Raw genomic sequence first — 144,179 nt, 5'->3', positions numbered from 1 at the left:
CAACTTGGTACTGCCCGGGTTAAATCACCTGTGTGCTTCAGAGGGAAGTTCACAAAAAAAGCCCAATGAAAGCAGGAGCAGGCCCACATTTCCTAGAAAATACATATATAATAGACAGGAAATCAGTCTGTGATGTTCTCAGATCCTGAAGGGCTCTCTTGCTCCCTCATGTTGCAGTGAAGCAGGGGGGAGGATGAGAAGAGCTGTAAAAGGCTGTGTGTCACTGGTGCTGGGACTGTGCCTGAACGGGGCAGCAGCCAAGGTTCCAGTGCAGCACTCAGAGCACTCTCTGCATCGAGGCTAAGTAAAGAGTTTGACCCTCATGCTCATGAAAGGCAAAAACTTCCTGTTGGTGGAAACTTACTTATTGCAATAAAGGCTCTGCTCAGCAAAAATCATGTTTCAGTCTGCATCAGCTACCAGCAGATGCTTATATTTTTTTACTTGTGTGCTTTGCAAAAATACAAAGACAATATTAATTCTGATACTTTCCTGAACAGCGCCATAATGCCATAAAATAAATGTGTTTTTACCAGTGCTGTATCTTCTCTAAAATTAGTTTCACAATGTTTCATAACTGAGTTTAAAAGCACTTCCAGAGATACAGTATAACTAACACAAAACCTTCATATAATCTCCTGATTTCTTTGCAAGTGTGATGGCCACTCTTAACACTTGCCAGAATAATAATCTCTGTTTTTCAGGACACTTCTAGTCTAAAATGAGAAATCTCAGTTTCTGAAGAGTTTTAGAAACATTTTATTTTCTGAAAAAAACTATTAGAAATAACACATTTAAAAAAGATAGTGTTTTCTTATAGTGTGTGTGTAACCCTGAGTGCCAATGGCAGTTTATCTGCCTAGCCGTGACTGGTAATTAATCATAGCAATATGTTCATCACAATGCCACCTGCTTTCCCTTTTAATTCCAAGCAGCTTTCCAGGGGCAAGGAAAATTTACAAATATAAGAATCCCAGAAATTTCAAAGCATAATTTCTCCAGACACTGATTTTTCCAAATCTACTTATCCCTATGACTGTAAATAATATTAATGGTAATAGATATAGTGCTCTTGCCATTGAAGTATATTATTTCCTAAATAAAGGTCAGTGTATCTGAAATATTTTTTTCAGAATCAGTACATGAAGTGCTGCTTTAATGAGTCAGAGAGTAGCAAAATATTTTGGTTCATTCTACTCAAACAATGCCTCAGCTCATAATTAGCATGCATTTGGTTTAGGCATCTAAAGGGGTTTGTCTTCATATGGTTAAAAACAGAATGCAAGCACATACAGAACCACAAAGATGTAAAAGTTTGTTATCTAGGGTATTCCTTGTCTTTACTTCATGCCACTGAACTATGCAGGCATCCAAGACCACTCAGGTGTGATCATTTAGGAGTATGGAATATCAGTAACTTGGGAGAATCAGAGACAAATATGACCTTCAGAGATACAGAAAATTTGCATAAACCAATAGTTTGTACAATATTTTTTGTGTTACAGAACACCAGCAAGCTGCAGATCTAGATATGTTTTTATTATGTAATGATCAACATTAAAAATTCCAATATCAGAGCTAATAGCTTTGTGGTGACTAAGGCATGATCAGAATATGCTGTCTTTATTGTCTGTATTAATGTCATCTTTCCATTTGCTGATAAGACTAAAACCTTCTTTTATTATGAGATTAGGCAGATTTGACTTTGAAGATATACACACACACTGATACATATGACATTGTTGAAGGTGCTTTTTCCTCCTCAAGTTTAAAATGTGGTTTTCCCTGGTAAATTGCCTGTGGTATATAAATTTTTGTTTAAAGCATGTCACTGCTTTTCTTCTCAGAGGCAAAATTGATGGACTTTTTATTTTAATTTCCTTTTGGATAAAATTTTAATCTATATCTCCTAAAGGTATAAGAAGGTCTGAAGTGGGATTACTGGTGAAAATTCTTCTGGAATGACCTTTATCCAGAATAAAATTAAAGTTTGAGGATTTTATGCGAGAGGAGGCACCCTGCTGCAGCATATCTTCCTCTTGCTGCTTTACACAAGCATATCAAAGTAATATCCCTTTAAATTTGTTTTCTATGTATGTAGACTTTCAAGACACACAAAAAGTCAACATCAATTTAAACTCAGTTTTTCAGTGAGAACAAGTACTGCATCATTTTTATTTTGATGTGTCTTGTATCCAACACTATTCACCAGCAGACGAACCACAGCTTTTTGTAAACCAGAGGAAAAAATAAATAGCTCAAATCTTTCATCTTTGAGCAGAAATCACTGGAAAATGCAGCTGTTGCGCTCAGCCCTTCACACAGGAGGTTCAGAGAGGTTCCGTTCTTTTCCTTTCTCTAATTCACCTGCATGAAGCTGCTGTTGGATATGATGTTTTGTAAATGGCAGCAGTGCAGGGAACAAAGCACAAGGAAAGAGTATAATTTTAAAATGCTACTGGCAAACTGAAATTTATTAGAACCCCATTAAAAACTATGACTGAATGTGAAAAGAAAAAGAAAGCTAGTGGTAGAAAATTAACATAAACACAGTTAAGTCATTATACCAGAGGCAGTGGCCTCTGTTCATAAAAGAAATATGCTCTCTGGAGGTTTCTGCTACATCTTAATATCCTTGGTGGTGGCTGCTAAAATGTCACTTTCTCCCTGCAGCACCAGAAAACTGTCCTTTCTTATCAAACTCTAATTTGGCAACAGCAATGCACACACACGACTTCTAGGCTTGATTATTGCAATCCATTAGAGCAGGAATGAAGCCATTTGCCTTGAGACAGCTCCAGCTGTATCCACCCACTGGCTCAGCAGCCACAGCTGCCAGTTCCCTGCCATCAACTTTGCCTCTATTCCCTGCCCTGGGTCCCTGCAGATTCCACAATCCAGTTCCAGGCTCTCATCTTCCCAGTGAGAGGGGGCTGCCTAATCAGAGCCATCCCTGAAGCTGGCACTGACTGGAGCCTGTGCTGGCACCAACTCCTGGGCACTGGGGAGGATTCTCCCCTGGAGAAGGAGCTGGCCACTCCCTCACAGATGGGCTCTCTCCACCAGTTTTCCAAGCCAGCTCCTGGATTCTTTGTCTACTCAAAGCTCCCACTGAAATCAGGGTGATTTGCATGCACTCAGGATGATCAGATTCCCAACCTCTTTCTTCTGGAGAATAATATTTAGTTAATTAAGATGCTGAAATAGAATTGAGGCCTTTATAGTTATTATCTAAATTATTATTATATGTCAATACTTTTATCTGAAAATAGATATTTGGGTTCTTAAAAGACTGTGAAAATATAGCTTGCCACTGTTACTATACAAACACAGATGCTCTGATCAGAGACTCATGAGATTGAACATGCTGACAATGGATCAAAAGTCTCTGATAATAGGCAGCTGTCCAGGCAAGAACATTGAAACCAGGTAGGAATATACCCTTATTTAAATTGTTGTTATACAGAAACAATTTCTGTGATATCTTTTCCCAGTTTACTAAAGTCTTTTCCTTAGGAACTTCCTGAAGGGATTGTCCCTTCTTTTGCATTTAGTAGGCTTTTCTTATATATAATTTCTTAGTAAATGGTTATGAACAAGTAGCCATTCTCCTTGTCAAACAGAGGAGGAGAATAGGTGTAAGCATGGGACTATATTAGTATTGTAAAAATAACACTGAAGGGTCTCCTGGTCTGCAGCAAGAGACAGATCAAAAGTGCAATTTGTGTTCTTCATGCTGTAGTCTCACACAGGTTAGCTTTCTTAAGGAGTGGAAGCTCTCTGACAATTCTCAAATTCTTTCCTAGGAAAGGACAGCAGTGAATATATTGATCCTGGTCACACACACAGTTCAGCCAGGCTGAAGCCAGAGCAATGGCCAGGTAAGCATTGGATACAGACATTCCAAACCCGAATTTATTAGTAACTAAGCAAGAATTTCCATCATAGTTCTATTACTGGTCTTTATATTACCCACACACAGATATCATCTCTCAATGTATTGCTTAAAGCAGGAATGCAGCACACCTGTACTGGATCACACCAAAGGTGATTTCTCTTCTATATGTGATGCCAAGGGAAAAAAAAATGTAGAAATAGGCAGAGTTTATGTATATGTACAGCTACTTCCCACTTTTAGAGTTCTCTGTTATGAAATGCAGGCACTAGAAGGGTGCTTCATTCCATTTGCCTTTCTGACTGTCACCAAGCACCAAGCTTTTTCACACAACTGTCACAACACCAAGATTTCTGAGTCATAATGTTCAGCTTGAAACTCATCATTCCATGTATGATTGCTGTGCATCATTTATTTAATTAATTTCTATTCAATTTCACCTGCCATTTTATTTTCCCAGTTGCTTCATCTTAAAAGTTTTTGCAATTCTGGCTGTGGTTTTGCAAACTATGCATCTCAGGACAGATAGGAAGTATTGTATGGAAAGAGAAAACAAAGGGGAAAAGCCATAGTAGAAATGCAACACAATGAAAACAAAGTGTGTTTCATTTCATGAAATAAATGGAGATCGTACAAGACCACCAGGAAAAAAAAATCAACTGATTCTGACTGACTTATTGATAAACAGAGAAGACAGTTTATGTAGCATTACAAGAGGAGTACGTGTAAAATACTGGTTCAACTTCTTTTTTAAGAATTGGCACAAATAGTTAAGCAAGAATCTAGTAAGAAAAAACATATTCTGATCACATTATAGGAAGAAACAGTGGAATTTTGGTGAATGTCCTGTCCGATTTTACCCATTCCACAGCTACTGGGCTTTAGATTGCTTCTCCTCAAGTCTTTGAAAATTCTTCTATTTCTAATTGTTATACTTGTTGTAGAAGAAATAAGCTTTAACATTTTAAACTCAACCTTAATATTGTAAACAGTTGTAGAACAAGAAAAAGGTATAAAATGGGATCATTTTAAAACATATTACTGAATTTTTACAGGTAGTAAGCATACTGTAAATAACTTATTGGAATTGCAGCCATTAAAGGCAACTCCCTATCACAAAGCTTGGACAAACCTAGTTCTAGGAATATTGCCTGCTTTTCACTGTGCAATTGGCCTTTCTTGGAGCAAAGATCAGTAATCGGTAATCAAGTAGAAATGTTACAGTGACCCCAACCTCTCAGCTACTTAAATGTAAGTACAGATGCTCAAGTGAAACATGAGCTATCTCTCTCCTTCAGTTGGGCAGGAATTATCACACACAAGTAGGTTAAGTCTCTTTGCTGTTCAGCCAAATTCTAGGAATTGCTGGGCCAGATCTAGTGCAGCATCCTGGCAAAGTCTTGTGCAGTTTGTTCGCAAACCATCCTCTATTGAGGCAATAAAAACACAAGGTTAGGCTAGACTTCAGCTTGAAGGATAACACTGCAGCTGTGGGAAAACAGCTCTTTCATCAGTGTCTTCCTCAGTGGCTGACACTGAAGGGAAAAGGGTGTGTGATGCTGAATGCAGTGACAACAGTCACTTGAAAAGAAAGCTGAAAAGTATCAAGTGTTACCTCAAGCCGCTAGAGAAAATCAAAGCGTATTTTAAAACATGCAGACTTACCTGGTTGGCTGGATTTCCTGCTGAATGTTCTCTAGAGATGCTTGCGCACAAAATTTCCTGGTTCATCATAATACCTGGGGTAATTCGTTAGGTTTGCCACCTATGTTGTTAATCTGAAAGCAGTGTCCCTTCAAACCCATAAAAGAGATCAATATCCAGAAGGTTTTCAAGGCTAGAATATGATGCAGTTGTAAAGCAAACAGAGGAGCAGCAGCATGAATGACAGCTTTACTAAAACATTAGGCTTCACCTAAGGCCAAAATAACGTGTAAGTGGAATAAAATTGCCACTAATGATCTTGGTCATTAATGTTTAATTATGCATTTCATTATGTAAAGTTATTGTAAAGGATTTCATTAGTTACAGAGTGCTCACATCTAGTTTATATGCACCTGTTCCTAATTACCATGGTATTGAAATCAATACTGAAAAATGCTTAGGTACTTTATATTCAACATCATGAGCTGTATATAACTAGGATTACAACAACTTCCATGTTATTAGCTGACAATCAACATAACTAAACATCACTAAAATTTAATAATAAAATTTAATAATAAAAAGTTCTCTTTGGTCTAAAATGAGGTCAAATCTTACTGCCTGTAAAACCCGAGCTCCTTAGCAAAGGCAAAGTTATCAGAATATGTATGTAATTGATATTTGTAAGCCATTTAAATTTTTTTTTTTTTTGTTTCTGTTGTTTTTAACTACTTCATTCTAGAGTCTCTGTCATTATTATATACCACAGCTATACATAGTATACATAATATACTGCTAAGTCAGCTTTCTTGGCATGCATTATCATAAGATATCCTGACCGAAAGAGCTGCTAGGAATAATAACTCTGTGCCAACAGAAGGATTGCAAACCCCAGATGTTTCATGTGAGGCAACACAGTAGAAGCCCATCATCAATTTACTTCTCACACATACTGGTTCAGCTTCCAAATCAATTCTTATTCTTGTAACTTTTCATACATAGCTAGAAATTCCATATGGAAAGCCCAGTTTCTAAAACATTGAAATGTGTAATGGTGTTTTCTCATGCAAGGAATGAAAATTTTTCTTGACATGTATCATTGATTATATTTAACAAGCAACAAGTAAACAAGTTCAACAAGTAAACAATCCTTCTACAAAGCATCAGCAAGGTTTTAGAGCTGAGACCAAAAATTGCTCAGACACAGAAACAAGCACAGGAGGAGAAGGAAAACCCTCCCAGTTTCTCTCTTTCCTCTGGTAGTTTGGTTTTGAAACCCTACAGCCCAGTGAGATTTCAAACAGGTTATTATTTAAAGCCATCAAAGCTAAATGCAGTGTGTGGTAAATGGAAGGCCAAGCACACTGGACACCTCCAGGAAGCCTGGCACGGCTTTTTAGATTCTATCTGGTTCCTCAGCAGCCTGGCATGCTACAGGCAAAATGTGGCCTAAGGTGTCCTCCCAGGTACCAGAATTTTGTTTAACCTTAGGCATACTTGACTCAGATCAACCACAGTGCCTTTATTCTCCTCTCTTCCCTGGCCATCCTCCCACTTATTTAAGCTGCAGCAGCATCAGAGCAAGGCTCCAAGTGATGAATGGTCCTTAAACCTCCTAAATATGACCAGATCCATGCAGTCATTTGCGCTCTAAGCTGAAGCATTTGGACACATGCTGTCTTGCACCTGTCCCAGAACTCACAGCATGCTCTTTCCCTCTGAAAGGAGAAACAGGGAAAGTGAGGAAACATCATAGCACCAATGTGGGTGCAGGAAATAGTCTGCACAACCTTTTCAGCACTTACAAGACAACTGACCCACAATAAAGTAATACACAGAATCAACCTATTTTTCACAGGAACAAAAAAAAAGTTTGTTACCATTTATGACTTATAGGTTTGGTAAGTCATAAGTCATGGTAAATCATGTTTTGGTAAGTCATAGCATCCTTTTAACATGAGAATGAAGTTCTCCAGCACATTCTCTTACCCAAATATTTTCTTCCATGCCTATTTGCTGGCATTTCAGGATGATGCCCAAAATTTTGCCTGTGAGATTCACAGGGTGATAGAGGGCAAAACTGCCTTCACAGGATGAGTTTAGCAGGAGGAAACTTCAAAGAAAAACTGACTAATGTGGTGAATACATGAAAAGCGCAAGAACAAAGCAATACTCTCAGTTGTGGGGAAGCTAGGATTTGGATCTGAACACTTCAGACTTAAGTAAATACCAACAAACCAAATTAGCACAGGTAAACAACAGCTAAGGCTTGTTTCTAGTGCAAATTAAAGGCTCTTCTTTAGGGTTTTTTGTTTGTTTGTTTGTTTGTTTTGTTGTTTTGGTTTTTTTTTTCTGAAAGATGACTTATACATGCTCCATTTGCAGGCTATATCTTAATTGCATTACTCTGATGTTCTGGCTTTAATGCATATTTTTAAACATGAAGGTGACAACCCAATGGCATTCCTGTAAAATGTTTATTTAAATTATTGTTTTGCATCCATTTCTTTATTTTATTTAAAATAGACATTCAAATGAACAGTCCTGAAAGATCACTTTGTTCAGAAGGACAGTATCAACACTGCAGAAATATCTGCAATATAATTACATTGTCAATGTATTTTAAATTTTGCAGGTAATTGCAGTTTATCTTCACAGAAAAATAGTCTAGATAAAAATAATTGTCAGATATAATCAGAGAATCTACATAAGTATCTTGCTCAAATGTGGTAAATGTTTGTTTAGGCTTGGTTGAGTGCTTGTGAAAGACTAAGGAAGCGAAGCAGGTAGGATCCTTGCACTGGATAAGCATTCCAGCTTTTATCCTCCAGCTCACCAGAGACTGGTTGTTTCTATTTCTGGGACTTTCCTGCATAAACTGCTACTTATATTGGATGTGTATACTTATATTGGATATGTAGCACTTCAGTGACATGCACAAATTATGTATCCTCCTTTTCCCTTTGTACAGAATCCCAGCTTTGTGATGCAGGACAAGGCTTTTGTCTGGTTTGGGATCAATCACTGAAACTCTTTTGCTACAAAGTGCTTGGAATTATTCATTAATCTTCCAGACCAGTAGTTTTGTCTTTCATGAAGTAAAATTGATTTCCTTATCTTGTGAAGTAGGATGTGCACCTTTCTTGATTTATAGCTCAGGATGGACAGTAATGGAGAGGCCTTGAAAGCAGCAGCTTTTGGGACCCCAGAACTGACAGGTCTTAGTGCAACAGCCTTATATTTACTCATGGGTGGGCTGCATATTGCACTAGATAGCACTATGAAAAGAGGATATTTAAATGTGGAGAGAATAAATCCTTGGGGAGCACTAGCTTTTCTACAGATTTGCTTTATTCATTCTCTTCTGGAGAGCTTCACGACAGTTTATAGTACACAACAAATCTCTTTGGTTGCAAGAGGGGCAGATTTATTCCACCATGTTTGAATCACCTGGGAGAAATAGAAACAACTTTGAGTTAAATTACTGAGTAATTGACAGCTTCTTTTTCAAGGACCAGCAGACCTAGGAATAGATAGCATTTCCATCAGAATCTTGCCTATTTTCTGCCCAGATGGTAGCAAGGAGCATTGGAAATCTGATTAATATCCTGTGGTGGATTTTACCAGCTCCCTGGTTACTGACCTTTCAAACACTCCAGACCTTTTGAGAGCCTTCTGTTCATAATATTAATACAGTTTTACCTCATATCCCTTTGGGGCACTATAAAAAGGGATCAAATCATGGTTCTCCTCTTTGTTTGAACTGAAGATCTGTGGCATTTTCCTATCTGGAAGCTAACATTTCAGGAGCTATATTGTTTCCCATTCCTTTCCAGTGTAGTCTGGGAATGACTGTGCAGTCCTTACACAGCCACAAACATAGATTCTTGAATCAAAGCCTGAAAAAGAGGGTCTGTATTACTTTGGATTTAGACTTTATCCACAATCTACTTTGCAGTAAAAATGCAAATCATTTAAGCCTAGACTATAATTAGCGTTCCAGACCTAGATACCAGTTCCCTATGCTGCTGACTGATTTCTTATTTCATCCATTTCTCTTTCCACTGAGAAGATACCAAAAGTACTCCATTAATGTGCTGTGGACAGAAAAGAAACAGAGATAAATCAGATTTGTATACCACAGTTATTCCCTGGTCTCCAAAATAATTGCTTTGAAAGCCATTTTTCTTACTTTTTGCTCCTGCATTCAGAACTGTCTGCATTAATAACAAGGCTTTGCATCTTGATATTACTATGGCAGGGCATAATCTCTGCTACAGTAAAGTTTACCAGTCACCATCTGTGCAAAGACCCTTTTTGCAGGTTTTCCCCAAATGGTTAGTTAGAAGAAGCCATAGGGAGTGTAATTGCATGAGTATTGTACCAATAAACAGAGCAGGGAATATGTGTCACTAATGACAAAGTATCAAACCCCCAAAAGAGCAAAAACTTAACCTTTGATGGTTCCAAATTCTATTCCTCATTTAAATTACGTTGTCCTTTATCCCTTATAAACACTAGTGATTACAGCGAGATAAACATTTCACAGAGGTGTTACCCAGCAGGTGGTGTCACAGGCTATGAGTGTTTCCAGCAGCTGGAATAAATATCTGAAACGTAAGTCAGACACTGGAAAACCAAAAGCTTCAAAAGTGGGTTCTAACACCGCTTGGAATGGCAGCACTGGGATCTCTGACCCACAGACATTGCAATTTGGGATCCCTTGACATAGTGGTTCTGTAATTTCTGGTAGCATCAGCAGGACTTAGCTAAGCATGCAGGGAAGGAGTCTGAAATAAATACCCTTCGTGCTCAACACAGCCAGGATGTGCAGGTCACCTCAGGGAAAAAGAAATCAATGTATGCCAAGGACAAAGGGCCAACAACACAATATAACATACTATTATCCCAAACCACTGTGCTGTGCACAGCTTAGTGTCAACAAATGCTCAGAGAAACAAGAGAGATGGAGTGAAATCCCTCTTATCACAGTTGTTTGGAAAGAAAAGCTACTGGAAACAACTGCATTCCACCAGGGAGAAATCTCGATCTCCTATGAAATGGCTGACAACTGAGCTGTCTTAGACCAGGGTACAGGAGGAGAACCACAAATAGATTTAACTTTTTACAGTCCATATTTACCTATCTCTTTGAAAATTGTTATTTATGTCAATCTTATTATCACAAAATCTACTATGTGTAGTTTTCAAAGTTATAAGCTGGTGGTGTGCTAGATGGAGTTTGAAGGATTTGCTAAAACCCCAGTAAATGAAGAAGACCTGAAGAGCATGAGGTTATAATCTGGATTATATTTTATCTTAATTTACCACATTCTTAACTGACTTTTAAATTGTGGTAGGGCTGGCTGTAGACTTGGTCCCTGCAGGACACACAAGGTACACAGCACGTGAGGCATGAACTCATTCAGCTCTGCAGATAGGGAAAGGCTGAAGCAACTGTGCCATTTCAAAAGGCATTGCTCAAATTCCTCTGGGGGAGAAGTGCATGGCTAATGAAGCACACTAAGATTTCAGAGTGCTAACTGCTAAATTTCAAAAAATCATTACTTGGTCATTAATTCTTCAGGATGAGTGAGAAGGGTGCTTTTGGCAGCACTTCTGAACAAAAGAACAGTTCAGTTGAGAAAATATGACTTTGGTACTTCCCATTTGCTTTGTCAGTCTAACGAAATCAAGATAAAATGAGGTATTAAATATAATTTCTATAGGGCTAAAGTGGAAGGTCTTTATTGTCCAAAGGCCAACCTTGAAAGTGAAGGGAAATCCAACTAAGAATGCAAGGTAAATTTCTGCACAGAAAAAATCAATGAGCTACGGCAGTTGTCTGAAAACTTTATTAGTTCAATGAATCACATTTATATAGACACTAATAATTATAATGTAAATAAGGCAGTCAGAGTAATGTAAAATGGCCCATCATATAATACTCAGTATGTCAGTGTTATTACCACAGCGTTACAATTACTGACGTTTTATAGAGGAATATAAGACACACACAGAAAGTAATTGAGATAAAAGAGCACAGTAAATTGGTAGAGTACTGCAGAGAGTGATGAGCCACACTTATTAATTTCAGCAATTACAGAGCAAGTTCTACTTCTCTTATCCCAAGGAATGATTGTGTTAAAGCAAATAGTCCACACTCCTAATGGAATTCCCCTACTTAATAAAACTGGAAGGTTTGTTAAACATCCCACCTGGATTTTCTGCAATGCTGTGCTGCTTTTACTTGACTGTTTCTTCTGCAGCATTATTTGCAGAGCAGGAAACTCCTCGAAGTGCTGTAGAATGTCTCTGCACTTTGAAGTGTCTGTCATGAGTGTGGCAGACATGCCATCAGCCTGCCTCAAAGCTAAGGACCTCCACAGTTTTTTACAGTAAATAAACCAGTTCTTTTTTTGTGTTCCCTTTACTCTAAAAATACCTCTCCTTTACCATCCCTGATGTTAGCTCATGTGCTCCTGCCCTTTTGAGTAGCTTCTTCAAAGGAAGGTAAAAAATTGATTGGCTGTCAAAAGAGCATTAAAATAGCAGAGAAAAAAAAGAAAAAAAAAAAAAAAAAAGAAAACAATCCAGCAAGATACAGTAGTGTTCAAACTTCTACATGGCAAGGAGAAAAGGTAGAGCAGAGTTTTTGCATAATTGTCATTATAAGGAACAAGTCAAATCCTGAGAAATACTAAAATTCTAGCAAGAAATTCAGCCTGGTGGCACCTTGGCATGATTTACATCAGACATTTCCTGGAAAATTTCTATTGGAGAGGGACAGGGAGAGGCTCTGTGTCTAAGAATCAGAGGACTACCTGACCCAGTTGGCTTTGGAAGTCAGCTGGATGAGATTTTATGATTAATCAGAATATGCACAAAATGAAGTGTTGATATGGTAGAGTATTGAGCAAAAACCTTGCTGAGCTCCTCCTTACTGAGCTCACACATCCTGGGATCTCTCCCACTTGTAGAGGTGTCTATGACTTGTCTAACAGCTCCATAAAAACTCTCTGACCTTATTACACTACTGGTTTGTGATTAATACCTGGTCTTAAAATAGTATGAAAAATCAGGGTGACCTAATTTTCCACACAGCCACAACATCCAGCAATTAATTCTTCTGTTCCCAAAACAATATTTCCTCCTGCTAGTTGCACAGGTGTTCTTTCTGTGGCTTCTTTTTCATGCTATCTTCCTTAACCACAGAGCACTGCAGAGCATTCTCAGCCTGACTGCACCATAGAGCAGCAAAAAGTCTGAAAAGAAAGCATAAGATTTAGTGTCTCAGCTGGGGCTCAAGGGAAAAAATAAATATGCAGGTATCCTGAGATGCTTCAATGCTTTTGATGAATCAAATTGTGCTGTGAATGAAATGCTTTCAAAAAGAGAAGGAAACCATTTTTTAAATGTTTGCAAGTTCAGTTTAGTAATTAATACTTTGCATAGATATTACTAAAGGAACAGTTAAAGCTGGATGAAGCCAAAAATACCCGTTCTGAATTTGAATTTTCACAAGAAATTGGAAGCACAATTAAAAAGGATTATGTGCAAGTGACAACAGCTTGAGAATTCATTAAAGTAGAACCTCAAAATCTTTTGATTTGAAGAACTTCTTCAGTATTGCATTTAATGACTTTTGCAGCATTCTTAGGATTTACAGTTTGAAACCTTTAGACTCTGGGAAAGATCAAAGTCTTGTGCCTGTTAAACAGTATCACCTATGAGTCAGAATAGAAGAAAAAAATATGTAAAGCTGGGAGAGGGAATTATTGCTGGGACATATGTATGCATTTTCCTGCCACTGGAGAAATGCAGGGATTATCAGTCTGGGTCACTTTGTCTCAGGAAGAAATTCAAGAATTCACCTAGACGCCTTGTTTTTCCAGCTGCTTTTCTTCAAAGGTATCCAAGTGAGTTCTGTCAGCATAAATCTTTCCATGAAAGAGCAGCATCTGCATCCTGGCCCATAATACTCACAGGCTTTCAGAGGCTGCTTCATGGGACATGAGGAGTCCTGTCTGATGAGATGAAGCAGCAGTGTCAGTTGTTGTATGGCTCCTCTAAAAATTGTAGCCAGAATGAGATATTTCAGGAGCACCAGAAGAACTTCTTGCTCTTATGAGAGGTATCTTTATGTTTCTCTGTGTAAGCTTAACGAGAATGTGATAGCACAAGCTGCTACTGAGAGAGCCAGATCTCTCATATGAAAAACTATTAAGCACTTCTTCAAATGCATACTTTTATCTCTTTTGATACAGACCAATTCCTAGGATTTAATAGAGTAAAATAAAAAGCTGAAATATACTTCATATTAAAGCAGAGTCAAAATAAAAAAAGGCATTAAAGTTTCTTAAATTAGCTATTTCAAGCTTGAGAGCATTTTCCAAATTGTATTTCAGATACTGAAAATCCAAATTTTTTTCACACTGGTTCATATCTAAAAGGGATGTAGAAACCTTGAAATGTTTCATATGATGTAAATCCTTTTCCCCCACTAGGTATACTTTTAGCTTTTATTCCTCCCCCTGCCCCACCCCAAGAAACACCAAAAAAATAAAAGGAATCCATGATGTTGGTCATTGAGGTATTCATATAAAAATTAAAAGGAACCTCACCTTTTTATAATACAATTATGTATGAATTCCCTTTAAAGTCTGACCCAGTATCTGCTGACTTCAAAGAACAGACCTTTTTTGGATGAGACTAGTCACTGCAGAGTTTGGATGATATTAGTCACTGAAATGCAGATTCTGTGTTACCAGAGTCTCTGCCTATATTATGAATCTTAGGTGAAGACACAATTATTAGCTTGAGCCCACAACAAGCCTTACAAATTACCACAGTATTTTGAATTTACAGTGGTATATTATCTCTTAAGTGTTCAAATCTCTTCAAAATTCTCTCTCTGTTATTATGAATTATATATAAAAATACTCTTAGTTAATAATCAAGCTGCAAACTTTATACATAAAAGAGCATTTCTTTTGAGGATCCTTACACTAAATTGAAAAAAAAAAGGCAAAAAAATCTGTTTACCCATAAAATCAATGCATCAAACCTTCAGATTCAAAAAAAAGTCATAAATGCAGAAACTTATAACATTTGCATAGCTCAGATAAGAAATTTCCTGTAATCTACTGCCAGTTTTATCAGTGTTATGTTAAATGATCCTTTCCTGCATTTGCTTCATTGAGTCCTAATAACATTTGTCTTTAATTCTGAATTGAAATTATGTTAGCATGACGAGCACTAGAAGAGAAATGTACTGGGAATTATTTATGTGGAACTTGGCAGAGCAGCTTTTAACAATATCTAATCCTGGAACCTTACCCATGACTTTCATTAACCAGAGAAACATCCCCAGTTACTAAAAAAAGATGATCTTGAAGTGCTGGATTTTACATGAAAGCATGAAAAAGAAAACAAACACCAAAACTAAAGAAAAGCAGGGGAGAAAAGGAGAGAGGAAATCTATAGTGGAGAAAACACAAGTTTCCAAACCCAAATAATTCTTGAAGGCCAAATTCAGGACAAAACCCCCAGATGTGACATGACAGGCTGTTGCCCAGCCTGGGGACAGTGCCACCGCTCCTGCTCAGCTGGGTGCCAGCTCAGGAGGCACTCAGTGCACCAGGGGACTCTGTCCTGACGGGTGGCTCCGGTGGAGCACACAGTCAGAGCTCCCTGATGATGCAGTCCTGCTGGCCTGTGCTTCCCTGAGGATGTCGGACAGGATGTGCACGGCTGCAATTCCCAAGCAGGCCCTCCCCCTCTCCTTTTGGAGGAGGCTCAGAACAGATGAGGCTGGGGCTGTGTTTTCCTTGCCTGTGACAGATTTGCACAGTATCATAAGCTTGCTGTGCTTGGTTGTTTTTCTTCTATCAAAAGAAAGATGTTGCAGAGCTGTTTAGAGTACAAATGAAACCATACCCCATATGTTGCTATTTATATTTATATCCACTTAGGACACCCAGCAGACCTGGTTATGGAGCAGGTCCTTGTTGTTTCCAGCTCCTTGTCTGCTCATAAACATTTAAGTGCCAACAACTGGATATCGCCACGTCTGCACTTAAATTGCTCGTTGTAATTTCACATCAGCTTCTATTCCATATCAATTTTCTAGGCAACATATTATAGTATCTGCTCATGTACTTTGTGCAGACTGTGTAGGAAGAAGCTTAATCTAAAACATCTGCGGCAAGATGAGATGATCACATAAACATAATTTCTTGCAGAGGTTCTGTCTATAAACTGCAGTGAAGTATGTTTCCACAGCATCAGCACAATCCTACCTTTGCATTTACCTTTTATCATCGAAATGGAGAACAAAGGAAAATAAAATACAAGAGGAAAAGTCAAATTCCCAGGCACATAAACACTATGTTCAGACAGAAACTGACAAAACTCTGAAAATTATGTCCCTAATCTGAAACCTGTTCAATAAACTACATTAATTATCACTGCTGAGTATCTGTTTATGTGCCTAAATTCCCAGTAAGCCATATGGAAAATTACTTTCTAATGTGGAATCGCCAAAGCTTTTTGATAGCGAAAGCTTCACACACACACACACACTAAACTGTTGCAGAGTCAGTCAATAATCAGTGAGCTGCAATTTTCAGAGCCTAATGGATTCAATAGACACCTAAGGGATATCTCAGCTTCAGCAGCAGCATTGTGCTCCATCACATTACCCTGCAATAGAAATGACTCACAACACAGTCTCCTGAAAGAGGGTATAAATTATCCTTGTAGTTGAGATTTACCCTTGAAGGTCGGTATCCATACCCAAGCAATTTCTCTTCAATCCTGCCCTTCAGGCACTTTACCAAAAGATAGGAAAGTTGCTCCATATCAGGCATGTTTCAGCTCTGAAGGTACCCACATGCAGTTTCATCTGCACATAAAATACAGTACGGAAGCAGCTTGCCATCAACACACAAATAGCTTTTGTCAGCAAACATGTTAATTACCAAAATTTGTGTTCCAAGACTTTCCATGCTAGTTCCTTTAGAAAACTAAGCACATTAGCTGTTTTCTCATTACATCATTTTGAATATGAGAATGAATGCAAGTTCCAACAGTTTCAGGCACTAGAGAAGGGCATATAATAAAGATTTACCTAATAGCTGAAAAATTTCACAAACAAAATAATCCCTTTCACACAAGAAAGTGCTCTGAATGGAATATCTGCTAAACACTTAGTACATGCCCCTGGAAGTCAGTGGAGCATTTAGATCCCCTCTTAGCTTGTAAGATTTTATAAATAAAAATCTAGTAAGTTCTTGAGATTTGTAGCCTCCTATTTGATCCTTTTATTCCTGAGTGTTCTTCACCATCCTCACTGGAACATAAGCAGAAGAGTCATATACTTGTATTTCTAAATGCAGATCAGTATTTTTCCCTTTATTATGATCCACCAAACTGGAGTAGGATTCAATAAATAAACTACTCTGAACTCCAAATGGACTATAATATTGTCAGTCAGAATATCAGAGACTGGTGTAAATGCAAACATGTCAAAAGTTGAACGTCTGGTGACAAACAATCCATTGGCTGCTATAATTTTTACCAATATAAAATAGTTTTTGGGGTCAATATCATAATTCCAAGAAGACTGTAGGAAGTAAACTACTCTGGCTTCTGTCAGCTGAAGAAGCAAAAGGAGTAAGATCAACAGGAAGCAAACTTAAGGGAAGATGGCTCCTTTTCAAACCTCAAAACTTGGTTCTATGTCCAAAATTAAACTGAGTACACAATACTGTCACCCGCTTGTGAATTCCCTTCTTCCAACTTAAAGAAGCCTGGGGGTTAAATAATGATAAAAATCCATGGATGATGGGAACGCCTGTGTTCCAGGAGGAGGAACACCGCCCTGTGCTACTGGGTTCAGTCTCAGCTCACTGTGTGATCAACACTCCTGCGCTCGGTGCCCAGGCAGAGCCTCCCTGGCAAGGAGAGGTTCCTGCACACACAGGCACCAGCACGTCAGATCACCACAGGCATAATCATTGCCTCTGCACTGCGGGAAGAAAAAACTGTGAGAATAAAACTTGAGGCCAAAAACTGCCTAGAGCCTAAACACTGGCGATGATTTCGCTTTTCTATTTAGGATAGAAAGGAAGGTAGGAAGTCCTATTATGTGCAGGGAAGGAACAAAGTCCTTGAGGCTCATTGGTGAAGTCTATTAATTGAAAAGTACTAATTTAACACAAGGGTAGTAAGTGGAATGATGGCATCTCTTCAAATGAATTCATAAATTAAAAGGTATTTTACATTTTTAAGGGAACATTTTTGTTTATAAATAAATTAAGAAAACCGAAAACCTCTGAGTAAGACATTGTAATTGGATTCACAGGTTATCACTGAATGCTTGTGTTAAATGAAGAAAATAACAGCTACAAAGGTTTTGAGCCTAAACTGGAAACCGTAGCAAGTCAGTCTCAAAGTCAGTTTAGTTCTTGGCAACTCTTCTAAGGACACATTGACTGATCCCTGCCCACATGAAAGAAGAAACTATACTTAGTGCCTTCAATAAATTAAAGATTTGGATATTCCAAGAAGGTGCAGGGAATATGGGAGAAATGTAGATTCTTTAAAAATGCCAGGTATTTCCTTTTGCACAGTTACTATGCTCCACACAGTGAATGCTGGATGAGATGCTCGCTGTATATGGAAGTCAGACTAGGAGAGCCCTTCTGGCCTTTAAATGGAGACATACCTTAACTACATTTTAGGGGACTTGGGAGCACAGGCATCTGGACAAAACAAGTTTTGTAAGAGTATTATTTTGCATTATAGTTGTGTATTTAATAAGACTTCATACTTACCTTTACTGTAAATTAGTATCTGTATCAAAGTACCAGGTTGTTTCCCACCTGCTTCTTGTTGTTTTTTACTTCATATTTCTCTTCCTTCATATTCTTTTCTCCAATTGCTTGTCCTTTTCCGTTGTAGTGTCCCCAGTGACATTCTTTCAGTCTTTACTTGCATATCACAGTTCATTTTGCTTCCTGTTTCTTTTCACCATCACCATAAAATAGATACCTATCGTGTGGCATTTTGCTGCTCTGCCTGCACTACTAAACTTATTTTGTAGCTGAAAAATTGGCACAGGCAATAAATAATTTGCTAGTTTATTTGTGCACCTTTAAAGTATGTGTCTCTGCTAAAATCAGAAAAGAGATCTCCTGCCTTACTGGACAAATCCCTAATTTGAATGTTTTTCTTCTCTTTTGCAAAACTGAAAGAACTTTATTACAAGTTTAAATATAGCATACTCCTGCAGAAATAAACATACCACTTCTTCAGTGAAAGATCTGAAGAACAGTTTTGGGAGGCCTTCCTCTCATTCCCCATGGCCAGGCAGAGCTGTCAGATTCTCTGCCAGGGTTCAGGTTAGTCAGCACACTGGCACCACTGCCCTGAAATTGAAGTTCTTTTACAAAACTACACTCCTAAACCCACTCCCACCTTTTTCATACAATAGTTCAGTTTCATTTCTGTGGTTTTCTTGTCTGCATTAACTTGTCATGACATGCCCCGAATTAGACATCGACCTGGCTTCCAATGCATTCTCTACAGAGGATGCAGAAGACACAGAAGTGTATCACAGACCCCACTGATCACACTGTGATTTATTAAGAAATAATGAAGAAACTGATTGGCATTAGTTTCAAAGCTTTGAATCGAATCCTTTGAGAATGGATGTAATTGGATTGCATGATATTATAAGCTAGCAGATTTAAAGATTAATTCTTTAACTTTGGGTTATATTACAAAATATACTGAAAATATTTATTAAAAAAAATAAATCAAGCAGCCATTTCTCTGTTGGTAAAGGTAAGACAAGCAAGTTAACCACTTTAAAAAGTTGAACTATGACACACCTAGCCAGCTTCATCATCTATTTTGTGAATGAAACAATTGTTTATATATGTGACATTCTCACTACAGGTTTAAAATCATATTTATTCATTGTACAGCAACTCAAAGTGGAACCACTGACTGAAAATATGGAGGCCCTAATCAAAACTATATGTAGACAATTGGTACTAAAGTAACTTTATCAAGAATTTATCAGTGGGAAAAGGAAATTATCTGATTATTTGGTATTATTTATACCACCACATTTTACCAGTTAATCAAATAATTTTTTTTTTTTCATCTGCAACTTTTATTGCTGAGAATTGATGCGTGTGGGTTTTAAATAGGATCTTATTTCATAGCAGTGACAGATTTTGTAGTGCACAAGGAATTGTCATGACTTTAAATTAAGCTTTCATGGAATCTAACATTTCACTTGAGCCTGCACAGGGTCATGATTTTTTTATGCCTGTATGAAATCACAAAAAGAAAGTAATTTTATTTTGTAAATGAACATTTATTCCTCTTAAAGCAAATGGTCGACCTTGTTCATTACCAGAATTACTGACCTAGCCAGAATTAAATGAACTCTGTATTTAAACTAATATTCTGTAAAGAGCAATGAATAAAGGCACATAACAGCAATTTAAATGCATCAATTTTGGTAGAGTCACAATTATAAAAGAGAGATTTACCTCATATTAGAAATAATTTCCTGCCCATCTCAGCATCTTTGGATTATCTCCTGTGCTTATTTACTTTTCATATCATTAACACTGTGGCTTTGCCAGAACTTTCTTTTAAATGATAACATCAGCTTCCCTCAGCCAAGAGTCTTATTTGACATAATTGTTTCTCATATTAGAACTTTTTGGAAATTAATGTTGATTTGGCACATTTCTGAGGTGATGCTGAGGACTTTCTAGACATCCAGAACTAAAAACACACTTCCAGAAGAGCACTGGTAAGCAGTTCCACCACCAAATGAAGTTTCCTAATTCAGCTGGTGACACTGATGAACAGTAAGCCAGCAAGTCCATCCAGGGGACTTCTGAATTCAGTAGAGATAGGTTGTGTTAAATTGGAGTCTGGAAATGCTGAGGATTTCTGGAGTAAAAGATGGAGAAGAAGGTTCATCAAGCATTTAGAAGCCCTCAAAAATAACACCTACTGAATAAAAATATTATTATGTTAGAGTATTGATATTATGGGACACCGACAGGGATGTGCACTGATTCTTTCTCACCTTCCCTGATCCCATGCTGTGGCTGTATAATCATGGCCAAATGCATCCTGTAGGCAAGTCTGAGTATCTGCTGCTGAAACCTGCCTATTTCAGCACAGTTTGAGGGGCATGCTGCTCACTGTATATCCCATATATTCTGTTTTACAGCATCCACTGGCCAGAATCAGGAAATCAAAACATCCTTTCCTGCATTTGCTGCAGGGCAGCTCCAGTTCTGCTGTTTTAGCAATGTGTAGTCAAGGTCCTGAAAACCAGCTGCTCTGCATTAGTATCAAGGCAGGCTCTTGTTTGGGCACTGTAATCAATGTAAATGCAGCCTGGGTAGTTCTGAAAATAGCCATGGACGTGTGGGAGTACAGAGACATTAAAACTACCCTTCTTAAATTCATCTGTAAATTAGCTAAGATAAATACAATCAAAATCTAACCTAGAGATTCTCTCTGGGAAGACTTTGCCTATGAATGTATTTCATGTTTAGGTCTGCTAAATCCACTACAGAAATTGCATAACTTTATTTTGGGACCTTATCAGGTGGTCCAAATTTCCTCATAGCTCAATTGTTGATTCTATATTCACATGCTTTAGACATCTTGATGAGAAGCCCAAAGGCAAAAGCTAATGTTCCTAGGCTTTCTATAAACATTAACAGAGAGTGGGGACAGTTATAGGACATGGTTCAGAATAACAGCTAATTAGGTTCAAAAGGAGCATGAACATTCCCTCTTCCTTTGTGATTCTCAAAACTTTATTTAGATGGCACAGTCCAATACTTAGGACAGAGGCCTTATGTCATCCCTGAACTATCAGAGATGTCCCAGGTACCACAACAACACTCAAAATATGGTAGCACAGGCCTAAGCCTTTTATAACTGGCTGATGTTGCTTTTGCACAGGTGGAATTCTGACCTGGCTCCTTCAATCCTGACATCTTCCTGAAATTCGTCTGGAGTCGGTGATCTGAAGAGTCCTGAAACGTTGCACCATCTTCAGAGTGGTTTGCAGCAGGAACCCCAGGAGCACAGACCCACTGCAGAGAACCTGGTAGGGAATTTCCACAGGCCATAAATTATCCTCACTCCCTCAACAAACAAAAATTAACGTCCAACCAGCTCAGCCACAGAATAGGTCTGCTGTTCGTAATTTAGGGAGCAGGAAAATGCTCCACTGACAAGATTTTATGACCTTTGAAAAGACAAATGTCTATGGTCCCAGACCTTCTAGCTGCTTTATATGATAGATTCCTTGACAGATTGCTCTGGAAACTTGGTGCTTGGAAAGCCAGGTCTTGTGTTTTGGAGAATCCTTTGGGGTATGACAGTGGCAATGCTTTTGTAAGCCTGTCTCGTTTTATCCAGCATTAAGAAAGGGTCTAGTATATTTCATGGCACTGTGTGGCATAATTGCTAGTGGCTTTTTTTCCTCTGACTCTTTCAAAATGAAGAATGTTACTCCCATACATCCTCACAGGCTGTGCATCATTAATGACCATCCAGGCCACAGCTGTATATTTATTTCCATGCGTGGTTTCATGCTGTCTCCCTGAAATCTTTGCTTTTTAAAGTCTTCTCTTGAAAATGTGAATAAGAGACCAGGTGATTTGCCCCCAAAAATAATCACATTCTGCAAGAAGTCTCCATGCTGTTTTTTTATACACAAATCTTACCTCTAAGGACAGAAGTACTTTTTAAATCCAAGTGTTAAAGCAAGTCAAAGACAGGAAGGTGATTCAACCATGCACTCACATTAGGATGAGATAACTCAATTCTTTTATACTGCAGGATAGCTATTTCATTATCTTTTGCTTGCAAAGGGAAGCAGCAGTTCTGATTAAACACTATTTTATCTGTGCTCTGTGTAAGCATAACTCGGTGAAGATGACGGTATGATATGGCTGAGTTTTGAAGGCTTGTGTATAAAAGCCATATATCTTTAAGGCTTGTACCTTACGTGGATTCTCTACTAATTAAGAACACCTGTAGAGGCCTGACCAGACCCTGTGGTTTGCAGCAAAACTGCCGAAGGGCTCTGAAAAGGCAGAAACTTTGTATTGTCTTTTAACCTAAATTATAACAGGGTTCAAGCCTGTGCCAAGCAGAGTAAAACTATATAATTTATGAGCCATGAGGGCAGCTCTGGGCCCCTCTGAGGTGATTTTTATCAGTGCAGTAGCATAAACAGCTCTCCTTTACTTGAACATTGGGAAGAGGGAGCAGTGGAAGGCCTGCAGTATAAAGGGGATCCAGCCTGTGCCAGGACCTCTGTAGCCCACGGACAGCCAGGTAAGTGTGTTTGCATTGCTCTGCTTTTTGAGCAACAGCTGAGGAAAACTGCGCAGTGTGCTGAGGCTGAGCATGGGCTGTGTGCTGTGGGACTGCAGGAGCTGCACTTCAAGGCCAATGATTTGCTTTTTGCTCTTAAAATGTTAAGTTTGTTACAGAGGATCTACTTTGATTCATTGTCTGCCTTCGTCTTGGAAGGCTCAGTTGTGCCAAACCTCACCAGCGGTGTAATAGAGCTACCCACAGTATTACAAACTGCACTTGGCTCTAATGATGGGTTTGGGCCCTTGCTCTCTCTGGGTTTTGAAGTCGTATTCCTATGAGCAAGCAGGTGTTACTTAAGGACTGGTCCTTGAGTCAAGTGGAAAACTATTAGATATAAGGAGGACATGTAAAGAATTTTTTTTTGCTATGTATTAATAATGTAATTATGTATAAACCATAAATGTTAGTTTGTCAAAATGACAGTATAGAACAGAACTCAATATATTCATTTTTTCTGTCAGGGTTTGAGGGGCTTTAGGACACTTAGATAAGAAGATATTACTGCAGCTTTGTGTTCTTTTCAGTAAATAGTACTCACAAAGTGGGAATAGCCTAAAAATAACTGGAAACAGAGCTAAGGCAATGTCCATCTGACCGAGTTCCAGAAACAACAGACAGGCTCCAGGGACTTCTGGCTTTTGTTTCTGTCTCAGAAGGTTTGGGGTTTGTGGTGTGGAGGTTGGGAAGGAGGAAGGGGAGGGCAGGTTTCTGTTTGGTTTAAACTGACATTTTACTCTAATCTTTATAGGAAAAGGGACACCTTGAATATCTTAGTGCTATGTTTCCTTATTGCGTATCTCCAGCAAGAATAAAGCTTTTGTATGTATTGGTTCCTGATGATTAAAACAGCTACAGTAGTTGGTAAAAAAAAAAAAAAACCTTTGAAGTTGCTCTAATTTTAATTTTCTCTGTAATGTTACATGCAGAGGGCTGCAGAGGGAGAGCTGAGGAGGTAAGTTTCAGGCTCAGTTTGCCAGCTGCAGCAGAAGGGGACTTGTTATTTAAAAGCTTTTTCTTGATGAAAAGCTAGATCTCTGCCCTTGTTAAGCACTGTCAGTTGGCACAGCTCTCCTGTGCTGCCCAGTTATGCCCCATAAGTCTGGGATAAGAAGCACTTCTTGCTAAAAGATTAAGAGGGAGACTCTTCAAAATGTTTTACAACGTTATATAAGAGCTGAGTCTGGTTGTAGGTTGTCCTTGGACTTGAAGCAACCAGGGTCACAGTTCCAGCCTGAACATGAGCTCAGTGCTCTCATCTTGAAGTTGGTCTAAATTTTAAGCCATTATGGTCTATGATTACCTCTGTAGTTTAGATTGGCATAGTCTCAAAGGAAGAGACTGTGCACTTTTTTCCCTGCATCTGGAAAAAAGTGGATGCAGCCAATGGCCTTTTAAAGCATACTGCAAGAAAACTCTACAACAGCTTGAGGCATCATGTGTAGGTTGTTTAATTTCTTCAGCATAATTATCCTTCTAATAGGTGTGTGCTAGTACCATAATCCTCCTTTCAGGATTCCACTAGAACTCTAAATGCTTGGCTAGTTCAGGCCAATGACTTCCATGGGATCTGTACTATTCTTTTTTGCAAATTTAATGTAATGGGTATGTTCTGTTAACAGAAGATCAAGGTCAGATTTCTCTTGTAGGACTGAGCATCAAAAAAAGTTAATAGTTTTTAATTATAAACTTGCAATGTATGGAGTAGTTTATGTGATGCTGATAGTATTGCTCATAGTATGATTGACTAATACCATAACTTTATACAAACAACATCTTCAAAATATACATTATAGACAGAGCCCAGCAGGTTGTGTATAGGGGTTTTATATAGGTTGCTTTGTATAAGTCTTCATTAACCAGACAAATCTGCTGGTCAGTTCCCAGGGTAGTTGTGGCTCAGGAATATTTTGTGCTCATCCAGCTGTCTAATGTCTGCCTAGACACTGCTTATTTCAGCATTACTGGTTTTTTTACTCACATCATTTTTGCCTGACAGCTGCAGTGGTCCTAGTGCTGAGAAACACACAGATCTCTCTAAATAACCTCTTCTCAGCTTATTTTCTGTACTGTTGGCATTTAAGACTCTACGGTGTTCAGATAATTGATTTGGAACCCATCATAACTAAGATCACTATCTACCAATCTCTACCAAGATGTTCTGAGGATTTTACACTTCAACAAAGCCTCTTTAAAAGGCTCTTTGTGCCTAAAGTCAGGTCACTGTGTGGAGCATTTATTGACATGGAACTGGACAGTGGAAGTCAGCCAAAATCTTTTACTTCCTTCGAAAGCTTCTGTTGGGTGTCCTCTGTCTTGACGTGGTGCTGGGGGCACTGTGTGTATCTTGTTGCTGCGCCTGTTCTCCAGATCAAACAGAATTAGCAGCTCATCAAACTGAGCAAACAGGCTCAGAGAGCCTATAGGAGACCTCCCACCAGGACATGTGCTATAGAGAGCATGCATTCTGTGATGTGAATGGGCTGCACTCAAATGAGAAGATAATGTCTGTCTCAGATAAGTGCAGTGTGTTGCTGAGTGCAGAAATAAGCCTGCTCTGGAACAAAGCAGTGCACGGTGAGGCAGCTGCTGAAAGACTACTGGGAGCAGACATCAGACAGGTGTCTTCACACAAGCAAGATCCCTGCGAGCTAAAGTAGTGCCATGACCTAAAAGGCCAAGAAGCCGTGCTGAAAATAGATGGATCTGTGAATCATCAGCCTGAACCAGCCTACACTCTGAGGCAGGAAGGGCAGCAGGAAACCTGAGAGTTGGGTGCTTTGCACTCCTTGTCTGTAAGGCCTTCAGGGGAGGGGATCGCTTTCTGTGATGGTGGAAGATCACTCAGTAATAATCACACAGGAAACTTAACATTCAGTTTGAACACTTCCAATTGCTGTCCAACCACACTCCAGTTGGTTCTAGTGGCATAGCAGGTGGGAACAGTACAGCAGGGAGTTTGGGGAGGTCCATGATGAAATGTCTGTTTCACTAGAAGAGAAGCACAGCAAAAATTGTAATCCTTATCTTCACTATCATCGCCATCAGCTGCACTCTAGAAAGCACCTGGAAAAGGATATTTGATCATCCTATCACTTTTGGTGGACTTGGCAGCATTAGGTTTGTGGTTGAATTCAATCTTAAATGTCTTTTCCAACCTAAATGATTCTAGAAGATGATCTGGATACTTCTATAAAGATGTTATTCTTATCTAGCTATGCAACTAGCCACAGCCACAACAGGTAAGAGTCTGGAAGATCAGGAAATGGCAGCATGGTTACTAGGGAAGTTTCAGTGCATCTTCTGTTGGATTTTTGTAACCTGTTTAATCCTTATAGAAATGAGAATAAATACAGCTGTGGCTTTCAGCTAAGAGAACTTCCTGGATGGCAGAAGTTAGGCACCATTAGGAAGGTGCATGAAATCAGGACAGGTTGCTAGAACAGAGCAATGTCTGCTGTTGATGCTGCTGCTCACTGAGCCTCTGTAAGGCAAAAGAAAAATCTGTAGGATATCAGTGGATTACATATGTTCCTAGCCTCAAAAGCTGAGGAAAGAAGGCAGGAAATATTTGGGGTTATGGAGGGAGGTAAAACCTATTTTGTGCAGAAATGGCATGTTTGAAGAACAAGCCAAAAATGGGTGTTATCAGGTGTGGAATACACAGCACCAGGAGGCTTAGCTTTGTATGGCTCTGCACAGCTTTGGGTTTTCTTCCAAAGAAAACAATGGATAGCTGTCTCCTGGGTAACAGGAGAGGGGCAAATGGTGCCACAAGGACTAAAAATAATCAAATCTAAAGTATGAATTCTGGCCATGCCCATTAAATTCTCAATAAGCCAGAAATAATCATGGCTTAGGTGACGATCCTGTTTAGGGGACAGGGTTTGCTTATGTTCTTAGAACTGTCTTAAAATGCAGCTGGGTGATTGCACTGAAAGGCCTAGGAAAACTGAGAAAAACTAATTGTATTCTCTGTAAGACTTCTGTCATACTCAAGACAAACATTTAAATTTTGAAAAAAATTCTAGATTCCTGCCCTCCTTTACTTGAGCACTTCTTGTATAAAGCTGCTACAACCTTTCTCTTTATCGGGATAGAAGTTTAACCCTGCAAACTTTCTTTACTCCCTTTCCCTTTCAGCTAACCATAAAATTGCATGTGTGTGATGTAGCTAGTGTATTTTATGGGATCATAGCCACACCATGCTAGTAACTTTAATCTCTCAAAGTCTTTGGAACTGCCTTTGGAACACTATGGTCTGTGTTCCTTGGATGTTTCCATTGAGGAACATTGCTTATTCACACTCAGCTTCAGCACAGTTCAGCTGGAGCTGCTGTGGTTTTTATCCATTATGCAACAGAAATGTCAGTGTGCTTAACTATATGTTAGTATGGTTTATGATTTCTTTTTAATCTGTGCTAATTTGGGGGCTACTTGGCATTAATACATAGCTTGAAAAAGATAATTAGTGACTCAAATATTGTTGCCAGGTTTCTGTGGTTTACTTTTACCCATATGAAGCATTAAGCAATTAATCTCAGGGTCTTATGTATGGCAAAACAAAACAACCTCTCAGATGTGGCTTACATTTGTTTGAGAAAAACTTTCATTGGAAATGAGGAATTTGAAAGAAAGAAGAACAGAATATTTATAAACACTAACTATATGACAAAATGCTTCTGTAAGAAGAGGGTAAAGTTAGCATTTGCAAGACTTTTACCTGTGTTCTGGGTATTCTCGAGCACAGGTAAACCATTTGAGAAGTGAAATGAATGATCTTGTACAAGTTGTCTACAGTCCTTCCACGTGTGTTTTTATAACATCTTTCTGAGAACTACTTTTTTTTTCCATTAGGATATTTTTGTCCATTTGAGAATGTTTTTCAGGTGAAAAGTTGTCATTGAAACTGGTGCCAGGTACTGTAGAGTTGAATTACATTGCCTCCAGTGAATGCTGAGCAAACAGGGGCTGTACAGCCTATGGCCATCCACACTGAAAGTGACTGTCCCTTTAGTGGGTACAGAAAGCCACAGAGCACCTGCACTCGTGGGAACATTTGATGAGCCACAGCAGTCTGCAGCGCTAAAGCACTGGAATGCTGGGGGGTTTTTCATGCTGCAAAATGGAAAAAACTCATTGGAAAACAATAGAGAAAAAAAACAGGATCTAATTTTTTTTTTTTTAGCTCTGTGCCATCTAAGTATGTTGTGTATTTATAATTGTGCAAGCCAGAATAAACCAGCTACAGAAAAATGTCAAAAAAGTTTGGATTACATAGGACAGTAACTATTTGCATACCTGGGTCAGTACCATACCTTACCATACCTTAGGCTTCCTCCCCTTCTTTGGTGAAATCCCCAAACTTTACCTGAGACCATGCTGACAGATAAAGGGTGAATTCTGTAAATCTTCCTGAACCAAATCACATCAGCCTCAAGGAGATTTTTCTAATAGGTCAAGATGACTAAGTGTCTTGTTGAAATGCAGAGAGACTGGCCAATGACCAGTGCAGAAAGCCAAGGCTGGGTGGCCACACAGCAAGTTTTCTGAAAAAGTTTTCCTCTCTGCTTGATGCCATTCCTTGCTGAAAATCAGGATGAACTCTGTGTGCCAACATATAAAACAACAGATCACCAAATTACTTGAAGTAAACAAAGGTTTTGATGATACAGGTTGTTTTAAAGATATACCTGTGCCTTCAATGCAAGTACAGCTCTCACATACTCTCTTTCCATCTGTCTAGGTGCATAGTCCAACCTAAAGGGATTGAACTGTTACTCTTTTGGGGGATTGGGTTTTTCTTCTGAGAAATTTGTGGGAATTAAGACAGAAAATGTTTGAATACCCTTGTTATTACTGGGACATTTCTTAATTGTGATCGTACAGAGAAATCTTAGCTGAGTGTTATCAGAAATGTAAAATGAATCCAGGTAAAATAGCTTTTGAAAAGAAGGTAGCAAATGTTTTTGGATTTCTTGTCATGAGGCATGCTTTCAAATCTTTGTAGGGGAAATCAAAGAGACTGGGAGGAAAGAACCACCAGCCAAATACTTCTGGTGTTTATAACAGGTGTGCAGAAGGTACATAATTTGCTACAGCTTTTGAAAGCTTCATTAGAATGCAAAGACAAGGACATAAAATAACCAATGTTTTTAGAATTATTGCCTCATTTGTCACAGTTTTGGAGATATTGGACACTTTTGGTGGGAGAACTTTTAAATTTAGTGAAATTCCCCTAAGTTTTACGGGAGCCGTTGTATGAGCAGGGAAGAGAGTTCCTATAGTGAGTGCTAGAGAAGTTGCCCATGGATATGTTTGGTGTTGCCCAGGCTGATCCTGATGAGGTTTTAGAAAAGCTGCAGGGGCTTCTTCCAACAAACACAGTGTGCCACAAGAAACATGGGAATGTAGAGTAGTAGCAGCTAAGGATATGAGTCTGAGGGCAAGAATATGGCTTCTCTCCTTCCAACAGGATTGTTCTATGCTGCTAATGAAGTAATTTTTAAACCAGCTTTTTGCAACAGCTCAATAAAGAGCTGTTCCCCTCTCCTAACTGTTCCACTACTATTTAACAAAGTGGAAATCTCACTTTTCTTCTTCTGCATGAAGCAATAGACCTGGCTTTCTTACAGTCTGTCTGCACCACACTTTCTTCTTTAATACATGTCACCCAAAGCTCATCTGTGTGGTTCCCCAAAACCCCTTGCCTACCTTCATGTCACCTATTATCATAAACTCATTTGAAATGGTTGGTCTCTGTAGTTAAACTTTATTTTTATCCCCTTAAGGATCTTATCTGTCCTACACTTGTGGCCCCACTTCCTCTTCTGGTGAGCCCCTGGAGTGCTTTATGCCTTTCCATGGAGCTGTTTACAAGCTGCTTTTGAGGGCACAGCTGTCACTATAAGACTAAAACGAATCCAAAATCAACTAAATATAGCTGTTCCACAGGGAACCATCTTTACTGATAAGGCAAATAAATTACAGGAAAAAATAGAGATCTAGAACATAAGTCCTGTACAGCCAAGACCTGAACAATGGCTAAAACAAAACAAGGTCCAATACAGCCAGGGAAAAACCCAACAATGTGCAAACAGAGCAGTGCAGTTCAGGCAGCCTTGCCTTTCCTCCTACCTAGGTGAGATGCAGTCTGGGCTTTTCCCTGCTGCCCAAAAGGCAGAATTACTTCTGTGTGCACACTGGGGGTCACAAGGAAGTCAGGGCTGGAGTGAGTAACATGGCACACCAAATCCACCACTAGCTGTGCCAATAATGGGCATACAACAAAGGAATCCCACAACTCCTTAATTCTTAATTTAAAACTGGGATCCTGTGATGAAGATGAAGTAAACTCTATCATTTCCCCCTGTTTAATGGGATTTGACAGGGGGCAGGAGAACAGTAAATGAAGAGCCAGATTTATTTCTATAGCTGCCATTTTCAAACAGTATGGAAATGAAAGCCCTGCAATGACTTTGGTGAGTTGTGGAAGGCCAAAAATCAGAAAAGGGACTGTAATAGAGGTGCTAGGGAAGAACAACAAGTTTCAAGATGCCATGAGGCCCGCAGTATCAATATAGACTTGGGATAGAATAGATTTAAGTACTATGCTTAAATTTAAAAGTAGTCACTCTTTTGCATATTGTTGATATAAGGATAAGATTTAGAAGACAAGAATCTGTACAACCCATTGCGCTGTTCTCTCTTTGTTAGCCTGCAGAGTGAGAAGGATGCTGAGGTTGGACAGAATTTTATGTTCCTCTTAATGAGTGTAGAAATCATTCATATATTTTTAAGTAATTAACATCATGGAAATAAGATTTTCCACAAAAAAAAAAAAAAAAAAAAAAAAAGGCAGGAGATTTTGCAGACTCATTTTCTACACAGTTTTGCATGGGACCTAGCTAGTACAAGGGCTGCTCCCAAAATTATAAGTCAAGCACCTTGACTTTCATTTCACTTGACTCCTGTTCAAAATATTTTCTGACCTTCTGCTTTTAAAACCAAAAATCTTTTTCCTCCTCTTCCTGAATATCACACAATGTTATAGAATTGTTAAGGCTGGAAAGAACCTTTAAGATCATCAAGTCCAACTATGAAAGAAAAATAATACTCAAGAATTTAGGGAAAATGGATAAGCTGCTCCCATATTCAGTGCCTGCCCTGATCTAAAATTAGCTCCACCAGGAATGTCCATCTCTTCCACTTTTTAGTTTTAGAGCTGTCAATAGAGCCAAGAAGTGCTAGGAATTCTAAGGAAGCTGGGCACAATCAGCAAGTGTAAAGCTATACCACAGCCAGATACTTAGGTGCTGGGGCAGGAGGGTCCAAATGGCATCTATGAGCTTCTATCAAAAGCTTTTAACTTGGCCAAACTTGGATGGATTTTTTTTTTCTCTTGAAACAGCACAGGATCCTCCTTGACATGTGTTCCTCTTATTCTCTCATTTTGTTTTGTACATACACTCTGCCCTGTGAGACATAGAAAATTGTTACCACAGTTCTTGGTAAATAGCTAGAATTGGCAGAGCTTTACACATATACTCACCCACACTCTTAAAAACAAAAGTCCAAACTCAGCCATGTACAGGGCGTGGAATGTCTAAGCCCAAATAATAAACAGTTATGTGCCTTGTGAGAGAGGAGTCATGAGCAAGCACATTAATACATTTTAACATAGAAGCTTTGACATTAACCATTTCAGATTATGCTTTATCTGTTGTGTTCACTTAGCTGTTATGAGACTGGTTAAGTGAGAGGGACAAATGGGATTTTATTCTTGGAGGGTTTACATCTTACATCTGAAATGCAGGATGCTTCTGAAGAGTGTTTAGTACACACTGGAAAACAGTGTAAAACACTGTATCTGTTTCTCTGTAACTTCATAACAAATATTAACCTTGTGAAATAGCAATAATAAGACTTTCTTTCCTTCATTTTGGTTCATAATCATTAATAAAATGTATGTAGGTCAAACTAGATTTTCATTGACAATTGCCTAACCTTACAGAGTTGCTACTGGCTAAAAATAAGCAATTGTCCTCCTAGCCTTTTTGGTTTGGTTTGGTTTTGGGTTTTTTGGGGGCTTTTTGGTTTTTTGTTTGTTTTTTTTTTTTTTTAGTTATTGAAGACCTAGGAAAAAGCAAGTTTTCAGCATATTCTTGGCTGGACTTTCAGAGATGGCAAGATAAAAGTAGCAAAAACTCTTAACATTAGTAAAGGAAGCTATTAATCTACCAGGCCACAGAATTTATCAAATAAGTGAGCTGAATATAAAGATGAAAGAAAGATGGAGTACCAGATACTCTGAAATGTGGTATTGCTATTGATTGGTAGTGCTGGAAATGGCTGCCCCAAATGGTGCAAAGGTAGTGGAGATGGTGAATAATTAGACATTAGTAAGGTATAATTTCTTTTGTTTTAGAAGTGATAGCACAGAGGCAAAGGGCAGGAATCAGCTGGAAGTACTGAACTTGATATATATTCCTGTGCAGGTTAATCAATAATTGTTTTCCTAATGAAGTCTCCAGAGGGAATCCTGCTGGTCTGCACAGCACTCCGTGCATAGTAACAGTGAGCCTCAAGAGGGCCAGTGCACTTTGTGCAGATTTGAAGCTTCCAGGTTTTTGTGTTGCTCAGAGAACATGGCTTCTTATACAGCCTGGCCCATCAAGAAATTACAAAAACTCCCCCCATTACTGTTTAGGAAGTGGATTTTCTGCAGAAATGAAAACAGGATGTAAACTAGCACATGTTCTGCAGCACGAAATGTGCTTCCACTAAAAATCCCCTGTGGGAGTGTACACAGATTTGTCCAGAGGGAAGCTTGATAGATGGAGCAGTTAGTTCCCCTTTCTCTTTCCAGTTTCTCTGTAGGAGAGCAAAGCTTTGGGGGGTTATCTATCATGGCAGATGCAGTGGGGAGGAAAGGAGATGTGGAAGAGAAGAGATGTGTTATTGTAAGAACTGAGTGAACATACATATTATCTCTAGCACTACAGCATCCCATTTCCTGTATTCAAATATTTATTAACATTACAGCTGAGCCACAGATGTTCAGTTTAAAATGTCGGTGTAAGGAAATTAGAAGACTGGAGTCTTCTTGTAATCTTCCAGTTTACGAGTTTCAGGGAAATAAATCAAAGATAGTGGAGGATGAAGACAAAATTGGGCCAGTACAAAAGAGAGTATGGAAGTCGCACCCAGACAACATTCCAGGAATCTCATGCAGAGTAGGAAATTACCTTGAAGGTCTTGGAGCTCCTTCTGTTCCAGTGAAGTAATGGAAATGGACAAGTATTTGACCTCTTTGACCTATAGGTGGCTTGAACTTTGCTATTACTTCAGCTAGTGGTGATCTACTGACATGAAGCTCAAAAAAGATGTAGTAACATGGTCATGGCTCAGAGAGAAAACAGATTTCTACAGCAGGAAGGAAATCAAGATCTTCAGGGATGGTCAAGGGAAGGACAGAGAGCAAAGCACAACACAAAAATGAGAGAGCCCACATGTAAGTGACCTGATGATGGCAAAAGCAGCACTCTAGGTGCACATTGTAGTCTACATGACTAAACACAGCAGCAAAAGAAATCTTACCAGTGCCCCACTGAAGGAGCAAAAGTCTTAATCAGATCCTGAAACAACTACAAAAAACAGTGCAGTTGAAAGTGATGTGTTGGCATGTGTGAAATCTTGAATTTTTCCTTCATTTTCCACCCTCGTCAGTCAGATTCCTTTTCTTCTGATTTTGCTTGCCCTCTCTCTGCCTCCCAGGAGAATTCCTCTGTGATCGCAAATGATTAGTCAAGTTTTCTTAGTATCAATTCTCTCATGATCTGATCTTCTTTTAATCTTGCAGCTGAGAAATGATAACGTGGTAGGATATCATATGTGTAGGGCTTTTTCTTGTCATTGTTTGGAGGGTTTGGGGTTTTTTATGGGCTTGGTTTTTTAGAGTTTTTTTTAATGCAAGGCACATGCAGATTATCCTATCTCACATTAGTTCTGCTCAGTCCAAACCAAAATATTCAGCACTAGATAGTGGCCTGATCTGAACACTGATGCACACAACTGGCTTTTGATTCAGTGTCAGTGAGGAGAACCAGCTCCTCTCCAGAGATGTATATTTACATCATTAGCATCTAGACAAGCCAGCTCTGATCAGCTCACTCTAACTACTATGTCCTGTACAAAGCAAAACTGTAAAACCTTTGCAATATGAAGATTAAAGACAATCAGCCCTTAATTAACAGTGTGTTGGGGAGCAGGCTGCAAGTTGAAAATGAGTCACAGTAATATCTACATTGACACGTTTATTCTGGCCATGTAGTCAGGGAATGCAGCTTAGACAGAATCTGTGTGGAAAAAAAAATATACTGTGGCTTGGAAGAAATCTGCTTCCATGTAGAAACACTGATAGCATCAAGGAAACTGAATTGACAAATCATTTTATTGGCCCTTCAATGTAAAACTCAAATGAGAACAGAAAGTCTTAGAGCACTAGAGAAATAAATTCTGGTGTTTTTTTTTTTTTTACTGAAACATGGGACACATTGTGGCAGAACCTCAAGGGCAGGCTCTGAAGCTTCCTGAGATACAGTATGAATTTTATGGTCAGAAGATGTGTACAGGGAGAACTGAAAGTCATCTCTGAAGCTGAAAACTCCTAACTAGATGAAGTTCATTTCACTGCCTCTCTCTGCAGTGAACAAGGCACATACCATTTTACACTCTATGTTACAAATTTGGAGCCTTTAGAGAAATGGCGTGTGCAAGGGACTGGGTAGTGAAAACCTAACACATTTAGTTGGGGAACAGGTGGGCAGAAACTTGAGTCCATAGGCTTTGAAGAGTTCCATGCATGCTTATTTTATGTAGATAAATAATCTTGTTTACTTCACTGAGTACCTCCTATGTAAAGCTCTGTAAATCTGTGTGTGCAGGTAAAATGCCTTCTGCTGATCCTGCAGGGACTGTCGGCCCCTGTTGTAGGGCAAAGCTGCCTGCAAGCCTGTATCACTGCTTTTAATCCTCTGTGTCTATGTGCATTGTAATGTGACAGCACTGCATCCCTGTGAGCATTCCAAAGCATTTATCCACTTCTGAGAACACTGTATTGCTGACCTAATGGTAAGCACACAGAAATGTGGAGAAATAAGCTGCTGATCTACAGGTTAAAAGATTTAATAAATGGGAATTTTCACAGTCAAGATGCAATAAATATTGTGGGTCTTCAGTAATGGCAGATTGAATCTTACTGTGGTGTGAAACCTAACTGCAGTGTATTTTAAAATATCATGAGGTACCATCAGCAGTAATTCTTGCTAAAGTTGCACTGGAAGAGGTGAATAAAGTTCAGTAATTGGGCCTTTACTCAAAATGTAAACATATGATTTAACAGATTGCTGGAATAGATTATAGATATAAATAAACCTGGATCGTGTTACTTCTTTAGAATATTAACTGAGGTTAACAAATGCTGAATGAAGGAAAAGGAATTGCCTGGGATTCCACTGTCAGCAGTTTAAAATGCATTCACTGCTAATCTCGTGACAAGCATACAACCAACCCCAGCTGGACCTGGGGTTCTCAATTATGTTGGCATTGTGATTGAAACTGAATTCCAGGCCCATCTCCCTGCTGCTGCCATGCCATAAAGGGGCAATTTTTATATCAAACTTATAAAGCATTTGTCATCCTCTAGATGTTAAAGAATTTTAGCAAGTGACGTGTGAGCGTAGACCGTCAGGATGAATAAGGTATGAGCTTGGAAAGAAATAAACTTTAAGATGCCTTCAAGCTTTTAGACTCCAAAGGACTTGAAGCAAGGAAACAACAACAATCACATCCTGTTTTGTCACTTAGTCATGTCAAGTGCCAGTAGCCATTACCATTCCTTCAGCCTTTCTGTCCATATTCCCAGCTGTTCCCATCATTAATTAAGCCAAACATGCTGGCTCTATTTAGAACTCTATATATATCTACAGATACCTATATCTGTACTTATAATTCAACTCTTAATACCAATAATTAATCATACCTTCTTGAAATTCATCTCTCCACTGGAAATGGCACTGGTAACCAGACTTTGCTTTTAATTTTTGCTCTTGTCTCTTTCTATATCTATTTAATTTGTTTTATGAGTAGCAATACTTTATGGGTATGGGCTGAAAAGTAAAAGTAATTTTAAGTGTCAGGCAGAAGAATTAAATTAAAGGAACTGAGTTTTCAAACTTAACTAGTGATGGATCATAAGGGTTTTGTGGGTTTTTTGTTGTTCTAAGTATTAGAATGCTCCATAATATTTGGTTCATTTCTCTGTTTTGCAGATAATGTTTTATCAAGAAAAGTTAAGAGATCAAATAGTTTACAAAAGTATAATGACCAACTGTGTTTAGAATTGCTCATTATCTGTAAAGTAAAGAGGGACTCTGAGGGGCTAGTTTTTAAATTAAGTACCTGAGCCATGTGATCTAGCAAAGCCTCCAAAATATGAAAAGTACGTTTAATCTGGTAATCACTTTTTGGATCTCTTACTACCAAAGCAACATAATTAGTGTTGATTTCTGGAAAGTTTCTCTCTGAAATCCACATACCTTTACTCTCAATTACATCCACAAATTCTCCCTTAAACCTCTATAGGCTAAGATTTTTGAGTCCAGTAAAGCCCAGGTGCCCAATGCCTATGAAATCTAGTTGCAACAAATGGACTTTCAATTAAAGACACATTTTGACTTGACTGTGGCTGTAACTGCAATGACAGGAAGCTGGGATGTTTAAAATAGAACTCAATAATTTATTGCCAGCATTACATCTTCCTGATACCTTGATCTTCCTCTTGTCCCCTGCCCCTCATCTGCTGCAGCTCTTGAAAAGAGCCAGAAGGATCAATGCAGAGAGTGGCACCTCCAGCCTCGGGCCCGTCTCCGTGCAACTGAGGTTATTAAGCTCTTCTCAAACTACAGTGAACTTGGCAGGGGGCAGCTTTCCATATTCGGCATCAGAATATCTCCTGTTGTACCATACTTCTATCTAGGCCTGCTGAAGTTTGGGGTTTTGGGTTGGGATGGGGTTTTTGCACTCAGCTTGGCAGTCAGGGTTTGTTATTGGTACTGCAGAGAAGGGATAACCATGGTTAGTCAGTGTTTGAACACCGCAGTCGTGTCATTAACTCACTTTCCTAGCTGGTGTGGGGCAAAGGTTTCCCTTGTCCTCTTTATCCAGCCTCTGTTTTGGAGTTACTGTGTGATGCTGGTGCTGTGATATTGATACCTTTTACATCAGAACTTATTCTGCCATTCCTAGTTTTTCTATGGTGGAATTTTTTGGGGTTGGTTTGCTTTTTTTTCCCCCTTAGTGATGCTGGCTTGCTCTCAGCTTCGTTTATGGCCTGTAATTAGCTGCAGGTTTTCAGTAGCTTTATATGGACCTACAGTTAGCTTGGACTCCTAGCATCATAATTCAAAGTATTCTATCCTAAGCTTTCCTAATAGCTTCTCGTAAATGAGTTCATATATATGTCACTTAATAATTATACATAATATATATTGAGTAAACCTGGCAGTATAGCCACTCACAGGTCCTTCTACACTCTCCAATAAAAATAGCTTTATTCTTTGTAATTTTGGGGGCATGGTTTGGAGGTTTTAATTTGGGTTTTTGTTTTGGTTATGTTTCAGTTTTGTTTGTTTGGGTTTTTTAATGATCCTGCTAATCTGTTGTTGTTAAATCCAGATGATGCTGGTACACGTCACAACCACTGAACGTTAGTGAAGCTAATTCTCTGTTCTTATTTTACTTTGTTTCAGTCCAACATCACTATAAGCTGGTAGTTTTCCCACTTATGATCACTGATGCAGAAAGTTAATGCAATATCTCCATATTTTCCATACGGCACTTGGGTCCAGCTTGCAGGTACTTTCCACACAGTTAATGGTGCCCAGTTCTGAGCTGATTGCTTATCTTCAACCCATCATTCAGGACAGCTGTTTTGAATGGTAAAGCTTCCAGCATCAAAAGAAATCATGTGCATGTTTGTGTGTGGCCATCACTTGTTTGCTGTCTGGCAAACACATCCATAAGCCATATCAGTTTTTATGTTTAAACATTCCACATAAAACTCTCACCTAACAATGGCCATGAGCTGCAGAGCTCCAATCCATAGCTAAGGTCAGCATATCTCATAGCTGAAGAGTTACTCAGATTTTGTTTGGGCCCATCTCAAAAAAGTCCAAGCTAAGAGAAATTTTCCACCTTTTTCCTGCTGCCACTCCCCCACAGCATTTACAATATTTGCTTACCTTGGGGCTCAGGAGGGAAGCAGCCTTCCCAGCCAAGCTGCTGTGTTAGCCTTTAATCAGTTGTTGGGAGGAGCTGTAGTTAAAACTTTTACTTTTTTCCTAGATTGATGACTTCCTGGCTTTCCTTCATTCTTTGTCTCTTGCTTACAATCCCAAATGTGCTTTTGGATCCACTGAAAGGTACAGAGGGCTTTGGAGGCCCGTGCAGCAAAGATTAAGGACACTTCAGCAGACTTCAACTTAGGAGCTAAAGAGAACGGAAGAGGTTAATCAGCAGACTGCTTTTATCAAAATTTTTCTAGTCTGCAGTGATGAAAATCTAAAACATTTAAACTGATCTATAGCTTTAAAAGCTGGATGGATTCTCTATCTTTGAAGTTTTTTCCAAAACAGTCCTTTCCAAAAGTACTAGGATACCTTTGGAAACTGTAGACAAGCTTCCAAAAGCTCCATCCTGTCTGCAGCAGGGCTAGTACTTATTCTGTCTTCTTTCTGTTTTGGACATGCTAGAAGGAGATTGAGAACCTAAAGAAGCTGCATTTCTGCAGAACTGTCAGCATCATTTTCTGCCAACAAGTGCCAACAAGGCACTTCTACTGTCTCTGAAACTGCTTCTCTGGGACCATGACACTGATTTAGCTCTACTTGGTTTAGCAAGACAAGCAAGACCTTCTTATTGACAGATATTGGGGCTTAATATAAGAAAATACATACTCCATAAAATAAAGATGATAATTATAAACTGGGGGAAACAGCTGGGGGGAATAATAAAAGGTTTCTAAGTGAGTGGAAGAAACTGTCTTCCACTGGAAGATATTTTCACTTTTTACCAGAAATTACCTAACTCTTCCCAATCTGTAACCAGAGTAGCCACAACTCAAATCCATTGCCTGTACCATCCTCTCTGTCCCTGACATCCAGTCACAGCCAAAGGCAGTGAGGAACAGCTACTGTGAGCAGTCCTACACAGCCACATTTGCTCAGCTTCTCTGCCCTCAGCTCCAGCACTGCCCTCAGGACCTCTGCACTATGTTCCAGTATATAACATAGATAAGGCAGCAAATCATCACACTGCCTCATCTTAAAGGGGAGGCTTTTCCAGTTTAGGATCATTGATGGTTTTGTCCCAGATATTTGTTTCCCTTGTCCCTTGTTTCCTAACTCAAAAGTTGGAAGCATTGTCAGGAATACCTTCCTTCAGAGAAGCACAAGATAAAGTAATATACAGTGCCACTAAATCTAGTGAACACATGCAATTTGCAGGAATGCTTTTAATTCAGCTGATTAAAGACCATGTAAACAGATAGATAATGCTTAAACTGTGTGTATACATGGGTGTAGATTTTAAGGAAGGAAGAGAGCATAACAAATTCTTAAACTGTACAAGTATTTTAACTAGGCTTTACAAACTACTTTCACTTTGGACTTGGGCCCAGAGTGTAACCATGTTATGATTTCTCAGCATGAAACTACAGCTCTGACGGTTTAATTCTTCTGTGAATGACTAACACTTTACCAAAAACTTTGTTTAAGCGCAGAAGAATGGGTGACCTTCAAACAAATCTTTTTTCAGTACCTGAGAACCTGGCTAGGAACAGTGCAGGAAGCACATGGAGCTGGGCATTGTACCATGAACACCATCCCTTCCTTTTATCCTGCCCCTCATGCCATCCTCAGGCCCTCTCTGATTGGTGTCACTGCAGGGAAGTATCTCCACCTTATTCTTTGTGAGAACAAAGGGCAAACGTGTTTGCAAACTAGTTTACTTCTTGCAGCCTTTCAAAGTGGTTCACCAGGTGGTGCTTTTCTTGCCAAAAGGGAGGCTAAGCTCAGCTCTTGGGTTCCTGTTGACTTCCAGACGCGCTGGGAACTGGATGCCCTCATCCAGAGTTCTGAGTAAAGCAAAACGATGCATCCTTGGTTATTAAATATTTGTTATCTACCACCACCCTTTAGCTGCTCATCGGTAAAATAGTTAAGTGGTTGTAATAGGTACATGCTTGGGGGAATTCCAAACAGGAAAACAAACATTTCCACATTTAGGTGAGTTGTTTACCTGCTCACAAGAGCCTAGGTTTCAAATACATTGTTAGCATGGAGTTTTGATATTAATGTTGCTGCTTTCTGAATAGGAGTGAAATAGGCTTTGCACTACAGTGGGGAAGAGTATCTGGTCCGAAGAGGGAGGCAAATATATTGGAATTAACACCTACACAATTCAGAAAACGCATTTCCTCCAAACCATCAATAGCCTTGCAGGTTGGCAGCTTCTCTGTCAAAAACAATTGGCTGTTACAGAGACAGCTACTGACAGCCAGCTCAAACCAGAGCTGCTGGATGACAGGAGGTGGCATCCTCCTCTCCCTGAGAATCTGCTGAAGCCCCAGATTTCAGATGATTGGGCATCAGCACTCAGGTTTGACTCCTCTATATGCAATGAGTTCCTCAGTCACCTTCCTTCAATGCTAATTAGCTAAATTCATATGCAATGCTGCTGAGTGAAGCCGCTCCAGGTATAGGCTCTGTGGAGATGACTTTGCCATCAGAAAATAGTCCAGATTTTAATCAGACTGTGTGAGTGAGTTAAAGCCACTCTGTGGCTTTAGGTGGCCGCTGATAATGACCTTGGTGGGAGACTGTCCTAACAGCTTGGGCTCTTGCTCAATCTCACTTCTTCACCTGGTGGGCATCCACATGAAAAAACAGAGAACACTTAACAATTGTGTGATCCTTCAACACCAGGCTACCTGGTTGTGAAATGCAGAGGATGGCAAAAGCTGCACTTGGTAATAAGTATATTAACTATTAAATGCATACCCTGCAGCATGATGTTCTTTCCAATAAAACAGGCAGCAACAAAACCAGATTGCTCTGGATAGGGAGCATTCAACAGCCCAAACTGGATTTTGGCAGGATGAACATCACAAACAGTAACAGGCCCCCTCTTGTAAAAAAAAAAAAAAAAAAAAAAAAAAAGACATTAAATTGTTAATGCCACTATATAATCAGAGCTTTGATCTTGATTCCAAGAAAAGAAACCTCAAGCCAGCACTTGAAATCTCTACAGCCAGCACAGGCATTGGTTAACTAATGGCACAGAATAAGCTTCATGGTGCTGTCTGCTGCTAGCTCTCCCACTCTCTTTGGCCTAAGCCTACCTACTTAATCTAAAAAATCTAAGAGGTTTGGATTTTATTGATCACCAAAGACCCTTAGAGTTTTTAAATGCATTCTAAAAACAGATAAGAACCCTCCATTCTCCAAGAAAGGATGTTCCATGGCAGACCCTAGCCATCACTCCCCTTTCTTCTCAAACAAATCTGAAATTATTACAACAAAGTTTGCTTTGGCATTAATTTCCTCAGTGGATAGCTCTGTTTGGAGCTCTCATTCTTTCAGTGACACATTACGTGTCAAATCCTAAATGTTCCAAATCTTACCTTTATGAAAACAAATTAATTCTATTGCTACTTCTTGTGTGAGAGCATGTAGAATCTGGAGGTTCTCTGACCATCCTCCAGACAGTTAAAAAATGGCTTCCAGGACTGTACTTTTAGGGTATGCGGGGTTTTGTTAAACAGCCTTTACAGAACTCAGCTGGTAAATGCAGGGCGAGTTACAAGGGCAACTGAGTGACAGCAAGGGAAATATTCATATGAAGATAAATATTCAACAAGTCGAGGCATTGAAATAACTGGGATTACAGCAAAAGTTAAGTACTGTGTGTCTTCAGTATTTCAGGCCTTAAGTAAGAGCTTTGCTTTTGCTGGAAAGGATTCCTTGCACAGCTCCTGTTTTTCTTCCTGAGCATTCTGCAATATAAATTTGTATCTCGAGTCTGGTTTGTGGTGTATTTCAGAAAAAGGACTGTATAAAGGGAGATCTAAAAAAGTATAAAATCAGGCCACTGCTTATATTTATTATGTGAGAGGCAATTTGGGCATTTCTTTGCTGGAATCCACCCTCATTAGTGATGTTTTCCCAAATTACTTTGGCTGCTTTAGGTGTCTCTTTAACAGAAGATGTGTCTATTTTTATTTGCCCTGCACTCACATCTGTTTCTTTCTTATCAGCAAATATCTATTCATCGGTCCTATCTAACTCTTTTACATCTGTCTCCATTAAAATGTGTGTGACTCATTAACCCAGGGTTTGTGCATAAATTAAAGTCTCTGTATCTCCTGTAGCAGTGTTATTCTTTCTGCTTATTGCATGACCTAAAAATAAAATTAGATTTCATTTATAGCAGATATCTGAATTTCTATCCCTTGGCTATTTCTTAGTTCAATCAGTCATTTTTTGCAATTAGATTGTGTTTGAAGTCCTGTGAGTTTGACAGAGTATTTGTATTCAGAGTATTCTGTTTCCAAACTTGACCGGTGTGGGGTTTTTTTTTTGTTTGTTTGTTTGCCCTTTGTGCAAGAAATAAAAGGTTTCTGACTATTTTGTAAGAACTTTGAGAATTATTTAGATAAAAAACTCACGGGTCTACAAACCTGGATTGTATTAGCCTTAACCCTGTAATGAAAGTCCAGCATCTAGAAGAGAGTTCATATTTAAAAATGAATTTTTAGTAAGCCACTTGTTGTTGTTTTCTGTCCTAGAAATCTACTTGAGAGATAATCTTTGAGTTCTGCTAACTGCTCTGTAATCGTGATGATTTTTACTTCTCAGAATACTAAAATATTCTCTATGTAGGTATTATCACATTGGTTTTTCACACAATTTAAAAATCTTTCCACACATAATATAATTTTTTGTAACAAAATAAGATGTTCATGGCAAAGCATTATTTTATACAGAGAATGCACTATTGCAAATATGAAAGGTAACCTCGACCATCTAAATTACGTCTTGAAAGTTAATGCTGACTGTAATCTTTGTCCAGGAGAAAAGTAATAAGTCTTCACAAACAGTTGCATCAGATTTCTAGCATTTTATCTAAGTAAGCATGTAACTCTACCCCAGCTGAATGATTTAATACTTAGCACTCGAATATGGGTTTGTAATGGGGAGCATTTAATTTGTTTCAGTTACCTGTACAAATAATTCTAATCTACAAATCAGTTGCCCTGGCTTGAGTAATGTTCATATTTAACACAGCCAAATGAATGTGTCTAAGCTTGGCTTGCAGTGTTGAAACAGCTTATTTGGACAGACAGATATTTGATGGATATTTAGTATCTCAGATATGTTTATCACACTAATTCTGTTTATAATACTAATTCTGTTTAGTTAAATGCACAGGTTTACCAGCAGATACACAAAGAATATTAGTATCATGTCTGAGCAAACTACCTGTAAATAGTTCCTGTCAAAACTGACGTAAAAGCAACAGGAAAGAAATTAACTCTCGTAATTCTTTGATAGTTGATGTTCTATTGTCTGACGCGAGAAAAAAAAAGGAAATAATTTATTACTACTATAATCTTATTTCTGTAGCGTAGAAATTGCCTCAGAATTACATAACCATGTCCTTTGCACACTTAGGTGCCCTTTGTAAATCATCTCAGGGGAATCCACTAAGCCACTACTGGCAGTCAGAGGTGGGAATTTTGCGTAGTTTTCATTATAAGCTTTTTCCCAAAAGTGCCCTCTTTCATGGTCAGTTCCTGGCAGCAGTATCGTGTAAACATCCTCCACGTGTTTTAGACCTCCTTCTCCATAAAATATTGTCCCAGTAGTCCTCTGTGGCACTGCTGTGGATGGAGAGGCTTAGGGAATTCTTTATATTTATTAGAGTAAAATTTCTAGTCTCTTTTCCCTCCCTGTGAAGACAGAGTCCATCTCCAGGACTGGCAGTAAGTATAGTGGGATATCTTATTTCTTTCTGTTATCCTTGCTGAGCAGTCAATATCTTACCAGACAATGAAATGGTGAAACATAATAAACTTCTATGGAATTCTTAAGAAAGTTGCATATGTAGAACAAGTATTTGAGTTTGCTCCAAAATCCTTAGCTCTAAAGTCGTAGGTGTAAACCCAAGGATTAAAAATTGGCTTACTTTATAAATTAGGAGTTACAAGAAATCAATTAGCTTGTCCTGTCCCATAGATTGTGAAATATCAGGGAGAGCAAAGAGAGAGAAATAATCTTTCTGTTTGTAAAGAGAAGCAATAAACATGGAAATTCAGGCTCATACTTTTAGATTAAAATTTGTTGTGGGCATAAAATACTCTTCCAGGAAATTGGTTCTCAAGTGGGAAATGTGCCATCAGATGTAGTAATGATATAGGGGACCATCTCTTGCATGAATTCAAAAGTGCTGTAATTTTTGCAACATCTTCACTTGGGAGGGCTGGGTGCTAAAGCTCTAAGCAGAGCTTTATGAGATGAAAGCATGTTGCACACTAAATGCACTTAGCAGCTGGATGAACAGCACAAGGCTGGCTCCCAGTATGTGCCATTTACTTTGCAAACAGGGAGCTTGATAAGACCTGCTGGATGATTGCAAAAATTTGTGTAGGCATGTGTGGAATAAGAGAAGACTATAGCAGGATCAGCTGTATTGTGTTTGAGCAGTAATGAATGAGAGAAATATGCTATCAGTGTGTTCATCACCAGCCTTTAATGACACACCATGACTATTTTCACATTATTCATGTATACAGTGTTAATGGCATGTGCTCAGAAGCAGCTCCAAAAGAAACAAGCAAACTACATCACTTCCTCTTGAACTGCTCTCTAGAGTTGTTTTAGATATTAAATAAATTAGCGGTAATGTGAAAGTAGTGGAGCAGAAGGTTACATAGTTGTCCAAATGGGCTCATTAAACACCTGCATTTAAAAAGGTTTTTTACAAATTGGTTACATTCTGATGAGGCAAGGAATGTTTTTAAGTGTGCGTAAAAGTAATTTTTTTCTTTTTTTTTTGTTCGATTAAAAAATATGTTATATAATTAAAAATTTAATTTGCCAGTGATGCATCATCTGTAGCTAAAATCAAGCAAAGGTAAGGGCTGCCACCTCAAATAAGATACCAAATCTAGGAGTGGCAATATCATAGTGTCCCCCAAAAACAACTTTTGGAGAGAAAGGGTTCAGAGAGCAGAAGAGATTGTCTTCACAAATGCACTTCTACAAAATGCAGCGTTTGATTTCATGTAAGGTCTGATCTTGGATAAACTGCAGGTAAACTGAGTTATGCAGTTAAATCAGACTGGCAGGTTGCATATGCACATGAAGCAGCAGATTGCATGATAAGCTGTGTGAAAACAGCATCAGACTTCTCTTGAATTGCTCGAAAAGAAAGGGTATTTTACATCACAGCAGGTTAAAACTTTAGATGGGCTTCTGGAGCACCATTAGTATAATCTGATTACTGTCCAGGCAGGTGATGGCTGCTCCTGGGTTGGCCTAAAGGAAACGAATATTTACAGCACAAAGGAGTGCTCAGTGGAAGGGAGGAGGAATTCTGAAGTAATTTGGGACTGAATGAATATTACAAAATAATCAATGCTGATAAATTTTAAGTGTCTTGGTTGTTCAGATTTCTTACGGTTTTAAGTACTGCTTAACCTTTCACTCTATCCAACTTGTTCTTATAGCCATTACCCTTATGATTTCTTACTTGGTCCAAGAGATGTATTTGAGGGAGGTGCTGGGGTGGGGGGAGTGCTGTATTGGGTTGGTTGGTTTGGGGGTTTTTTAGCATTTCTGATTATTATGTTCTCTCACATCACATCTCACATTTGATATATTCTCATTATTCCCCCAAACTAACTCTATAAAGCTCCCATTTGGACACTAATATCTCATTCCAGGTGTTAAAGTACTGGCTATTAAATTCTATCAAAGTAAAGCCATGAGTTGTACTCCTTCCTTCTAAAGGAAATTATGATTTACTGGCAGAGAGCCAGGGTGAAACTGACTGTCAAAAACTGCATATTGTGTTTCCAGTTGTGCATCTCTCCTGGTGTGTAACTTACTGGGATTTTCTTGTGCTTCTAATTTCAAGCTCCAAGCTTAGGCATTGCAATGCTTATCTTAATTCTTGCAAGCATAGTCAAATTATTTGCATTCATTTACAAGCCTTTTTCCTCAGACCAGTAGAAATTAAATTGCTAATTAATTGTGTCTAACTGAAACACTAAGTGGGCTTTTAGGTCCATACAGGAAAACTAATAAAAACCAAAGACATTAAATTTTTTGAATACCAGATACATTAAATGGCTTCTAGGTTCTGCATTTCTCATCACTGGTTTTAAGTCACTTTTAGTCCCTCTGCATAGGGTTTGAGTAGCACCAGAAATGACAGTGTGCCGTACTTTTTTTATGTCATCATTTCGAATACAGTTAATGTTAAATTGAAAAAGTTAATGTTCAGAACATGATCCTTTAGACATCATTGAAAGAGGGCTCTAGAAGAATATTTTTCCTTTATGTCCCTGTCAGTTTAGGCTCAGTTTTCCATTCTGATTAAGGGGCAAACACAACATCTCTGAGGTTTTATGCAGGTTGAAGGGCCTGTATGCAGACAGCTATGACTTTGCAAGGGCACCCTTTTCTATTTATATAACAAATGTGACACATATAGGGAACATCAACTTCCTGCATGTAAGCTGCAGGAAAATACCACAGATTTCCAGATAAAAGCTAATTCTGCATGAAAACGCTTGTCCACTGCACAAATCTGCATGTGAGAAATCAGAAGGCTTTCACTGAGAATAGGACCAATATGCCAAAGCATTCAGTCTCTCAAAAAGGATTCTATCCAGGACCTGAAGATTCCTGGGAAGCACAAAAGTATCACTGGCCAGATCATCTCAAACCAGTAGATATTCATGGGAATCTCCATGTATGTCACACTTTTATTTTAAGACTGTTAGAGTTTGTCACTGCTGAGGTAATTCTCTATTGCTAAAGGAACTTCTTAGACTTTTCCTCAGAGATCTACCAGTGAGAGAAATCTGGATCTGGAATCTTAATCTACTCAAAGCCTGAATGTGCGAAGAATGGCTTGTGAATGATAAAAAGTTAGAATTGCTTTCCAAGAGATTCAGGGTCAGTACTATACAGCCTGGAAATTGCTGAAACTGAGGATAGAAAAAATCTCTCATAACTTGTGTCCCTTGGAAAATTGGTTAAGCATGCCAGAAGAGATACTTTAATGTTCTCAAATGCTTCCTTTCAGGCATTCTTCCAGGCCAGCAATGGCTTTTGAATTTTCCCTAAAATACAACTTCAGTGCATTGGCCATCCACCTGTGCAAAGGTGTAGGTGGGAGCAGAAAGCTTCTTGACACTGCCAATTCCTTTAGGCACCTGACTCAAGTGACATGTGTATGCTCCAGATTAGTTTCCATTTCAGGTCAAACCTTTTATTTTCTTCTATTAAAGCACTGAACATATAATTATGAGCATTTCCTACCCCTTTAATTTTGTCTGAAACTGATCCTGACCCTTTTGCTTTTAATTTAACCCTGAGATGATCTTGAACTGCATTTTAAAATCCTCTGTGAAGCAGACCCATGCTGTACATCTTAACTGTATTTTTCAGTGTGAGGACTCCTGATGTCCAGTCTTCAGCTATATTTGAACTGCATCCCAAAATTGAGGTTTGTAGTTAACACACACCCACACTTAGACCTCCCACCCCCACCATGCCTTTCTCTAGAGCAGTACCTCCAATCAGTCAGAAGCCAGTTCTAGATCAGGTGTGGAGTAGCTGGAAGAGCTATCCCTTCAACCCTCTCAGGAGAGAATTAAGGGCAAGGCAGTGCATCTGGTTAGGAACATTAGTTATTCACTATGTGCCTTTCTTTTATACTGACTTTTAAAAGTGTGCTCATCAGTATAAACAGATGGGGCTCAAAAGAGCAATTAGATTAGCAGAATTTCAAAACCCATGGCTTTTTATGACTGTATCTGTCTTCTCATGGCCAAGAAAAATCATTTTTAGAATTCCACCTGCATAAAAGATGCTTACCACCTCCTCAACAATTTGTTCACTGTTATCTCTATTGGTATGCACTCTCATACCCATCTCTGATTTCTTATCACTGGTTGCTAAGTCTGAGGAAAACAGCAAGAGGCAGGACTAAGGGAGAGTTAAATTAGCCCACTTTCACACTTCACCTCCAGTAAATCTACACGCGAATAAAAGTCTTCAGTAACCAGAAGAGATAATAGAAGAAAAACTATAGCTCAAGAGAAGCAAATCTCTGGCTGACTTCTCTGATGAAGGACTTTGCAGGTGATCCCTGCAATGCTGTTCTAAATTCATATCCTCTTATTATAGACCTAATACTACTCAATCCATATAGCTTTGGTATAATTATTGGCTTAACCTTAAACCCTCTCTCACAGAAAACAGAAAACACCTTGCCTCTGCACAGGTGAGGTGTCAACTCTCCACAGCAAAGCACTACTCTCGTTACTGCAAGGAGAAACCTCATGCAGATAGTGGAATTAAGCTGGTCTAAAAACACATCCAGCATCTTCTCTTTAACAGAGAATGACAGATCACTGCTGGGATTAAAAATGCAGCTTTACTGCCTGAAAGGGTTTTTCTTATTCTTGTATTTAATTCTGTGTCCAAAAATGTGCCTGGAAAACTCTAAGCTTAGAGTTGATTGTACAAATAAATGTTCTGAATAAGGAAATAGAAGAAAATATCATCATTAATTTTATCTAACATGAGGAATCCTAAAACAAACCAGTTACTCCCACAACATATATCACACTCTGGAAAGAACATGGTAATTTATGCTTGACAACACAAAGCACAATGCGTGTATTTTCCAGATTTATACCGGGTAAATAATGAGCCTGTCATTTCTTTTCAACTTATTGATCATTACAATCATCTGGTAACCCCACAACCTTCTAATAAAAAAAAAAAACCCTGATCATAAAAGAAGTGTCAATCATTGGAGACAGAGTCTATGAACAGGCTGAGCGTTGTGTACCTAATTAGGTTTGGCTGAGCTAACTGCACTCTGAGCATATCTTCCCCTGCTTCAGCTACAAAACCATCCTCAGGGCACAGCTAGTTTTCTATTCCCACTGTGCTGCCTTAATCTAGTAAACTTCCACCTCTGACCTCAATAAATATTTTATTTTCTTAATAGCAAGATGCTTGCTTCATTCCTCTGCAAGACCACTTACCCTGATTCCATCTCTGCATTAAATGTTTTTAGATTTGGGCATATCTATGAAGATAGACACACAGATATAGGCTATATCTATATATATATATATAGATATAGATATAGATATAGATATATACACATATATATGTGAACATATGATATATGTAGGATTGTATCATATGAACATAAGCAAAAAAAGGTAAAGCAAAGAGGCAATACAGCAAGGCAGTACATAATTTCTGGAATAGCAATGCTGCAGACTTTTCTGCAACAGCTTCTGGCAGTTGGAAGCAATCAAACACAAACACCTTGCTGCTTACAACAAAATCAAAAATTTTCTGTGATGGCTTCAAAAAACTAAAAACTAAAACAATTTTCATGAGGGAGTGAGAGGGAAGGGAAGCTTTCTTCCTGTGCAAAGATTTCTATGTGAAAGAAAACAAGCCATGACTCTTTATGATAGCTGAGCATTACTGCTTCATTGTAGATGTTAGGCTTATCTTTAATGTTTTTCTCTGCCATTTTCATCCAAAAAAAAATCTCTGTTGAAACTGAACCAAAATAACATTGAAGTTTATTTCAGAGCTGACTGAAGCGAGCATATTGATTTTCAGAGATTTTGTATCAGCTTCTTGATATACTACATTTCTCATTCAGCCGTGTAATATTTGGGATAATATTTCTTTGTATAACGGAGGGTCCTAAATGTTGCTATCAAATAGAGAAGCAAACACTGTCATCTTGGTCCATACTGAATTGAGTGTGTATGAAGCCTTTCCTTAAAAAAGCAGATTTGTTTTGTTGTTTTGGTGGTTGTTATGGTGTCACATACCTGGCAGAAATCAAAATGCTGTTTTGGTTTGTTTGGTTTGGGGATTTTTTAATGTGTATGCAGTGTACCTAAAGAAATAACATGGCTTTCAAAATGCCTGGATTCTAGCCTCTAGGATTTTTCTGGAAATGGCAGAATTTGCTAAATATCTAAATGCTTAGTAGTCTCACAGCTGAAAACATTCATCATCCCTCTTCTCCTACCCCACCAGCACACACCAGCCTGATGTCATGGCATGTTCTACCTTCCATAACAAATTCAGTGGATGGTCACAGCCACATTTTTCAGTAATGACTGGGACATGCAAAGGACATGATTCAGCAAGACTAAAGCCTCACTAATAGCACATTTACATTCCTATTGATTTGAAAGGAGCTACTAAGCAACTGAGTGAGGTAAATACTTACTTGCCTGTGTAAAGCCAGCAAAATGCTTTAAACTCTTGAATCAGAGCCTGATAAAGGGTAAGTACCGTGTTCCTTTGTAAACTTGTTTGATCACCGTTTTCAGGGAAAAAAATTAAACCAAGTGGACTTCCTTTGGGTTCATTAGGTGTCTACTGAAAATGGTTGTTTCAGGGTAATAGAAACCTTTAGAAATCTTTTTTCCACGTTCTCTTGGAACTTCACCAGCCACAAGCACAATGGGGGGTGGAGGGAGGAAAGTCTTACATCCCATTGTCTCCACAGGACTCCCTGTTCCCTACTGAACACCAGTGTCAATTTTCCGAACAGCTTTGTCTTGCTGCCAAAGATAATGGACATGTTTGGAGTGCGTGGGTAAAGATTAAAACCTTGTCACTTATATATGGCTCGCTTGCTTTTTAGGTATTTCAGTAATCATTCCTTCCCTGTAGTTTGTGGATGCTTTGTAGTACTTAAGACTAAATTGTACTAAATCCTAGTTTCAAACATCTCAATGAAGTAGTAGAGCTATAGGTATCAAAATAGTGTACATCACACTTTATAATTTATTTTTTAAAATCTATGTGGAATTAAGTTCTCTAAAAAAGCTCTGTCAGGTTTTTTTGTTGTTTGTTTTTTGTTTTTTGCTTTTTGTTTTTGTTTATTTTTTGTTTGTTTTTTGGTGGGAGGCTTCTGGTGTGTGGTTTTGCTCCTCATGACAAGGTGAAACTAAAGGAAAAGAATTTCTGCCTCCTTTCTGAACTTTACAACATAATTTTTTCCAAAACCAGAAGAGAGTTCAAGATCATAAAATATTATTGCTAAATTTTAATCCCCTGAAAATAAGCTCAGGCTAAAGCAAATAAAGTCCATTGAGGAGGAGTTGTTTTTATTAAGGCATTAACTTCAGTGGTGCTGAGAAAGTCTGCTCCAGTGTAGGTGCACTATGCAAATGTCAAATAGGAATGTGTTCTCAAGGTCTCTCCTTGCATGGTAATTGAAGGATAAAACTTAATTCTGGGAAGATTATTCCTCACCAGTATCTCAGGACCAAATGTATACATATAGCATGTCCTCTGTGTCACCAGGGCTTGGCTGGCTGAGAAAGACTGTGTGACAGCAGTCAGTGGTGAGAGACTTCAAGGTCTGCAGTGAGAAGAGTGACTGGGCAGTGAGGAGAAATCGTTACCTGAAGTCTCATATTTGAGCCCTTATCAGCAACAGATTTTTCTTATTCATCCCTCTGTACCTGTTACTATTCAGTTACAATTCCACCTTGGCAAGCGTTGCCACAGAGGAACCATCAGCACTAGTTTAGGTACTGTGTTTCCTGTCCTTCAAACAACCTTGCTCTTGGCCCTGTTGACCCTCATGAAGTTCACATGGGCCAAGCTGTCCAGCCTGCCCAGGTCCCTCTGGATGGCATCCCTTCCCTCCAATGTGCAAAGTGCACCACACAGCTCAGTGTTGTTGGCAAATTTGCTGAGGGTGCACTCAACCCCACTGTCTGTGTCACTGATGTTAAAAAGTGCCAATCCCAGCATCAGCCCCTGAGGAGCATCACTCATCTCTGGTCTCCACCTAGACATTGAGCTGTTGGCTCTGAGATTGACCATCTAACCAATCCACTACCCCCCAAGTATCCATCCACCAAATCCATGTCTTCCCACTCCAGGGACAAGATGTCACTGTGAGGGACAGTGTCAAGTGCTTTGCACAGCTCCAGGCTGATGCTGTCAGTTACTCTTCTCTCATCCATCACCAAGTAACCCCACCTCAGCAGGCCACCACATACATCAGGCATGACTTGCCCTTAGTGAAGCCATGCCCTCAGGCTGTCATCACTCTCCTCCTTATTTTCCATATGCCTTAGCATAGTTCCCAGGAGAATCTGCTCCATGATCTTGCCAGGCACTCAGGTGAGACTGACTGACAGGTAGATTGTGTTCTTACAAGAATACACTGTCAGAAAAGGACATGGAAAAACTGCCCCCAGAAGAAATGGAACTGCTGGCCTGGTTTCCTACAACTGGAAGCCAGAATGTCCCTTTGGGGCCTCTACCCAGATAAGACCATGCACTTTAGTCATGTTAGGAAAAAGGAGGTTGGTTGCTTTTGTAGATTCTTGAAAACACAAACTGCCTTATAAAGACTGAATCATCTCATGGTTAGTGGTACTAAAAGGTAGATGGTTGGACTGGATGATCTCAAAGGCCTCTTCCAACCTTGATCATTCTATGATTCTACAATCTCTGAAAAGCTTTCTGTGGCAATTCTCACTGTATCTGTCACACTTCAGGAAAGCAGATTTTCTGAGGACAAGAGAGCAGTTGTGTGTTGTCTTTAGACAGCATTATAACCTATAATCCAAGGTAGCTGGGTGACTTCACTGGTGGCTCCAGCCAAAGGGCTAAACATGAGCCATACCAAGACACAAAGCTCTGGGATATGTCAGGAAGACACAACTGTTATGGTGCAATGAATAGACAGAGATGTTTGGGGGGCAATTCCATCTGCCTCTGCCAACTCTTTGAAGTCCTATTCTTTCCTCCTCACTCAGCTTTCTCAATGATTGCTGATCAGGTTATATTAAAGCTAAGAGTGGACTTAAACCGTCCTTAACAAAGGACTGTCCTTTGGCCTCAGGAGATCGCTGATTTTTAAAAAGAACAAATTTCTGTGCTGTTTTGCTGTACAACACAAGTGGCATTAAAAAATGGAAAGCATTGCAATAATATTGATCCACCAAACCCTCCCCAAAAAAGTCACTTTTTTCTATGTTTTAGACTACAGTTAAACTAACAGCAATAACCTCTGAAAAACTGTCTATTGCTGCTTGGCTGTTCACAATAGCTGGGGCTTGTACACTGCAAACCTCTCAGTGTTCAACTGTCAAAGGTTTTGTGCAGCAATTTGAAGTGTCCTCTTGTGAAAACAGCAGCTCTGTTTTATAACTAGAGCACTATCATAATATTGTTTTTACTTGCTCAAGGTTCAATTTCAATACAATAATAAATAACAAAACCCTCTTCAAACAGCTCCTAAAAAATACAGTAATTTAAAAAAGAAACTGCATGGACAGCAACTCTTCCTGTTTAGGGAACTGGCTAAAGGCCATGCAGTCTCTCCCTCCTGTAAAGGAGAAAGAGGAGAAAGAGAAATGACAAGAATTAGACACTGCTGTCCTGAATGATGGAGCTGGCACCCAGCATCGTGTAAGTGGTCTGATCTGATCTGTAGTGTCTGCATGCTGCTCTCAAGGAGGGGATGCCTGCAGGACTTTCAGGTGCTGGCAGTTCATTTTCTGATTCACTGTTTTTAGAAGCTGCATACCCAGTCTATTTTTCATTGAATTAGTGATAGCTGTGATATTGTTAATGTCTTCTGAGAAATGGGGCCAAAATTTGTATACTTCTCTGAGAGTAAGAAAAGCACATTACCTCAAAACCAAAGCCCCTTGGAAAAACAGGAACAAATTCTGGTTATTCTTACACTATGAATTTGACACATCCTGTAATATAAATAATGTTATCCCAGAACCACACTGTCCAAAATCAGTGCTTTTCTGTCATCTGAGATAAACTTAAGTAAAACTCTGTGAGCTGGTTTTGGGTTGAGAATTTCCTAGAATCTGGCAATGAGCCAGCCCAACTTAGGTTCATGTGAGCTCAAGAGCCCCAAGCAGTCTCTCTTCAAGTACCTGACTTAACTAAAATATTCTCATTTCAAGCTTCTTTGCAAATCATTAGTAAGTATTGACTTTAGTTTCAGTTTCTGTTTATCTTTAAGAAGCAACGTCTTGAAGCTCCAGTGTACCAATTCTTTCATCCCATTATGTGTATTGATATGCCAAAGGATATTATGTCATGCTTTGGAGCCTTATTCTCAGAATTTTAGTAAAGTGGAAATCTGACAGATTATAGGCTTTCAAATTCAGATTGCACTTGCAATTAAACCATTGGATTTCTCTCATACATCTAACAATTAATAGAAAATTAATTTGAAATTGTAAATGACATTATAATGCTTACCCAGCCACAAAGATTTATACTAAACTGCCTGCAAAAAATAGAGAACAGTGTCTCTCTGAAGTAAATACTGTTCCAAGTGAGGTTATGATTCTATGAATTGTTTAAAGGTACTGGATGTAGGTAACTATGTAAGTGGCCTGACAGCCAAAAGCTGCTGTGAGTTTGCTTTCAGTGACAGCCACCACCCAGTTACTTTAATGGATTAACAGGGTCAAGCACCTTCATGGGTAATTTTTTTTCTTCTGAGAAATAACTAACAAACCTTAGCAGGAGAGAAAAACTCTTCAGAAATCATACAGATATATTCTTCATACGTTTAAAGAAAGCCACCTGTTCGAAGCAGTTCCATGAGCAGACAGTTGTTGAGAGATGGCACCATGGTTGAATGAAAAAATTAATACCAGTTCACTAACAAGTCCTTTAATTTTGCCCCCAGCTGTCCAAAAGGCAGTAGTATTTGGGTTTTTTTTTAATTAATATTTAGCCTTGAATTACATCACTGCATGCCTGTGGTGCATTTTGGTATACATTCAATAATGTAAATCTGTTATAAAGAACAAACTGCATTTGCTGTTCAACATTTTATTTTGAACATTCTTGGGATGCTCCCCTTAACCATAAAAAGGCAGGTACTCATGTTTTTCTTGGAGAAGTGCACAATAATTTAATTAGAGCTACTATAGAAGATCATTAAGAGTTTACCCTTTGTGTGTATAGGAATGATTTTTCATTTGTATTTATGAAAAGGGGGGTAAGAAATACAAGGTAAGGTTATCTGAGAGGAGTAGAAAGACACTAACAGTGCGAGTGAAATCAAGCATTTTCAAATGTAACTTTTTCTTTCTTTCTTTTCAATTTCACTGTTGACAAAACTGGCATCAAGTTTTGTCTCAGAGCTTGTGAGTTCATTTTCTTGCATTACATATCCATGAATGGACAGACTGGATGTCAGTCCAACACCTCAGCCAAATTAGTCCAGCCCAATCATTGCAGAAATGCTTTATTTTCTCTCTGTTTGCTTACTGGCATTGCCACCCTTCAGTCTCCTCAGGGCTCTCAAATGCTCTGAAACATGGCAAATGCATCACCTGATGGGTCAGCAAAGACATATGACCACATCCCCTCTGTCACGAGCAGTCTCCTTCGTCCCGTGCTTGAGAAAATGCTTCAAAACTTCTCTTCCTTTCTAAGCAATAACAGGAAGTATTCATCACTGTGAGAGTCTCTCCTACTGTTGCTGTACTTGCTCTCAGAGGAGTTTACTGGTTACAGAAGGAGGTATCAAGTGAGGTTGCTAAGTCATGCAGATCAGAAATAGTTATGTATCAGGCCTCTCCATTTCCCTGTTCTCTTTCCAGTTCTACTGTCCCACATCCCATGATCTGTGTCTCCCTGTAATTCCACCAATACTCATCTCTGGTTTTTACATTTCTTGTCATTTAGACCATATTTAGGTGTCTCCATGATTCATCTTGTTGTGTATCAGCTGAAGTTTCCTCCCTTCTTCATAGAAGGGAGTTTACTCCATTCCTTATGCTTAAATTCACACTTCTTACGTCATTAAAACCAAAAGTTATCATCCAACTGTGCAAAGGATCAGGGCAGCAACATGGAAAATAAAGCTGCAACACCCAAAAGTACTGTCAAATGGTTGTACTTAAAGGTTTGGAAAGTGGGGTGTTCCCTAACATCATTCACACTTTTCCTGCTGTCTCCTTATTTATTTTCTCTAGAAATCATGAAATACAGGTGTAAAAATTACAAAAGTAAATGATGGGGGAAAATTATCAATCTTTAGGTGCATACCAGCATTTCAAAACAAAGGCCATGTAGTTTTAATAGTGCCCTAAAGGCCAGCAGCCTACTGGTCCCTTCAGTTCCCAGTTCTGAATTACCAGGCATGGAAGGATAAACACAGCTGACCTTAAGTTCATTCTTTCCCTAAAGTGTGGGCCAGCCTTTGATAATTCTGATTTTAACAGCCTTTCTCTTGATTTTAGATTTTGTTACTGGTGCAGTTTATTTAAAGAAAAGCAAACAAAACACCCATTTCATAATTTGCTGTAAACAATACCTTTGTTTTCCCTGCCACTGCATGTTCTTGTCACACCTGTTCTCTGTAGGTGTCTCTGAGGTTTTGGATCTGTGCAAAAGATGGGATGAGGCTGTATGACATCCCTGCCCATTCATTCAAGCTCATATTGGCTTTCCTTTCCACTGCCAAAATTTCAGATTAGCAATGGCCCAGAGGTGCCCCAAACAGGCAGCCAGCAGCTTAAGGATGTCTTGGCTTCCTGATTCTTCCTGCTGATAATGCTAGAATTGCAGGAGTTCAAAATTTGTCATTTCCACTTCCATGTGTAACAGAGGTTAAAGAAATAGGGAACTTCACCCCAGCTGCCTACTAAAATCCAGCTTTAGAAGAGCTATGCTTCCATTACTCAGCTAAGTCTAGGTCATATGTAAAAAATGCCAATTCACCAAATTAGTGGTTAAAATTTGACAGGGACTTACAATTAAAAGATGCTGACCTTTGATTTCTTATTTTAAGCTCCTCATTGATTTTTTCAAATAATGTCAGGGGCAGTCTCATTAATTTTTTCCTTTCTGTTTGAGAAGAGGGTGTAAAACAAATTCCTCAGCTTGTAAAGAGATTACATTAAAGCCAATATTTTCTCTTTGGTCAGGTGAGTCAGCTTTGGAATCAGTAGTTTGCTTTTATAAGTGAAAGCCTTTAGAGGAATTCCTACCCCACCCAGGCAGCTAGCACAGCTTTGTTTAATGTTTTGAACCCTGCCTGGCTCCAACAGATAATATCCATATTTATTGATACAGAGGTCTTGTGTGAACATGTGCAGAAATTCTTTGTGCTCTGCAATCTCACCCCACTCGTGCTGCAGGAAGCAGCTGACTGGCCTTTCCCACCCACCACATCCTTTGGAATGAAGATGATATCTCCCCATAACCACTGCCTACAGACAAGATGCCACAAGCAAACAGGTGTTTTCAGCAGGCAGGCAGGAAGGGAGAAAAATAAATAAACCTGAGTCTGCAAGAGAGGACGAAGGCTGTGACACACTTTCTAATATCCTCCACGTCAAATTTTATCCCAGACCTGCAACCAGCAAATCCTGCCTGTCTCAGATCCAATGAAAGGGCTTTTGACTGCTTTAGAGAGCAGGACTAGTCAGTTATGTTTAAAACAAATAATAACAAAACAAAAGGAGAGTCATTTAACAAAGTCAAGTTTGCCAGCAAGCTTTCCTGTGGATAAATATACCAGTGTTTGCTAGCCTTGCAAAATTAGCCAAAGGTCATATTGGCTGTTTACCAAATTGCAGACAAACCTTTGAGTGCACCAAAAGCTTCAGTTGCTGCTGCAGCATCACACCATTCTGCTTATGTCCTTTCATGTTTATGTAACCTTAAGCCTAGAGCCAATGAAAAAGGGTTTATATTTTTTCTAAAAATGTCAGCCCATGTTTAAAAACAAAACAAAAAAGCCCAGCCCTTCCACACAAAGAGACCAGTTCAAAAACTTCTAAAACAAAGATCTTTAAAACCTATATCTTGTTTTGGCATGTTAAAAAATAACAAAAAATTCCTAGATTTCTGTTTGAACTGACTTCCCCTTGGTACTTACACTGATACTGTATTTTAAATTGTGCAGATGGTATCATTGATTTTGATACTTTTGCTTCAAAACCTATACAAATGCTCATACATGTTTAGACACTGTCTGAACAGAGGGGTATCTACATGTTGTAAGAGAAGGAGGATCAGAACGGTTTCTAGAAACAAAACAAAAAATCTCATGGATTTCCCTTTTCTTCCCCATCTTACAACTAAAGTAACTTTCAAATTATACTTACTAGTTCATGCAAAACTAGCCAGATCTACTTTGATTTACCATTGGAATTCACACAGTTAAAACCAATTAGAGCTAATTAAAGAAACCTGCCAAGCGAAGGCTTAAGAGAGAGCACCCAGTTTGGCAGAAGGGTGAAAAAACAGCATATATAGTTTCTACTAAAAGTACCATTTATATATATATGGTCATGGAGTAAAATAAACTCGGGTTTTAAATTCACTGCAAACAAACTAAGCAGTACTGAGGCAGTGAAATCCCCCAGAGGACAATTTGCAAGCACAAGCTTTAATCACAGAATCGCTACCTGCTTGTTTAAGTTCCCCCTGATGCTAAAACACTTCCCTTCTGTCCTTGCTGTTGCTTCAGCACCAACCTCAGTGCCTGGAGATGAGCACAGCTCAAACTGCCAAGCAGTGAAAGTACAAGTAAACCTGTAAACGCAACTAACCAGAGATGGTTAGACAGAAAATACACCAGTAAATTCAAAGAGATAACTGTCAGCAGGTCATATTTAAGACACAGATTAGGAAATGATGATTTCCGTAGGATTCCCTGGAATTTCACTTCAGAGTTCTTGTCAGTGTGGTTGTGAGCAAGATTCCTGTAGCAAAGCTCTTCCACTCCTGAGGAACTGGGTAAAACCCTTCTGCTTGGCAAGTCTGCATTGACAACCCCTGTGCCCTGTTAGCCATTTTCTCCTCAAGGTTAATTCTGCCACTGAATTTCTCCAGCAAAATGAACAATACTTGTTGGTCATTGTCACAGAAGAAATAGCATTTCTGACTTTGTTTCAGGCTCCCAGAATGAATGAAAGGCAGGGACAGAAACTAGAAAAAATATTTTAAAGAGCAGGAAAGAAAATATGTACGCAACATGTGCCACAAACCCAGCTACGTTAACATTCAAATGCCTTAATTTCTCATTAAATCTTGGAAAAGATTATTTAAAATAAAAGGAGGAAGTTGATGTTTCAAGCCATTACCATGGCTTTTTCATGAGACATCAGTACTTCAAAACTAAGAAAATTAAGTAGGGCTCTTTAACCAAAAAAAAAGCTGAATTTGCCAACAAGTTCATTTTGGCAACAAGTAGTGACATTTTTCTCCCACTTATATAACAGGATTTGTGTACACCTTCAACTAGCAGCTTTCTGCATTAATTTCTCCCAGTTAAAATATTTTTCAGTATTACTGTTCCAGTTCTCCAAGGAATACTCACAAGACTCTTACTTCTGTTTACAGTCAGAGGCACTATCAGGATACAAGAACTAATGTGCAGAATTACTGAGTAGCTTTGGGTTTTGGTTGGGTTTTTTGAGTTTTTTTATAATTTGTCTAATAATTTTTAATAATTTGTCTAAACAAACTACTTTTTTTGTAAACATATACATGTCAACCTTCTACCCCCTCACCTGCAACTGGGTTGTTGCAAGGGGGGACAGGAAATCAGTGTGTGAGATCTGTGTAATTCCCTTCCTCAGCCCAAAATACGAGCGTGTGCTCTGCAGTCCTATTCAGCAGGGAAGTGCCCTGAGAGAGGAGAGGGAAAAAAACCCAAACCAGTTCTGTTCTAAAAGTATGGTAACGTATTCCTTTTGAAGCTTGAAAAGTCAGTCTGGATTTGTTGCATACATTTGTGTTTTCTCAAGCTCTCAGCACTCTTGCAGTGCTGCCTGCCTTGCTCAGCTGTTCCAGCTTCCCTGCAGCACAGAAAGCTGTTCCACGGGCTTCACAGGGAAACACACTCCTCAGCTTGTTTTCATGGTAAATGCCTGATCTAACAATTTTTGGTTTGGGTTTCTGAACCTATGTCCTACTTATTTTCCTCAAATACTGATGTGCAGCTCTGACACTAAAATGTATGGTTAAAACTACTGAGAAGAAGCCCAAATGCAAGATACAATGTACAACTACAGGGAAAATATTCTAGATACAAGTAGGCTTTTCAAGGTATCAGGAGAAAGCCACGAACAGACTGACTGGGAAGGCTCTAACCTAACTCAGTCTACAAATGAGACTCATTTGTTAGCAGGAAATGTTAGCAGAGTGCTGGCAGGCCTGCTAATGGTCCCTTCTGGATTTAAAATGAATGATACATTGTAGAGTGGGTAACAGCTGGAGGGGAGGAGAACCCACCAACAGAGATCTATTTATTGGTACACCTTGGCTGGGTGAGTTTCTGGAAAGTCACTGTGTAGCATCAGTATTTCATTTTATTAGAGTTCCTGATTTGTTTTTAAGGAGATTTTGCATTACTTTAATTTTATTCAGAAAAGCTAACAAATCCTATATGCTCTATTTATTACTGAGTACAATTCCCTGAATAAAATCTGATGGAAAAAGAAAACCTAATTTTTAAATTTCTTTTTCCACTCAGTGGATCTATTTCTAGAGCAAACAGCAATACAAATCAGTCACTTCTAGTGATCAACAGTGGCATTGTGATAAACGTCTAATAACCACTGTCATAATCAGATCTGTGTGTTATTTGCTGTGCTAAAATTCTGAGAGATAAAGGACCTGCTTCAAGATAAAAATCATTCAAATCAACATACAAAATGATCTGGTGCAACAGTTTGGTGTACTACCTCATAATCACTTTATAACAGTCCCCAAAACTTGATGTGAGCTACTGACTTTGGAGTAGTATGGTTTATGTTCTAGTGGTGGATTTGGTAAGACATGTAGCAAAAAAATGAGGTAGGGATTATGTTAATTTTTTCCTCAAAACAAAAACAAAATAAATAAAAATATGTTGGAGGAGATACGAAATTAAAAATTCTGTCACTGAGACATGAGCCTTGTGGGTAAATAACAGAAAAATCAGAAAAGTTCAGAAAAGATGCAGCATCACATACAAAAAATTGGTGTAGTGTAATACACACAGCTGATGTGCTTTTAGGTCATTTGAGAGGTCTACATGTCTTTGTCTGTTTGCTACAGGACATTTATCATATCTAGAAAAGTTTACTCTGGTTTTCTCTTGCATAAGCAGCTTAATGCTTATGTGGTTTTTGGTCTCTTACAGGTAACAACTTTCATTTGGGTTGCTAAACAAACAGAAGTAATCCTACACATCACTAAGGAAAAATCGTGTAACTTTGGGAGGCTTTTGGGGTGGATAACCATGGGTATGCCCTGGACTTCAGACACCACTAGGATAAGATAGGACAGGACTCTGGCTCTGCCAGGCCAGACTTAAGGTAGAGCTGGTGTGAATCATCCAGTTTAACAAAGGAACATTTTTAGAAATAATTAGGTTAGTTCGATTCAGTAGTACAAGAATCTAAAAGCAAAATGTGTGCATCCTTAACAAATAGAGGCAAGGTAGGTTTGCTTCTAGATACATTCTAGATACATTGCAGGCTTCTTCTACATTGAAGCCTGCAATGGGAACACTAGTTATTTTTTGGAGGAAAACGTCATGAAAATTGTATGCTAATTTCTCCAAGACAAAAAATGAAACAGCCTAAAAATTATCTGAAATGTTCCTATAACTGTGCTTCAGCCGTTGAACGTGCTTTCTATAAATAACCATTACAAAACATGCTGGTCTATTTTAAAATATGATTTGTTGTGAAAGACTCCACTATACTGTCGGTCTTAAGCTATAAACAAAAATGACCCCTGATCCTCGGCGTTGAGCTAGGGAGGGTTTTGATTTACCTACGGTTTGGTTTGGGGGCTTTATTTAGCTCTGTAGTTGTTGTCTAGGAACGAAGTGTGTCGTGACGAGGGGCTCCACCTCGGCGTGGGGAGACGTTTATTGCCTGAACAGGCTTTGGTGGCATCAGCGAGCCTGACGGGAGTTTCTGGAGTTAAATAAACGGGGGTTAGTGCCCACCTCGGCCTCGAAAGGTACCCCGATAGGAAGGTACGAATACCCCGCTGCCGCTGACGGACCCTCTCCCCAGGCGGCTGCAGAAGCGGCAGCTCGGCCCCGGCCCCGCGGGTCCGGCTCCCCCCGAGCCGCCCGGCCCGGGCTCCCTCGGCCGGGGCACGGCCGCGCCGCCCCGGGCCCGCGGAGCTCCCTCCGGCGCCGCCCGGGCCCCGCGGCCATGGCCGGGCCGTGCGCCGAGCCGCCGCAGCGAGGGGCGGGCGGGCAGGGCCGCTACGCCACTTTCGTAGCGCCGGAGGAAATGGCTGCGCATTGGGCAGCGCGGGCTGCGGGGCCGCGTGTGCAGGGCGAGCGCGGCGTAGCCGGGTCTGTGAATAGCACCGGCGGAGCGGCGGGAGGAGGAGGAGGAGGCGCCGCGGCGGTTTGGTACCGAGCGGAGAGGGAGATGCACACGGCACTCGAGTGAGGTAGCTATAAAACCCCATTTGTTTACATGCCCTCCCCCACAGCCGCCCGGCGCCGCGGAGCGGGTGGCGGCCGGCCCGGGCCGCGCCGGGGCGGGGGGGGCGGCGGTGCGGGCGAAGAGCCGCAGCGGGGACCGAGCGGCGGTAGCGGACAGCGGCTCGCCCGCGATGCGGAGCGGCGACAGGGGCGCGCGGCGGCGCGGCCGCCCCATCACGTGGCGGCGGGGCCGCGGGGGGCGCGCGGGGGGCCGGGGGGCGGCGGGCGGGGGGGCCGCGCCCGGGCTCCCCCCGAGGCGGCGGAGCGCGGGCGCCGCCGCGGCCCTGGCGCATCCCCCCACCCCCTTTCTTCCTCTGCTCGGGAGGCGACCATGCGGCAGGTAAATCCTCCCCGCCCCCGCGCCCGGGACGGGGGGCCCGGGACGCGGCGGCGGGGCTGCGGCTGCCTCGGCTGCTCGGGCGGAGGGAGAAAGGGGGGCGGCGGGGCGCGGCGGGGCTCGGGGGGCGCGGCGGGCCCCCGTGGCCCGGCGGCTGGAGCCGCACGGAGCTGCCCGGTGCCCACTCTCCCACTTCCCTCTGGCAGCCGTGTGCCGGGAGCGCGGCTTTGGGCGCGCCCCGGCCCTGCCGAGCTCGCTCGCTCGCTCTCGGTGCGGCCACGTGGAGGCCGCGGGTGCGGGTGGAAGGAGCCGGCCCTGCCCGCCCGGCGTGGGCGCTGCGGCCGCGCGGGGTCCGTGCGGACCCCCGCAGCACTTGGCGGTATCTGGGGGCACTACCGGGACGGTGGACGATGAACAAGCCAGGCGATTAAATCTTGCGGGGCTTACGGTTGGGATTTAGCGCCAACAGCTGCGGAAAAATTACTCGGGCTGTAACCTGCACGTAACCTTTAATATGGGTACGGGCGGAAGGGTCAGGAAGCTTTGTCGCTGTACTATACGGACACAAAAGTGATGAGCGAAAACCATTGATTTCCTGTTCTCAGCCATCTCTGCTGCTTATGCTTCATCCTTTGGAAGTACGCACTTAACTTTGAAACTTCGGAATAAAATTGCTCTTTAAAATCTCTAGCTATCTTTGTCGTTTTTGGGCCTCTTTGTAGAAGTGTTCATGCTTGCTAGTTGTTAAAACTCTCTGAACAAGAGTTGTCTGAGTAGAAATACTTCTGGTTTCTAGCACTCCTAACGCTGTATGTGTGTAAGTAGCAATCATAATGTGTTTTTTTCTGTTAAGATAGGATCTTGTGCCATAACACCAAGGGAGCCTGTGATAACCTCGAGCCTGATACAGAACTGAGAAATGCACACTGGAAGACCTGGTTAGTTTTCAGACCAGCGGAAGCAGTTGTCATCTAGTTAACAAAAGTAATTCCTGGCATGTTCCAGTGGGTATGTTCTTGTATCCCTTGGGGTAGTAGTAACTGACACAGTGACATAAAAATAGAAAACTTTCTATATTAAAAAGGTATCATATGAGGTTTTTTTAATTGGACTTTAACAGAGAAGGCACTCTGATTTCCTTCGCTGAATAATGTGCTTTGCTTCAGATGTGCAGGGAAATAGGAATTTGGACTGAGGCACGCTATGCAGCTCCACAGTGAGGGACTAATGGTTACTCTATAGGCTAATAGTCTGGCATGGTAATGTAAGACAGTAACTGGAAAAAACTCTGGTCCTCAAGAACATTGACTAGTGTCACTATACTAGCTAAATTCTTGTGCTAAATTAATGGTTAAAGTAAAATTAGTGGTGGGGTCCTGCAGCATTTTTATTTTGGACCTGCTTTTAACTCATGCTTTAGAGTAAAAAAGTATGCAGCCCTGCAGTCTATTTCTAAAGGAGAATAGGGTCGAGATAGATACACAGACTGTGAATTAATTGTGTGTGTTTGAAGAGATTAATGGTGGCAGTTCCATATTGGCATTATGTTAGAGTCCATGGGTGGCTATAGAGGAGTTATACACTGTTACCTCTCTGGAATAGCCAATATGACTGGAGATTCTGGCTACATAAAAACAAAAAATTTCAAAAAAAATTAGCTTTGTTTCAGTTTATATCTGTGTAGGTCTTTGTGCTTTCCAAGTTGGCTTACATAAAAGCTGGGCATTAAGTTTGCAGCATATATCCAGTCAGTCATAAAATGTGCAATTACAGTAGAGCTGTGGTTTAAAGTTATTCAGATATGCTCATAGGCTTTGTCTTAATGGATGTTTTTCCCATTGCAAGAAAATAATTAAATGTGATCATTGGGGTAATTCAGACATGTTCTAGAAAGTTTGCTTGATGTAAAAAAGCACATGCTGACCATCATTACTTTGACTTGCACAAGTGAGATATACTATATATATATATATATATATATATATATATAGTGTATATATATATATATATATATATGGCAAAATTAATATATCCAACATGGTATAGGTTTCCTTCCTGGTCATCACTAAGTAAGTCAAGCAACTGTAATTTACTCTTTCTATTCTTAATACATGTTCTGCAAAGCAATGGCTGATTCAAGTCTGAAGAGACTTTTTAAGTAGTGCCCAGAACAAATAGACTTCAAGCTTGTATATAGTCCTAAAGGAAGTGTGTTTGGACTTGTTTGCCTTTGCTGTCTAGCTTCAATGTTGTTTGATCATGACTGTGCCTATTGTAAAGACTTATTCCTGTCTCTGTCACAGTTTTTACAGAAGTGGAAGTTTGTTTTGAATGTGTGATAGGCACTTGATAAATCAGTAATAAAGTAAATCAATTTGAGAACATTTACGTGTTTTCATCAGATACAATTGCTGATTAAAATTACAAAAGCTATTTAAAAGCCAAACTCCATTAAAGTTTTTCTGTAAGTTACAATTTGGTCCCTTACTGTAGTGAAACTTGGTGGAAGGATGGTGGCATCTGTGCAGACTGATGGACAGACATAACTGCATGTGTCAGCAATGAAAATGATACCAGAATGAGAAAACCTCATTCCATTTTCTTCTCAGTTTGATGATCAACAAAGTCGAACACTCAGTATTTCATAGCATATTATTTTTAGGATGTTTTCAAAATTGTCAAATGTACCTTTTTGTAACACATTTAAAAATGTCAGTAGACGCTTCAGAGAAGGAAAGTTTAATGGCAGTTCTGTTCCTTGGGCAGGTATGCTTTTCACAGGATTGAGCTTTAAGGTGCAGGGTGAGTTCCTTGAATACTGAGAATTTATGCCTTTTGGGAAGCAATTTCTATTCTAATCTGAAGAAAACCTGTATAACTTCCTGGTTTACTGTGGAAGACCAACTTGATTTAGATAGCAAGTATTTAAAACAATTTTATCATCTAAAAAGTGTTATCTTTGGGGGTGGGCTACTGAAGTTATCTTAAATGAAACTAGTAATTTTATCTTACTGATAAAGGCCTGAAGTGACACTTAATGCAGAAAGAATTAAGACTGCTCTTACATCATTCTTTAATTACAGCTGAGATATTACTTGAAATACACCTAATAAGGTCTGGTAAGGAAATGTGTACCAATTAGGCAAAGCTAATAACACCTTTTTTTTCCTAAATTTCAAAAACTGATTGAAATGCTGGAAACCATGTCCTGCCACGGTGTAACCTCCTAAAGGAGAGAAAGGTATGTGTCAGTCCTCCTATTCATAGTCTTTTACTGCTCCTGAGTCAGTGCCATTGCTCCAGGCTTTTTGGATGTAATAAAAATCTGAGGAGTAAAGCAGTTAAAGAATAATTGTTTGAAGTCACTTTTGTTACCTCTTGTGATAGTGTGAAGTCTGTACAGGTTTTAATACCCAGAAAGCTGGAAAGCAGTATAAAAGACTTGGAAGATGATGGTTTGCTGATGTCAGTCTCAAAAGCTTCTGAGAAGGGGATGTTGGAATTACATGTAGGGTGTTGTACCCATGCTGGGGGACATGATTCATTAGACTGGAAATGTTCTCGTGTCACATTGTGCTGCCTCATCTCCCTTTCCACTTCTTGGCTGCTTTTTGCATTGCTGCAGAGGAGGAATGACTCAGCTGTTGTCCTTTCTCTCTCAGTGACCCAGGAGCTTCATTCTCATCTGGCTGTCACCTTCTCTGTAGCCTCATGAAGTTTGTGAGAGAAACCTGCCCCTCTTTTTGCAGTCACAAGCCAGTATTATACAAAGTAGCACATCTATACAAAATGTGGAATATTAACAGAGGACTTAAAACTCCAGAGAGAGAGAGTTTCTAGAATGTTAAGAGGCACAGAAAATTGTATAAGCATTCCATTTGGTGCTTAAGTGAGAAGCACAGTTCTGAGTAAGTGTGAATAAGTCTGAATAACATCTTAAGTGATAAAGACACAGTTCTGAAGTCACTGAGGTAGCTAAACCAATCTAGCTTTGGGAGAAAGTCTTTGTAATACTGGAAGTTGCTGTATAACTGATCATGTCTGAAAGTCATCAATCTGCCTTGTGGTAGGTCAGATAAGATAAAATGCATATGTGAGATAAAATGCTCTTCAGGTTAAGAATATGTGAAAGAAGTTTTATGCAGAATTTGCATAAAATTGTAAATACAATAAACAGAGTTTGTGCAGTGTTTCTGCATGTAGGTTATAAATGCTTTAGAAATAGTTACCAATCACACCTCCTAGTAAAGACCTCTATAATCCAGTATGAATTCCAGGCAGGGGCTGTCATACAAATTATACATAAAGATGCAGATCTCTAGATTACCTGACTTGCACTACATTCATAAATAGCTCCTTAGGGTGATGATTATTACTGGACAAAAATAATACCTTTAATTCTCAAAGATAACCGTAAATGATAAATTATTTACACCTGGTGATTTGATAGCTATAAATAGTTACTCTTTAACGAAGCTAATTGCTGATAATAGCATGCAGCCATACTGAGATTGGAGCATCAAAGAAAAATAAAGGAAAAATATATGTAATCCTGAAGGTAGTCTCAGTAGGCATTGTTCAGCATGATTATTTCTATGGGTTTTTTTGAGTAATATCTTTGTTAATATTGATTTGCATCTTAAATAGGATTGAGTAGCACTGAATTCCATCTAGGATTGTTCATGATAGCCATATGTCCTTTGTACAGCTGGCAATTGAGTTCAATTCCTCTTGCAGAATAACTAGTAATGCCCCAAGTGAGTGTTCCTGCAAGGGGGAGCAGTGAGCCAGGGTTGCTTTTCAGTCCTGCTTCATTCATACCTTGTACAGAGCAGAAAAGCTGCTTCACTGTCAAGTGGCAGATTGCACTCTGTTTCACATGATGGTTGCATTACTTCTCGGGGCTCTGTGCAATTTCTGTAACCATTCCTGTCAAGGAAGGCCTCTTTGCACCAGGGCTCCACTACCCTGATAAGCACTTTCATTCCATAAAACGCAAACAGTATCATATAGGTCATATATATTGTCTGGTGCTGTTTTCAGAATATAGCAGCATTTTTTTGTGCTGACCTGAACATCTGTCTCTAGAAGAATGTATCTCAGCCAAAAAGTACAGTTTCAAATTGTATTAACATACATTAGAACTTAATAAATGCAACTTGGCTGCAGTCCAAAAAATGTGGTCACCTTGCAATACTGAGGTTTTAGGCTAAATGTAAAATATTCCTATTTGTTTGATGTCTGCTACAATACATAAACAGGATAGATTTCCATCCTTGCTGTTCTGAACTGTGCTTTGAGGCAATTGTTCAGCAGAGGCATTGCATTATATTAACAGGGTCCACTTGCTTCCAGACCATGCGTTCAGTAAATAAATACTCAGTAGCTGCAGCAGGATGTATATACAAAATTTTGCTTTTCATTATAGTATGCCCATAACTAGTTATTTTTTCATTGAGTTGCTGTCTTTGTACTCCGTATAAGAGATTGAGTTTTTTAAAGTGTGTAGCGTTTGTAGGCAAAAATTCTTACACTGGGTTTTGCTAACTATGTATGTTCAGTAGTAGGGACAGGAATGTGAGGGGTTAATGCTGACTCCTAAAAGAACAGATGAAGATGAGATGCTGTAATAATGCAGCAAGTATAGCAAACTATTATTGTTTCCCTTGTGTCAAGCTTTGTCATTCAAATTGATGGCAGTAAACAGACTGAGTGATGTAAAATACGTTCCCAGACTTTGACTATGATACTTTGCCTTGTATTGTACTATTGTTGAGTTCTTAAAACAGAAATAAAGTTGAAAAAGGCAAATTGCCACTTAGTTCTGGAAAATCCCAAGAGTTGCTATAAACTAATTTACTAGAATTTTCTCCATTACTGTAGCTTAATTGTTAACAGTAAATTGGCAAATACAAAGGATTAATTATATTTTATAAACAAAATATTCTCAAAGGGAAACACCTAAAGGTGTACATTGTTCTACACATGAAAGGAACGTATATCAACAATGGGAAAACCCCACATTTTTTGCTGAGTTTTGCCCATATCCTATGAAAAGTGTCATACAGGAGTTCCTTGTATTCAATCAAGCAGTGATTGATTAAGAGTGAAATACCAAAATGATGCCTCACATGTTCTGCAGTTTTTTTATTCTGGACATGCAATTACAGTTTGCTTCAGTTTTACTTCCCTTGACAATAAGCAATGCCAGACCCTTAACATTTCTGCCTCACATATTACCAGTAATATTGTGCTTCCTTGCCCCTCTTCTGTCTCTAATCTTGCACTAAGAGTAATATTGGGTATTAAATACTACATTTTCATTATTTCACCTTAAACTTATGTCCCTTCTGAGTTAATACCTTGCTAAGAAAGGTTTATTGTCCATGGTGAGTGATTTTTAAAGCCTGTCAGTATTTGTAGCAGTTTGAATGGTTGCCTCCATCACCACACAAACCTGCAATGAGTAGCCAGGTAGATCTTTTAGAATAATCCTGGCTGAAATAAATGATGGCAGGGAAATGGCATGAATTCTGTTGAGGTCTCACCTGGAATATGGTGAAAATGGCACTAATTGGTTCAGCTGGGTTTTTCGTTGGTGGATTTGCCTGTTGAAATATGTACAATTATTTTATGTCCTGGGTCAGTCCTGTGTTACTTGTGAATCTGCCAAAATGTCTTAACAAACTCTTTTGTCTCCCACAATTACTGAACAAAGACACATTGGGAGCTCACTAATTCAGGATGTCACTGGTTTCAGTAGCTACCTGCTAAGAGTAGCAGTTCTTCTGGTTTGTTCTCTTAGCAGAGCTGCTGAATAGCTTTGCTAAGAAGAATTTGAGTGGCATGTTGGCAGAGCAACTTACAAAAGTCTGTGATGTTGGTTCTTTAACTGATTCCCTTATTTTAAAATACAGATTTGATTCAATAGTATGTAATTTGAAACCTCTTCATTCTAGAAATGGCCTTCACAATCAGGCACTAATTTGGCATAGCATATGTAAAAGTATGCTTTAGTCTCATGTTTGAGTGGTCTTCCATAATTTACAGCTTTTCTCAATTTATTTTTCTGTTTTTTTCAAGTGAGATAAGTCATTGGCTTAGCAGTAAGCATGCATAATTCTTTTTTTTTGATTGTAGCAGTGATGAAGAGAGGTTTATTATAATGAGTATTAAACACTCATCAGAGACATGCCTTTTATGCCTTCTAACATACCACAAGTACTACAATGTAGTGAGAGGATGAAGTAGTTACAGTGGTGTAAATTATAAGAAAACAAAAGTACTGAACCTGGTTTTAACACTTTATTAAAAATATTGTTATATTCTGTTCTGAAGGAAAGTTGGAGAAATTATTTTCAAATGACTTTCAATAAGAAACAAATTTCACTGTTATTTGAGTGCATTTTGAGGTGGCCAGTTGCTTTATTTGTGCTCTATCAAAATGTTCTGTTAGACTGCAGATCAACCAGATCAGTAACTGGTGTTCCCACCTAAAGCTGGGTGGCTTTTTTTTTTTGTGTGGACTCTGGTGTTTGTGCAGCTGTACAGTGAGCCAGATAGGAAAAGTAATCTGTCATGAAAATAATCTTTTTTTTCCTTTTTCTAGGTTTTTTTTTTTTTTCAGCAGAACCTAGTTGTACAGCTGCACAGTGAACAGATCAGCAAACAAATGTGCTGGTGTCCAAAAATGGTTTTGTGGGAATGGGAATAAGAGTGAAGCAGTGGGGGAGAGCAGCACTACTGCTTTAAGTGCAACCATCTTAAAATATTTGTTGAACTTCAGCTTTGGTTGTAACCAAAAAAATTTGCTTACTTTTAGAAGAAAAATGAAATATTAAAATGCAGCTGTAACTGGTTCATCTTTTCAAGTATTTCAGTCTTACAAGTGCTGGTTGGTATCTTAATAGGATCTAATGGAACAGTGTATTCAGTACAGAATATTGGCACAAAAGCAAATTGGCTTGTCGTGAATTCTGTGCATTAATAGGTGTTTCATGGACTACATCCAGTTTATATATGAAAGACTGCAAATTAATTCTTGGTGAGCAGACCTAGTACTTACAGAACTTCCAAGTGTTCTGAAGTTTTTATATTATCTTGAGATCTGAGAAGGATCCCATACTCAGCAATTTCTTACAAATAACTGACCCTTTGAAGAAGGCTCTCCAGTTTTTTTATGTTCAGAATAAATGTTCCTTTCTGGATAACTGAGCTGGTAGGTTGCTACTGTATTAGTTCAAGATCATTTTATTATGCTTGGGAGTAGGCTTTTCAAATACTTCACAGTTCAGTTTTTTAGGAAGTATTCATGGTGTATTCAGTTATGCATAAATGCTTTCTGTACTCTGTAAGACTTATCTGGTATTAACTTGGCAAACAGGGCTTGGATCAATTAGTTAATAGTGTGTTCTTACAAAGTGCCCCTCCTACTGGGCTATAGGTTTTCAAATGAATGAGGTTCACTGAAATCCACAAACCTGTTTCACTGAAATTGAAGAAGGAAGAAAATAGAAGAAGAAGGAGATGGGTGAGAACTAAAGTTAGAAATGGTTAATTTTAACTTTATTGATCTGTAGCATGTTTTCCTGTTTCCATTAGCAGAATGTTGGCTTAAGACTGATAAAACAAAAACAAGTTATTATTTAGTTAAAATGTGTTTATGGCTTTCTTAAAATGTCTTTCAGTAACAGCAATATATTAAATTCACATTAACTTTTAAAAAAAAACCTTAAAAATGTGTGCTAGATTAATAGGATTTTGTGTTCTAGTATTTGCTAAAAATGTTAAATTTTAAAAAGGTAGAGTAGGTTAATTTGGATTTTCAGATTCCAGCCTTTTTTTTTAACTGAATATTTGTATGAAGTATTGCACAGTTCAGGATGGGGGGGGGAAGCTGCATACATCTCCCCTGCACGTACATTGGAGTGAATACCTGCAATATAGAAAAGCAGTTAAATTTCTAGGACTTGTAAGAAAAACTGTCTTTATGTAGTCAATAATTATTTCAAGAAATATTTCTCTTTTTAAGAAATTGGCATTTCTCATAGAGCTGTTACTCTGAGAAGTTCCTAATAGAAATAAATTACACAAGTGCTGAACTTGCACTGCCTCACAGCGAGACTGCCGTAGTTTGGTAAGAATATTGCTTTGTCCTTACTTTTAGCACCTCTTGTCTCTCTGGGTTCTCTCTTGCCTTAGCTGGAGCATGTGTTTGGTGTGGAACTTGTAGCTGCCCATGAAATCTTGCTAAGGCACTTTACTCTCTCTGGCATTCAAGCTGAGCAACTTAGAGGAGTCAAAGATGTTTTTCACAGATGAGCAGAACATTCTTCAGAGAAAACAAGGATAAGAAAGTTGAAGGGAGCGAAACTGAAATTACTGGGGAAGGAGCGTGGGAAGAAATCAGTGCATTTATATTACAAATATTTCAGGTTATTATAATTGTTGGGAGGAGACAACAAAAAGGGTTAGGGGGAAGAAAGTTGGGCACTTAAAATGTTCTTGTCGGCACTGTACACAGAAAAAAATGCTGTACTACGTGGGCTGCAAATGCTGGAATAACAGATGTGGCTTTCATTTGAGTTTGAATTTTGTATAAATACATTGTTTGAATCCAAGTTTGTTGTTTCAAAGTAAAGCCTAACTCTTGAACTAGTTTTCTAGTCTCAGTGAAACAGTTGGTGATAAATAAAGAAAGATGTCCCCACAAATGATATTCCAGGCTTTAAGGCATAAAGTGAACAGTTGAAATAGATAGTAAGCACTGTGGATAAATTTCAGAAATCCAAGGGAAACTGAATAAAAACAAAGATTTTTAAAAGAAACAAAACCAAACTAATCACAGGTGCCTTTGCTTAAGTAGCTGAAACACCCTAGGCAGACAGTGGTTTGCACGGAGATGTGCTGAGTTTTCCTTGCAGAGAAGGCAGCTGTGCTTAGGGACTGCCCGGGTGCTTTCACCTGAAGCCTCTGTGTGTGTGGAAGTTCAATCAGTTCTCCATTTGCTGGGAATGATCTCTTGCACTGCTGTGTGGGGAGGGGATGGGCTGCCCTGGGCAGCATCGTGTGCCTTTCTGACATGCCTTCTGGTGGGACACACTTGATCTTTGCCCCCCTGCAAATGTACACGTTCCAGTTGTGGAGCTTGGCTTGGGGTGGGCTTGTCCTGCTGCCTGCGGTGTCAGGAAGGGCTCTGCTTGTTCTTGTTGCAGCTCAGGGAGGCGCAGCAGGTGCTGTTAGTTCAGCGCTGCCCTTTCCGGGTGCTGCAGTTTCTCACTGCCCACAGCTCGGGACTGTTTTCCCTCCTGTCTGCCCGGGACCGCGTTCCTGCCCCTCAGGAGCTGTGGAGGGCAGGCAGCAGGGAATCGAACGAGTGAACAGAATTAGGCAAAGGCTGACAGCAGTAATAGGCAGAATTTTTTTCCACTTTGGTGTAGCCTTGTCCTCAGGCTGCCCTTGCATATTCTCTTGAGGGGTCCTAATGTTCTCTAATGAGATGAGCTATATACAATTTTGTGCCACTGAAGTGTATAGAACTTGGACTTCAGCTTTCCAGTATTATACACATGAGTGCTGCCTGACAGGTTAAACATGACAGGTATTTACAGTTGCCTGGAGAATAATCAAGCTCATTTAAAAAGAAAGAAGGAATTAATTCTTTCTGGTTGTTCTTTTGGAAACTTTTTATTATGGGTACATTTGTTTTTAAATATCTGTTCCGTAACAAGATTTGCAGTGGAAGATACAGAATATTATACAATAGAAGATCAAAAATACTGTGCTAAGGTTATTACTGTTTTAACTGAAAACAGACAAGTAATTGATTTTGAAACTGGTCAGAGACTGCTCAGCTCTTGTTTTTCAGCAATGAATCACAGTCATAGGTTACAAACTATTTTGACCATTAGGGCATGGAGAAAAGGTACCATTCAAAGCTAAACACCACAATTAGGGATGCATGACTAAAGTTTCCAAGTAATGTATTAGTAGTATTGTATGAGACAGTCACATGGAAAAGATCATGAGGTTGTGAAAAGGATTATGAGCATGCTTTAGTCATGAATTTCTTGGTAGAGATATTTTAGTCTGGATCATGCTTGTTTAAATGAGAATAATTTAACGTTGCTTGTTCTGATTGTATTACCATTATGTGGCAAAGGGGGAGAAAAGGTGTTTTACCTACAAAAGTAGCATTACTTTTTATATATATTAATATATGAAAATAATATTTCAGTAAATTTTGGGGATGAACTTACCATACTGAGCTACTTGAAAAAGTTTATCACAGCGCTGAAATCACTAACTGGAATGTAGGGGATTGAACTGGAGATAAATTATGGATATTCCAGACGGATGATTGAACAGTTGTTTATAAAAATAAACCACTAATGTACAATGAGTAGCCATTGACCTATCTGATGTCCATGGAATCTATTTTGATGCAGATGCCTCCATTTGACAAATATTCCTCTGAGCTTATATTTTTAAGTGGGACAGCATTGCAAAAGAGAGTTTTGATGTTTAAAAAAAAATTTAAGTTTTTGAAGCTCCAGTGGAAAGTGAATTTTCATATTTTGGAGTTGTAGATGTTAACAGGAGAAAGGTTTTTTCTCCAGTCTTCTGTGTTGACATATTTATTTGCCATATAAAGTCCTTAGAAGGCAGCTCCTTCCTTTTCTCTACCAACCTCTTACAAGTATAGGAGCTTCCAGTAGATATTTTGGGAAAGTAAGATGGGCTTCAAATCTTTATGGTTTGCTGTAGAGCACTTTCCTGGCTGGTTTCACAAAGCACATTTTAGTGAGAAGCTGTGGGGTGCTTGAGAAGGACAACCAAATTTCTCCTGTCTCATGTGAGAGTCAGTGGCACTTTAGGATGCGCTGAGCAGGTCACTCGTGCCTGGGAATGTAGGGCCAGCAGCAGCTCGAGTCAAGGTGCACGTCAGGAAATAAAACCGCTGGCAGTGGTAAGAGCTTAAAGGACAGCTGGCCTGTGTCCTGTCCCCTTACATCCTTGCACTTGCTGCAGTGGGAAATGGTGACTTGTTTTCAATTCTGAACACAAGATAAGCTTTTGCAGTGTCTTCTTCATAACCTGGTGTTGAATTGTAAGTTTTTTACATGTAACACTAAATTGAAAACCACATTGTCTCAGTGATATAATTTCTAAAAATCAGCGCTAACTGCTTTCAGCTCAACAGTTGTCAGCATTAACAGTATTTTTTGAGTTGTATAAGCAGATGTTTTCCATATAACCCTACTTTTAAATGGATGTCCACATAGATCTATGAGTCAGTAAACCAATGTAAGTGAAAAGTACTAAAAATATGGACATTTAAGCAATACGTTGAAGTTAGTTAATGACAACTTATTTGTTCATTGATAATGGGCAATTTCAAAATAGGGAATTGTGCAGTGTTTGTTTAGTGGAGGCACTTTAGCAGCACAAAAGAGAACAAATGGTGCGTGGGTTTTCAGCTGTATTACCTGCCTGTCACCCCTGTGAACAGGAAAATACAGCATTGTTATTTTAAAATAATTTTCATTCTTTTGTAGCTTGTGTTTTATCAAGATTTTCAATATTATAGGTTACCTTAAGTATAGATGCCTCTGAAAATATGCGCAAAATATTCTGGTATGACTGACTGTAAATGTTGTTAATCTTTTTCTTATCATCATCTCCTGTAAGTATGGTGTTGCATCCCAGGTTTGTAAAATCATATCTCTAAAATACCCAGTCTGTCTTACTGTTGGATAAGAAAAGTACATTAATACAATTTCTGCAGTAAAAGTACTGCAATTGCTATTATTTTATTGCCAGTATCTAAAAAGCTTTGTGAGTGATTCGGTTGGCATAAGTACCAAACTGATACACCATATAAATTGACTTTGAGATTGTTTTACAGCTAAGTGCTTCCCTTTGTGTTTCTTGTAGGAAACAGAGATGAAGGTACACATGCACACAAAATTTTGCATCATTTGTTTGCTGACATTTATATTTCATCAGTGCAATCATTGCCATGGAGATGGACACAACAATGGTCCCAAAAAGGATCGTGTACACGACCATAATGACTATCAGATCTCAAATGAATCATACTTCCAGAATGGAGGAACAGAATCTATGCCCAGTAAATTTTCAACGTTGGAAGCAGAAAATGAACAAAAATACTACATTGAAAAGATTTTTGATCGCTATGGTGAAAATGGAAGGTTATCTTTTTTTGGCCTGGAAAAACTGTTAATAAGCCTTGGTTTGGGAGAGGTAAAAGTAGTGATGATAAATCATGATGATATTGGCCATGATCATGTTTCTCACTTGTACGCTTTGGAAGTACAGGAAGAAAAGCATTTTCATCCTCATAACCGTGCTCACAGCCACTCAGATTCAGAAAACCAGACCACGGTTGGTGCATCTGCAAAGAGAAATCATAAATGTGACACTGAGAGAGACACGGCAGTGCCCTCAGTGAAGGAGGACAGCAAACACGTTCATAACCAAAGCCGCCGTCACCACCACCACCACTCGCGCCCGCACCGGCACGAGCACAACAGCACGCGCCACTCGCGCAACGAGTCCGTCAGTCACAGCAACCACGCGGAGCAGAGCCACGAGCCTTCCACAGAGACAAACACCACTCAGGATCAGCCAGAACGGAAACAACGCAAACAGAAGAAGAAGCAGAAGAAGATCAGCGAGACGTCGGGAGACGCTACGTGGGATTATGCTCCAGAGCACGATCCCAGCGATCAGTACGAGCACAACCGTGTTCACAAACACGACCATGTCCATGATGCCTCTCACTTGCATGTGCACCACCACGACCACAGCGGTGACCGCTCTGCCAGCCACGGCCACCAGGACGGCAGTTTGGGCAGTGCCACCGGGCACCGCCACACCAGCAAGCGAGAGGCCTCGCACAAGCAGATCAGTGTGAGGAAACACGCTCTTCCTGCAGCACGTGGCCACAAGGATCATAGTGAAGATGAGCACAAGCATGAAGAGGTGAGTATGAAATGGAGAGCTGGTTAGTTGACTTTCAGTGCTGTCACATAATAACTGAAGGTGCATACCCTCAAGTAACAGGCGTGTTTGGGACTGTAGTGTAATAGCGTACGAATCTGATCCGTAAAGCTTTCTGAGATACCCTGCTTACAGGGGAGGTTTTTCCCTTTCCAATATTCCGGAATACTGCCACCACACTCACTCTTTCTGAATCTGAGAACATTAACATTTTTGAAAACTGCACAGACACTCTTTCCTAAAATACCTGCATCATTTCAGCACCCTTCTGATATCTTTGTCCTAAGAGTTTAAGAAGCAATTGCAGGTGTAGTTTCAGTAGTACTGTGCTCGGTGGAAGCTCTTCTGTTTGTCCTTCTGCATCCATTATTTCTGCCAGCACCGTAAGTCCCTTCCCCTTACAGTTAACTACAGATGCAGGACCTTGTAAAGTCATAATTTTAAACTAGAAGGATGGAGGGAGTGCCAAGTTCAAGGTTTCAAACTGTATTAAAAAGTGAAACTCAAAACACAGAAGGTTGGTAGGTAAACAGAAGTGTTGAAAAACCTATTTTGGATTTACATTTTTCCACTCTCCACCTGTTGCTTTTTCTTTATTGCTTGTACTGTGTAAAGAATACGGAAGCTGCTTTTCATTGACATTTATCAAATGTTACGTAGGTGTTGGGAGACTCAGGTGTGTGGTGCAGATATTTTTACTGTTTCTTTCTCTCATAAACCACTTAGATCAGTTTAAAACATGTTTTAGCACTGGTGGAACATTTGGACCAAAGTTTCTGCTTTGTTTGTGTTCTCAAATAATATCCTGCATTTTCCATATGTGGAATAATTTGTTTGTACAATTTGCTTGCAGTGCTTAAATGCTACACAGCTGCTACGGTACTACGGTGTGGAAGCCAGCTCCCTAATATCTCCGGAGCTCTTTGTGTACATGTGTCCTGCTTTGCTCTATCAGATTGAGAGAAGGCTTTGTATTGTACACTATGATGAGCTGGAAGATATTACAAGAAATAAAAATGCATCAGTTGAGAATAAAGATAAAACAGGTGCATCAGGTGGGTGTCTTTTTTTCTTAGTGGGACTGAGGTGGTCCATGTGTTTATCTCAAAATTGGAAAGCTGCAGTTACTTTGACACTAAATTTCTTAATAAATTTGATCTGGACATATTAATTCAGGAATAGAGAACAGCAACATCATCACAGTTCATTCACTGGAAAATAAGAATTTAGGTCTTACTATTTTTATATTCTAGCAGTGATACAGGTCTGTAGAATTGACATGCATAATTTTTGGTGAACTTAAAAAATAGGTATAAGCAAGTACAAGAGCATTTAAATCGTCATTTCTGATACTTCCCTTTTCTGACTATTTCTCTCTAAGTACATGAAAAGTGTTACATCAAAATCTTCTGTTGCCAGTTTTAATTTTTTTTGTGTGTACCTTGAGTAAAACAGAAGACTTGTTATCTCATCACCATAGTTCTAAGTTAAAATATTTTTACTACTTTTAAAGCAGTTACTTTAAGGGTAGAATCCGTTGTTGTTATTTCATAACTGAATGTACTTTTCAAATTCACATTTGCCACTGCTATCTTTCATAAATTATAATGGAACTGTTGATGTTTAGTTGCATTAAAATACTAAAAAATCTAAAAAATCTTGGATATAATGTCTGTATTTTGAAAATGAAAGTATTGGTAATGTGAGTATTGATTAGTGCATAGGTGCATATTAGCATCATTAGAAATAAAGCCTGAAATAACTGCATTCTCATAGGTGTTAATAACTGTTGGGAAGAAGGCATTGCTGGTAATCGTTCTTAACAGCTGCAGAGTCATTAAAATAATTAACTTCTTATGGATAAATCTCCTCTAGTGACACATCTGCTGTCTTGTTAGCTGCTCAGAGATTGCTGTAGAGCAGATACAGTGGGTGTTTTGTATGACAGCAAATTGCTTTGTGGTGTGGTCTCAGTGTAGTTAGAGCTGACCCCTGCCTTATTACCAAGAGCATTGCTAGAGCAACTCTAAGCATTTTCTGCCAATTAAAATGTTGAAACCCTATACAAAACTGTCATGTTGCACATGCTTTGAACCAGTTTAATTAGGATGCTTCTAGAGATGAGTGCTTCTTTTTAAAGGATTGCGTTTTATTTCTCTGTAATGAGAAAGGGAGTTCATTAATAACTCAGCTTGAGGACCTTTAATGTTTTTAAGAGACTTAATCTGCAAAATTAGTGAAGCTTATTGTAAACATTTAAAATGTTTTATGACATCTGATACCTTGCGTTTAAATAACACCTTTGCCAATTAGTTGTAAAAATTTGGGTTCTAACTCATTGATTTGGCTCTCAAACAGTAACCTGCAGAACAAGTCAGCTTGATTAGATAACGATAAATCATTCTTCATAACAATTTCCTGTATTCTCTTGTATTAATTACAGCAAGATTTCAGTTGATATAATAATAATTGTTCCTTGTTATATAAGGAAGTGAATCAAAAAAATAACAAATCCTATTTGGAATATGGGGACTGTGAGAGGTGTAGGGCAGATGTCAGTCACAGAGTAACTTAACCTATAGGTTGCAGGACTGTACTGAAATGAAAGCGTGTGCCCACCTGAGCTAATATAAACATTTTTAGATAGAAGTATTCACCAAAGTTAGGAGGATGCAGTCACTTTTAAACATGAGCTTTCTGTGGTTTACTTTAGTTTTAGTTAAAGTTTCCAAACAATCTCAACAGGCCAGTGTTGCTTCTGTTCATTGATACCAAACTGTGAGGTTTCCATTACCTCTGCTAACTGTGGTTTTCTAAAGCAAAATAATTTAATTAACTGATGGCCAAAAACTTATGAAGCTGTGTGGGGTTTTCCTCCTGTAATTTACAGATAGTTCTGCGACATCTTCTAATGGAGGATTTTCAAGGGCTTATCCATAGAACTGAGCTTTCACAACGTACCTGTTGGAAGAGGGGGCATTGTCACCACTGAGCCCCCTAAACAACTGAAAAGGAAAGGCACACCCTGCTAATGAATGAAGCCAGTAGAAGTCCCACAAACAAACAGGGAGCATTTTGTTTAAAGCTGGAGATCGCTTAGAGCTGTTGATGAGAAGTGTCTCAGATCAGATACAAGTTGTAATTTTGCCTGTGCAGATGCCAGTGCTCGCTGGGGCTCAATCCGAGAGGGGCACAGATTCCATATTCTAATCCCATGTGCCTTATCTTAATCATGATGCCATGTTTAGGTCCTGTATCATCCACAGGAGTATTCCAGGCCCTCAGAGGTGTATCTGCCAAACATGCTGTGATAGATGAAACTTCAGCCTTTCCCTTTTTCTCCATGTAAGGCTGTTGATTGTCTACCCTGGCACTGAACTCACCAGAGTGTGTCCAGCCTGGGGCAGTGTCCTGCCCAAAGGCTGTCATTGTTATCGGGGCTGCTTGTGCATGTGTGCCAGTGTGAGCATTGAGGGACAGCTCCATGTATGCTGGGTTTTCAGCACAGCCTGTTGGTCCAGGGTACAGAGCTGAAGTGCTCTGGGCATCAGTCTGGGAAGCTGTGGCACTATTTTGGTCATCGTGGTCCTGCTTCAACTTTAGACCTACTTTTGTATTCCTGTTTTCCAACCTCAGTTTTTCAGTCTGACAGCAGACTTTGCCTTATCACCAACTCTCTTTTCTGTGGTCTCGGTACTCATGTCTGTCAGTGCACATCTCATACTGTCTAAAGCTTTCTCCAGTCATTTTCTCCCAGTGGATGTGGTCTTGTACCCCTTGCATTTCAGCTGGATTGTTTCCTTTTATGCAATGTTGTGGAATGACAGCCACAGACTTAGTAAGAATGAATATCCCAAAATAAAATTTAAAGCATCAGATGTTTTGAGCTTTGGTGTTGAACCAGACTGAGCCTGCAGCAGCCACACTTCTGTTGGTTAAGTCGTATAAATCTGCTCCAGAGTGGGTTTGGTACAGACAGAATTATTGGGGTGTTTCACCCTGATGTTGACACCGAGCAGCTACAACACATTTGTTCCTCTTTTCTTCTCCTCTCATTCATACCCTGCCCCGTTTTCCAGGATGTCTTCCCCTACTTGTGGACCCTCAGAGATGCAAGGAAAGTCAAATTGTGTTCTGAAATGTGGAAATGTTAGGGATTCTGAGTCAGGAGTTGTAACTTACCTTAAAGTTGGCAAATTGTGGTAGACATACATTTTTGATAAAAAGTGGAGCTAGGAAAAACCTGTGGAAGAAAATCAAAGCCTTTGTACTAAAACGTAAATACTTTATTAGAGTGAGATGCTGACTGAAAGAGCCATGTCTTTGTTTATAGGATCTGTTTCTTCTGTAATTCCTTCTTTTCAACATCATGTAGAAATTTTCACATCTTCCCTCATTAACAGGAATGTGTTGGGTGTACCACATCCCATCATCACTTCTTCTTCTAATGGCAACAGTAAAGATTCTCAGAAAAAATAAATGCTGCTATTTGGTGGTAGCAAGTTGCTTTCAGCTTTTCAAGGTCTTATTGTAGCATTCGATTTTAGAGTTCCTCTGCCAAAGGTTGAGTCTTCTCATGAATAAAGGTGTCTGTTTCAAAGCACCAGGTGAAATAAATAGTGCCAAACTAAACATGGGGAGAAATACAGAATCCAGAAAAATTTTGCATCAGAACCATATTAAAAACAACTCTTACCTACACATTAGTGCTTTTAGAGCCCTTGTAAGCTAAGTAGCAGAGATAGTTTTGTCGCAGTACGAAACTTTTTGCTTTTTGTTTCATGGAGGGCTACAAAGCTAAGCCTGGAACTAACAATCAGGAAGAACTGCTGGGCTCTTTGTAGCTAATTATCTTCTAATGTCTCACTATATTATACTGTGCTGCGAATAAGCCTGTGTGTTTTTGGTTTTGCTGTGGACTTCAGTACTGCCTTTATATTTTCCAGCACCTTTTCAATGAGCAATCACACAACTTAAGTTAAAGGAAAGTCATCTTCTTAAGAGATAGTTGAAAGTCATTAATCAGGCTTAAAAGTTTTCCAGGTGTTGTTCTGATAACCTTTCTGTGTTCATTTCTTCCCACAGCCTGGTTTTGTGGTATCATCTCTATCACCGTCATTAGCCTGCTTTCCTTGCTAGGTGTGATCTTGGTTCCCATCATTAACCAATGGTGCTTCAAATTTCTTCTAACTTTCTTGGTAGCTCTGGCTGTAGGAACAATGAGTGGAGATGCACTGCTCCATCTCTTGCCACATGTAAGTATGGTCTCCTTACCTTTTATTCTTAATTGTAAATGAGTCTGGAATTTTTGAGGAATTGTGTGATAGTGTCAATAAAAAAAGGTTCACTGATGCACCTGTAGATGGACTTGACTGTGAGGGACACCAACACTTCTGGAGACTTTCTGCTGACAGAAAGGAAGGAAATGTGTTTCTCTGAACAAAAGGTGGGGAAAAGTAGTTGCGTATTCATTGCTGAAGTGATGTCACGCTGTTGTAAAACACTCGGGAGCCCAACAAGAGTATTGTAAAATTAGCAGTATTGCTGTCTCTTGTTTACTGATAGTTGTGTATCAGTACTTAAAAGTATTTCCTGGGGATTAACCTGCCTGGTTACTATATTTGAGGGAGAAAGTATTGTGTACTGAATCAAGCAATTGCCCAAGGAAGGTGAGCAGTTTTTATTACATGGTGGTGTACTATAATTCTTAAAAGGGGAAGTGTTTTCTAAAATTTTGTTACCTCAGTTGTTCAGCACAAAGACTAATATTTTCATGTTTTCTTTGTGTAATTCTAATACACATTTTTGGTTGTGGTTTTAGGGGTTTTTTTAAGTTCATATTTCAGATCAGAATTTAGGCTGTAATTAACTGTAATAGTTTAAAAAGTGATAAGGCTTGGTTGCTAATGGGAGAGTAAGAATGATAATTCCTTGTGATATTTCTGGGTGTTAGTCTCATTTACAGGATCGTGAGAGAAAAGCTGAAGCTACATTATCTACCCCCTCAAAAAAATTTTTCCCTGAGGAACTTTTTTTACTGATTAGGATAATGAATAATCTATTGAAAAACTTATGTGACAAAGTGTGTTAGTGCAAAGAAAAAGCAAAAAGGGTGGGGGTTTCTGTTGTTTCTTGTGGCTCAGTGCCATTTCAGTGTCGTGCTTGCAGTGGTGTCACTGTTGTCTCTCCCACCAGTCCCATGGAGGCCACAACCACAGCCACCACCATGGCCAAGGCCACGTGCACGAGCACAGGCACTCGCACCGGCACGGCCACGCGCACGCAGTGCACGCTGAGGGCTTTCTGGAGGAAAATGATCCCGTGCTCAAAGGGCTCTTGGCACTTGGAGGCATTTATGTTCTCTTCATCATTGAGCATTGTATAAGAATGTACAAACATTACAATAAACAAAAGGTAGGTGCTGAAATTGTTTGCTGTTTAAAATGCGTTCCCTACAGCTACCTTGTGAGTGCTGAGGAGCTGTGTTTACTCTGAACAAGTGCTGCTGCTGCTCTGTACTCTGGGATGTTATGTGAGGGATCCCTTTGCTAAAGAAGTTGCTTTTCTCAACAAGGTAACTTGGGAACACAGTGTAGAAATCTGATGGAGGAAACTGCAGCTCTTCCTCTAAATTTTCCTGGGTTTTTTTGCAAAAACAGGAGAAAGCATTACGTAAGAAAGATCTGCTTATAGAACCAGCAATTGTCAGACAACTGACAAGAAATTTAGCAGTATGCTCTTACCTGACAATGCCAGTGTAATAGAGGTATCCAGGTTTTCAACATCAGAAAAATGCTAACATTTTCAGACCTCCTGCTTTCTGTAAACTGCCAGTCAGATTTTAACTTGTTTCTCAAAAAATTATTGGGAGCACTCTGTATTTATGATAGGGGTATAAAAGGAGAGCAAGTACCCTGGAGAGTGAGAGTGTGGATGGAAATTCAGTTTTAGCCTTTGCCTTTGTCTTTCATTTTTGAGGAGAAAATTATTTTGGTGAAACTCCAACTTGCTTCTCCCAAAATGACTGTGAAAACTTTTCAGCTTCTCTGTTTTCATGTCATACTTGCTGTCTGAGCTGGACAGGCAGCAAAAGATTTTCTGTGTTGGAGGAGGCATTTCTTAGATCTTCTGATAAAAGGATGAAAACTGTTACATTGTGCATTTCTTCTTTGAGATTAATTACCCTAGGCTGCTTTGGCAAATGCTTGGGATCTGCTTTATGGGCTGCAAATAGAGAAGAGCTTCCTGCTTTCTTAAAGGGAAGTATAAGGAAGTTTCAGGAATATAAAACAAAAAAATAAAGTTGAACAAACTAGAGGAGCTGTTCTTGCTGCAAGTTTGCTTTCTTGAGCAAATCTAATAGCTGCATGGAAGCACTCCTGGCCTATAAGAGCAATCCTTATCAGAATATCCCCTCTTATTAAAGTGAAGTATCTCTACGTAAGTGTTTGGGAGTGAGATTCCATGGAAAGTAGCTAAGAACTCCTGCTGGGATAGGGATTGTTGCTGAGCCTTATAAAGATCAATATTGCGAAGTGACACATCTCTGTCATACATGGTAAGAGAGAGTAGCTTGGTCTATTTAGAAGAGATTTTTGGACAGCATTTCAGTTCCTGTTATTTTCATCAATGTCCTGTCACAAACCAGACGTTACCTGTTTTGTGTTGCAGAGTAAGCAGAAATGGTGCAAAAAAACCCAGACTGAAGAATCACCAATTGGAAGAAAACTTTCTGATCACAAATTAAATAACAGACCGGATGCTGACTGGCTTCAGCTGAAACCCCTTGCAGGTAGGTAGTTACTGTCAGAATTCTCTGTCTGGGAGATCCAAAGTAGGAGCAGGTTACTGGGGCATGGTGTGTAGCATGTAACCTCTTGTACAGTTTTGCTGCTATTATGCAAATCATTGTTAATAAGACTTAATAGGCTTTTCCCTATTAAATCTTTTTTATTTTGTTTTTTTTAGATCTGAGAGCACTCTGAACATTTCCTAATATGCCATGGAGATGGTTCTCAGACTTCTGAAGCAGTCATTATTTTGGGTGGCTGTGGGTCTTTGTTTGTTTGTTTGTTTGTTTCAGGGTGTTTCTGGTGTTTTGGTTAAGCTATTCCTGACTAGCTCAGCCCTGGCAAAAATTAGATCAAAAACGAACACCCACACAATGAATGGGGTTATCTTCCACTTTGAAGATTTCCAGCATGTGACCAGTTACGGATAAACAAAATCTGTTTCTTTCCATAAATGCAACCGAGTATCCTGAATACTCCTCAAGTATCCAAAACAACTTTTGCACACTGTTCCTTCATGACAGTCTGTGGTTGCTCATTTTGTGTGTACCCAGAAGAAATTCTCTATCCCCCTTCTCACAGGGGAGAGAAGGGCAAAGGCTTTGCTTCATAAACTTCCGATTCTCTTGCCTGCATGGCTGCAGAATTAATCTGTTGCTGAAGAACCTATACAAATTTGTATTTGCACAAATTAGGTTTATTTAATATGATTGGTTTGTAGAAGAGAGAGATAGCAGCCTTCTCCACTCAAACAATCTCAAATGAGATTTGGGGCGCCGACACAGAACATGGAAAGTTTTCAGCAGTGCAGGGGTTTGAATATATATTTGAAATGTCTGCATGACAGTGGAGGCTGAGCTCTATGGGCATGTGCAGGCAGAGCCAGGTAGGGTTTCCTAAACTATTCAGATCCCACCTACAGACATTATATCCCATCTAAGACATTGTCATCATTCTGGCAACTCTCCTTTGCCAGTGTTGAACCATAAACTTTGTCATTAGCAAAATTACAGGCACGAGTGTGGGCTGGGCTAAAACTGGCTTTGAGTGCTATGGATGCAGTGCTGGTGCCTTGCAGTGGAGAATTTTATATATTGTACATGCACATTTGTGGAAAAATGTCTCAATGACAGACTTAGTTTTTGGATTGAATGCTGACAGCAAAGTTGCTAGACTGGGATGTGTAAAAATACTTGTTCTGCTTTCTCAGAGCAGTTAACCCTTAGGTCAAGGGTGCAGTGGCCGCTGGTTAAACAGGAATTAACTCAGTGTCTCTCCCAACTGACTGGATGCAGGAGCAGATGACTCGGTTTTGTCTGAAGATCGACTGAATGAAACTGAACTCACTGACTTGGATGGGCAGCTGGAGCCCCCTGCCAAAAACTACCTGTCTGTAGAAGAGGACAACAACCTGCGCCACTCTCACAACGACGTCTCCCACGCCGCCCAAGAGCACGAGCTGCACGATTCCGAGTATGACAGCCATGGCGAAGATAAAATGATAGCTAGAAAACACAGTCACCACTGGCATCACAAACATTCCCATCATTCCCATGGCCACTGTCATTCTGGAAAAGACCTGAAAGATACTGGGATAGCTAATATTGCTTGGATGGTAATTATGGGAGATGGCATTCACAACTTTAGTGATGGCTTAGCAATCGGTAAGCAAAAGCACTGAGTATTTCTCAACAGTTTCTCCTTACCTTTAGTAACTCTGCTAATATTTGACTTATCAGTGATCACAGGTAAGGCTCCCAGTTAGCACCTGTGGTTACTGCCGTTGTTCAGTCTCCTGCAGAGCAGAAATTGAAAGGCTGTCAATTGTAATAGTTTCCCTTTTGTTAATATTCTGTGCTATTTGCACTAAAATTAGTGTAGCAGTAGCAGTGACAGTCATAGTCTCTGCCAAGGTGCAGACAAACCTTGGGATTTATGGAGCACAGTAACCCACGTTTCTTGTCTGGGTCTCAGTTGCCTTAAAATTATAAATAAATGCCTTTCAGTCTTTCTTAGAATGATATTTACTAACAATAATAGTAATACTATTTCTATTATTGTTAATACAGAGAATTACACAGTATGTGCAAATAAAAGTACACTGTAAATCAGTTTACAGAAATAATATAAAAGTACTACTTAGGATAATTTCATTTTTATTTAATCAAAATATTATTTTGGCTCATGGTCAGTATAGATTTATTTCTAGCCAAGTGCAGAAGAAATTGAAGTGCCCAACAGATTTTATTAGATTTATTAAATCAACTTGGAGTCACACAGTGCTCTAAATGTGATTTGAATTGTAAAGTATATTAATTTGGATATACAAGTCAGGATGATGGTGGGAGGACTGAAGTGCACACTTTTGATTCTTTACGAAGGTAGCTGCTTAAGAGTACGCAGGGTTCTGAACTAATGGCAGAAGGGACACACCCATTTTGAAGGATGGGGCATAAGCATTTGTCAGGGTCTCTTGTTAACAATGGAATCTACTGCAGTTTCTCCATTTCCTTCTGACAACTGCTAAAGAAACTAAACTCCTTAAAAATTAACTTGTTGCTTCATTTTCACATTAAACAGGTAAGACGTTTAGACAGTGGGTTCTAAGGCCAAAAGCAATTGCCACGCCTCTGTTAAGAACTTCACAGTACTGAAACTCCATTTCTAAATATTCCTGGGTTAAGCCCAAACAGCTGAATCTGTGGTAAATTGTAGATTTTATAAAAGCATGCTCATCTTTTTAATGTATCAAGCTATGAGGAATCCAGAGGAAAGTTAAATTCCCCTCTGTCTTCAGATTGTGTCTTCTCTTTCCGATTTATGCTGCCTGTTTAGACTGCTCACTGCAGGCTCTTTTTGTGCTTTTCTCTGCTACAGTACAGAAATTTAATGCCAGTTTTCTCATCTCAGAATTATTTAAGGTATGAACTTAAAGTTGATTGAATTCAATTAGCTTATGCGAAAGTACTGAAAGATATTTATGGCAATGTTTTTACCCTTATTATTTTCCAGGTCTGGCTTACTAATATTGCTGATATGTTCTCTAAAAATAAGTAGAAAGGAGCTGGAGAGGTTATGGGTTAAACATTAGTTTGGATTTCCAAGCTGGAAAGGAGACAGACTCTTGCTCCTCTAACTGTCCTCATGTACTTGAGAGTTCCTCAAAGTGTAAAAGTGATGTTATTTATTAGCTTGTTGCCTTTATGTCTCATTTTTAGCCAGTTGTGTTCTCCTCTCCAGGGTTTGTCTGTCAGATAAATGAGTAATAAAGCCTGGAGTGGTAATGCACATCCAGAATGCTTACAGTATTTCCCATTTATATAGACAGGACACAGACACACTGAAAAATATTAGTGTGCGTTCTAACAGAAGAGTGTCAGCTCTGCAAAGTCGATTGATTTTCTGACCTGAAAATAGTGAAATAGCATTTTAATTTTTTTTCTTTCTTTTTTTTTCTAGGAGCAGCTTTTAGTGCTGGACTGACAGGGGGAATTAGTACATCTATAGCAGTATTTTGTCACGAGCTTCCCCATGAATTAGGTAACTAAGTGTAGAAACTGTGCTCCATCTGTACAAAATCCTGATCTAAAAGCTTTTGTAATACTGTGCTATAAGCACAATGCAGTGCAGAAGCTGCAGCGGTGACCAGAACTTCAGAGGGTGAGGGAGAAATATTGCTTCAGAGTAGGTACTGCTACAGGATTGTGTTGGGAGTGTCTAGTTACAGCACTTGTGTAAAGCTTTTTGAGCATGTTTTAAAACTGTTCTCAGGAGCATACGTTTTACACAGCTCCGCATTTTGTAATTTCACACTACTCTACGTGGCATTGCCTTACAAAAAGTTAAGTTGCATAAGTAAACACAGGTTTTCATAAGTAAAATTCCATGTGGGAATCTTCAGAAGAGGCTTTGTTCCAACTGTGGCCAAGTTCAGCAGGTGTGGCCATTTAGGGTAAAGCCTGTAGGGCACTGTTGCCAGTGCCATTGATTCTTCCTGCCCTAACTGAAGCATTTCTTCTGGAGGTAACTAGCCATGATAAAACCTGTTGTTTTCACATTGCATGAAAATTTACTGAACCCTGAGAGTTTAAAAAGAGCAGCCAGAGAGAGGAGGAGTTTTCTGTTTTTCCACTGATGTGAGGTTGTGCTAGATTGACCTATGTCTGTTCTCACAGCTTGCCCACTTGAAGAGCTGCTGGGTCTGAATGATCAAAAGTGAGGTAAAACAAGCACTTCAAAAACCTTAGAGGTGATGAGGGAAAGCATTTTATATAGGCAGCTCCTGAGCTATAGGTAAATCATGGGCATAGGGGGGAAATAATAGAGCAGATGTTCATGGTTTGACACCTATGCTATACAATCATTAGTTAAGTGAAGCTACTTCAGTATATAAAGGATTGCGATGTATATTACAGTGCTTAGAACTTGACAGCATAGCATGACGAAATGAACCTTGTATAAGGGGTGAGTAGTTTATACCTATTTTTTTATTTTTTAAAATTTTGATATCTTTTGATTCTAATTTTTGATTCTAGATTAGGCAAATAATTACAGGCATGGGTATAAGAACATTATATAAGAATATTACTTTAATTGCCCTCTTGTCTGTACGTCATCTTATACTTCTCATGATCACAAGAATTCAGTTTGAATGGAGTAAAACTATTAGAGCTGACTACAAGACTGAAGTCTAGATTTTTATAGAATATTTACTTTTAGCACCTAATTTAGCAGAGCTGCCCTGAATTCAGAATAAAACACATTACCCTGGCATGCCTTCACCCCAAAAATTGATTCAGCGTGGAAGTGAAGTCATTCTTTGTGAATGTAACTCTTCCCAGTGCTCAAATTCAAATTCATTGTCATCCTCTGAGGGGACAAATGCCTCGTTATTCTCTTCCTGGATTTGCATAATGAGGTGTGTATAGCTAAGAGGAATTTTCACAGGTATTGATCCTAACTAAGCCTCTGGTTTTTTGTGCAGTGAAGAACTTCAGAGAAAGATGAGTGTGTGCACACAGGTGTGTTCTCTGTGGGAAGAGCAGACCTAGACTCCTCCATTCACCCTTCACAATTAATCACTGCTGCCTTTCTGACAATCAGCGTGATGAACAGGCACCTTTAAATCCTATTTGAATCAGGCGATGGCTGTGCATAAGTACAGTTCTCTCGAGGTGGCCGGTTCCTGTGGCTCAGTCTGCTGTGAGCCCCTGCAGCTCATTCTTTGGCGAGGGGCTTTCTCCGGTCGCTGGGCGCGGCGCTGACGCCCAGCCCGTGTTGTCCCCGCAGGTGACTTTGCGGTGCTGCTGAAGGCAGGGATGACAGTGAAGCAGGCCATCGTGTACAACCTGCTGTCGGCCATGATGGCCTACATCGGGATGCTGATCGGCACGGCCGTGGGGCAGTACGCCAACAACATCACCCTCTGGATCTTCGCCGTCACCGCCGGCATGTTCCTCTACGTGGCCCTGGTCGACATGGTACGGCTGGCTGGGGCTTCGGGGCCTTCTGGGCAGGAACCTGGGGCTTCTGTGAGTGCTGCACTTCAGTCTGGTGGTCAGGTTTATTCTTCACTGAGATTGTATCATCATATATTTGGTTCTGGAAAGTTCAGTCTGAGCTTTTACTATGAGCAGCTGGTAATCCAGAGCTGTTGTGGTGAGTAGGTTTTAAAAAAATTACCTGGTGGAAAAATGTTGCTGCTTCAAGAACACACAGCTGCTTTATCCTTAGTGTGTGTGTACACCATAGATCAGACCCTTCAGGCAGCAATACTGCTGTGCACGTTACCAGCCCATATTCAGTCCTGATTGCTCTCCTCTAAGCTGCTTCAGAGCTTCATTTGAATAAGGCAATTTTCTCACTTTCCCAGACCAAAGGTGATGAGATCATTTTTCACTTTTGGGGTACTTTGTAATGCTCTCCACTTCATTATGGAGACTTTAATTCGTAAATATACTGTTGTTATAAAGTCACTCTAATCTATTAATAGGTGAATAAATCCTTTTCGGGGCCTGCTAAATTGTTAAATAGAATGTCTGAGTAGAGTGATCCTTCTTGCAACTTTAGGTACTCTATAGTAGCCTATAATGCCTGAAATATCACTTCCTTGTAAGCTCTGTGTCTGATACTTATTTCCTGTCCTTTGACTGAAGATGTCATGGATAAAGGAAAGGAGGGCAGTACTTTCACTCCTTCATTCCTTTTTCTTTCCCTCGACCATCTTAGTAGTAACCAAATAGTCAAAATCCCATAGCCTGGCTCAGTAACAGCAGGAAATCTTCTGCAAGAGGCACTTGAAACTGAACCAGTTTTGTCTTGGTGTTTGCATAATCAGCCTCCTTCTCAAAGATCTCTTTACCTGGCACACAGTAAGAGTAGATTTTGATTCCTCCCCAGCTGTGAGCAGAGGTTCACAGAGGTGCAGTTTTCTAGCCATTCCTTACACCAGCCCATTGAGAATGAGCCATTTGGTATTTTTGCATTTGACTCTCCTGAAGTTTATCTAATTACGTGGGTTTCAGTGATAAGGATATTCCTCTCCAGGCGTTTCACCTAAACTCGGGCGTTTCAAAATCCTCCAGGTTTTCCATGTTCTTTCATGAAACTTCATTTGGTAATAACTTATAGGAGTAATCATAATATCCTCCTTCCTGACACTCTTGTTTTGGTTTGAGCGGGTACATTGAATTGTCCAACTTGAATAATTTCATCGTACTGGGAAACAAATTTATCTGTTGCAGTTTTTGTTCCTTTAATCTCTAGTACTGACACCATAAGCTTTCAACTTCGAAAGGATGCTTTTTTTAATTGACAGGACCATTTTTTATATGGTCCCTGAAAGTGGTCACATCAGCCTCTAATATCAATAAAGCAAAATGTTTAGTCATCTTTAGATGTGCTGTCAAAGTAAACATCCAGAGTGTTAAAGCCCATTAGAGTAATGCTAAGGTGAAGCCCTTTATTCTTAATGACCTTACAGCACTTTGTAATTTATAGTGCTTGCTCTGGAGCTGCCTGGTCTAGTGTATATGTGATAACCATTTAAACATTTTTCATACCAACTGGGGGGGCTTTTTGGGTTTTGTTTTTTGAGGAATTGGAGTTTTTTTGGGTTTTTTAAAACATTTAAATACTTAGTGCATCAAATTAATTATCAAGTTTATGTATCTTTTAAAAATGCAGTAATACAAGACAAGATGGGTAATATATTTGGGGTTTTAGCAGCTTTGATGTCACTGTCTGTTGGGCAGTATTCAAGTTCTTGGAATAACCCAAACTGATTAGATCCTAGCTGATCTAATGAAGAGCTATAGTTTCCTTTTTCTTCTGTATCGTCATTTTCTGTACTAAGTGAGTCTTGAAGGAATTCCTGTAATAATTCCTTCCTTGAAGGAGTTACTGTAAGAGACCTAAAGATCACAAGTGCCTCAAACATAAATCACCAAAGGACTTTGCCCACTGTAGCAAACTGTGCAAAGAAGCAACTGCTCCTCTGCCACCACGGAATCCCACCCCATTCCCACTGAGCATAGTCCTGACTTAAGATAATGTTAAGATGGGATTATTGTCCAGTTATCTCAGGCCTAAGGAGAAGTAAACAACGCTGGGGAGAAGAATGCAAAAGCAAACTAGCTCTGCTGAAAATGAGCTCTGGCTGGGCCCAGCAGGGGGAGGCCATAGCCCAGCACTCCGGAGGGAGGCACCGACTCAAAGGAAGACAGAGACTGGGATGGGACTAATTAGCATTGGAAGTGAGGGAATCATTAACCGGCAGAATAAGAGAACTGCTTAGCCAGTGAGCATCGGGCATTTGTTTGCTAAAATGTGTGACAAGTTTCGAGTGGCTGGCTTTGGGGAAGCCAGGGTGATGAGGACCAGGGAGACACTGGCTGGATCCACAAGTGGTGACTGTGTTCTGCTTCATCTTTCTCTGTCACTCTTTCTTTCTCCTCTCCCTCCTCTCTTTCCTATTTCCTTCTCTCTCTGCCTCGTATTTGCTGTTAAATAAAATCCTGACTCTTTGGTGTACAGTTCCATTCACACCTTAATTCAGGCAGAAGCATTTCTCAATAACCAGCTCTTAACATTTACCTCCTGCTTTCTTGAATTAATTTCTTTGTAAATATTTTACTTCTGTTCTATATGGATGGCTTTGTAAAACACAAAACTTTATTTTTACATTTCCAAGAGCACTACTGTTAGTTGATTTTGTCAGTACTGACTTTTCCTCATAGGTGAGCAATATCCAGAATGTCCAGAACTTCCATAAATTCTTCTGCACATAAAATTTCTTGAATTGCTTGTAGCTATCATTCCCACATTTAAAAGGGATGTGTATGTGAGTATGTGTAAGCATCTCAAATGACAAATGACTGGCTACGTTAATCAAAGTCATACGTTTATTTGAGTATGACTTGAATTCTTTTAAAATTAAAAGAGCAGAACTTGAAGAATATTGGGCTGCACCCTATCTTGAGGAACTTAATGTTCAATTACATGGATGATCTGGTGAAAGTTCAAGGAAAGGCATTTTTAGTTTGTTTTGTAAATACATCATGTGATTATGTTTTTATTGAATGTAGTCGTTCAGTAGAGTTTAAGCTGTGTCTTAATGTATTGGTTTTATATCTGAACTCTGGAGTGTTTATTCTTGACAATATCATCTTCTAAACATGTCCATGGATAAATGGAATAGAGGTGAAATAACTTCTTAAATTGCTTTGTATCTTTTAGCTTCCAGAAATGCTTCATGGAGATGGAGATAATGAAGAGCATGGTTACTGTCCTGTGGGGCAGTTTATTCTTCAGAATCTAGGCCTGCTTCTTGGATTTGCCATCATGCTGGTGATTGCCCTCTATGAAGACAAAATAGTGCTTGACATCCAGTTTTGACCTGATGCTGGTAATCACTGTGGTTCCAATCTGTTGCTGTCTGGCTTTGAGTCTGCACTGTGTGGCTGTGTGCACACTGCTCAGAGGACACGTGGTGCTTGCACTGCTTACACAAGGACAGGAGATTCCTTTCTGCCTGGAGTAGCTTCTGCTTTTCTGTAACCCCATCAGATGAGCTTACCCAACACAACTCCTAAACTCAAGTGAGCGATGTTTAGGAAACCCTAAATCTGAGAAATAACGGCCAAGGTCAGAGTGCTGTGTAGGGAGCACTGCTTGCTTAAGAAAGAAAAAGTACAGGGAAAGATCTCATTTGGGAAAATACCATTCCAGTAGTTACAGCTGAAACTCACACCTGTGCAAGGAACCCAAGGAAACTTTTAGTGCCACAGGAGTCTTGAGTAGCTCCTAGCTGTCTCTGTGTATGTATAGATCTATATAGATAAAGACAGATGTGCAGACATACACTTGTGTGTGTGCACATCTGTATATACACGTATTAATCCTGTGCTGATTTTTCTGCATAGTGGTGACTCAAGTATTTAGTATTACAGCAGGACATGGCTGGAAACCACTGTGCTCGCTTAAATTTTTAAAAAGAAACCCCAAGCCTAATCACTGTTTAAATTCTTACAAGCTGTGTTAAGCTGCACTCCATCATTGCAAAGCTCCTGTGTAAGAAGGCAGGCTGTTGCCATGTACTCTGCAAAGTGTAACTTCGGTCAAGGGTCAGTTTGATGATGTTTTTCCCCAACTGAGATTTATTTGATGTTTGTTCCTTGATATTAGTAGGAAAAAGCAAAATGCAGTAGAATTAGTGTTAGCTTGGGGAAATCCCTGACCTTGGAATTATTGAGCTGTTTCTGGTTCTTTCTTACAGATGCTAAACATGTATTGTGTGCCACTTGCAGCATAAACTACTGAAGAATTGTGGCTGTGAATTTGTGCAAACTCTTTTAACAAGAGAATCCATGTGGAAATTTCTCCATTTTTTTAAATGATTATTTTGGACTGTTTTCTCCTCTTCATGTTAAACCAAGGTGCAAGATGCTAGTTCCTGAAGCTAGACACAAGGGTTAAATTCTGCTCTGTATATGTTGTACTGGTAGGGTATTTACGATACTGTAACAGCGCATCAAATCTGTTCCTACAATGCCTTGATATCAGACAGTGATACCAGCCATTTCTGGCAGTAAAGAATATGTAAGAAGATTTCTACTTCCAGTATAAAGGAGTTCATTTCTATGATATTTTTTTACAATTTTGGTATTTAAATTAGATTATTAAAAAGCAGATGTGGTAGAACCATGGTATGTGTCATTTAGAAGAATAGACTGAAAATTTGGGCCTTAACTTGCTGGGACCAGCTGTCCTAGATCAGATTGTGCTGACAGGCATTTATTGCCAGACATGAGTTAGTTCTTCTTGTACCCATCTCCTTAAAAAAAAATAAATTGTGAGTTTGTGGGGAGTGCAAGTTGATTCTGTAGTACCAGTCCTAAGCATGGTAGTAGCTTTTTTTTTAAACACCCGGTTTTTCTCTCTACTGTGTATGCCAGGTAAAAGCTGTACTTTGACTGTGTGCTGTAAGTTTTAAAGTTCCGGTCTGCTTGGTGCCAGTGTAGCTGCTAAAAACACTAATCCTAACGCCTTTAATGAGAGCCAGTGGCTATCTGCATTCCATTTCAAGTTCCCGTGTTTCCTGTGGCCCTTTACTTTGGAAGCTTCATTGGTCAGTTTAGCTTTTACTGAGAGCAGCTCGTGTGTTTTAAAGGTATCAGTTGGTTGCCAGTATTTCCTCCTAATGCAGTATCAGGAAACAGTATTAAGGGTCCATTTCAAAGACGGGTGCAGTTTCTTCAGTGAAGAAGCCAAAAGCCCAGGGTTCAGGCATGCAGCCATTTGATGTTCTGAACTCAGATTTTCTTTTTTCCTCTTTAAACATGTTTAGTGTAGAACCCTAATTAACAAACACACTGTTGTTAGCTTCAGATTGCTGAATTTCTGCAGTGTAAAACTCCTGGATGACATTTTTGCATAGTGCCCATGTTAGGTCAATGAGACAAAACTTCCTGGATACCTTCTGAAGATCTGAGTTTAAACAATCTCTGTTTGTTTTGTATTAAACTGACTGACTTAAGTTTGTTTGGTTTTTTTTCTGTTAATTCTGAAATATAAGGGGGCCATTATGCAGCTGATGTTTTGTCAAATGATAAAGATTTATTTCTCTTAATTCTTTTCAAATGAAGATTTCTGTATTTCCCGTAGTATATTAACTGTTGTATTAGTTGGAATGTGGTTATAGCTCAATACACTGCCTCTGTAGGAAAATAGTTAACTTCCTTCCAAGACCATCTTCAGACAAGGGAAAAATGTGGTCGTTGAAGGTAGGTACTGTATTTTTCATGGAACATAGATTTACTTTTATTTTCTAGTATTTATTGCAAGTGTAACAGAGCAGTGTAACAGCTGTGACCTCTCTATGTTTCCACCAGTATTGAATTCCAGATTATTCTAATGTACACTTTTGAGTCATGTTACAGACAATCTGAATTCCACTACATTTCTACTTGGCCTCAACATTCCATTTGGCTTGAATCCAGAGTCTCATTTAACTTGTATTTGTTGGAGGGCATAAATGTTACTTGTATATTTTACAATGCTGTCACTGTGTGACATCCCATGTGAATTCTGATGTAAATCACATTGCACTCAATCCGCTGTGATTATGCTTAGAAAATGTTGTAGTTGCTAGATGCAGTGTGATTATTTTTTTATTATTTTTTTTCCTGTCCTCTCCCCATTAACAACTGAGTCTATGGTTTAAAATGTGATAATGGTCCAATAAGATAACTTGCTGAGCTATTGGGTTTTTTTTGTTATAACTAAATAATTTTTAAAAAATTTTATAAAGCTGGAAATTATCAAATGCTGTTTTGTTCATTGTCAACAGTGTTGTGTTCATTTTATGTATGTTCCTTATACATAAGGAGCCTTCAGAAAATAAAAAAAAAAACATATTCAAGGAGCAGATATTTCTCTTGAGCTTCTTAAGGTTTGATTACTTTTGTGTTTTAGTATTCCTTTCAGTTCAGCAGACATCACTACAAGCCCCTAAAAGAAATTCTGAAAAGGAAGGTGTCAAAATACTTTGCTTAACAGGGTTGCTTAAACAATTAAACACCAACATAAATGTCTAGGGCAGTCAGGTAGGAGCAATACTGAAAACAAGAACAGTGGATTGGGGGATTCCATGGAAAGTTACTGTGATCATCTGGCTGATCCTGTAGTCATTGGACTGCTCAGGGAAAAGGTCCATAGCCTCTTCTGGAGAAAGCTGCCCATCCTGGGAAGTTCTCACTCCCAGTGTTCAGAAACATGGTCTGCCCAGAGCATGTCTGAGTTTATTAACTCTAAACCCTCCTCACTGTTCTTGTTCCATTCACTGTGGCACTGCTGCAAGTGCTTCCTCTAAAGCAGCAGGATTCCCTCTATTACTGCAGTAAAAGTTCCTAGCTTAGAACTAACAAAATCCAGTTGCTTACAGATGAGCCTTTTTTTTCCTCCAGAACTATGGTGGCATGCGACTGTACCTGGCTTTCAAACTGGACTAGAACTGACCAAGGCTTGAATATTGTTAAAAGCTGGAGGAAGTAGGAGATACAGGAACTGACTGTACAGTCACAAAATGTTTCCTCAGGAAGACAAAAAAAAATACAACCCCCCCATAAAAAGCCTTAAAAGATTCTTAGGTGGAAAAGTAATTTCACCAGAAAGGAGCTACAACACAATAAAGTACAGTGAAAACTCAGGAGGGAATGTGAACATACCAACATGGATACACAGTAGAAAATTAAGGTAAGGATGTATGGCTTTGCATCATACCTGTGTAAGAATGTCATCAAATAGCAGTTGTGTTCCTGACTGATCCTTTGTAATAGCAGCATTTGCACTCATTCCAAAGATCTCTGGGAAAGGATTCTGTGTAAGTGTCTTTGTATATTCAGTACAGCTTCAGTACTGAGACAAGGTGGGGAAAAAATACCTCTAGACCAAAAAAAAAAAAAAAAAAAGCAGAAGCAGCCAACCTGCCCACAAGAGGCCACAAGCTGTACTTCAAAACCACCACAGGCTTTCCTAGAGTGATGAATAAAGTGTGCTAACTAAGATATAAAAGATACAAATATACATTTCCTGAAAAATTCTGGGAGCTGATGAAAATTCTGTTAAAATGAGATCCCAAGTGTAAGGGGCTGCAGCCCCTCTCTGAGCCCCCTGCCTGCCAAGTGCCTGAAGGTGTTCTGCTGATGACTGACACAACTCCTGTGTTAATTAAGCTGATTATTGTTGCCTTTCTGCCTCCAGTAGATATAATGAGCTATTTCTCTTATGCCTATTTTAAAATGCTTTTAACTTCACTGGGCTGTGTTTCTCACTTACTGTCCCCTGAGTGCTGACTCACACAGAGTCAATTTAGATGACAGTAATTGGGTGGTGTTTACATAATGTCCCTTTCTTAGAAGTCACTGAAAAAGGCCTGATAGAAGGTGAGATTAAGCCACCAAGCAAACAGTGACTGAGTAAACACTGAGACTCATCAGTTTCAGTGAACATACATCTATTTAAAAAAAAAACTATTGGTAATTCTGTTGTTCTGACACATATCTCCTTCAGGAGAGGCAAAATAAACACCACTTGGATCAAGTACATAATTGACATTTGTAATGATTTCCGAGGAAAATAACATCTTCAGAACACTTACAGAGCCCATCCCAGTGTCAGTGCCTCTGGCATTGTAATTGCATTCCCCAGTCACAGTGAGGAGCAGCAGCTGGCAGCTCCTGCAGGAAAACAGGACAGTGATCTGAGCAGCAGCCCTATCAGTATCACTGTAATTCACTTGGAAGGCAGCCAGAATTCTCACTGCAAAGTTTAAAAGCTGTTAATTACTTCTGCTAGTTCATGCTTGAACCATTTCATCTCCAGCCCTTCAAATACTTTTAACAGTAATCCCTCAAGTCACCCAGCCACTCCTGCTTTTGAAGAATAATAGCACCAAAAAATTCCACAGTAATGCAGCTGAAACTCCCTGGATACAAGTTTATGGAAAACTTTTCCAAAATTATCTCAACTTGTTCGACATCTTTCTAAAATAAATGTATGCTATCACAAGGCCATAGCTGTGCTCAAATTTTTTAAAATTTATTTATTTCTTTAGAACATCAAACATGCTTAAATTCTTGAGGTTGGGAGAAGCTGGACATTAAAAGATAAGGTGCATAAAAAGATAAAATTATGAGTGATAAAATTATTTGCAGGAAGGCAAGAGTGGGTAGTGCACTGAGAACTGGGATGAAGAAAACCAGTCAAAAAAAGTACCACTAAATGTTTACTACGTACAAATCATTATCCTTCAGGGCAAAAAAAGGTTCCCTCCCTGCTAGGAACTGTATTTGTAATTTGTTCAGAACCTTTGGTCATGTAATAGGAGGATATCCCCCTCACAACCCCCCTTACTCCCCACTGTCCTTCAGGAAAGAAACACCTCGGTGAAGTTGCTTGAGTCACTTGCCTGTTCATCACATTATTGCTTGAATTTGCCTGTTAACCACGTTACTAACCAAAATCACTGCAGGCTGACAGTGGAAGGAACACCCCTGTTCCTGCCCATCCGTAACTCCAACAGACTTTGGCCATGCTGGGCTGCTTAGGATGTTGGAACATGAAGAAGTGCCATGTATTGCTGGCAAATTCCCAAGAAGCTTCCATGGCAAACACCCACCTCTGCAGGCAGGGAAGGAAATGCCCTCTGCCAGAGTTCCTCAGCTGCATCCCGGCTGGTTTCACTCTGCAGCAGTCCAGGTGCTGGTCTTGTCCCTGGCACTGAATAAATCACAGCCAGCCATCAGGTGTGGCAGTAGGATATTTTACACCTTGCAGGAATAGTTCTTTTTTTTCTCCTGTCCTGCACAGCAGAGGTGAGCCACTCTGAGCCCAGCTTCTTCCTGCTCGCACACTTTGTGAGGCAGGGGAAGCCTCTTCTTGACAACCAAAGGCTTTCAGCAGGAAGTCTTTAAATGGTCATGAGCAGCATTTCCTGAGTCTCTTAAAACCTCAAAGCAATTTTATTTTTTTCAAGCTATTTATTTGTGTACATTTAATTATACATCTTACGTACAACTGCATGTATGAGACCATGCACCTGTACATTTTTTAACACCGCTGTATTATAAAATACTTTTCATACAATGTTTTAGCTTTTGTTTTATCCTTACCAAGTTTGATTTCTGGCCTTTACATAAAGACATCAGGTAGAAATGTTTGATTTAGTTTTCAGTTGAGACCGTTCAGGTAAATATTCAATCTCAATATTCAATACATTAACTAGAGAAAAATAATGCAAAATAATGTAAAATGTGAATGCAAAATAATGTAAAATGTGATTGCAAAGACACATCAAATTATTAAAACAGTGGATAGGTTTTCCCAGTCTTACCTTAAAAAAAAAAAAACAAAACAAAGCACCTAGAGAGCTGTATTATTAATGCCATAGCAATAAGTTTCAATTGATGAAGTATGAGACAAGCAATAAAATAAAAAATAAATTTACTTCACTATTGGCAGTAATTGAAACTGCTTTCCTTGCAGTGGACCACAGCTATTTCATTTCTGAGGCCTTCTCCTCCCAGATCACAGATACCCGTTCATTAGGGTCGGCTTTCACTGATTTACAAAGTTGCACCAATACTCACAGGTTTTCTGCACTTATTGTAAAAGTCAGGATCAGATAGTGGGTATCAGATATTTAATGTACTGTATAGTTTAAAATGCAATTTAAATATTTTCTTTCATGTCATGCCACATCTTGTGTATCTCCCAGTGAAAAGCTCCAACTACCCGTACATTTAATCTGGACCTATGAAATTCTGACACTTTCAGAACACTTCTGTAAACAGTATTCTCTTGAAGGATGCAGACAACCAACCTACTATAAAATGCAGAATACCTTTACAGCTTGGTGGCTGAAGACTTGAAATGTACCTGTCATTCTCAACAGCACAGAATTCTGACAGAATTATAGGCAGGAAATGCAAGAAAAACATCTTAGAATGTGTTATTACATGTATAATCTTACTTTCTAGTATTCTAGCTGTACTTTTCTACATAAGAACTGATTTGGGCTGTTGGGAATCTTGTATTTGTTTGTTTTAAATGCCATAACAACAATCATAGCAAAAAAACCCCAACAAAATCCATATTTCAGTTCTGATGTAGAAATATCACCCAGGGCTCCAAGGTCCCATATTACTGTGGTGGTTTTGATTAAATAATACCTTACACATATTTGAAAAAAAATATCATTTTCGGATAAGACTGCTTACAAGAACCATTTAAACTATTATGGTTTTCTTCCATTTTTGCATTTTCCATTTGAAATGACACAATCTAATTAGTTAAATAGGTCATGACATCACAAGATGATGAACTATTTATCCTACAGTTTCTTTTAAACAACAGACAAATTATTAATTCCTGAAAACAATCCATATGCATGAATTAGTGTCTTGTGCTAAAGAGAAGCATGAGATCAATTTTTCCATGTTTTTGGGCAGTTAAAAACAGGTTTTGGGTTTGGTTTGGCATTTCAATTTTTAGTTAAACGAAATTCCTTGCTTCATACAAATACACTCACACATGTACACAAATACACACACAAACATCAGCTACAGTAAAAAAAGAGATTAAAATACCTGATCATCAAAGGGCTGCCATGGAGTCAGCACCAGGAGAAACTATTAATATCAGTGCTTGGAGGACCCAGGTTATGAATGATAAATTCTTCCACCATTGGTATTATCTGGAAAAAGGAAAAAAATCTGAATATAAATTTCAACGATAGTATTCCTGCATATAAAACAGACATCAGTACAGTCCCAGAGGAATCAATGATGTAGCATTTGTAAATCTAGGAAAAACAATGCCCAAGAGCTGACATTGGAAGTCCTATACAAATGTTCTTTTATCTCATTTCTGTCACCACATCTGGACAGAATAATGGGCTGGATTATCTTCTGCACTTACTCCATTCGTATTTCAGAGAAGATTTAAATTTTCAAGTCTCACAATGCAACATCCTTCAGAGGTGTTAAGATCATGGCTTAGAAAGCTGCTGCATGCAGCAGTCTTGAAGACACTGATGTTTAAACTGCAACTGAATTTAACTGGACTCTGTACCAAAATAAGAGACAGTTTATAAAATGACAGCTTAATGCTTTGATACTGTAAACCCTTAGAGATATACACCTTTAAAATATTTTCATCCAGCATCTGGCCATGCTCTATATTTTAAAATAGAACTGAACACTTATAATATTATAAAATAACCACCTCTTCTTTAAAGAAATGCAACACTATTTGCAAAGGCAATCCTAAGAATTAATCTCTGAATATGAAATTCAAGGAACACTGAAGGATTCAAATAGCAATGTCAATTCAACCCCTTTGGTTGCAATCAGGATAGCATTTTTTAAAACTTTATATGCAAGGTTTCTGTATTTGTAACTAGTTTTCAACTTGCAGTTTTTGACATTTCAATTGTAAAATCTGCAATTACCATAGGTGCTTTCAGTTAAAAAATATATAGTGTGACCAAGGACACAGACTGTGACACAAGAAGAAGAAACCCCAGCAGCTTCATTTCCCTTGGTTGTCCTGCCCATGAACTCACCTGTGTTAGGAAGGGATTAAGGCTCCCTTAGGCCCTCCCCTGCTCTCCAGGTGCAAAGTGTCACCTATTAGCAAAGGCCTTAAATGTGAGAGCAGGAGGGATGCTCTGCCTTACACTGACTGCAGGCTTCATAGATGGAGACCCTGCTGCAAGAGCTTAGCTCGGCTTCCAAGCTCTTAACTGACTTCAGGGAGATGTATGAATATGAGACCCGTTTAAAAACCTTCACCAAGTGGCCCTTCCAGGAAAACTGCAAGTGCACTCCAGAGAATGTAAGTCTGAAAATGGCTGTTTTGCCTCTGCCTTAATTTATATGTGCTATGTCTGAATGTGAAGTCATTGTTAAGTATATTCAGGTTCAAGAGGAGTCCCCTAAGCCTGACGAAGAAATGTTAGATACTCAGCTTTCCTCTGTTCCCTGCTCAGAAATACTGTTGTGGGATTGACTGGTTTTTATGTGTTCAGTCCACAGTCTGCCTACAAATTTTAATAGTTAGTGTTCTTGTTCCTTTTTTTTTTTTTTTTTTTTTTTTTTTTGGTTCTGTCATTTAAAAATTAATTTCTTGTATTACATAGTCTAATTGCAAATTTCTATTTATGACAAAGCAGCCTACATTAAACAAGTACGGATCCACCAGGAAGGATAAACTAGTGGAATGATCACTACTTCAAATTCAGAATGGAAATTATTTAAATAAAAAAATCCATCTAACTTCCACTTTGGCACATACATGACACTGCCAGCCTAAATCTCAGGTGAATCATACTGCTAGTGTTACCTGAGAAGGTGTTTGGTTACTGAAATGTAACTTATGGTGTCCTGACTAGATATGATTCTGAAGTGTCAGGAAACATGAGTAGTATGTGTGTGGGATAATGCTCTAAACTTCTAAACTGTCCCCTGCAGATGGCAAAGGCTGGCTTCATCCATTGTCCAAGTGCAAATGAACCAGATGTGGCAAAATGTTTCTTTTGCTTGTTAGAACTGGTGGGCTGGGAGCCAAATGATGACCCATGGTAAGCACAGACGTAACAATGCTCTTGAGAAGTATCTCTCCAAATTTCTTTAGTAATTTTACAAGGAGTTAATATCCCTGTTGGTTTCCACTATGACAGTTCACAAAACTGGAAGCTTATCTTGCCCAATAACTGTGAAATTGTTCAGCTAAAATCTATTTCATCTTTTCTGTATGATACTATTTCTGCTGATAGCACAAGTACTGAAGAGACCTGCCTGTACAGATCTCTTCCTCTTCTGAAATGAAACTTCTATGGGTTTAACATCTGTTCTTATTCTGGGTTTACATTGCAGGGAGGAACACACCAAACGTCACACCTGTGACTTTCTATCCCTTCCCAAGCACTTTGATGAGCTGACAATGGAGGAGTACTACATGCTGGAGATGACACGACTGAGGAACTTCATTGTGAGTGATAACCAGGTCATCTGAAATTCAAAGCTAGAATATAAACAACTACTTCTCTCACTAAGATTTCCAAGCATCAGCCAGGAATGACTGTCTAAGGCTAGAACAGGACTTATTCTGAAGTAACAATTTATGTGCATAAGAAATCTGCATCTAAGCACTTCTCAGTGAAATTTATTGTCTGGCTTTTGAATGCAAACCTGTTTCATTTAGAAGTGTTTTTCCAACAACTCATTACAGCAGAAAAAAAAATATATAGGGTGCAATAACCAATGCACAAAACTCAACAATGAGCAGCTCTACCATTCTCAGGAAGGATGAACAACACATGTGAAAAAACAAAATTTGCCTAGATTGTTGCTTCACATGTCCAGTTTAACATATAAATCTGCCTAATAAAACTTTAAAGCTCATTTCAAATATTTTACTCCTCCCCACTTCTGGGGTTTCATGGCATGGTGTTGACATGCAGAAAAAGGCACAGCTGAGCTGTTCAGTTGATCAAGATCAGCTGATATATGAGCCCTAATCCTATGGATAGTAAGAACCAAGTGAACCAAATTCCCTGATGAGAAACGGTAAAAGGTTCTGCATATTACTTGTTGAAGGGTTTGCACAAATAAAATTTCTGCCTTGCTAATAATATTCTGTATTAAATATATACCTGGTGAATGTCAAGGTTAGGCATTTAAGGTCACTGTGCAACAGATTAAAGTACAAAAAAATAGGATCACGTGGCATAGGATATCTTAGAAGGTGGACTAAGAGTGAGAAAGTGGTGTTACCTAACTTGAACTGTGAATGATTTAAAGCAATGTTTCAAGGCACAAAATGGGTCTTGGCCATAATATGACTGTATTTCTACACAGAGTGTATAAAAAAATTAGAAGCAGCAGCTTCAGGTGGGGACACAGCCCCAGGGTTAGTCACCGATAGCTGTGCAGGGAGGGCTGTGCACTAGGCTGACCAGGGTATGACTGCTATCGTGAAGAACTGATACCCGAATGCAGCCTGAGGAGGGGGGCTTGGAATCTGGCTGAACTACACAGTTAAAGTGCTCAGCTCAAAGGCTCAATCTCCTGCTTTGTTTCAAGTGCAAAGTTGGCAGCCGCACAATAAACTCTTTTCAAGAAGAAGTCGCAGCAACGAGGCAGAGGCTCGTGAATTACTTTGGCTCCAGACCCTCGCTGCCGGCACCGCTGCCTCCCGGGGATGAGCCTTCAGCCCAGCAGCCAGGAGGCTCAGCTGCCGGGCAAAAGGAGCCCGGGACAAGTGAGCTGTGACGTCTGACCCTACAAGTGTCTTCATTTGGTGCACACAGCCCTCTCTTTGAGTGCGAATCTAAAGCTGAACAGGTGTGTGAGGAAGTGTATGTAGAGAACTGCTCCTGAATCAGAGGAGTGAGTACAGACAGGTATGGCCTGTCTCTCACAGTGTGCTTTCTTGGTATGGCTGTAGGATCGTTCCACTATGCCAGTGGTGAAAAAATATCTAAGCAAATACTTCTATTCTGGTTTTTAGCAAGCTGACTTTTTTTGAATAAAGATTCACAACTGTGAGTACTTTCTGTGATCTGTGTTAAAACCTTATGCCTGGATTCAAATCAGAACAGTTCTGCTTCAAAACACTTTCCAGGGAACTAAATGGATCTGTGTGTCTGCAACAATTGCTTAAGCACCTGCATTATCTACACTCCTGCTTACCACTAAGCTGTCTTTCCAGATCAGGCAAAATTGACACAGACAATGACATCAGCAAAAATAGCAGGTGTACTAAACAAGGGTAGACACAAGGTGTGTAAGACAGTCTCGAGGAACAGCTCTGGGGATGTGGTGTGCAACTGAAACAACAAAAGCTCAAGTCCTACTATCCTGTTTCTAAAAGTTTTTCATTACAATTTCAAACTTGCTAGAGATCTTTTAAAATCTTGTTAATTCCTATTTTTCTTTATGAGAGACTGTTGTAGAATAAAAATGCATGCAACTATTTTTGGTTTTTAAGATGCAGACAGACCTTTTGCAGTAAGGTGACAGTTTTGTACACTGCTTTGTCAGGTCTCAGGCAGTGAATGAACAGCAGCTTTTGAAGCTCCCCTGACTTGTCTTTCCACACTGAAAGAAAATCCTCATGCTGGGGATCCTAAAAACATGTATTTCAACATTTTCAAAACAGTTATGAATTCTCTGTCTTGAGAGTCTAACTTGATACATCAATCCAGGAAGTATTTTTTCTTAAGTTATAGAAATGAGGCTGACATGCTTAAAGCTTTTTTAAAAAAAACATTTAAATACATGTTACTGTATGATGCTTCTTACTATCTTTGAAAGATTTGAAGCAATTTTTAAGTTCTTCTCTAGAAAGGGAGGAAATTATGCAAGGGGGAGGAAATGAGCATCCATTTTAGCTCCCTCTTTGTTAGAGCTCTATTCTAGTGCCAGTCTTTAAGGTTACAATGATAACACATCATCTGTGTGTTATCACACACAAACACACACAAACACTGTGTGTTTGTCACATCATCAGTGACAAACACACTACACTATTACTACGTTAGGCTGCAGCTGACTGCAGAAAAACAAGAATGAGAAAATCAATGTCAAGCAAGAGCTTGGTTTGTAAATGGCCTATGCCCAACCCAGCTGTCATGTTGTTATTGCAGCTTCCAGAGTGGGGGCAGCTATGACCCCAGTATGCATAATGAAGTAGTCCCCCATCAGTCTCTTTTTCCAATGTCATCATTTCTCTGTTTATTTTCCAGGTGACTATTTCCCAAAGAACTGAAGTTCTCAACTTGCTGTATCTTTTTATTTTTTTTTTGTAAATGTGCAAAGAAAGCCTAATTTTCATTACTTGCCCATTTCCTGCAATCTGGTCAGGTGAAGAAGCTAGAACTGTTTAGCTCCTTTAATGTCTTTCATTGTACTCTTTTATAAGCATTTCCAACCAAAAGTCCATTCTTTCTCTCTCTGCATACTTTCAGGCTATTTCTTTAATTAAAAAGTATTTCTAAAGCCTTGATATTTACAATGAAAATAATACACAATTGATCATTTTTTAAAGGGTCTAAGAAGTCCTGGGTCATTTGACTGAATATTGATGATAGATTTTCATAATTTAAATTAACAGTAAGAAAAGTGAACTGGCAAAAGTGTTACCTGGACATGAAAGTGATTATGGTCAGATATGGAGAGTAAGACAGAAGGATGATTTTCTATTTGTCTGAATACCTTGAACACCTCAGCCAAAATTAGGTGAAGTCCATTCAGGTGGTTCTAAATGCAGTGTAAGAATTTGCAGAAACTACTTCAAATTCTTTTTTCAAGGTAGAAACAAAGATGTGGAAAAATCTCGATAGCTTTTTCCCAATTACCTAGGTCACCAAGCCCTTGGCAGAGAGCTAGTCAGAGGATCATTCCTGTATTTCAGGCATGGTGATCATTCTGACACCTAATTGTGATCTCTTATCATTAAAATGTGGAAAGCTTTTGAAAGAAGATCAAGAATGAGAGCAAGCTATGTTGTTTGATCTGTTTCCTTTTCAGTCTTGTTTCAGTCTATTTCTGTTTTCTTCCATTCAGCTAACAAGAAATGGATACTTTTTAATATTATTACTGTAATAATTACTGAGTTGTTATTAGCATTAAGTCCTTTCAAAGTTATGGTTCCTCATCAGTTAAATGGAAGTACATACAATTTATGCACAAAATACTGACACAAAGATGACTGTGGGACAAGATGTAAACTTTTTTCAAGTCACAAAAGTAACATGGTTTGCATGAGAAAAGAGTCTGACTAGTGAAGGTAGCCCAAGCCAAACAGGGCTATGTGAATTATTAATTCACAGAGAATTTTCTGTAGGGCTGCCTACCTCTGCCTTTGCAGGTCTTGTGGCTTTCTTCAGTTGCTGCTGGACTCTGCTGGAGTGCTTCTTGCCTTCACTGGATAAAATCATCACAAGGGGCTTACACCAAACATTCCCTGGGGATGACTGGTGTAATCCACACTGGCAGCTGGGATTCAGGTTCTGTATCTTCATATTTCTGCTGATGGAAAGGTTCAGAATCAAAGTGAGGTAATTTTATTTATTGCATACTCCAATTTAGGCACACAGGAATACAAGGGATTTTTTGAGATTTAAAATACTAAGATTTAAAGTCAAAGAGTTAGATTTATAGAACAAAGACTGCCTTGGTGGTAAAGGTTACCTCAAAGGTACATTCAAATATGATCCCAAAATATTAAGCTCTGACTAAAATGATTACTAGCAATATCTTTAACAGTTCTGCTAAACTTAGACTGCCCAGGCCTTTTCATGTCCCTAACAGGTAAAAAAGCCCAATGTAGCTTTTGCATGTGAAATGACTACTGTATTAAGTCTTCTAAATATTTTTATAAAAAAGGTGAACAACTAGCATCAGGAGATCCAGACTGGGAAAGGTGATGAAAGTAATTAATTTAATAAATTCCTAACTAGATGAAAGAATGTCAGAATTGCAAGGTGAAGTAATAGATATGAGAAATATCAACACTTGTGGTAGCGGTCACCCAGCAGTGTAAAAAAATGTTGGCAGGGGAGGAGGAATACACAAATGCCAGGAAGTCTTCCCAGGTTTTAGCCAAGGAATCACTTTAAAACAGAGTTGCACATTATTTTCAAAATTCTCACCTTAACTGATTTTCCAGTATGATAATGTGTAGAAATATTATTATTCTAATATGAAAAAAAAAGAACTTGCAAGTCTCATAAAACAATTAAATATATAGATTTCACTGAGTATTATATGGTGCTAAGAAGTATCTTAGTATAGTTTTAAGAATGGAGTGAGGGCTTCAATAGTACTCACTTGATTCAAAACAAGGGGGTAAAAAACGTCTATTTCCCTTAACCACGAGAACATTGGATATTCACTACTTTCATTTTTTAGCGAATTGTGCCCCCTCCAGGTCCTTCTGTAATTTACACTTTCATTAGTCATCAACCTTCCAGGTATGCCAAACTGAATGCACTTTCCCAGTGTTGTAATAAACTGAGGGTCTCTGAGTTTGATTATATGCAAACTATTGGCTTTTTCCATGTTCTTTATTCATTTGTTTGTTTGATAGTTCCCTAAGGAGCCATCATCAGAGGCCATCTTCTTGCATTACCAAAGGGAAAAGTACAAAACTGAAATATAAGCTCTTCAAATGTTTACCTCAAAGTGCTTCTTAAAGGCAATTTATTCCTTTCTGTCATTACAGCAAAAGCACATCAGTATGAAATCATAGCAGGCACACAGTCCAATTCTTGAGCATTTGGGTAAAACTCAGCTAAACCTGCATTATTTCTTTCCCTACTTCAAAGTTTCAGTCACTTATTATTTTCAGCATATCCCACTTACTATTTGAATAATTAAAGAAGAGTTCTCTAATATCAGCCCAACATACAGCTTTCATCATCTGTAGAATCCTTCCTCATTGATGGAAATGCAAAAGCAGTCACTGGATATGTTTGCAAATTCTCCTTGGATTGCTCACTAATTCTGCTTTTGAAAAAATTTGTTGTTACAAAAAGTTGAGTTGCATTTTATACTGTTCCTGCAGTCCTAATATCCAGCCATAAACTCATAACTACAGGCATAATATGCACCATCAATTTGAGGTAGATTCTATCTCATCTTTCAAAATTAAAAGCTATCATTATTTAGTTTTAAAATGCTAATCATCTTTCCATTAGTTCAAAAAGAATTTTGATCAAAGCTGTGTAAAAGTGAAATGGAGGATGAACTGTAGAAGTGTTGAATTCATTAACATTTGTCGACTGTTTAGCCTGAGTGATTGAATTATTAATACAGTAATTACTTGAAAAAAATTACATATACAATCAGAATGCCAGCATACATCCTCTCATTTCAACAAGTAGTTTTGCTTCCAGAAGTACAATCAATGCCCTATATCTGCAGTATTTCTAGTGCCAAAGTAAGTGCATTGAAGGAAAAGGGGAACTAGAGATAATATCCAAATTCCATCTTCAAATGACAGACTGGTTTTCTTGTCTCTTAATTTTTAGCAATATTCATTAACCTGGACCTGATTTTCAAAATAAGTAGACATTAAGTTCTTCAGCTGAATTCAGTGGCAGGTTTTGGTTTCCAAAAACATCCAAAGTCAGGTGAATCTTGACTCCCAAAGTTCTTACAGATAAAAATTATCTGCCATGTTAACATTTTTCTATATTCTGAATTTCTGTTTATTTCACGAAGAGTTATAGGCAGAAATCACAGAATCATAGAATGGCCTGGATTGAAAAGGACCTTAAAGATCACCCAGTTCCAACCCTCTGCCATGGCCCCCACATTGCTCAGGGCCCCATCCAACCTGGCCTTGGACATTTCCAGGGATGGAGCAATAACACAGTATCTGTAGTGATTGACCATCTGCTCTTCTGGAGCTGCTGTTGCTTTAGAGAAGAAAATTAACCAAAGGAATCCATGTTTTCCAAAGTACCCTGCAGTAGAAAAGAAAAAGAATATTCCACAGGAGTAGAATAAACTCAAAAGCCTACAACAGCACAGTTTCAGTTCCACGTGTTAATTTTACTAAAACATAATTTAAAATACATTTATATTGGAAGAAAAATTAATGAAATTTAGATAATTAAAAGAACAGAAGAAAAAAAAATCACTGTACACATCACTTGCCTGTAACTGGATGTAAAGGCTGCTAGGTAAGCTACAATTCCTGATGGAACAAGTGTATTCCAGTCCGGTTGATGTCCTGCATTCCCAGCTCCAGAGCATCTCATGCCACTGAGTTTTCTCACCCTCAAAGCCACCATTAAATTGTTCTGCTCACTGCAGTTTTTTGCTGCATAAGTCAATGTCAGAATAGAAAAAATTGCTGATTATATTACAAGATCATTTTAGAGATATTTTGCAAACATTTAAAACATTCACAGATTATTTTCCTATGCAGATTTTTTTCTCAAGTAACGTCAACAAATAGAAAGCACCTTATTCTAATGGAAATTTTTAAAGAACAAAAACTACTATTAGGACCACCACACCAAAGTCTATTCAGTTACATTTTCATCCAAATAAAGGAAGACCAGTATAAAACATGCAAATTGAAATTGCTCTGTGTGAGATACAGGAAATATTAACAGAGAAGGAAATTATTTACCAGAGAAACAAAAACCCCTTAAGAGATCACTGTTTCATAACAGCAGGTATGTTCTTTTCTGCAAAAAAAGCTCCTTTACAGATCCATAATCAGCATTTATGTTGTCAGATTCTAACTAAGCCATCTTTCCAGGCATGTTTATATTCTATCAAAAAAAAGGCTTTAACAGGAATTCAGCCCATCTCTGTTAGAATGCTTCACTATCTAGTACAGACACATTTCAGACATGGGATAGGAGGAAGGTGATGCAACTCTTACTGCTTGTGTAGTTTAGCCCTCCACTCCCAAACCATACCAGAGTGCACAAGAAACACACAAAGAGCTGACTTTAACTACAGACACGACTTAAGAGTCCATTTCAAATTCCTTTTCTATTTTTCTAAAAGAAGCTCAAGATGATATACCATACCTCTTTAAAAAATCATCTTCTAAATGTTGCCTATTTTTTGCCTATATAATCAGCAACAGGATTTGCCCAAAACAGTCTCAAAACTGCGTTAGCACAGAAGGCAGAAATAAACTTTAAAACTTTAAATGCACTAACTTGCAAGTTAAGAGATTAATCTGAACTCTTGGTAAAATCATTGAAAGTTTATTTCCTCACAAGAAAGCAGATATGAGTGAAGATTTAGGAAAGGTGCATCACCTTGTAAATTAAAAACATCTACATTTTCTATTACTTTAAAGCATTTATTTCTAATCCTTTATGCACTTCTAACTTTAAGCCCGTTCCACAAAAGTAGAAAGATTGTTATCTGAAAGTACAGCTTGCTCCACATACTGGCAGTTAAAAAGGAAATACCATGTGATAAAGAAATAAATTTTAAATAACTTCTCTGTGTGTCAGCAGAACAATAGTTCATCTTTTGCATCACACACCTGATTTCTCAAGTCAGCTTTCACTTGTTTCTTGGATTCCAGTTTCTGCTGGAGCACAGCAAATTTATCTTGAACCTCCCTCAGATTTGCTTGTTTCTTTTTTAGACCATCCACAGAATTTTTTTACTTTCCTTGAGCTCAATTCAACTTTAGCTTTTTGGGTGCAGTGTTTGTCTGACTGTAAATACAGACAAAAAATAAATTAAACATCTGAAAGATACACCCTTCACTCAAGAGTCTTTTTTTTTTTTTAAATAAAAAGATTAAGGGAAACCTCAACAACTGTGTAGTTCATACAATATTCCATTTTATAACTTCTTATCTGAAAACAATGGGATTTTACCTAATCACTTGTTTCTGTGCTGATACTAATTTATACAGTTTCTACATTTTTTTACTGGAATAACACAGTGATTGAAAGCAAAGAAGGTCTATACTTCCAAACTGTGTCCCATTTGATCACAATTTCAAATCCATTATGGATTTGTGCCAGAAACAATAATATGTATTAAGTAACAATAAACACACACATCCAGCCAATTATGCACACAAAACAGAAGAAAATATTAACAGCTTTTCACAACCAAGGATCTGTTTTCCAGTTTTGAGGATTTCACTCTTTTATACAGATATTTTCCTGAGGAGAATATTGGATGTAACATGTACTGAAAACATGTTCTTCATCATTTCAAAAACAAGCATCAAAGTAAGGTAAAATGTCCCTAGGACCAGCTGAAGCAGAACTTGACAAGTATTAGCCTCAATTATTGAATCCCCTCTCGTATTGCTGTAAGTTGCAGCTCTTTAAAGTCCACCTTTTAAAATAATTTTCTAACAGTAGGCTGTTAGAAATATTATATATTAGTTGCTGTTCCCAATTTGATAAGTCCCCCAAGCATGCAGTTACTAATCTTTTAGCTGAGTAACAAAATACCTTCTCAGATAAAGGCATGCCAAGTAAGAAGCCTGCCATGACTCGGCTTTCAAGGGCCACAATGACCTTAGTGCCCAGAGCAGATTTACTGCTCAACTGTCAGCTCCACATGCTCCAAATTAGAAACAGCATCCAAAAAAAAGCACACTTCTTCAATGCATCAAAGGCTATGCATACCAAAACATGTCCTGTGGGCTGGATGGGACTACCAGAAACTTCCAAGGCCATTTTAAGAATGCCCCAATTTTGTGCAGCACTCTAAGAGGATGTTAACTTTGTTGCTACCTGAAGAGAATGTTGCTTCCATGCCTTCTTAGAAAGATTCACAGCTGAAAATCAGGCTCTACACCTAATCAGGTGCCTTACATGAATTGATCTGCATTATTGGTTTTTTGCATAAGTATCCCACCAGTAATTTCACCTCTCTTTTGGTGTTAAATTACACTGGTAGACCAATCACTTTAATGAAATTTAACTATTTTTTAAAATACATACTTACATATCATAAAACTGCATGGTAATGACTCATTTAAAGAAAAAAAAACACTTTTTTTTTGCCTCGGTGCTGTTAAAAACAACTACATAGCTGCTGAGACACTCCTTTCAATGCAACCCAAATAAAGAAAAAATTACCAATCAATAATAAAGTATCAAACCAAACTACTGGTTTTTAAACTAAACATTACCCAAGATAAGATCCTACTGACAGTATTGCAGAGTAAAACTGTCTTGTCTAGCTATTGAGGAAGTGAATGGACTTTCTAAAAGGTAAACAGAAGCAATCATGACCAATAATTTTAGTTATGGTTAATGCATGACCCCTACTTTTTTACTGTATTATTTTATATTTCACATAAAATGTCTTTTGTATTACAAGAGATATTGTCCTGATTTATGTAAAATATTGTATCCTCCCACTATCCAGTAAAAGCATTTGTATTTTTCCAGTAAGTACTGTCAAACATTATTTCATTTGTGCATTATAAGTCAATTAAAATCTTTAGCTGAAATTGTCATCCCTATAGCATTCTTTATCCTGCAGCATCACAAAACCAAAATACAGTCTTTGAGTGAACAAATTCTGTCTGTAACATTCCCTGCAGATTCAGCAAATGCACTGAGACTCAGCAGAGATGAAGCAAGTCATTTTAATTAAAAACTGTTTACGTCTGGCTACTGGCCATTCTAGTTAGCAATCCATAAAATGATTGTTCCAGGTATTCTCTTATCAGCAGAAATTCTCACTGTAGTGTAACCGTTCCCTGTGTGAGCAAGCAAGCAGAAATTGAAAAACTGTGAACAGAAATTACCTTCTAATAGGATTGAGAGGTATCACTCACCTCCCAGCAGCACCTAAGCTGACTTAACCATTCAAAGTCACTCTCATCTTTGCCTTTTTTGCTTACTAGAGATGTAAGAACATCCTCAGCATGAACATCAAGCTCAACAAGTGCTCCCAGAGTCACTCAATTCTGCTTAGACAGCTTTCCTCACACCAAGGTGGCAGTGTCCTCAGTCTGTCTATTATCCTGTTCCAGAAAATCCTCTGGTGCCTGCAAAAAATTTTAAAAGTTAAGAAGTTGAATGTGTAGTCTTAGGTGTGATTATGTTTTCTTGAATTTCTTATTTTTTACTATATTACTTTTATTTCTCTTTCTCACTTTCTCTTTATTTCTCCTTCTTACTATGATACCAGTACAATGGCCTTCATTCACCAGTAGCCCAACAGGGGTTTGAGATGCTTTTTTTTCTGTTACAAACCCAAATGTAAAACATCAATGGCACGTATCTGCAAACAAAACAGCACACACAACTTAACTCCTGCAATACAGGAAATGCCCGTGTCCTTTTACTGTTTCCATTTTATTCTTTCCAATACTACCTAAGAATATATAATTAATTAACACATCTGAACAATTTACCTAAAAGACCATTTAATGTTAGATTTAAAAAAGGTTTATCCTTAGCAATAATTCTTGTGTACTAGCCCCTGCAAGATGTTTCCCACCGTATTGACTGAAGATGAGTTGAAAGATGTAAAATTTTACTTACAGTCTCTGTAACATATTAACTAATGAGGATAAACAAGAATTCTCACTTCAACAGCAAATCCACCTCCAGTACATAAAAAGTAATTATTTATACCTTCCCAGCAATAGCAAACATTAAGGAAATTGAGTAGAGCAACCAGGCACAACCTTACTACAACAGTTTTCCCTGATTAAAAAAGCAAACAAACAAAACCAATACCTTTAAGATTTTTTTCCTCACAAGATTTCTTGTCCTGTTCTTTGCAGTGTAGGGATGTTTCTCTGAGACTGAACTAGCATTTTGGTTTTCATTTTTGTTCTTGTTTTTCTATGACTTTGCACTGCAGTCACTGCACACTGTCAAGTCTGTGTATGGGGACCCAAATCCAGCTCCTCTCCTTATTGCAAAGGTTACATTAATCAACAAGATCCCTATTAAATACTTCCATACAAACTAAGGTCTTTGGCCTTTGAGAAAAAGCTCAAGAAGTTCCTAATTCAATTAAAAAAATAACTGGGGAAAAACCAGATGCTTTTTTCCTAAGTATTTATTAAGTCCCTTGAGAATTATTTCCAGAAATTCATTGCACTTCCTCAGCTTTTCCAGTATCTTGTCTGCTGTTACTACTGTCAGCAGATGTCTGTTCTGGAAAAGAAATTATTCCAGATAAAAATATCATTGTCTTTCCAAGTGAATCACCACACAGCACTGCAGGAAGTCTTAATCAAAATGAATCTCTATATCACATTCTGCTTTACTCAACCATTGTCAGGTTTACAATTTACTGTCCTTGCTCTCATTGCCAGAGTTCACCAAAACATAGTTAGGCAGCTTGCATGAAGTTATTTCTGAAAATCATTTCAAAACAGGGTCAATTGATCAAAGAGCACAACTCCCATCATTCTGTTGGAGCAACATCAGTTTACACTGGCCATTCAACTACACTGTGCAATTAAGCAACATGAACAACTCATACATTTTGATGGATTTTTTTAGTGTACTTTTATTACGACAACAAAGTGACACATTTTAATCAGTAATCAAGTATCAGAATTCAATGCAAAGAATAATCCTTCCTTCCATATAAAATATATAAATATATGCACAAGATATAAGTACCAATTCAGCAGGTGTACACAGGCAACACTGACTTCAGTACTAACACTAACCAGTAATGTGATCTAACAAAGGTATTCCCTGATCCTGACACATTTCCTAACTAAATATGTGTTTAAAGAATTTTGTTCTCAAAACAAAGTTCTACTTGTTTTAAGAAGACAAGACATTGTATTTTTTTTCTTTTCACAACAGCACTTGAATAAGACCTGTCAAGACACATTGTTGAATAAATACTGGGTTTCCTGTATCTGTACACTGTACAGATGATAAAATATACATTAAGATATGGAATGCTTGCCAAATTCTTTCTAGTGCTTTCCAAATTAATTCCTCAAATTAAAGTAATGTAAATTATTAGAAAAGCTACTATATAAGATGAAAGTTATCTCAGTTAATACAAATGCAAAAAAGGTTTTGAAAATACCTTTAAAGAAATACAGCTGTCTGAACATCAGGTTCTGGCATTTAATTTGCCTTATGACCCATTTATAGCCTAATCATCACTACAGTTTTTAATCTTGCTCACCAAGTATGGGGCTGGGGAGCAAAGACACACTGAGATGTAAGAAGTTATGCAAATTTACAATGAAGAAATCAAACTAAACAAATGCTTCTACTCAGTTCCAGTATGGGCTTGAATTTAAACCATGACTGAATTTATTCCAGTTCAGTTCCATGCCAGGACATTGTGAACTGATCCAAACCCCTCACGTTGCAATACAAAATGTTCTATCAGGGCAAAGTCCTGGCAAGGAAATGGGGGCTGATTATTACCAATGCCCTGCTCCACTTCCCAAAGCCTGGGAACACAGGCTCTGCTGAGGTATCTCCTCTCCCACCTAAACCAGTGTGCATTCCCCAGAACCTGAGTGGTGCTGGGATGGCCCCAGGTGAGATGGAAACAGAGGTAACCAGAAATGCCAGCCAACCCCGAGGTCCCTGTGCTGTGCCTGGTGCCTGCCCCTGAAGGGACACAGCCAGGAACACACATCCAGGATGAAAAACAAAACACACAACCGTATCCATCGTGATCAACTCCACAGAGAGCTACAGGGAAAATTTCAGCCTCATCAGTCTACTGAGGGCTTGCAAGAACTGCTGACAGTGACAACTACGAGGGACATCAGAACATAAAGATGTGCCCAATCTCTTCCCAGCAGGAGCAGTTTTCAGAGGCCATCCCAAAAGGAGAGCCACCCTGTCAGGGAAGGCCCTGAGAGCAGGCAGAACAACCGCAGCGAGCAGCAGCTGGGGTCACTCACGGGACAAGGACACCTAAGGACAGCGGCTGCACTGCTGTGCAGAGCCAGGGGTGCCAAAGCTGTCCCAGAAACAAACTCCTCACAGGGAGCCAAGGCAGACTGGACCCACAGCTCCTCAGCCTCAGTTCAGAGAATTTAATAGCAAATTCCAAGTTCAGTTTCAGCTCTGAATGTTTGATGCATGTTTGCAATATGCATTCAGCTTTGGTTTAATCCCCTGCTCGTGTCACACAAACCCTTCCCATCTGGTGACAACACCAGAGCTGTGTGCTGGTCTAAGGGACGGTGATGGGGCGCAGCTCCCTACTGCAACAACCACAGCCGTCCTTTGTGCAGGAAACACGTTCACCTTGAGCCTCCTGCCTCTCAAATCACACCAAACTGCAGAAACTTCATCTGTACACAGACTACCCACATGTCAGCATGCCAGCACAGCTCATAATTTGGTTTATAAAACAGTTTTTAATGCACAATTGTGTAACTACACATTGTCAAGAGAGAAGTGGGTTTTGTTCCCTTTCTTAGTATACAACAGCAAATGGGATAATTGCAACTGGTAAAGCAAATCAAAGCTGTGTTGCCAGTTTTAAAAATGGGATTCTTCCTGCTTGGTTTTTTCTTTCATATGAGAAAAAGCTAAGGAAAAAATAATTTATGCTTCAACATAGTTTCCTATTTACAACTAAGGCATTAAATAAAAAGGGAATGGCATCATCCCCAGTGATTCAAAACATCAGTGTAACTTATTTTGTCAGTGACACTGCCAGTGTCAATTGTGAGGGAAAAAAGTATCAAGAAAAGCACATAAATCAAGTGTACAAAAATAGGCTGAGTACCCTGATAAAAGACCATCAATAATCTAGTTTCTAAATATAACTTTTAATATATCACAGATTGCAAACTGGGATTTTTTTTACATTTGCTTTTTTTTTTTTCCCTTCTGCTTTCTGCCCTGGGAAGATAGAAAAACTTCTGTATCCAAGATTTTCTTAAAATTTATGGGAAGTAGAAATGAAGCCACTAAGTAATTTAAACCTCATCAACACACTTTGCTTGAATTAGATATTTATAATGAAGGAATAATGTGTGATTATTCAAATTTGCAATGAAAAACGAAGCCAATAAAGCAATTTTATTACCCAATGTCATATAAATGCAAAAAAAAGTCAGCCTGAACAGACTCAAATTAGCTTTATGCTTTAAGAAGCAGACAGACTATTCATACAGTTTGGAGAAGAGCATCCTTTTAAGCCGTGAACCTCAGACACTGCATTTGTGGAAGGACAGTGCCACCTTCTGGAAACTGAAGCCTGTTCGTTTAGCCAAAATCAACCTGACGCTGCTGAACTTCTATTCTGGCATTTACACTCTCCTGCACAAAAGATGACCTTTTTTTCCCCCTGCCAGTGATAGCACGTAGCACATTCCAAAAAATACTTCATAATTGAGTAGCACTGAATATCTGAATTAGATGATTTTATCAAAACGGGTCATTCAGCACACAATATTCAGAAATATCCAGCAAACTTCTCAATTTCTTGCCTTTTTTTTGAATAGTTTAGTAAGCCCACTTACAAATACATTAAAAATGCAACATCCTACTAGAAATCCCTTGATATTAGCAAACATCTTCAGAATGAAAGCAGCTTTTTTGAGTCGTTATTAGAATTATATAACAGGATCACCAGAATCCCAAGGTAGCTGGTAATTCCCTGAGGATCAGAATCTGCAGAGCTTGCATGAGAGGAGTTTGGCAGAGCTGGACTTGCTCAATTTGGTGAAATGGAAATTAAAGTATAATTTAATTTAACCTGTTACTGTAGCCAGTAACAGGTACAAATCTTTGCTTGGGAGAGTCTGCTTGGACAGCAGGAAAAAATTATTCCCTAGGAGCTCTGAATCCTCTGCAAGAAATCTGTGTTCATGGAGATTTCTGAAATTTGGATACACAAAGCTGTACCTGACCTGATGGAGTGGTGCCAAAAGTTTCTGCTTTTTGAAAGGAGTCAGATGAGCTGAACTCCACAGGCCGCTCCCAACCAGTGTTTCTCTGATTCTGTCTGAACCAGTGATTTTTTAAAGAACCTAAGTAAGGAAGCTAAAATGAAACAGAAAATGGATTACTGTTTCATCAGAAGCAAATTTTTGGTACATATTACAAGTTCTCTGTATACTCTTAAGACAGGAGTATATACCTGAAAAACTGATTTAATCAACTCTTTTAGTCAAGTATTGAATGATGCACTTTCCTTCAGGCATCTGAACCATGATGTCAGAACTGAAAATTGGCTCCAAATAAAGCCAAGTAGCCTGAACCTTCAGCCTTTCATCCAGAATCTCCTGTATGAACAACAGTTTTCCTTTGCATTCCCTACAGAGGGACATTAGCTCAGATGCATTAACTGGTGCTTCCAGCAAAGCATTTTCAGTAGATTGCTGAGACCTTTTGGGCAATTTACATATCCAGCAGCAGGTGCAGCAGGTGGAAGCGTTAAGATTTCAGCAGATTTCACCTCATATGATTTCCTGCAATAACAAATGCCACGTTATTTTCTGCAGCTGGATAATCTGTAAGGCTGGTGACAGGAGTTCCTGAATGAGATGAGTCCCATGAACAGATAAACAGTACCAATGAATAAATGCAGGACATGTTTCAGCATGTAACAGTATTTGTGGACTAATTCCCTTTAACAGAATATGGAAGCTGGCTTCTGACAAACACCCAAGGCCCAACCACTATTTGTGCTTGCTAGGATAGGCTGGGATTGCAGAAGGAAGACAGGAAAGCCACCCAAACTACTGAACCAAAACTAAGCAGGCTTTACCCTGCATACAGGACAACAAAAAGACATGTGGTTTTAATGAAAAGATTTCAAGTAGTAAATAGCCCAATACTTAAGTCATATTTTATTTCTGACTTCAAATTCTGAATGTGGATGTGGAACATATTTGGTTGATAGATTAAGGAGTTCAGTATTACTGCACCCACTATGGGTACATATTAATGTAATTCAATAGTTATTCAGTATTTCCTTTGAAAGCAAAAAATTCAAGGTGGATTATTTGCATGTGCATTCCAAATTATTGGAATGCACATGCAAGGATATGTACGTATGTATTCATATTTACTGAATATGTAATGAAATCTGAAAAAGCATTTCTGCAGGTCAGTGGGAGCTTTGAGGTATCCATATTAGCTAGATACTTATAGCCAAGCTTTCTAGGAAAGGCTTCTGGGTTTTCCCAATATGGCTATGTTTGGGGGATTTAAGAAGTAAGTATTTCATTGAGAAAAGAGACAAAACCAGATTAAAATCTATGCTCAAAGATGGCAGTACAGAATTTTGAACACAATGCTTAATGTTAGAATTTAATTTTCTGCTTTGGGAAAAAAATATAAATCTTTCATCACAACCCTGAAATTTGTCTTGTCTTCAGTTTCTTCATCTCCTTTACATAAGCCCTAATAAATTTTAATTGTTTCAGAGCTAAACAATTCAGTAGCTTTACATTTTAAGTAGAAAGTTTAGACAAAATTCTCTTAGTCTTCAATCTTTCAATCTCTACTTCAGATATATTTTAGCTGGTAAAACAAAGGTATTGATTTAGCTGGTAAAACAGAGGTATTGATAGAATACATCTGCTGTCTTAAGTTCCAGAGCGTGTTAAAAATATGTAGGAACATCTCCAATGCTCTGGCACTCCCACATCATTAATTAAGAGTAAAAATCAGCTTGAAGGGATTAAATAAGAGTGTGGCTGGCAAGGGACAAAAGCTTTATCCCTTTAAAACAAGATTAATTTACTGCTTAAGGAAGGTAAACAAAAGCATTTCAAGTCTCTATGCTTTAGATTAAGCAGAAGAGATTTCTTGTTTGGTTACAATAGCTGGTGATGTTCTATTAAATTACCTTTTTCTCTTTTCATACTGTTTAATGAAAGAAGATCCTCATAGACTGAATTTTGACACTGTGGTCTGAATATAATCTACAGATGACAACATATGGGTTCCTGTTTCTCTATACCCAAGAACTCCATTTAATCTCATTTGGAATTCCTTTCCTTTAAAGCTTTCTCAATCTAATGTTCTTTGCTGGATGTTTCACTGACAGGCTCAAACTTTTCTAGAAACGGTTCAAAATGCAAATGAATGCATGACAAAACATTTAAGTCTCCAGAAGAAGACAGCGATAAACCCACAACTTTGGACATCTTTCCCAGTGTCTTTCCTGCAAACCAGGATTGTGAATCACCTGGACTAGAGGAACATGGCGTCTCAATTCTTCTATTTTGCATTTAACTTGCCTTGATACTGCTAATGCACGTGGAGTAATGTGGGAGGCTTTGACAAGTTTATACAGCCCGTGCCAGTAGTTTTCTACATCATTCTACATCATCTGCGTTCACGTCTCTGCCCAGTCTGTTTTCTGTCGTATCCCACAGTCACATCACTGAGATGACATATCAACACAGGATCATATAGGAACAAATTACCATGCCCAGTAAACTTGCAGTTTAAATCTCAGAAGTGGTTTCATGCCAGTATAATATTACACACTACCCATAATGAAATGCAATTTGTTTATTCTCCGACACAAAATTACAGCACGTGTTCATCTTAAAGGCATCATATTCTCAGAGAGCAAACATTTCACTTTTTGATTGAAAAAATTGCTGCAATTATGCCTGATATTAAACTTCACTGTAGCAAAAGTTCAAATCGCTCATACCCAAATTCAGCTGACCACTGAGGCACCCACCTGTATTCCAAACATTTAATACCTGGCACACGCACCAGAACTTTGCTGAGCAGCAAGTGACTAAAGACAAGTTACATTTCAAGGGTGAATGTAAGTGCTTTGCTGAACCAAAACAAATCAAAATCAAAAAAACAGCAGGGGTTGATTGCTGAAGAGATATTTGTGAAGTGAGGAGATGGGATTTTACAGTTCCCAAACTGCAAACTCTGTATCTGCTGAATTTTAAATGATCGTTCAACTAAGACTGTAAAGGCAAAATTACTTCCTACAACTTGCCAATGAGCGCTTTTTAAAGTTTTCTTGTGAAGAAGTAAATGCATATTCAAGTTCTCTACACCTCAGGTTTCAGGTCTTTGATTAGTTTAGTGTATTGGGAATGGATATTGAGTCTTCCACAGCTAATTCAATTGCTTGAATTAAATTCAGGAAAATCAAGAGATATCCACTGTTTGACTGCACTGCCTGCTCAGAAGCCTCCACAGCATGCAATTTAATTCTCCTGGCATGCTGCCCACACTACAGAAATTACTTGTAATCTGCTGCTTACAGTGGCTAGATGGGCATCAATATAAACCCCAAGCCATCATATACAAACACAGTGCTTTCTGAAAAACAGCTTTTAAATGTCCAGGTAATGTCCATATCACTAACTAAATACCTATATTACTCTCTAAATACCTACACTACTAGTCAGCCACTCTGCTTGCTACCATGCTCCTCTACATCTGTGACCTCCAAACTTCTTGATCACACAAGAAAGATTGAGCAATAAATTTTTGAGCACACCCCCCCAGTATATGTATATTTATTTACAGGTTGTACACACAAGCTACTGTACCAACACATTATATACACAATAAACATACACAAAAGTTAAACATTAAAACCAGAATAAATTAAGATGAAAGTAACAATAAAATTAATTTTTATTAACTTTATATAGAACTTTTTCTTTTACTAATTGTGCTATTATTGCTACTGTTTTAAGTGAGAACAATTGTGTGACAATATGCTTCATTAGTCTTGGTTCAATATTTTGAGATACAAAGGTCTGAGTTCAGTTTATTTCAGCACTTTGTTTTAATGGCTGTCATAGCTTCAAGTTTGATAACAGGTTCAAATGGCAGAATTGCACCATTGGCTGGGCTAAATAAGTCATGACCCCATCCACCCCATCCACAATGATTTTTGTTTAAATTCATATAGCTTATTTTTACCTTCCCTGATGTCACTTTATTGTTCCCACAAACTGACTGGAAGGTCTTGCATTTCTGAATTTTTAAAATCACAAAAAAAATTTTTGGAAGAGATTGCACCGAGCCTTGTCCAGCAGAGATTTGAAGCTCCCCAAGGCCACTGCCTCCGCAGGCAAACTTCTCCCGCTTTATCATTCACTGCAAAGAATGTCATCCCTATGCCTGGTCGGAATTCCCCTCCTGCCAACTGAGGGAGCTGCCGCTCCTGCAGCACAGCACCAAGAGCCATCTGGCACCGTTTGCTCTGTAGCAAACTACACGGCAACTACATCCCCGCCCTCATTATCCTCTCCCGAAGCACACAGCCTCCTCAGGACTGTCTTCACCCACCAAATGCCCCAGCCCGTGGTGATCTGATGGGCTCGGGTTTGTCAGCAGCTTTACAGCTGACGTGGGTAAAATCACCCGAAATCAATCAGGTGACTCTGAACTTCGAACGTGCTCTTTGCAATCCATGTTGTACGTAATGAAACTGAAATATAAAGCTCGAGTGGCCTTGATTTGGATAAGAACCACCTAGCAACAACCAAAACATCAGTGTATTATCAACCTAATTGTCATACTGAGTCCAAAACACAGCACTGTGCCAGCTACTGAGAGGAAAATGAACTCTAGTCCAGCAGAAACCAAGACAATGACATAATATTTTGTACTTTGCACCAAGCTGAAGACTCGGTACGCAAATTAATTTCTGTGGTTTCTAAGGGGGCGCCCGTAGGAGAGAGTTTCTCTGGCAACACTACAGGAGCAGCAGTCCAAAGCAAAAGCATCTGTTTAAATTTGCACTGCTAAGCCAATTAAAGGAGATCTGGGCAGCTTTAAGGAGGACCATGTAGCCTGTAAAACCCTGTTCTGCAGAGTCCGCAGCACAGAGCGCGATTTGATTGTTGGGTGCCAGTGCCCTGCGCTTCAGCGGGACCGGGCGCTGCGGCCTCTGCGCCGCGCCAGGCCCTGCTCGCACCGAGCCAGGGCTGGGCTGGCAGCGGTAAAACCCGGCAGGCAGAAAGTTAACGCATAAAAGGGAGCTAGGTTAAAAAAAGGAAGGGGGGGAATAATAATAAATTTTAAAACCCGCACCTTTCAGCTCAGAAAGCCCGCTCCGGCAGCCCGGTGCCCCCAGGCGCTGCCGCGCCGCCGCGCCGCGCTCGGCCGCTCAGCAGCGGGACACGGACCGCTCAGCAGCGGGACACGGACCGCTCAGCACCGCTCAGCGCCGCTCCGCCCCGGGCCCCAGCGCCTCATCCCAGCCGCTGGAAACCTGCGGGAGCCCAGTCCCGGCCGCGCTGCCTCGCCCAGCGCCGGGAGCCCGGCAGCCGCTCGCTGCCGTGGCCCTGAGCCGGCGCTGGACGCGCCTCCAGAACACCTCACACCCGAGGGGACGGAATTGAGCACACCTGAGGGGAATTAAACTTCCACAAAGTGTCTGCAGCTGTGCCGGGCCGGAGCTCAGCTGTGCCGGTACTGCGCCGCGATTGTCGGCCGGCAGAAAGCGTCAGCCCCTGCTGTGCCTGCCAGCTTCAGACAAGGACGGTGAACACGGCCTTGAGCAGCATGTGCCCTTCGCTGCTGCCGAGGCAGGTGTCCTCCTCACCTTCAAAAATAACCCACGTGTATCAGTGGGTGAGTGCAGGGCCTCCAGGCAGAGCGGGGGCAGGTGCGTCAGCTAAACATGCAAAGGAACTCGGCTGTGCTTGTGAAATGATTGCTACTAAGATAGACAGAATGGGCTTGATTGGCTCAGCCACAGCAGCAACCGCAGGTTTTCCAGGTGCCTCATCATACATCAGCCCACCTTGTGCACAATGACTTCGGATTTAAACGACCTGCCCCCACACTCCTGGAAAATTATAGAATACAGGGAAACAGAAATAAAAATCTCATTCGGTTTCATTGGCAGTCAGTGGGTGTTTCCTCCACTGAATCCAATTATGTGACCTATCTAAATTAACTACTGGCACAGTTGGTATGACTTCTAACACTTTGCTGTGGCCAGGTTTGAATTTCTATGGCATCTGAAACCATTTTTGCCATGTTGAATAGTTTGTGAATTTTAAATTAGGTTCCTGTATGTTTTCACAGCAATATATAAAAGGCAGCACTACGTTTTACAGTGTTAACCTGCTGAAAAATCCCTATAAATGAGCTCCAATTCAGGCCTGTAACCAATCTTGTGAACTGCACCCACAGGATTATGAATCTAGATAGCAAGTTTTAAACATAAAAGCCCCTTTATTAAAATACCACAGGCAAAGAACCACTAGGGTACTTCTGCTTTGTCAAGCTGCAGAAGGCTCAACATCACCTGGAATTCCCAGTGCATTTTCTAAATCCAAGCCAGCACCAAAGCCTGGTTTTGATTTTAAAATGAGAAATACCCTCATACTCAACCTAGCATAGGGAGATTCAAACAAGCTCTGGACTGTACTGGCCATGATATGGACCAGTCCAGCTGGAAACCATGCAAAGGGAGCTCCCTGCTATTCCAACTATCAGAACTACACCTACAGCAAGCAGTGGCACATTCAGCACACACTGCATCCACTGCTGGGCATGGGAGTCCCTTTTGCTAGCATGTGACCTTTTGGGGTTTATTGTCTGATTAAGAAACTGGAAATAGCATACCTGCTTGTACTCTTCAGAGGAAGAAAGAAACAGATTACTAATATGAGAAACATTATAAAGAAAACCCTTATATGTGTAGTATTTTTCATTATCAGAAGAACTTTCTTCTTATAACAAGAATAATACCTACCTTGCTGATTATTCTCTACATGGGATACCAGATAAGAACTTCTTTGTGATCATTCCTGTACCTGCCTTTAATTATTAAAAAGCTTCCTTATACTCTCATAGCACATTACTCACTGGTAGATGACTTGGCGAGTCAGCCTTGTAATATTACCATTAAATTTGGTAGACTTTCTACACTCTGATTCATTCTGTATCTTGCTCATTTCTGCAGTGCTGAGTGAACCAAGCAGTATTTTCAAGCCTGTCAACTGCCAAGTTCTCAATGCTCAGGATGAGTAGTTTCTGAAACAACCACAGTAATAGCACATTCGTGTTCTGCCCCAGTTTTACAAAGTATTTCTTCAAACTCAACTTGCCTCACTTGGCAAGAGCACAAGCACAGGTGTCCTGGTAAGAAGAGGGTGTTATCACCACATAATGGCTTGGGTTGGGAGGGACCTTACAGATCATCCAGTTCCAACCCTCTGCCACGGGCAAGGACACCTTCCACTAGATCAAGCTGCTCACAGCCTCGTCCAACCTGGCCTTGAACGCTTCTACGGATGGGGCATCCACAGCTTTTTTGAGCAACCTGTTCCAGTGCCTCACAACCCTCACTGTCAAGAATTTCTTCCCATTATCTAATCTAACCTAACTCTACTCTCAGTTTAAAACCACTGTGATGCATTTCTCAAAGATGTCTCCTCCCTTAGGTTTTTTGAAAAGGCAGAAATTTGAAGTTTTCTCAAACCGCCATGATACAGAATAATTACTTTTCTTGATGTGTTAAAAAAATACACAATTCCTGATAAGGACTCTCACTGCAAGAAATGTAAATATTCTGATAATTTCTGAATTTAATACTGCAACACCAAAGCAACCACATGGACACATTGTTTCCTTCACTAGAAAGAAAGCCCATTTGTGCATTTCAAACAATGGAAAAGCTTTGTCAATGAAATGTGCCTTTGAAAGAAACACACTACCCAGGCCACCAGGAGTTAACCCCCTCTTTTGAGTGCAAATCCCTTTCTAAAGCACACTTGTTTTGGGGTTTGGTGTTTTCCATTTCAGCCATCTACTCGAAAATGAAACAAATGTACCATTAGTGCCCTAGGAAGTTAATATGTATAACAAAGATTACATTTAAGTTGTCTTACACAGCTATTCAGAAAGGGCAGTAGAATTGAACATAAAAAGTATCACTTCATTAAGTACAGCCAGATAAGTGGATTATGATAAATAGGAACACCAACATTTTCTACATAAACCCCAGACACATGGGAAACAGTTCCAGGAACTGAGCTGCTAAGTTCATGATTCACCGGTAGTAGTCAGCATGGATTCAGCAAGGGGAAGTCAGACTTGAGCCACCCTCTGCAGTGAAATGACTGCCAGGAGCTGAAGGGAGAGCAGCAGGCACTGCCTGCCAAGACCTCTGACACTCTCCCAGAAGATCCTGGTTAATGATGATGGGCAGAGCATGCCCTCAGCAAGGCTGCAGGTGACACAAACTGGGAGTGGCTGATACACCTGCAGGCCCCGCTGCCATCCATAGGAACCTCTGCAGACTGGAGAAATGGGCTGTGGAGGAAGAGTCCCACACACTGACACATCCTGGAGCCATTCAGCTGGAAAAAGCCCTTTGCAGAGAAGGCCCTGGGCTCCTGGAGTTGAAGAGGAGCCAGCAGTGCACCCCAGACCAGGCTGATGGCACGGGCTGCACCAGCAGGGTGGCAGAGGCAATCCTTCCCTTGACTCACACAGACATAGCTGGGAGCCCAACCAAAGGCCACAAAGGGATTCAGGGACTGCAGCCCCTCTCTTACAAGGAAAGGATGAGGCAGCAGGGATTGTTTATCCAGAAGAAAGCCCAGGGAGACTCTTATCAACACATACCATCATCTGAAGTGGGGTGCAAAGAAGATGGATTCAGGCTCTTGTCAGGGATGCCCAGTGACAGCACAAGGGGGAGTGACACACGCTGGAACACGTGAGCTTCCATCTGAGCACAAGAACATACTTTTACTGTGAGGCTAACTCAGAACTGCAGCAGGTGGCCCAGGGAGACAGGGTCCTTCCTTGGAGATCCAAAGCCACCTGGACATCGTTCTGGCCAGCAAGGCCTAGATGGGATGGCTGGAGCAGGGAGCATGACTTGCAGAGGTCCCTCCAACCTCAACCAGCCTCTTATTCTGTGAATAAACAAAAACATGGAGGTTTTGAAAAAATGGCAAAGTTTTTTTTTAATAGAAAAAGTTCAGGAACTGCATAGAAGTATAACTTCAGTCATCTGAAAATGTTACTCAGCATTCATTCACACTTGGAAAGTCCCAGTAATATGGCAGGAAGCAAAACAGACGAACAGTTGCCTACAATGCATGTATTTACATTCAACTGGAATTAATTTGCACAACAAAATTTTAAAATAAATCAAACGCTCTATCCAAACAAAGTCTGATTCAAGGTATATTTTAAGTATATATAAAATACAAATAAGGTCTTCAAAACTTAAATTCTTTGGATAAAACCAATTTTCGATTATTTAAAGATAAGTTAGTTCTAAAGTAGTAAGAAATGTAAACATCAGATATTGTGATAAAAATCTTAAGGAATAACAGCTTTGTCATAAAGTGCTGGCATATGCTATCAGCTTTATTTTCCAGATGTTAAAAAAACAGATGTAATTTCAATTCAGGGATATTTTGGCAGAATTGTAAATTATAAGAATTTTTTAAACCATTCTTTTTTACTTTTATCTACACAGCTTTTTGGCATTTTCTTCTTTATCTTAAGTGAACTTTACCTTCTACATACATATTTAATAATTTGTGTTTTTAACTTACCCAGTTCTAACTGGAGTCCATGATGGTGGAGAAAAAAAAAATCAAAAGGTCAGGTAAGACTCCAACTGGGAAAAGCCAAGGACTTTGAAAAGTAAGGGTGTAAAGTACCTGAGCACAATCCAACAGCTGCCTCCTGCACAGTAATTCTGTAATTATATATACAATCAGTACCACTGGAAAAGCTCCATGAGAATTAATACACAGAGGAGACCTGTGTGGCTCACTCACACCCAGCCATCAGAGCTTTGTCTCTGCTGAACAAACCTGTTACTTTATTTCACATGAAAAGTTTTACATGCCTTACACCTCAGTCTGCTTTCCACTTGTCAACGTGAGCATCCCCCCAATCCAAGACAACAGTCCTGAATCCCCCCATGCATTTTGGTGACACCTTATACTGAAATCTGTTTGGGAAAAACCTGCTTTTTCCTTGTGTGAAGAAAGATAAAACACAACCTTTTACCACTCATCGGGTTCACCTCTCAATCATATTCCAAAATGCCATCTGCCCAACTACTGACAAATCCACAGGCACACTTGAAAAAGATTATCAGATTGTGGTATTTTATTACAGAAAACAAATCCATTTAAAAGACAATTAAATTTAAGCTTTGAGGAGTGGAAAATCTTGAAATATTTTAAAGTGATATTTACTTTCAAAATATCTCTAAGATTTTTAATAAATTCACTGCCCAAAAAGGCTCATAAGCTCTGTTATGATTAAGGGCCTTATTTTATGAGTATTACTTTCAGGCTGTTAAGACACAACTGGCATTTGCTTTAAGACAAAACTTGACACAGGGATTATTACCTCAGAGCCAGAAAGAAGTGAGAGTGGAAGGCACAGAAGTTTAAAAAATACCACTAACCAAACCAATTTTAAAGGGTTAAAACAGTTATTAGGTAGTTTGTCTTCAAATACTAACACACTGCAGTCCATTTCTCAGAGCAGGCATGAAGCTGAGTAATTATGGGCAACACTAATTGACAGCAAGATACACTTGTGCATTAGAGGTGCACAGAGAAAAGCTGTTAATTGCTGTTTCACTAGCAAAACTGGTTATTTTCAGTTTACTCTTTTAACTAGAGGCTTTGTGTTTTGGTGCTTGTTTGTGCGGGGTTTTTTAGGGGAGATTGTTTTGGGGTTTTTTTAAGATAAGGAAAAATCAATACAGGTAGATTATACTATTTCAGAGGTTTGATAAAAGCAAACTGCCAAGTTCAAATAGCCACATCAGCATAGGAACCTCATCTTCAAATGTAATTTATGGTAAGAAGCCATGGACCACAAGCATAAGGACTGACAAAGCTCCAACGCAGCATAACCACGCAGAATATGCATGATAATGCCCAAGTAGACCAGACCCATAAGGCAGAACTACTAGTGATCCTAAAGGTAAAACAGATTTCCAAATGGCCCCAACAGATGTACCACAGTCCCAAAACATCAAATTCAGCCTCTATTCAAAGTGGTGAGAATGGCAGCAAGCAACTCCAGTAAACCAGCAAGATTCATTTCTCTGCTTCCCTTCCCAATTTCTTACTAAGGGTAGTCCTAAAAGCATGCATGTGTTCAACCCCTGTTTGGCAAAGGCTATGCTTAAACTCATTTGCAGGTTTCAGTCTGTTCACTCTAGCATCATCTTTTGACTAGAACTTGAAAGTGCAAAAATATTTAATTATATCTTCTTAAAAAAAATAATTCATTTTATTGGTGCAACAACTCCAATTCCTCAGGAGTTAAATCCACTGCCAGCAATGGATAGAAAAGGAGGCACCAGCATAAAAGAATCAAAGTGCATTTCCAGTATGCCAATGCTGCACGAATTGGCAAGCCAGAACCTTTCTTTCACCACTGGAACAGATTATGCTTTCATTTCATGAGAAGTCTGTGTTCTACATCAGCACACAAAGTCTGTCATGAAGTCTTGGGGATACTGCAATGAGTCGTCGAAGCGGAAGCGTTTGGAGAGCGTGCTGCTGTCCTCGGGGATGTTCTCCTTGTCCTCCTTGTCGCTGCAGCTCCCGGTGCAGCTGGATTTTACACTCCGCTCTTCTGAGCACCTGGCCGTGTGTCCTGGCAGCTGAGAGGAGCAGCAAGTTTCTTCAGGGCTGCACAGGAGCGTGAGCTCCCCTTGCTGCAACCACGAATGGGACAGACAGTCCAATGCAGTGGGCCTGTCCCTTCGAAGGGAGAAAGGGGAGGTGCTTGAGTTAATTCCACCAGTACTAAAAAAACAAAATTGCTCTGATGCTAAAAATCCTAAGCAAAATTGACACTAAAGAGTCAATATTGGTGTGTTTTCTCCCCTACCTCAGCTGCTACAAAACACAGTTAAGTATTGGCTACATGCATCTAAATTTAGTCGATGGTTTACCCTAAAGCTGGTAAGCTTTCATCAGAAGAAAGAACCTAGTCCCTAGGAATGTTTTCAACATGGTGCACAGAAATGGGCACTTGCTTTTACTTTTCAAGTAATATGTTTTATACAGACCATAAACAGTGAGGCTCATGAATATCCAGTCATTATGCTTTCAAGGATAGCCACATGAACAGGATGTCATCAACTCTGACATTTTCTAGTGTTTTACTCTTGCAATTCATTTGGCATAAACTCTATCAAAATTTGGATCCTACCAAACAAACCAGACTTAGAAAATTGCTCCTGTGGATAACCTAGTAGTACAGTGCTACTACAAGTTTTAATTGTGTTCTGCATTGTTAACTGCCACAGAACTTGCCAGAAAACTGGCTCCAAGGCAATACAGCACACTACTTGTCCATAACTCCACCAGAACACAGGAATATTTTTCAGTCAGAAAAGTGTAACTTTACAGAGCTGACTCTCTGAGAACAGACTTTCCCTCTTAAAATTCAAGCAAGTATAGTCATCAAGAATTGGAATGGGAATTTAAAAAAGGCAGCTTACTGAGTATATATGATGACTCTTGAGATGCCCAGGAGAAAATGAGAAGTAATTGTGACAGAATGTCCAATATCCCAGAGATCCACAATAAGAGTTATCAAAGCAGGTTCTTAATCATTGATTACTTTTTTCTAGGTGCTCCACGAACATGAGAGACAAGATTCCCTCGTGATACTGGGGTTTTGTGAATAATTTCAGATCCTGACAAACTGTATATGTGAGATGCTAAGATAGGAAGGGCTCTTTAGACACAACTTTATATGGAGTCTTTATTGCTTCAGAGCAGCCACTTCCCAGGAATCTCCTCCTACCCAAGAGCCTCTCTCAGCCAGGCAGCACCACTCCTGGAGAGCTGGAGGCTCTCTGAAGATGACAAGGATTACTGCCTCACCACAGGTGACAGTATCCAGCATTGCAGTCAGTAATACCTGGCCAGCTCACTTCTCAAAGTTCAGCTTCTTTGCAAGGCCCTGATTGGAGTCTGAACTCCCGGAGAATGCAGAGTTAAGGGAGTGTGCCTTGCAAACAAACAAGTTTTCGCTTTGGATTGAAAACATTTTTAGAACACTGCACAAGGCACAACACTGCCAAGTATAAAAATATAGTAAGAGAGGTATTTAAGTAAAAAGATAAAGGTGAATCAGGAAACAAGAAAGCACTGCAAAGAGGTTGCATTGCCTTTCCAAACTCCAATTATAGAAAAAAATGTGACCTTTCTAGAGTATATGTTAATAAAATCTGATAAAAATCTGTCATCTGAATGAAAATATAAACTCAAAAAAGCCTCACAGAACAAGCCTCACTAATAATAACATTATCTCTAAAAATAGTATCTGACAATTTTAGCCAGACATTGAATCCAAGATTCTTCTCACGCATTATGGAAAAGCATTAACCTGCACTTTTAAAGATTCAGTTGAAAATAACAACACATTGTGAAATATCCAACTGATCTTATCAGTGACATTAAGCACCTAAGTTAACATTCACTTTTTCTAGGTGCTCCAAAAAGTTAGGATTCTTTCCTGGAGGAGTTTGCTACTTACTCTGGATTTTTTGTGAGAAGTTTTTGAATGAAGTCTTTTGCAGGCTGTGAAACTGATGAAAATGTTTCTTCTGAATAATCCACGTTAACCTGAGATATATTAAGGTAAGTTTCTTGAACATCAGCTCCCACAAATGGAGATTCTTGCGTCAGCAGCATGTATGAGATGACACCGATGTTCCTGAGATAAGAACACAATATATAAACCTACTAGAGAACAAAATGTATAAACCTATTAGAGAATCTGAACAATATATACTGCATATTTACTGTGCTGCAGATCAAACTTCCTGGCATATCCCACTCTCAGAATTTCAGCCAACATGTTACACCTCAATTTTATGTAATTCCAACGTGACTGCACACACACCCAAGGAAAGACACGTGTGTATGTATCTCAATGAAAGGATTTTTGAAAACTGTTTAATTTCAATAGACCTTTTACTTCCTACTGAGATTGTTAGGAAAAGGAAATACCACTTTTACACAGCCCACTCTTGGGACACGTGGCAATTCTGGATGATAGAGCTGCAAAAAGGACATAGACTTTCTAATCTGCATGCAAATAAAACCCATCTTTCACTGCAATTCTGGATAGCAGAGCAAAGACTTAACCTCTCTGTACATTTGCCATCTGAGTTGTGTTACAATCTCTTCTAGCCAAGATGTTTCTCCCAAGAACATGAACAAGAGTACCACAGATCATGCCATCTATTATAAATCTTAAGATGGTTTCTTGATGCACAATAAAAACATTTTTGTGATGTGATAGATCAGAATTTAGTACTCATTACAGTGTGGAAACATGCAGCTGCTGGGTTTGTTATTGTGAGCACAGCATCAATAGGGGTTTTTTATGCCTTTCCACAAAAGCAGGAAAATAATATGTGATTTAAAATCATTCATTAAAAGATTTAGTTGCTATTATGAATTGAGGATTCCAAAGGAGCAACTAGCAACTTTTGACAGTGAATATTAATTAAGATGCTGAAGATTTTTTGTTTTAAAGGAAACATTTCAAAGCTAGTCTTTAACATAGCACATGAAATTAGAAAATCACAAAAAGCTGTGGGTCAGTTCAAGGTACTTGTCATTTTTTATAATTCACTCTGTAGATAGTTCTCTAAAACTAAGAAGTAGGAAGTTTACATCCTTCTTATAATTTGTATAAAAATTCTTTAACAACGTAAAAGTGGGGAGGGAAGTGTCCTAGAGTAGCTAATACCTGAAGCATGTCATCCAGGAGTAAGGAATACCTCAAGTATGTTATCCAGCCACTGCTATTATTCCCTCAGAACAAACACCTATCCTCCACAGGCTCAGAAGCCACCTGCATTCCCCACTATGTGTGCAACAGACCCATAAATTCCTGGAAGCCCTGAGTTACATCCTGAGGGCTTCATCCCCTGCTATCCCTCTTTCAGCCAGCCCATCAACAGAAGGGGATTCTTGGAAGCCAGATGAAACTGCATCAAGCCCTTAGGTTGTTAAAGGGTCCCAGCAAACTCAGTAAAATGAAGATCAAACCTACCACATGTCTGTAGCTGTAGTAATAGGATCATAGTTCAAGATTTCTGGAGCTAAAGAGATGGGGAGAAGAAAAACGCTTTAACGAGTATCTTATTCAAACGGCCTTGAATCATAAACTACATTTCTGGCATTCTTTTGCCAACCATTATTATGAGACTCAACATGTAGTTTCAATAATTAGGTTTATTAATTCCAAGCCACAAGGTGGCAAAAAGTTATTTTCATTTGCCTAGACACAGATGTTTACTTGGTTCCCACCAAAGTGGCACTACATGGCCTGAAGTTTATTCGAGTTTCAAGATGTGTTTGAATCAGATGCGTGCACATACATTTTTCTCCTAAGAGGTTGTGAATGATACAGCTTTTTATGGGGAATGTATAGAGCCTTCAGCATGTTAAAGCTGCAACACAGGATGATCAAGCCAATTTTAGGATCAGTGGCTGTTAGCATAGTCTAGGTAGCAAGTTATTCACTGCAGAATGAAGTGCTCTTAACACTGAGTGTTGGCAAATCATGAAGGAAACTTGTCCCTCAGAGAGGGACAAGTGTTAACAGCAATCTTTCCCTTTCCAAGGACTATTTTAATCTCATTAAATCATCATATTGAATAACATTAAAGATGCTACATTAATTTAAAGAACATTTCTTTGTGCATGCTAAGGTTGTATTTCAATTCTAATCAGAACAATTTAACAGCCCGTAACACAGCAAATACTACAGTATGACATTGAGAGCTGCACTTATTGATATAATTTGGGATTTTTTGGTGCAAATATTTATTGACTACTCTTAAAAAAGAGCAGCTCAGAACATGTTGCCTTGTCCTGTAACGCTCTTTATCAGCTTGTAAGTTGCTCAGTGTGCTACATGAACTGTTCCTGTTTTCTGGAAAGCCCACGAGAAGTTGTGAAGCAGCCCTTCCATACCGAGATACTCTGTGGTTCCCATGATCTGCCGCAGCTCATTGGAATTCTCAAGCTTCCGGGACATCCCAAAATCTACAATTTTTACATCACCAAGAGGATTAATGCTGCTCAGCAAAATATTTTGAGGCTAGAATAGAAAAAATTGCATTCCTAATTAATAAAATACAGTCTGAAAAAAAAGACCAATGTACTAAATGGCACTTCAGCTTCTATTATGGAATACTTATTGCTAAATGTTACTTTAAAATATTTCATCTCTATCCTTTTAATCTCAATTTAATATTATTAAATCTCCTTTTTCTCATATTTTTAATGTATTTAACAAATGACACTGATGAACACAGTAAATTGAAGATAAAGTGCTAAAACAAAGCCTGCTACAGCCTCACCTTTAAATCAAGATGAACAATATTGTTTTCATGCAAGCAGCAAAGTCCTTCAAGTATTTGCCTTATAAGCCTTACAATATCCCTTTCACCAATTCTGTCATCCAGATCTGGGACACACAAGTCAAATATTTCTCCTCCAGCAGCACTGAAACACATTGAAGAACATCTATGTATTAAGTTTAAATTTTGAAACTTTAGCAAGGAAAAATGTTTTCAATAGCACATCTTTATCTAACAGATACCTGTAATATCAGAGAGGCTGGGAATATTTTTATTTTTACACATTTACACTAAAATATTTAATATAAACACTTAGAAAAGGGGAAGAAAATGTTACAGTGCTTTTTCTTTCCTTACAGCCTGAAACAGCAGTTGAGGCAGCAAAAAGCACTTTGACTGTAACCTCATAATGCTCTGGTCCCCTCAAGCAAGTGGGAAGATGCCTTCCAGAAGTCGAGTTCTATCATCAGTCCCTAATCAAAGAAGCCTTTCTTTTCAAGTCAAATCTAAAATGTCTTCCATGAGACTAGGTCATAAATAATTCAGAGCAGTGTAAAGCAGCACGGAAATATCTGTGCTCCTGTGGTTTATGAGTTATTCCTACACTTGGCTGCAGTGTCAGCTGTCTCCTTTCAGGCTGGCTTTGAGATCATTACTCAGCCTGCTCTGACTGCCTCAAGTCTGAGTGCCCCTCAGGGATGAAGGATTTCCTCAAAACTACAGATCACTGAGCCTAAACTTCACTGCTAAGCTTACTAAACTCTCTAAAACGAGAGTCTAGTAAAAAGTCAGATAATGGACAAGAGGAATGAACACAGCCACAAACCTGCTGAGGTTACACGAGGTGTCAGTAATGCCTCTCCCCTAGGTGCCTCTACGGCAATATGGCCATGAGGGGAAGGGCAGAGGATGCCATGAATTTCAACTCTCACAAGGTTTTCAGCACTGGCTCCCCAGCACGCCTGTACTCAAGTTACATTATGGTCTGGACGGGTGGGCACCCACATGGGTAAAGAGCTGAAGGCTCTGCAGGAAAGGATTTGCAAAAAAAGCCTTGGAATAAATGATATGTTAAGGGTAATTTAGTTCCAGGAAAAAAAAAAAAATCAAAAAGCTTTTTAAGATAGAATCTAGCTAAATTCCTTCACATTTTCCAAATAATGTGTCAGAAAACCACCCCTAACAGTACTTCAAATACTTTGTACATTAAACTTAAATCTTAGAAAGAATTAACTTCACAGGCTGGATTTTTGTTCCTTACATTCCACACAAAAATTTACCCATACAAAAAATATGATAGATAATGCAAATTCAATTCCCAAATCAAACTTATTTTTCAGACCTAATAAGAAGCTCTGGGGACATGTGTAAGACATACAGGAATTTTTAAGGAAACTGTTCCAAAAGTCAATTTTAAAACAACAAAACCACTAAATTTAGGAGCTCAAAACAAATAAAGTAACTGTAAGTCTCCAGCTACCAAAATATGTCAAGTGCTAACTTGAAGTTCACAGGCATGGAAGTGCTCAACCTCTTTGAAATCTGTGTAATTGGCATCAGTGACTTTTTTTTGGTGTGTAATTTAAGTTGCATCAAAGCACTCAGGACCTTCTATGGTATTCCAAGAACATTATTTCCAGTCAGCCTGCCTGAAACATCCTTAAAGGAAAAATATGAAGTATATTACAATGAAAGATTAGCATAATGTATATAGGGTACTGCTGCAATGCTTCTGGGCATTCAGGCAACTCATGCAAAAAATAAGATATTGAAAGATTTTTTCCTACAAACATGGAAGATGTGATGACGGCATACTTACTATTCCAACACTAAGATGATTTCATTTGATGTTTCATAGACTTCATGCAGATTAACTATGCGAGGATTGGACTTCATTAATTCAAGGACAGCAATTTCATGCACAATCTCTGCTTTGCAATCTTGACCTCTTCTCCTTTTCTTTAAAAATTTAGCTGCAAACTCTTGGCCTGTGGATTTAGCTACACATTTTCTAACCACAGCACATCTTCCTCTATGGAATAAAAGGGAAAACATTGAGATGCAGGAAATCAAAAGTGCATAAATCAACATGAGAAATAAGAAGACAGCAAATAATTGGAAATAAACAAAAAAATGTATTGGGAAATGCCATGCTCGGCCTGCTCTTACACTGTTTCCTGAACATTCACTTGCAGGCGCTGTAGAAGGATACTAAGCTAGATGAAGCTCTGGTGAGACCCAGGAAAATTCCCTTTATACAGCCTAGCCAAACATTAAATCAGAGTTATCAGGTTACAGGGACATTCTCGCTGTCAGCTCACAGAATAATTCGGCTGGAAAGGACTTCAGGAGGTCCCTAAAAACCTCCTGCTTAAAGCAAGGTTGGCCATGAGGTCTTAGAAGGCCACCCAGAGCTTTGTTCAGGTTAGCAAGATATTAAAAACCACTCAACCTCATCACAACACCTACAGGACAATAATAAACAAAGCAAACCCCTATGAAATGCAGAGAATGAACAGGAAAAACAAAGCACATTTAAATGCATGGGTGGGGCAGGAGAGAAAAAAAAATTTAGTCATAAAGAGAATTTCCTTCCACAAACCATGTAGTAACACTACAAAAATCCCAGGTATCTGCAAAATGTTTCAAAACATCTTAATAGAAAAGCACCCACCACTTAGCATTCTCTTCCTCAATTACAGTTAGACAAAGTGTGGTGCTTTATTTCCTAGCCAACTGTTTAGGTATGGAAACAAAAACATATTTTGGCAAAGAAATGTTTTTAGAAGAAAACCACATGCTGTAGTTAAAACACCAACCTGATCTTTGAAAAAATTAGGAGGAAAAAAATTGCAGGTTTTTTAAGTCAAGTTATAAACTCCTGGAAAAAAAATTATATAGTTACTAATATTGTATTCCCAGAAATGCCTGGTTGAATATATGCAAAGTCTTTTCCAATTGTAAAGAGAAACAAAAAATATTTTTATTTAAAGAAACCTTATTTACAAAAAAACAACTTGAATGACTGCAATAAACTGCGAGTAAAGTTCCTAAAACACTATCAAGCTATGTACAAAGTGCACAACCTACATTTATATCTTCAAAATGAGCCTGTCCACCTGTATTTTATGTTACCACAGCACACTAAGGACAAACGTAATGAAACAGCTCAGAATGAGCTGAGCTGTGTTCTTTAAACTAAATTAGCTTCTTTAGCAGAAAATACCACATTGCCTTGCAGGCTTTGCCCTTTTTCTGGTGCAAAAATCCCAATGCTTAAAAGGAACATTTCTTTTTAAAAAAGTGTTTTTTAAAAAAAATCTATACTTCAGTATTTAATCAAAACAGGGATGAGCACCTCATGCAAAAAATCATTTTCATTTGCAAATAACTGCACAAACGTGCCTAAATTATTAAATATTTAAAGATTACTTTGAATCCTACTGCTAGAACTTAAAAATAAATTTAACAAAACAGGCCTTCAGTCATCATTTATTTCAACATCAATTAGCTGTAGATTTTCTCTACCCTTCTTTGAAAGCCCTAAACTTTGAAGGTGAAAGTTATTTAGTCTGATACATGCACACTCTTCACCTTAGCAACTATTTGTAAGCCTGAAACAGCCACATTCTTTCCCAATTGTTAACCAGCTTATTATTGCAGAGCACTTGAAGTTACTGAGCTCAATTTTATAACATACACAAGTTGAAAACACTCCCCTCTCCAGCTCACATTCTCTTTTTAGCATCACGTCAACCCTGCCAGCCACCAAAGTGTCTCTAAAATTAACAAAGGGGAACCAGTTCAGTTTCATGAGAGCAGCACGATCTTCCCCAGTAGTTTTGGCACATCTTCCCTCTGGTTGCTGTGGGTTTAGCAACTCTGAAGGGTCAGTGATACCTCCAGATCTGAGATGTAAGAATTTCCACTTGTTTATTAGTAGCGTGCCAATTAAGGCAAAAATTAAGGCGAAAAATAAGACAAAAAAAGTCTTTTAGAGCTGTGGAAATTGCTCCAGAAACACAAAAAAAGTCGGCTCGGAAGTGCTGCACTGACGCAAGCGAAGCAGTTCCCACTCCTTGCCTGAGCAACCATCCCCCTTCACAGCCCAGCTCTACAAGAAAAACTGATTTCAGGATGTTTTCATATCTCAGCTCAGAAACCACAGAAATTTAACTACTTCAAAAGAAGCCAAGCCATGCACACACCAGGGACAGAACTACTTAACCCACTGAACAGAACCTAACCTGCCAGCTTCGTGAGTCAGTGTCTTAAATACCAAAGGACCCAACAGATAAGGGTGTGGGAGGAAGAAATGGGGCTTGGAAAGCTTAAGCAGAGAACAAGAGAACTATTTACTACATAATCTCAACAGGAAAAAGCAAACTGCGAGTGAAAATTAAAGCATATTGAATACTTTAGAGAGGTTACAAGAAAAGATGGATTTTACACCACTTAAAAAGCATTTATACACATAAAAACATGAAAAAACACACATGTAGTTAGGCCAGGAGAAATCACAAATTTGTTGGTGAAACAGAGTCCTGCTTCTGTTTTCTTTGCATTTTGGCACTTACTTTGTTTTGCCTCGTTTTGCATGCACAGAAAAAATTAAAAACTCTGTTCTGGAATTCACATAAAATCTACACTTTTGTTTGCTTTAGATACCATCTCACAAGTATGTAGAGTCTGAAAATCCAGCGTTGGAACAATACCTGAGTTCTAGAGGGTGCTGCATATAAACTGCTTCTGTAGAGCTTAGAATTCAAAAGCAGAGCTGACAAAAGTTAAGAAAAGAAGAAAGTTATGGGCTGCAATGTGCACTTCTATAAAAATGTACCAGATAAAAAGCACATGCTAGAAAAATAGAAAAAAAACAAGAGAACAATGAAGGCTGAAGAGCTCACAAACCACATGCAGAAAAGCATCTCTGCTGACAGAAGGAGCTGCAGGTGCAAAGGATCCTTATGCAGCACAGCAAGGCACAGCTGTGAGACTGACCCAGCACCCTCCTGCTCAGGGAGCTTGGACACACATCACAGCATCATGTTCGCACGGCTTTACACCCAATTCACTGAGTATTTTCCAGGTATGAATTAACCCAGTGATTTCAAAACACACATTACTTATATGTCTGAAACAGTGTCATAAATGCCAAAGGTTTGGGTGCTTTGTTGTTTTATTTCCTATTTTACTGTTGCAAACAAGAGCAAGGGAAGCAGGCTGCCAAACTGCTCTGTAACAGCAACTTGTTTGAAGCCCAGTCTAACTGCTTGAGGCTGGGAAGGGGAGAGGAAAGGTCTTTGTTCTTTGGATTTCAGAAAACTCGCCCAAACACCTGGAACAACCAACTCAAAATCCTAGTTCTTTTTCTTACAGTATCACCCTATGTCATCTCTTGTTTAGGCCATGCCCCTGGAATCTATGTGGCAGGAAAAGGAAGATAATCCCAAATCTACATGCCTATGAAAACCCTCCAGATCTCTCTGACATGGAATAGGCTGGCAGCTTATGCTTCACTGTCCCTAAAGAACCCACTGTGATGAAAAGGAGGGGGCAGGGAAGGAGAGGGGCATACTTCATTCTCCATCTACTACCATAAAGGTTTGCTTCATTGTACGGAGAATTTTCTTGCAGCAGAAATTCCTCTTGCTCAAATAAAATAAATAGGAATAATCTTACCTTCCTAGCTCTTTTGATTCAAGCATATAAAAATTGTAGAAGTTTTCTGTCTTGATTGGTGTGTGCAGAGATGTGGCCAACAAGCCAGAAAGGCTTTTATTCTCCAGCTTTCTCCTCGACATTGTCAGAAGCAGGCCTCTCTCTTATACCAGCCACCTGCTGAAGCAAAACAATTAAGAGTTGTGGAAATTCCATAGCTACAGCACAGGAAAGCATACAAATATTGTGAGTTTAGGGCTAGATAAGTAGAATAGCCAGAACTTTGTTCAGTAGCAGCCTGAAAACAACACATTTAATCACTGGAAAAATAAAACCTGAAAGGAATACTAATCAAGACATGATAACTTAATAATGTAAACACTTAAGATAAGTTGGAGGTTTTTTTTTTTCTCCCAGGAGCATATCCATAAGATACTAGGGATAAGCTTTAGATCTAATAAAAATGCTAATAGCTATTTAACTATTAATGAGATCTACATTTTCTTAATCATTCTGAAACTCTTCTCTGGATTCTGGGCAAGTTCCACACTTCCTTTAAGTTTACACTTTTAACAGGTATTTGTGGGGGAATTTACCAAACTCCTTCCTGTTTGTTAACTGCAACACAGCAGGAATAGGTAACAACAGGACAATGTGGGGCTCTTTTCCCAGTGGGAACATTCACATTTGTTACTAGGCTCACTCATAGCTCCTCCAAGTTTCCTTTTTAAGGCCAAGTTAATTGTCAGAGAGAAGCATGAATGGAACACGTCCTCTTTGCAAATTCACATCATTTAGAATCAAATGATGTAGTAATCCTGATTAAGTTACCTTAATAAACCAGTAGAACAGCACATTATGAAGATGCACCCACCCACATCATTTCTACTACAGTGAAAAAAAAAACCCAACAAAACCAAACCCAATAAAAATACTGGGGTTTGGTGCTCACATTTATAGGCCTGAAGCATCTCTTCAGGTGAAATGCAAAAGCAAAACAGAAAAAGGTTACTGAAGGATACCAGAAGTAGTAATTGATGGCTTCTTTAAGTTAAAAAGCAGGTTTACCTTTATTAGTGAAAGAAAAAAAAATAAGGCAAATTGCAATTCAGAGACAGTTAGCAAACTCACAAAAATACACTTGCAGTTTAAATGAGAGAAATGCACTGTCACACACTTCTGGGGGAGCACTCGAACTAGTTATAACCCAAATGTAACCCAGTACCCATCCAGCATTGTTCACATTCCCACATGGGATGGACCATGGATATTCATATCAGAACTATTTCAGATTCAAATCATTGTACATAATTTAGCAGGAAAAAGACCCAAACGACACAGTTTAAAAATATCTTCAAAGTATCATCTGATATGCAGGAAATAGCTTCTTTAAGAAATTATGTAAAGGTCACAATACAATCTAATACACAAGTCTTTGACTCACTCTGTAACAAGCAAACATTCCTTCTCTCCCCATTATATGACAGGTTAAGAGGACGATTTTGATGTCTGAAATTTTACATGACTCTCCTCAGGGCTGTGCTCACTCGGTAACTTTAACTCCTAAACTGTATTTTCTTCCTGCTGTACTTCAGCAGAAAACCATTTGTGTTCCACAACTGGCCTCACTGATTGAGAGCTTACCATTATCAAATTTATTACCATTATCGAGCTTATTACGTAAGCTTTCATTTTACGTGATCATTCCTATAGAGCAATTATTAAGGAGAACTTCTACCTCACGTTGCCTTGACATTGTTTCTCTGGTAAGACACCACACCACATCTCTTTTTTTAGCTCAGTATCATCAAGAACAGAGAAGAACACATACCCATAGCAGGCAGAAACCCACAAAGAAACACGTAATCTACTCATGAGAATGAGATTCAACTAGCTATGGGGGAAAAAAAGGCTTCCTAAACTAGGGAAGTTTAACCGGGAAAAAAGTCAGCTCCTTTAGCCTTCTCTAAAGACGTCGAGTCCCTGGTCCGGGCCAGGAAGATGTCTGGCAGCGAAAGACCATGGAGGGCGGCAGCGGCCGGGCGGGACCCGGCCCGATCCCCGCGGGACAGCCCCGACTCCCCTCACAGGCACCCCGCGCTGCCACCGGCACGACCGGGCACCGCCACGACCGGGCACCGCGCCCAGCCAGCAGAACAGCACAGCAGCCCCCCGGCCGGGCACGCTCCCCCCGCGGCCGGGCGCATTTCCGTCCCCCCCGGCCGAGCACGCTCCCCTCTCTCCCGGCCGAGCACGCTCACCGCTGGCCGCCGCTCACCGCTGGCCGCTGGCCGCCGCCCGCCGTCCCTCACGGCGCCGCTGCCGCTCTCTCGCCGTCTCTCGGCGTTTGAAAGGCGCAACCCGGGCGAGCGGCTGACCCAGCCGCGCGAGTGCCAGGCCCCGCCCCCTCGGCAGAACGACCAATCCGCGCCCAGCCTCGGCGCCCAGAGGCCCGGCGATTGGCGGGAGCGCCCTCCGTGCGGGCAGCGCCCCCTGCCGGCTGCCCGGCCCCCAGCAGCAGGTGCCGCCCGCCCGCGCTGCGGGCCCGGCGCGGCCGTGAGGGGGCGGGGTGCGCGGGGTGCCGGGGCTCGGGGCGCTGCGGGGCGGCCGCTCGTGTCCGCACCTCGCGGGGTGCGCCGCTTCGGGCCACAAGGCACCGATGGCGCGTCCCGG

At 39.4% G+C, this 144,179-nt stretch overlaps 3 protein-coding genes and 3 long non-coding RNA genes across 23 annotated transcripts; 2 read left to right on the top strand and 4 right to left on the bottom strand.

Moving 5' to 3' along the window:
* Positions 1 to 12,200: 12,200 nt before the first annotated feature.
* LOC137477340 (uncharacterized) lies at positions 12,201 to 13,820 on the bottom strand. The gene is made up of 2 exons (XR_011000943.1): positions 13,413 to 13,820; positions 12,201 to 12,803 (listed from the first exon to the last, which is right to left on the bottom strand). It is a non-coding gene; the product is annotated as an uncharacterized lncRNA (long non-coding RNA).
* A 6,341-nt stretch (positions 13,821 to 20,161) lies between these two features.
* LOC137477359 (uncharacterized) lies at positions 20,162 to 22,500 on the bottom strand. Its single transcript, XR_011000953.1, has 2 exons — positions 22,323 to 22,500; positions 20,162 to 21,697 (listed from the first exon to the last, which is right to left on the bottom strand). It is a non-coding gene; the product is annotated as an uncharacterized lncRNA (long non-coding RNA).
* Positions 22,501 to 53,718: 31,218 nt separating this feature from the next.
* SLC39A10 (solute carrier family 39 member 10) lies at positions 53,719 to 97,090 on the top strand. 16 transcript variants are annotated; one of them, XM_068196314.1, is made up of 11 exons: positions 62,652 to 62,816; positions 64,041 to 64,195; positions 76,124 to 77,194; positions 78,066 to 78,267; positions 82,415 to 82,467; positions 83,408 to 83,626; positions 84,884 to 85,004; positions 86,298 to 86,666; positions 88,462 to 88,542; positions 90,292 to 90,482; positions 93,739 to 97,090. In XM_068196314.1, exons 2-11 carry the CDS (start codon positions 64,184 to 64,186, stop codon positions 93,895 to 93,897), a joined length of 2,478 nt encoding a protein of 825 aa, XP_068052415.1. In that variant the 5' UTR covers positions 62,652 to 62,816; positions 64,041 to 64,183; the 3' UTR covers positions 93,898 to 97,090. The 16 variants fall into 16 exon arrangements, with proteins under 16 accessions (XP_068052413.1, XP_068052414.1, XP_068052415.1 ...); XM_068196306.1 differs by having other exon boundaries at positions 62,653 to 62,816; positions 64,041 to 64,125; positions 82,298 to 82,467; XM_068196309.1 differs by lacking the exon at positions 64,041 to 64,195 and adding an exon at positions 63,910 to 64,002 and having other exon boundaries at positions 62,653 to 62,816; positions 82,298 to 82,467.
* On the bottom strand, positions 86,390 to 99,404 carry LOC137477360 (uncharacterized). The gene is made up of 2 exons (XR_011000954.1): positions 98,660 to 99,404; positions 86,390 to 86,797 (listed from the first exon to the last, which is right to left on the bottom strand). It is a non-coding gene; the product is annotated as an uncharacterized lncRNA (long non-coding RNA).
* A 3,289-nt stretch (positions 99,405 to 102,693) lies between these two features.
* Positions 102,694 to 105,862, top strand: LOC137477352 (baculoviral IAP repeat-containing protein 5.1-like). Its single transcript, XM_068196319.1, has 4 exons — positions 102,694 to 102,897; positions 103,533 to 103,642; positions 103,938 to 104,052; positions 105,147 to 105,862. The coding sequence occupies exons 1-4, from the start codon at positions 102,760 to 102,762 to the stop codon at positions 105,333 to 105,335; spliced, it is 552 nt and encodes a 183-aa protein (XP_068052420.1). The 5' UTR covers positions 102,694 to 102,759; the 3' UTR covers positions 105,336 to 105,862.
* A 23,707-nt stretch (positions 105,863 to 129,569) lies between these two features.
* On the bottom strand, positions 129,570 to 143,866 carry STK17B (serine/threonine kinase 17b). 3 transcript variants are annotated; one of them, XM_068196315.1, is made up of 8 exons: positions 143,768 to 143,866; positions 141,528 to 141,686; positions 137,665 to 137,877; positions 135,846 to 135,990; positions 135,457 to 135,583; positions 134,531 to 134,579; positions 133,001 to 133,180; positions 129,570 to 131,211 (listed from the first exon to the last, which is right to left on the bottom strand). In XM_068196315.1, the coding sequence occupies exons 2-8, from the start codon at positions 141,647 to 141,649 to the stop codon at positions 130,929 to 130,931; spliced, it is 1,119 nt and encodes a 372-aa protein (XP_068052416.1). In that variant the 5' UTR covers positions 141,650 to 141,686; positions 143,768 to 143,866; the 3' UTR covers positions 129,570 to 130,928. The 3 variants fall into 3 exon arrangements, with proteins under 3 accessions (XP_068052416.1, XP_068052417.1, XP_068052419.1); XM_068196316.1 differs by having other exon boundaries at positions 141,528 to 141,663; positions 143,762 to 143,779; XM_068196318.1 differs by lacking the exon at positions 143,768 to 143,866 and adding an exon at positions 140,561 to 140,622 and having other exon boundaries at positions 141,528 to 141,661.
* Positions 143,867 to 144,179: the final 313 nt, after the last annotated feature.

The sequence above is a fragment of the Anomalospiza imberbis genome, chromosome 7 (genome assembly GCF_031753505.1).
Source record: "Anomalospiza imberbis isolate Cuckoo-Finch-1a 21T00152 chromosome 7, ASM3175350v1, whole genome shotgun sequence".
Taxonomy (NCBI): Eukaryota; Metazoa; Chordata; class Aves; order Passeriformes; family Viduidae; genus Anomalospiza; species Anomalospiza imberbis.
The sequence above is the reverse complement of the archived record's forward strand: the minus strand, read 5'-3'. Positions and strand labels throughout refer to the sequence as shown.

Excerpts from the sequence above, each read along its gene's own strand:
- SLC39A10 (XM_068196299.1), top strand. Across the intron at positions 83,627-84,883 it reads AACATTACAATAAACAAAAG|AGTAAGCAGAAATGGTGCAA; the intron begins GTAGGTGCTGAA and ends TTTGTGTTGCAG. Across the intron at positions 86,667-88,461 it reads TAGTGATGGCTTAGCAATCG|GAGCAGCTTTTAGTGCTGGA; the intron begins GTAAGCAAAAGC and ends TTTTTTTTCTAG.
- LOC137477352 (XM_068196319.1), top strand. The coding sequence starts at position 102,760 with ATGGAGACCCTGCTGCAAGAGCTTAGCTCGGCTTCCAAGCTCTTAACT. Across the intron at positions 102,898-103,532 it reads GCAAGTGCACTCCAGAGAAT|ATGGCAAAGGCTGGCTTCAT; the intron begins GTAAGTCTGAAA and ends TGTCCCCTGCAG. Across the intron at positions 104,053-105,146 it reads CACGACTGAGGAACTTCATT|TGCAAAGTTGGCAGCCGCAC; the intron begins GTGAGTGATAAC and ends CTTTGTTTCAAG.
- STK17B (XM_068196315.1), bottom strand. The coding sequence starts at position 141,649 with ATGTCGAGGAGAAAGCTGGAGAATAAAAGCCTTTCTGGCTTGTTGGCC. Across the intron at positions 135,584-135,845 it reads TTGTTCATCTTGATTTAAAG|CCTCAAAATATTTTGCTGAG; the intron begins GTGAGGCTGTAG and ends TTTCTATTCTAG. Across the intron at positions 131,212-133,000 it reads CTTCTCACAAAAAATCCAGA|GGACAGGCCCACTGCATTGG; the intron begins GTAAGTAGCAAA and ends CTCCCTTCGAAG.